Below are 137,493 nucleotides of genomic sequence, written 5' to 3'. Positions count from 1 at the left end.
ATTTTGATCTTTTGAGTGTGCTGTGTAAAAAGAGCAGAGCAGCCAGCAAATAGATCATCCCTGAGCTGAGCTGGCTGAGCAGGGATCTCCACAGCAGCCCAGCCTGCTGGGGGCTGGAAGGGAGCTCTGGAGCTCACCCAGCCCAAGCCCCTGCCCCAGCAGGGCTCCCACAGCACCCTGCCCAGCAGCACAGTGCCCAGGGGGGGTTGGGAGCTCTCCACACCAGGAGACTCCACAACCTCTCTGGGCAGCCTGCTCCAGGCCTCCAGCACCCTCACAGCAAACAACTTTCTCCTCCTGCTCAAATCCAACCTCCTGGGTTCCACTTTGTGCCCCCTGCCCCTTGTGCTGTCCCTGGGCAGCACTGAGCAGAGCCTGGCCCCAGCCTCTTGCCCCCCACAGCTCCTTCAGCTCTTGCTGAGCATTGCTCAGCTCCCCTCTGGGAAGGGCTGAGACCTGGGGGTGTTTAGTCCAGAGAAGAGAAGGCTGAGAAGGGATCTGATCAGTGTCTATGGATATCTGAGGGGTTGGTGTCAAGAGGCTGGGGCCAGGCTCTGCTCAGTGGTGCCCAGGGACAGCACAAGGGGCAGGGGGCACAGACTGGCACCCAGGAGGCTCCACCTGAGCAGGAGGAGAAAGTTGTTTGCTGTGAGGGTGCTGGAGGCCTGGAGCAGGCTGCCCAGAGAGGTTGTGGAGTCTCCTGGTGTGGAGAGCTCCCAACCCCCCCTGGGCACTGTGCTGCTGGGCAGGGTGCTGTGGGAGCCCTGCTGGGGCAGGGGGCTTGGGCTGGGTGAGCTCCAGAGGTCCCTTCCACCCCCTCACCACGCTGGGATTCTGTATCTCCCTTGAAGCCATTCTGCAGCTGGAGAGAGCAAAGCCTCTGTCTGCAGGGAAGGACTCTCGTGGCTGGTGCCCCAGGTGGGGCCTGGCAATGGCACCTCCAGAGGTCCCTCCCAGCCTCTTCCATTCCCTGATTCCCTGCCCAGCCCTGGGATAAATGAGGTAGTGCAAGTGCAGGCCTCCCAGGTAATGACTCAGCCCCTGGGCAGCCCATTGATGGGTGCAGAGCCTGGGGGAATCACCTCCATTCCTCTCTGTCTGGGAGCGAGATTGGGACTGCAGAATTGCTCTGCTCACCTGCAGCTGAGGCGAGCTGCCAGGCAGGGAGCTGCCCTGCCATGGGCTGAGTCCCATTCAGGTGGAGCTGACATATTTCTTGCTGATGGGAACATTTATATGAGCTGTAGCTTTTCAAGAGCAGAAGGACAGGGGGAGGGGGGAACCAACCCTCTCCCACCACAGCATCACTGTTCCAAGGGCAGGCAGTGCAGCAGGGACCGCTCTGGCTTCTGTTCCTTGGCTGTTATTGACGGCTGTGGGTCTAAAGCAAAACAAACCCAAACCATTTTCACCCTTTCCCCCTCAGGGACTGCCAGTGTGTGTGAAGAGGAAGATCAGCATAAGGGGGGGGGGAAACAACACCCTGAAGAAGCAAGTGGAGTTCCATGAGGATTGCTGAGGTGTTAGATGTGGCTTGGCAGTGAGCACTGCTAGACAGGGAGGGAAAGGAGAGTTGGAAGCAGGCTTGGGGCCAGTGCTAAGTGATGGAGGCTCCCCCAGGAGCTCTTTGCCTTTGCCCTGGGCTGGGTTTGAAGCCCTGCCTTGCTCTGCTGCTCCTGTGCTGGGGACACAAATGGCTCTGTGGACTGACACAGGGGTGCTGGGAGGATGAACCTCAGGCTGGGTCATAGGAAGCTTGGACTGGAGCTGAGGAAGAAGCTCTTCAGTGTGAGGGAGGTGAGCCTCTGGCCCAGGCTGCCCAGGGAGGCTGTGGCTGCCTCCTGCCCTGGGGGTGCTGAAGGCCAGGCTGGATGAGGCCCTGAGCAGCTGAGAGGTGTCCCTGCCATGGTGGGGAGGTCAGAGGTGAGCTCTGAGGTCCCTTCCAGCCTAAGCCATTGCAGGATCTAACTGGGGATTGTAGCCCTGCAGCTGCAGAGGAAATGTGGCTCCCTTAGAGACCAAAGCAAGATGGAGCTCCTAAGGGGCTGGGTCACAAAACCAGGGACTGCTTTGTGTTGGCAGAGACCCTTCAAGGTCACCTGGTCCAAGCCCACAGCAGCCAGCAGGGACACCTGCAGTCAGAGGAGGCTGCTCAGACCACCAAGCAGACTGACCTGGAGTGGTGCTGGGGATTGGGCACCTCCCACCCCCCTGGGCAGCCTGAACCAGGGCCTCAGCACCCTCAGGGTACAAGATCTCTACCTCCACCTGAGCAGGAGGAGAAAGTTGTTTGGTGTGAGCGTGCTGGGGGCCTGGAGCAGGCTGCCCAGAGAGGTTGTGGAGTCTCCTGGTGTGGAGAGCTCCCAACCCCCCCTGGGCACTGTGCTGCTGGGCAGGGTGCTGTGGGAGCCCTGCTGGGGCAGGGGGGTTGGACTGGGTGAGCTCCAAGCTGCTGTGGGAGCCCTGCTGGGGCAGGGGGCTGGGGCTGGGTGAGCTCCAAGCTGCTGTGGGAGCCCTGCTGGAGCAGGGGGCTGGGGCTGGGTGAGCTCCAAGCTGCTGTGGGAGCCCTGCTGGAGCAGGGGGCTGGGGCTGGGTGAGCTCCAAGCTGCTGTGGGAGCCCTGCTGGAGCAGGGGCTGGGGCTGGGTGAGCTCCAAGCTGCTGTGGGAGCCCTGCTGGAGCAGGGGGCTGGGGCTGGGTGAGCTCCAAGCTGCTGTGGGAGCCCTGCTGGAGCAGGGGCTTGGACTGGGTGAGCTCCAGAGCTCCCTTCCAGCCTTCTCCAGGCTGGGATCCTGGGGTATAATAATCAACTGTTTACAGTGGTGCTCTTAAAACTACAATAGCAAAAGACACTGTAAGCGATGCCTGCTCTTAGCCAGCATTAATCTGCTGTGAGCAAGTCATGAAATGGTTGGAAACATTTTAACCCCTTCCATTTATCAGCTGAGGCTCCCAGGGCTGGCTCCATCAAACACCTATTGGTATGCTGCTGGGGCCTGTGCCTGTCCTCTCCTCCTGTGGCACACTAAATCCAGAGGCATGCTGTGGGTTTATGCTCCAAGGTGGTTCTAAAATCATCTGTGAAACAGCTTTATGTTTGCTTCCCTCTGCTTGGGTCATAAGCTGCAATTTAATCACTCTGGGAAGGAAAGGGAGAGCTCTGCACTTCCAAGCCAGCTGGCTGCAGGAGGGCTGGAGCCTGTGGAGGGTACCCAGTGCTGGGCAGCACCTCTGAGCTTCCCTTTTACTGTGCCAGCTCCTGAGTTTTGGGTGGGCTTTTGGTTTGGTGAGGACTGGAGAAGGCATGGAGGAGGTCTTCAGCTTCTTATCTTTCTCACTGGGGTTGTTCAGCCTGGAGAAAAGAAGGCTCTGGGGAGACCTTAGAGCTGCCTTCAACTACCTGAAGAGGGCCACAAGAAGGCTGCAGAGGGACTGTTTGCAGGGACAGGACCAGGGACAATGGTTTGACATGAGAGCAGAGCAGACTGAGGTTGGATGTCAGCAACAAGTTGTGCACCAGCAGGCTGCTGGAACACTGCAGCAGGCTGCCCAGGGAGGGAGCTGAAGTCCCAGCCCTGGAGATGCTCAGTGAGGCTCTGGGCAGCCTGCTCTAGATGGGGATGTCCCTGCTGGCTGCAGGGGGCTTGGACTGGATGGGTTTGGAGGTCCCTTCCCACCCAGACCCTTCTATGACTCTCTCCATCTTTTCCCTGAAGAGGAGCAGAGAGGGTGGATGCTGCCTGCTTCCTTTGCTGGCAGAACCAGGCCCCTGCTGCCTCTGCTCAGGCACTCTCCAGCTTGGAGCTCTCACAGCATTTCCTATGGAGCCCCTTCCTGGAAAGCCACCAAAGGTGCTGAGGTTTCTCCTCAGCTAAAGCTGGGGCTTCCTGTGATTCATCAACCACACAAGAAGGAGTTTGGGTGTCCCCTGTCCACCGAGGCCTCTGCCTCCATTCTACCCAACCCCCTCCCCCAGCAGCTGGGCACCGCTGAGGAGGAGTTTGACTCACACCAAACAGCTTTCTCCTCCTGCTCAGATCCAACCTCCTGGGTGCCAGTCTGTGCCCCCTGCCCCTTGTGCTGGCCCTGGGCAGATCCTGGCCCCAGCCTCTTGCCCCCCACAGCTCCTTCAGCTCTTGCTGAGCATTGCTCAGCTCCCCTCTGGGGCTGCTCTGCTGCAGGCTCTCAGCCCCAGGGCTCTCAGCCTTTGCTGCTCCCAGAGCTGCTGCAGGTCCCTCTGCAGCCTCCCCTGGACTCTCTCCAGCAGTTCTCTGTCCCTCTGGAGCTGGGCAGCCCAGAGCTGGCCCCAGTGCTGCAGCTGTGGCCTCCCCAGGGCAGAGGGAGAGCTGGCAGTTGTGTCACTTCCAGGCTTTGGAGATTCAGGGGTTTGTTACTTTTCTTCCTGCCTGGGGACTGAGTTCTCAGCCTTGGGTCCTCACCAGTGTGAGCTCACCAGGTGTGAGCCCGTGACACAGCCTGGAGCAACCCTTGGGGGATCATTTTTATCCCCTGCATGTGCCTGTGGGTCCAGGCACAAGAGGTTTGGGGTCTAGGGTGGGGAGGCACTGGCACAGGCTGCCCAGGGAGGCTGTGGCTGTTCCCCTGCCTGGAGGTGCTCAGGACCAGGCTGGATGGGGCCTGGAGCAGCCTGGGCTGGTGGGAGGGGTCCCTGCCCATGGCAGGGGGCTGGAGCTGGCTGAGCTTTAGGGTCCCTTCCAACCCAACCCAGTTTGTGAATCTATGGCAGCACAAGCAAGGAGGATGCAGCCACGGGAGGGCTGCTGGCAGCTCTTGGGGTGCAGGCTGTTCCTCTCCCAGGCTGCAGCTGGACCCCCGGGTTCACAAAGCCTCCTCGCCTGGGGTGCTGTGAGGGAAGAGCATTCATCAGTGCTTGCTGCCGAGGCTGGGCTGCTTCCTCTGAGCCTCCCTGCAGCAGCTTTGTGCTGTCCTGGGGCTTGCCCATTGAGCAGAAATTGCTTCCAATCTTCTGGAGGACCGAGGCGTGGGGATGAGGCTTCTGCTTTGGCTGCTGCTGCGAAACAACCAAGCAGGCAGCCAGGGCTGGGGAAACAAAGAGGGTATTAAGAGGGTTTATTCATACGTGCTGCCTTCCCCCCCCCGTTTGTCACCATTTCATCCCACCTGCTGCTGAGCAGGAGTCTGCTGCTGAGCAGGAGTCTGCTGCTGAGCAGGAGTCTGCCGCTGCGAGATGCCTGCAAGGCGTTGTTGACACGCTCAGATGACAGGAGAATATCAACAGCTGCTTTCAACAGCCTGAAAATGGGCTGGCAACCCGAGCCTTGCAAACGGCTGGGGTGTAGCTGCGCTCGGCAGAGCTCCAGCTGAGGAGCTGTCAGCGTCCTCAGGGACTCCTTGTGGTGGTTGGGCTGGGAAGGACCTCGAGGGCTGAGTCCAACCTCCCGCCCAACACCCCCAAGGACCGCCGAACCCTGACCCCAGGGCCGTGCCCACGCGGGTCTTGCACCCCTCCTGGGCTGCAGTTTCCATCCATTGCCTCTTGGTCTGTCCCAGGGTGCAGCTGAGCAGAGCCTGTCCCTGTCCCCTCCCTCCTGACCCTCAGCTATTGATAGCCATTGATCAGATCCCTCTCAGCCTTCCCCTCTCCAGACTGCACAGCCCCAGGGCTCTCAGCCTCTCCTCCCAGGCAGTGCTGCAGTCCCTTCAGCCCTCCCTGGCCTCTCTCCAGCAGCTCCCTGTCCCTCCTGCCCTGGGGAGCCCAGAGCTGGATGCAACCCTCCAGCATGTGAAGAAGGTCAGAGGAAGCAGCTGGGGCCATGGCCACAGGTTTGTTGCACCCCTCCAGGGCTGGGGGCTGCACCACCTCCCTGGGCAGCCTCTTTCCACTCCCTGAGCACTCTTTCAGTTAAGAAATTGTTCCTCAGGTCCAACCTCAACCTCCCCTGGTGCACCTTGAGGTCGTTTCCTCTTGTTCCATCACTGCCAGGACGAGAGGAGGTGGCCTGAAATTGTGCCAGGAGAGCTTGAGGCTGGAAACTAGGAACCATTTCTCCCTGGTGTGAGGGAATGGGAGGGGAAATGGCCTGAAGCTGTGCCTGGGGAGGGTTAGGGTGGAGAGGAGGAACAATTTCTGTGCTGCAAGAAGGGTCAGGGCCTGGCAGAGGCTGCCCAGGGAGGTGGTGGAGTCCCCATGCCTGGAGGTGCTCCAGAACCCTGTGTCCATGGCAGCTGGGGCCAGGGTTTGGTGGCCATGGTGGGGTTGGGTACAAAGGTTGGACTGAACCTCAGAGCTCTCTCTCAACCTTCCTGACTGTGTGGTGACTGAAACCAGAGAGTCTCCCTGTGCTCCTCTCTGAACATGCACTCTGAGCAGGGAAGTGGCAGCTAATGGCCAAGCCTGGGAATTCTTTTCCTCCTTCTCTGTTCTTAATTGTATTTATTTCCATCTTCTCTTCCTCTTCTGCCTTGGAAAACAATCTCTGGCTCTGTGGCTGCTAAATAATTCAGAGGGAATCTTCCTGCCCCCCGAGAGGACAGAGCAGAGCACAGGAGCTGCCGCTCCAAGGATGCACAGAGGCTCTTCAGTGGCTCTCTGACACCGTCCAGCCAGGCAGAAGGGAAGAGATTTGAATATGAAAAGGCTCCTCTGAAGTAGGCAGCAGAGCACTTGGAGGAATGGAAGCATCTGCAGCTGAAGGAGAGCACCTGAAGTGAGGTGCAGCCTCCCCTACTAATTACCAACCTTCCAGGCTTTCAGTGGGGTAGGCTGTGGTGGGAGATGGAAGGTGGGGAAGAGCAGCTGGAGCCTGAGCATCACTCCTCTGAGAGTGATCCTAAGCTCTGGGGCAGCCAGGGAGCGAGCTGTTGAGCTCTGGGGCAGCCAGGGAGCGAGCTGCTGAGCTCTGGGGCAGCCATGGGGCGAGCTGTTGAGCTCTGGGGCAGCCATGGGGCGAGCTGTTGAGCTCTGGGGCAGCCAGGGAGCGAGCTGTTGAGCTCTGGGGCGGCCATGGGGCGAGCTGTTGAGCTCTGGGGCAGCCAGGGAGCGAGCTGTTGAGCTCTGGGGCAGCCAGGGAGCGAGCTGTTGAGCTCTGGGGCAGCCAGGGAGCGAGCTGTTGAGCTCTGGGGCGGCCAGGGAGCGAGCTGTTGAGCTCTGGGGCGGCCAGGGAGCGAGCTGTTGAGCTCTGGGGCAGCCATGGGGCGAGCTGTTGAGCTCTGGGGCAGCCATGGAGCGAGCTGTTGAGCTCTGGGGCAGCCAGGGAGCGAGCTGTTGAGCTCTGGGGCAGCCAGGGAGCGAGCTGTTGAGCTCTGCAGCTGCGCCCCCATGAGATGCTTTCCCTGAGGGATCCCATTGCTTACTTTCCCTAGGGTCACACAGTCATTAAGGTTGGCCAAAGGCCTCTAAGCTCTTCCAGTCCAGCCAGCAGCCCAACCCCACCATGGCCAGCCAACCACATCCCCAGCTGCCATGGCCACAGGGCTCTTGCACCCCTCCAGGCTTGGGGACTCCACCACCTCTCTGGGCAGCCTCTGCCAGGCCCTGACCACTCTGGCAGCACAGAATTCTTTCCTCCTCTCCACCCTAACCCTCCCCTGGTGCAACCTTGGGGCCATTTCCTCTTCTATCCCTTGGTGTTAGGGAGGAGACCAAGCCCCACCTGGCTTCAACTTCCTCCCAGGGAGCTATAGAGGGCAGGGAGGTCTCCCTCAGCCTCCTCTGCTCCATGCTGCACACCCCCAGCTCCCTCAGCTGCTCCTCCCCAGCCCTGCTCTCCAGACCCTTCCCCAACCCTTCCCTGGACCTGCTCCAGCCCCTCACTGTCCTTCATGGAGTGAAGGCTCCAAAACTGAGCCCAGCACTCAAGCTGTGGCCTCCCCAGTGCCCAGGGACAATCCCTCCCCTGCCCCTGCTGCCTACACCTCTCCTGATCCAAGCCAGGATGCCTTTGGCCTCCTGAGCACGCTGCTGGCTCATCTTCAGCTGCTGTCAGCCTGCACCCCCAGGTCCTCTTCTGCCCTCAGCTGAGGGCTGCACTGAGCTTACCTTGTGCCCTGCTGCAAAAGGGTAAAGCAAAGCTTCTGCTGAGCTCACTTTGAGAACTTGTGCTTCAAGCTGATCATCAGAGGCTCTCCTGAAGTTCTCTGGCTGGAAGGTTGGCTAGGTGCTGCTACCAGCCTGCTTTGGACAGTCCCAGGATGGTGATTTGGCCTCCCCTCTGCTTTCCCCATCCTTTCTAATCCTGAACACCTCATTTCACAAGGACTTTGCTGCCTTTTACCTCGGGCTTTGCCAACTTCATTAGCCACCTTCACTGGCAATTTGCAGCCCACAGGTGAGGAGAAGATGCTGCTGCTGGATTTGTCCAGCTTCTCATCACTGTGAGTACCCATCAGACAGCTGCAAGCACAGAGAGGAGCTGGCACAGCCACTTGCAATGGCAGATGACATCTGTAATGCTGGCAGAGGAGGACTGGCACAGATGAGCTGCTGAACAGCCTCCAGAGGAGGGGAACATGGAGATCTCATCTCTGAAGTGCAGGCAGGAGACCACAAGAGAGGAGGAGAGCCTGGAGCCAAGGCCTGCAGGGAGGTAGGGTGAGCATATTGGAAATGAATGAAGCACTCTGCCCAGCAGCAGCAGGATGGGAAGGGCTTGGAGGGAGCAGGGGTGCCAGTGGAGCTCGTAGAAGGATGCTTTGATGGTCTCCAAATGGATCTGCAGTGAAGGCTTTGTCTGTGGTATTGCAGCAGGGCTGCTAGGCTCATCCTGCACCTCAGGACCAAGCCTGGCTCTGAGATCTGCACTGCAGAGCCTCTGAGCCCAGCCCCAGGCAGGTGAATGCCTTGCATCCTGGCAGCCCTGCTACTGCTTGCACAGCCTGGAGAAGAGAAGGCTCCAGGGAGCCCTCAGAGCAGCCTTCCAGGACATGAAGGGAGCTCCAGGAGAGCTGGGGAGGGAGTTCTGACAAGGGCTGGGAGTGCCAGGATGAGGAACAATGGCTTTGAGCTGGGAGAGGGGAGACTGAGAGTGGAGATGAGGAAGAAATTGTTGAGAGTGAGGCTGGGGAGAGCCTGGCCCAGGCTACCCAGGGAGGCTGTGGCTGCCTCCTGCCTGGAGGTGTTCAGGACCAGGCTGGATGAGGCCTTGGATGAGGGCTGGTGGGAGGGCTGCCATTGTCTCAGCACCCTCTGAAGCTGCTGCATGCCAGGCAGCTCCTCTTTGGCCTGGCTCTTTCCAGCCCCAGCACGGACTGCAGAGAGCTGCAGAAGCCAAGTGCTGAGGAGAGCTCTCTGTGCTCAGTGGTGTGACCAAAGCCTCCCTGATCCTCTGGGAGGGGCTCTGCAGGGGCAGCTGCTGCTGACCACGTAGAGGGTGTCTGGGTGGTTATGAGGCTGCTCTGAGGGTGGCTCTGTGAGCTGCAAACCAACTCCTTTGTGCTTTTCTTTCTGGCATCCCTTGTGTTGTGGTTCATCATCTGAGGTTAATGGCTCAGAGCTCTCCTGCCTGCCAGGGCTGAGGACCCAGTTTAACTTTGGCTCCCTTGGAGTAATTTCATAGGGTTATAAAGCTGGGTTTAAATAGAAGGCAGTGATGAATCTCTTGGCCTGGGCAGGTTTTGCTCTCAGATTTATCATGCAGAAAGCTAATTGTCACACCACAGCTGCATTGTCCTCTTGGGGCCAATCTCCATCCCATGTTTGCAGGAGGAGGGAGGAGGATGTCTCCCTTGGACAGGGCAGGGACAATGGTGCCACAGCTTCCAGCTGAGCTGGTGCAGGGGCTGGGCTGCTCTCAGGGGCACAGTTCTTCCTCTAGCTCCTTGCCTCTGCATTTCTGCTCTCACCTCCCCCCAGATCCTTCTCCTGCAGCTCTTAGTCATGCCTCTGTGGGGCCAATGCACAGCAGCAGGTAGGCACAGAGAAGTAAGTTAATTGTGTGGGCTTTGCAGGGAAGAAAATGGGATTTGGATGCCCTCCACAGTGATTATTTGTGTGATTCAGGTTTCAGCTTGAACAAATGAACACTGGGGAGGAAGAGCTTCCTTCCATCTCATGTGAGCCTGCACAAGCTTTCCCTGCTGCAAGGCCAGCCTCAGGGAGCTGGGGCTGCTCAGCCTGGAGGAGGGAAGGCTCCAGGGAGACCTTAGAGTACCTGCAGGGGCTACAAGCAGGCTGCAGAGGGACTGCTCCCAAAGGCCTGCAGGGACAGGACCAGGGGCAGTGGTTTGAAATGAGAGCAGAGCAGACTGAGGTTGGATGTGAGCAACAAGTTCTGCCCCAGGAGGCTGCTGGAACACTGCAGCAGGCTGCCCAGGGAGGTGCCTGAGGCTCCATCCCTGGAGATCTTCAGGGTGAGGCTGGAGAAGGCTCTGAGCAACCTGCTCTAGTGGAGGATGTCCCTGCTGAGTGCAGGGGGCTTGGACTGGATGGGCTTTGGAGGTCCCTTCCAACCCAACCCCTTCTGTGGTTCTCAGGATGTGGCAAACACCTCAAAGATGTCTCCTGTCAAACAGTTGGAAAATGATTTCATGCAGCCAAAAGGGCAAAGAGAGTGGAGGCAAAGGCAGCAAAGCTTTTCCTTGGGGAGAGCTCTGGGCACTGCAGCTGAGTGCACAAATGGCAGTGGCCTCAAGGCAGAGTTCAGCAGTGTCCTGAGTCCAGCACCACCTCCTGCCTCTGGCCTTGCTGATACTGCAGAGAGCTAAATCTTGATGGGAAACTCATCCCCTGGATTTGTCACAAAGAAGCTTTAGTTGTGCTTCCTCTCCCTCTCTTTCTCTTCTACTTTTCTCCCTCTCCTTTCCCCACCTCTTTCCTTTCTTTTCTTCCCCTTTCTCTCTTTTTCCCCCTCCTTTCCTTCTGCTTTTTCTCCCCTCTCCCCTCTCCCCTCTCCCCTCTCCCCTCTCCCCTCTCCCCTCTCCCCTCTCCCCTCTCCCCTCTCCCCTCTCCCCTCTCCCCTCTCCCCTCTCCCCTCTCCCCTCTCCCCTCTCCCCTCTCCCCTCTCCCCTCTCCCCTCTCCCCGCTTCCTGCCATTTCTCTCAGCTCTCTGAAGGGAGCTTTTTGCCCCTCACAATATTTGTTTGGGGCAACCTGAACTGTGCCACAGCTAAGTGCAGAGGGTGCAGTTAGGAGCAAGAGAAGGGAAGAGCAAAGCAGCCTCAGGCTCTCCCCAGCGTGAGGGCTGTCAGGAGCAGTAAGCCCTGCCCCCGCTGCTCCTCTCTGCTGGCCGCACAGGGAGCCGGAGCCAGCGGTGCTGAATCCTCTCCCTTGTGCCTCGGAAGGGGCTGGGGAAAGACGTGGCAGAAAGATGGACCAGCCAGCCTCAGAGCTCTCTATCTCTGCCTCTTGGATGGAGGAGTCAGCTATTAGCCTCCCACTGCACAAACCCTGCCCCCATCACTCCTCTGCTGCCAGCCCTGATGGCACTGCCGAGGTGCTGTGAGTCCTGCTGGCTGCGGGGAAGGGGCTTGGGGGGCAGCAGCCCATGAATCTCAGAGGGGATCTGCTAGATTTAAAAGTCACTTAGCTGCAGCTGGGAAGGGGAAAAAACCCCAAACAAACAGCCCCACAAGATAATGAGGTGGGGTGAACCAGCAGGAGGGATGGCAGCAGGGCAGCAGAGGGCCTGACCTCTCCTGCCTTGCCATTCCTCACAGGCTGACTGTGGCTCTGCTGGAACTTCTCCTCCTTGGCAGCTTTGCTCTGTGCATGGAAATGCTGCTCAGGGTCAAATGGTGTCTGAGTGGTGTCACAGGCTGAGTGCAGGCTGGAGGGGCTTTGAAGCTTAGCTCCTGTGCAAGTGAGGGCAGCTCCTGCTGCTGCAGATGTTGGGCAGCTGCCTGCCAGCTGAGTCCCCAGCAAAATGCAGAGTCTTTGGGTGAGATACAGGATCCCAGCATGGGGGGGTTGGAAGGGAGCTCTGGAGATCCTCCAGCCCAAGCCCCCTGCCCCAGCAGGGCTCCCACAGCACCCTGCCCAGCAGCACAGTGCCCAGGGGGGGTTGGGAGCTCTCCACACCAGGAGACTCCACAACCTCTCTGGGCAGCCTGCTCCAGGCCTCCAGCACCCTCACAACAAACAACTTTCTCCTCCTGCTCAGGTGGAACCTCCTGGGTGCCAGTCTGTGCCCCCTGCCCCTTGTGCTGTCCCTGGGCACCACTGAACAGAGCCTGGCCCCAGCCTCTTGCCCCCCACAGCTCCTTCAGCTCTTGCTGAGCATTGCTCAGCTGCCCTCTGGGGCTGCTCTGCTGCAGGCTCTCAGCCCCAGGGCTCTCAGCCTTTGCTGCTCCCAGAGCTGCTCCAGGCCCCTCAGCATCCTTGCAGCCTCCCCTGGACTCTCTCCAGCAGCTCCCTGCCCAAACAATTCCGAGCAGGAGGGTGGAACTCTTGCAGCAGTCCCTAAAGTTTTATGTGCAGCCTTCACAGGCGGCAGCTCTCCTTTGGAATTCCAAAGGCAAACTGCTTTCACTTAGCTCCTGCCTGCGTGGCTGTAAATTCCACTTGACCCTGGATGAGTTTCCAAGCTGTTGGCCCTTCCTGTGAGGAAGCAGTCAGCAGATTTTAAGCAGCTCCCTGGGCAGCCCTTGCTCTGCTGCTGTGGCAGAGCCCAGCCTGGAGGAACAAATCCAAGCAGCCTCGGCAGGGCGCTGCATCCAATAATCATTTGGGGGCCTTCAAGCTCGGAGCCACCACGGCCTCTACTGCCCTGGCAGTGCCTTTCCCTCAGCAAAGGCTCCCCCAGGGCTCTTGTCACTGCTCCCCAGCTGCTGGAGTGCAATTGATTGCATGTCCTGAGCAGAGGGGGAAAGGTTGCAGGGGCCCTGTGTGAGGTGTCTGACCCACAGGTGCATTTTGAGCCATTTCCACAGGGAGGAGGAGGAGGAACAGCTCCAGGAAGGGAAAGGTGAAGGTGCTGCTGAGGAATAACGTCCTGCTTGTGCTGGCTGGCTGGGGGAGAGTCACCTGGGAGTGCAGTGGTATGGGAGAGACTCTTTGGGATGCATCCCTCTGTGTCTTTCAATGATGCATCTCTGTGGGTGCTTTAGGGCTGCATCCCTCTGTGGGTGCTTTAGGGCTGCATCCCTCTGTGGCTGCTTTAGGGCTGCATCCCTCTGTGGCTGCTTTAGGGCTGCATCCCTCTGTGGCTGCTTTAGGGCTGCATCCCTCTGTGGCTGCTTTAGGGCTGCATCCCTCTGTGGGTGCTTTAGGGCTGCACCTCCATGTGTCTTCCATCTCTCTCTGTGGCTAGAGGAGTGTGGGTTTATCCACATATTAGATCCAAAAAGAGCCTGGATGAGGCACTTGGTGCCATGGTGCATTTGATTGGATGGTGTTGGGTGACAGGTTGGACTGGAGGATCTCAAAGGTCTCTTCCACCCTGGTTAATTCTGTGTGGTGAAACACATCCATCCATCCATCCATCCATCCATCCATCCATCCATCCATCCACCCACACAGAGCAACTGCATGGTCATGGCTGCCCCTCAGCCCTGCAGGGTGGTAAGGGGTAGGATCCCTCTGTGTGTGCCCACAGAATCCCAGCATGGTGAGGGTTGGGAGGGAGCTCTCCACTCCAAGCCCTGCCCCAGCAGGGCTCCCACAGCACCCTGCCCAGCAGCACAGTGCCCAGGGGGGGTTGGGAGCTCTCCACACCAGGAGACTCCACAACCTCTCTGGGCAGCCTGCTCCAGGCCTCCAGCAGCCTCACACCAAACAACTTTCTCCTCCTGCTCAGGTGGAGCCTCCTGGGTGCCAGTCTGTGCCCCCTGCCCCTTGTGCTGGCCCTGGGCACCACTCAGCAGAGCCTGGCCCCAGCCTCTTGCCCCCCACAGCTCCTTCAGCTCTTGTTGAGCATTGCTCAGCTGCCCTCTGGGGCTGCTCTGCTGCAGGCTCTCAGCCCCAGGGCTCTCAGCCTCTGCTGCTCCCAGAGCTGCTCCAGGCCCCTCAGCAGCTCTGCAGCCTGCCCTGGGCTCTCTCCAGCAGTTCCCTGTCTCTGCCCCACACCATGGCAGGGGAGCTGGGAGTTGATTATCTTTAAGGCCCCTTCCAACCTGAACCATCCCATGAATGGATGAATCTCTGGAACTGGCAAGGCCTGAGCTCGACCCAGGGCTCCAGATGTGGCCTCAGTAGGATGGATTAGATGGGTAGGAGAAGCTCTCTCAACCCAATGGCCACACTCTTCTTCATGCAGCCCAGCAGCCCATTGACCTCCTTGGCCTCAGGATGTATTTGTGGCACTCTTATGCATGTGATGAGCAGTGAAGGACACTCCAGCTCCTGCTGGGGCTTGTGCCCTCACTCTGAGCCCCAGGACTAGATCAGAGAGTGGCTTCACAAGGAGCTCATCCTTATGAAGCTCCAATTGCTTTGCTCTTTCTGTCTCTCTCAGCCCCACTTGCAGATTCTTGTGGCTTCCACCTCATCCTGACCTGGGATGTGGTCCCTGCTAGGCAGAGAGGGCACAGGGAGTGTGCACAGCACTTAAGAGGTCTTGCTTTGCAGTGGCAAAGACTCCCCACCTGTATTGGCAGGAGTCAAATGCCTGCTCAGGAGCTCTGATGTAAGTTGTGGCTGGAGTGGGAATGATGCACTTGGCAGACCAAGATCTCCTTTCCCTGGCAGTGGACCTTGCTCCATGCTTCTTCCCCCTTGACCTTTGCAAGATGCTTATTGATTGCAGTGGGAGGCTTGCTGAAATGTGGCCTGAGCAGGGGGTGCTGCCTGCAGCCTGTGGTGATGGAGTTTAGTCACAGCATGAAGTACTGGCAGCTGCTGTGACTCATCCCATCCTGGGCAAAGAGGGCTGGGGATGGTTCTTACCAGCCAGGGAGCAACAGGGAGAGCTTTTCATTAGGAAGGCTGTGTCACCAGAAAGGCTCTTCCAGAGGAGCTGGAGATTTGTCTTGGCTGAAGTGTGAGAGGGAGAGCAGTGGACTCTGCTGGGCTGCCTTAGCTTTGTGTCTGGCTCACACTGAATCCCATGGTGGGGCTGGAAGGGAGCTCTGGAGATGATCCAATCCCACCCCCCCCTGCTCCAGCAGGGCTCCCACAGCACCCTGCCCAGCAGCACAGGGACCAGGGGGGGTTGGGAGCTCTCCACACCAGGAGACTCCACAACCTCTCTGGGCAGCCTGCTCCAGGCCCCCAGCACCCTCACAACAAACAACTTTCTCCTCCTGCTCAGGTGGAGCCTCCTGGGTGCCAGTCTGTGCCCCCTGCCCCTTGTGCTGTCCCTGGGCACCACTGAGCAGAGCCTGGCCCCAGCCTCTTGCCCCCCACAGCTCCTTCAGCTCTTGCTGAGCACTGCTCAGCTGCCCTCTGGGTTGGGGGGATGCAAAACGTGGCTGAGAGAGGCACACAAAAACTCCTTCATTGATGCTTAATTGCTTAAATGCTTTCAGCACAGTGCAGTTCTTAGCTGTTTGGCTTTTATTACCTTCTCTAACAAGCTCCTCTGCCACTGAGTCAGAGTCGGGAAGGATAGCAGTGCCTGTCTCCTGGGGGTGCTTCCAGATCCATGCAAGACATTTTCACTGAGCTGATGGAAAGCCTTCAAGCACTGTAAAAGGAGGTGGCAGGGGAGGTACTTCTGGATGGTATTCAGAAGGGGAGGGGGGTTGGGGGGGGGGAGGAAACAAAACTTCTTCCATGGTCAAAACTTCTTCTGGAAGGCAGAGATGAAGAGTCTGTTGCCTCTGTACAGAGCAAACACCAGCCAGCTCTGCTTGGCCTTCCATGGCTGGTGGGAGGAGGGCTTGCAGGGGGGAGTCAGTCCTGAGGAGCAGCTGAGGGAGCTGTGGTGGTTTGGGCTGGAGCAGAGGAGGCTGAGGGAGACCTCATTGCTCTCTGCAGCTCCCTGAGAGGAGCTTGCAGCCGGGGGGGGTTGGTCTCTTCTCCCTGGTATCAGGTGATAGAAGGAGAGGAAATGACCTGAGCTTGTGCCAGGGGAAGGTCAGGTTGGAGATGAGGAACAATTTCTGTGCTGCAGGAGTGGTCAGGGTCTGGCAGAGGCTGCCCAGGGAGGTGGTGGAGTCCCCATGCCTGGAGGGGTGCACGGAGGGGATGGCTATGGCCCTCAGCTGCTTCCTCTGACCACCTGCCCGTGCTCTGCACTCCTCCAGACGCTGCAGCCCAGCAGCTCTCTGTGCTCTGAAGTCAGGTTTGGTTCTTTGAGAGTCTCAGAATTGGCTTTCATCCTGCTGCCCCCGCTTCTCTTCACCAGGCTGATGGCCTTAATGGCCCATCAGGGGCCTCTCTGGGCAGACACAGCCTGCAGTGATGACTGTCCCTCGCAGGGAGGCTGCTGAGGAGCACCAGCACCTCAGCTTTCCAGGAAAAAGCTTTCAGAAGCTGTGGGCACTGCCAGGGATGCTGCCTCCAGCTGCTCTCCGGGTTGGCCTGGCTTAGGCACTTGCCAGCACATCGAGGGAGGTTCTCCTGCCCCTCTGCCCTGGTGAGGCCACACCTGGGGCATTGCATCCAGCTCTGGGCTCCCCAGGGCAGGAGGGATAGGGAGCTGCTGCACAGAGTCCAGGGGAGGGCTGTGAGGATGCTGAAGGGATTGCAGCACTGCCTGGGGAGGAGAGGCTGAGAGCCCTGGGGGTGTGCAGTCTGGAGAGGAGAAGGCTGAGAGGGATCTGATCAATGGCTATCAATGGCTGGGGGTCAGGAGGGAGGGGACAGGCTCTTGCACCCCTCCAGGGGTGGGGACTCCACCACCTCCCTGGGCAGCCTGTGCCAACCCCTGACTGCTCCTGCAGCACAGAAATAGTTCCTCACCTCCAACCTCCCACCCCGGTGCCCTTACCCAGCCCATGGTGCCCTCTCCCATGCCACATCCACTCACAGCCACAGCATCCCAGAACTGCCAGGGCTGGAAGAGACCCCAAGGCTCAGCCAGCTCCAAGCCCCTGCCATGGCCAGGGACACCTCACACCACAGCAGGTTGCTCACAGCCACCTCCAGCCTGGCTGCAAACACCTCCAGGCAGGAGGCCTCCACCACCTCCCTGGGCAGCCTGTGCCAGGCTCTCACCACCCTCAGGGGGAAGAACTTTTGCCTTCTCAACCTGAACCACCTCGGTTTGCATTTTGGATGCTTCAGTGTCCTTCCTGCATCAGGTGAGCTTGAAGAGGGGTGGGAGGGCAGCAGCAGCCTGCAGAAAGCAGTGATCCATTCAGGTGCAAATGTCTCATAGATGCTAAAAGCTGCTTCTGTAACGTGGAGCTCCTTGAGGAGGCTTTATTAGCATCTTGCACAGTGCCCAATGGATGCAAGCAAAGAGCTGATGATTTATGGGGCAAGGCACCCCCTGGACACATTTCAGACCCATCCTGTTTTAATAAGGCACTAAAGCAAATGAAGAAGATTCCTCTCCTCCTCTGCTGCTTAAACTTCCTCGGGTTCAGCCCTCCAGCAGAGCCAGGCTGCAGTTGGCTTTAATTCCTCCATTAAATCTTGGTTTTTAAAGGTCCTTCAGCAAGTAATCTTAATGCATTTAAATGGCACCATTAAATCATAGGGGAGGGTTTCCTTGTCTCTCCCCTCTGAGCACCAGGGGGAAGTGGAGAAGCAGAGTGGTGAGCGACAGGGAGGTGCTGCAGCACCTCTGAGCAGTGTGGCTGTGCAAGGAGAGCAGGGGAAGCAGAGCTGGGCCCAGCTTGAGCTTCTATAGAGCTCTGGGAAGTGGCACAGAACCCCAGCATGGTTGGGGGGTTGGAAGGGAGCTCTGGGAGCTCACCCAGCCCAAGCCCCCTGCTCCAGCAGGGCTCCCACAGCACCCTGCCCAGCAGCACAGTGCCCAGGGGGGTTTGGGAGCTCTCCACACCAGGAGACTCCACAACCTCTCTGGGCAGCCTGCTCCAGGCCTCCAGCACCCTCACAACAAACAACTTTCTCTTCCTGCTCAGATGGAACCTCCTGGCTGCCAGTCTGTGGCCCCTGCCCCTTGTGCTGTCCCTGGGCACCATGAGCACAGCCTGGCCCCAGCCTCTTGCCCCCCACAGCTCCTTCAGCTCTTGCTGAGCATTGCTCAGCTGCCCTCTGGGGCTGCTCTGCTGCAGGCTCTCAGCCCCAGGGCTCTCAGCCTCTGCTCCTCACACAGATATTCCAATCCCTCCATCATCCTCTGCTGGATACTCTCCAGCCCATCCCTGTCCCTCTTGACCTGGGGAGCCCAGAACTAGACCCAGCACTCCAGATGTGGCCTCGCCAGGACAGAGAGGGTGGGGAGGAGAACCCCCCTTGACCTGCTGCCCTTCCTCTTCCTCATGCAGACCAGGAGCTCCTTATCCTCCTTGGGCAGCAGAGCACTGATTCACCAGCAGCAGAGGATGCCAGGTGGAGCCTTTCCCCCAGCCTGGCCCTCTGCTCATGTTTCTTCCTGAGGAGAGGACATCACTTGTTCCAAAGCTTCTCCTGGCAGCTTTTTCACTCTGTTGCAAGGTGTGTGATGATGATGATGATGGTGGTGGTGGTGGTGGTGATGATGATGAAGATCTCTCAGGAGACAGCAACAGGCATTTGCTTTGTTTGTCCATAGCTGGATGAGCAGCTTCCACCTGCCCAGAGGAGAGAAGTGCAGATGTTTGGTTGGGAGGCCTGCAGAGGTTAGCCAGGAGCACAGCCTCCCCCTGCTCAGCTGTGTGAAGCTCTTCCAGTCTCCCTCAGCAGTGCAGAGAGCTGCTCCTGGTGGAGGTGGATTTGTTTGACAGCAAGCAAATGAATGAAATGAATGGAACACCCCCAGCAGAGCCCTTCCTGAGCTGCTGCAGGTGCTGAGAGGTGAGCTGGAGCTGTGCTGGGGAGGATTCCTTTAAGGTCCAGATCTCATCACTACATCAGGGGAAAAGAGTTTGGGTTTTGCTTGAGGGGGGTGGGGGAAGGGAAAAAAAAAGGAGAGGAGGAAATAGCTCTGCAGAAGTGCTGCCAAATGAGCTGGGAGCTGGGGGTAGGGTTTCAGTAATCAATCTGTGAACCTGAGACAGAGGCTGGATGGTGGTCCTGGGTCCCATTAATGGACAGCAGAGAGAAGTGAAGCTCTCTTAGGCTGCTGATAAAGACAAAGTCAATTAAAGGCCTCCAGCTCGCTCAGCTCTGAGAGGAGTCTGCTCCTGCACCCTCAGGGTGAGCTGGCTGGGGGTAGAGCAGTTCCTCTGTCTGTCATTGGCCTTTTGCCCTTCTCTGGTGTTAGGTTGCTGGGGAGCAGAGCTTGGTGGCGCTTGTGGGAAGCTTAAGTTAAGTCATCTCCATGGTGGCTTTGCACAGCCTCTCACCTCTGGAAGCCCTCAAAGCCAGGCTGGATGAGGCCTTGAGCAGCCTGGGCTGGTGGGAGGTGTCCCTGCCCCTGTCAGGGGGTTGGAAATGGATGAGCTTTAAGGACCCTTCCAACCCAACCCATTCTGTGATTGTGTGACATGAAGGGAGGAAGAAAGGGAGAGAAGAGAGAGAGAGAGCTGCTCCTGTCTGCTGGACTGTGGTGGTGCAGTGATTGCCCACTGGAATGGGCTGCCTGGGGAGGTGGTGGGGTCACCATCCCTGGAGGTGCTCAGGGGGAGACTTGATAGGGTGCTTGGTGCCATGGGTTAGTTGGTTCGGTGGGGCTGGATGATAGGTTGGACTAGATGGTCTTGAAGGTCTCTTCCAACCTGGTCTATTCTATTCTATTCTATTCTATTCTATTCTATTCTATTCTATTCTATTCTATTCTATTCTATTCTATTCTATTCTATTCTATTCTATTCTATTCTATTCTATTCTACCAGGACCAGAGAGCTCCTTTCAGGAGAGGGGCAAGGGGCGCAAACTGGAACCCAGGAGGAGAAAGTTGTTTGTTGTGAGGGTGCTGGAGGCCTGGAGCAGGCTGCCCAGAGAGGTTGTGGAGTCTCCTGGTGTGCAGAGCTCCCAACCCCCCCTGGGCACTGTGCTGCTGGGCAGGCTGCTGTGGGGGCCCTGCTGGAGCAGGGGGCTTGGGCTGGGTGAGCTCCAGAGGTGCCTTCCCACCCCTTACCACGCTGGGGTCTCTGTGCTTTACCCAAGCACCCCATGTGTGGCTATGGCACTTTGGGATGTGGTTTAATGGCCATGGTGGGGTGGGGGTGCTGGTTGGACTCAATGACCTCAGAGGCCCTTCCCAAGGGAAGCAATTCTGTGATTGTGTGGCTGGGCAGGAGGCAGAGGGGTCCTGCAGGGCACTGCTGCTGCTGCTCCTTGAGAGGGATCTCTGTGTGTTGCAGTGATTCAAGACACCACTGCTGTTAGAACAAAGAAAACTCCATTCCTGTGAGCTGTCAACACCTTGCAACCCACCTGGGGATGGGGGGAAGTCAAAAGAGAAGCTCTAATGTTGTGGGAAGTGATTTTTTTTCCCCTCTTGCTTTTCCTGCGGAGCAGGGTTGAACTGGAATTGGAAATGCCAGAGATGGCACAGAGCACCTCAGCAAACAGCTCCTGGCAGCTGCAAAGTGGAGAGACCTTGGGCAATTTGTCAGCAATCTGGGGACAAGTTTAATAGGCTCTGAGACAAGTGTCCTGTTGGATCTGGTTGTCTCAACTTCACCCTTTGGGGTGTGTGTGTGTTTTCCCCTCCTCCCCTCCCCTGTTTCAAGTCAAACCTCCTGGATTTTCATCTATTTCTTGGGCAGCTTGGCAGGAAGTTAGCAGCAAGTGGAGTGGAAATCAGGAAGTTGTGGGGGCCCTGGGGGTTTTTGGGTTGGGGGGGGTGGGGGGTGGGGGGAGGTGTTTATTGCTTGGAGATTGGGATCTGTCTGGGTGATCTTTTTGTTCTCTCTTCAAGCAGCATCTGACTGAGCACCACAGAATGGGTGCAGGGTGGAAGGGAGCTCAGGGATTGTCTCCTCCAATCTCCCCACCATGGGCAGGGATGTCTCTCAGCTAGATGCAGCTGCTCAAGGCTTCATCCAGCCTGGCCTTGGACATCCCCAGCCAAGAGGCAGCCACAGCCTCCTCCCTGGGCAGCCTGGGCCAGAGTCTCACCTCCCCCACACTGGAGAGCTTCTTCCTCAGCTCCACTCTAACCCTGCTCTGCCTCAGCTCCAAACCATTCCCCCTGGGCCTGGCTCCAGACCCCCTTAGGAAAAGTCTCTCTGCAGCCTTCCTGCAGGATCCCTTCAGGTGCTGGCAGCAGCTCTGAGGTGCCCCTGGATCCTTCTCCTCTGCAGGCTGCACAGCCCCAGCTCCCTCAGCCTGTGCTCAGGGCAGAGCTGCTCCAGCCCCGGGATCACCTTTGTGGCTTCACTGCAGCAGGTTTATGTTCTCCTTCTGCTGGGGCCACCAGCAGTGGCTGCGGTGGGGGTCTCAGCAGAGCAGAGCCCAGGGGCAGGATGAGCTCTCTCGGCAGGCTCCTGTCCGCGGTGCTGGGAGCTGTCCGCGGTGCTGGGAGCTGTCCGCGGTGCTGCCCGGAGCCGCCCGGCGCTGCCCGGAGCCGCCCGGCGCTGCTGGGAGCTGTCCGCGCTGCTGGGAGCCGCCCGGCGCTGCCCGGAGCCGCCCGGCGCTGCCCGGAGCCGCCCGGCGCAGGCTTTGCCTCCTCCTTTAATCCAGGCAGCAGAATCAAATTAAGCCTCGCCACGAGCAGGGCAGGCTCCAGTCATTAATCCTCCCCATGAGCATCTGTAATTATTTTTGCCAGTGCTAATTTCATTTGCATACAGAGAGTGAAACTGCGAAGCAGAGGGAAGCAGCCAGAGGAAGGCTTTGGCCTTTCCTTCCTGGTGGGGGTTGGGGGCTGCTGCTCCAGCACCGTTGTGGGGGGAGGGGGAGGTGCTGGCTTCAGGGGGTCATGGAAGGGTTGGGGTTGGAAGAGGCCTCCAAAGCTCATCCAGCCCCAACTGGATCAGGTTCCTCAGAGCCCCACTGAGTTGGACCTGGAATACCTCCAGGGATGAGGGAATCCACCACCACCTCCCTGGGCAACCTGTTGCAGTGCTTGAGAGCCCTTCCCTGGGCTGATGTTTCCCTAAGCAGCAGCAGCAGCAGGAGGCTCATCCCCATGGGGGTGGTGAGGCACTGGAACAGGCTGCCCAGAGAGGTTATGGAGGCTGCAAACCTCATGTCCAGCCTGAACCTCCCCTGAGGCTGCTTCCTCTCATCATCCTATCACTTGTTTCCTGGGAGAAGAGACCAGCTCCAACCTGGCTCCAGCCTCCTCTCAGGGAGCTGTAGAGAGCAGTGAGGTCTCCTCTCAGCTTCCTCTTCTCCAGGCTGCACACCCCCAGGTCCCTCAGCTGCTCCTCAGGACTAACTCTGCCCTTCAAGACCTCCTCTCAGCAGCCATGGAAGGCCAGGTGGAGCTGGCTGCATGTTTAGTCTGTAAAGAGACAACAAACTCCTCATCTATTTCTCCAGACCAGGCCCCCCCAGCTGCTCCTCACCAGACCTGCCTCACTCAGGCTTGGCTCTCATCCCATGGTCACACAGGTTGGGTGGCAGAGCTGCATCACTGTGTGACCTTCCCTCTCCCAGCCTCCACCCAATCAGTGCTGAATTTGTGTGGCTCTGGGGCTCCTTTTCAGTGATCTCCACTCAGCAGCTGAGCTGCAGCCTGCTCTGGAGAAGAGAGGGGTAAAGGATGGCCATTAAAAGCCAATTGGATTGTGAGGAGGCCTGAGAGGTGTCCAGGGAGCACAGAGCTTTATGAGAAACTGCCTCCACCAGCAGCATCTCCTCCAGCTCCATTGCTCCCCAGGTGCAGGCTGCTGATGCTATCTGTCAGACCTTCACGGGAGCAAGGAGCTGCAGTGGGCAAGAGCTGGCCCTGCCCTGCTCCCTCTCCCCTCAAATGAGCTCTGCTGGGCACAGCAGAACTTCTCCTCTGATTTTGGTTTTGAGGGGTCTCCCTCTGTCTCCCCCTCTCCCTCTGCCCCCCCCTCTTTCTCCCTCTGCCCCCCCCTCTTTCTCCCTCTGCCTCCCCTCTTTCTCCCTCTGCCTCCCCTCTCTCCCCCTCTGCCTCCCCTTCTCCCCCTCTGCCTCCCCTTCTCTCCCTCTGCCCCCCCTCTCTCCCTCTGCCCCCCCTCTTTCTCCCTCTGCCCCCCCCTCTCTCCCCCCTCTGCCTCCCCTCTTTCTCCCTCTGCCTCCCCTCTCTCCCCCCTCTGCCTCCCCTCTCTCCCCCTCTGCCTCCCCTCTCTCCCCCTCTGCCTCCCCTCTCTCTCCCTCTGACCCCCCCTCTCTCCCTCTGCCCCCTCTCCCCTCCTCATCATTCCTCACCCTGACCTGCCTGTGAGCACCTCTGGAGGAAGGACCAGAGGGAAGCAGCCCCAGCAAGAGGCAGCCCCACGCCCATGGAGCAGGCTGCCAGGAGAGGCTGGAGCTGATCCAAAGCAGATCAAGGATCAGCAAATAGAAAGGGAAATTGTTGTGCTGCTGCACTTGTTTGCTTTGTTAGGCTGTTTATTTACCACCCCTGCTGGCTGGGAGCTGAGCCCTGTGACTAATGGCACAGAGGCTGACACAGGAGAACCAAATGTGCCAGGGCAGGAGGGAAGGTGAGCAGAAGAGCTCTGCTCCAAGGTTCATCCACCCAGACTTCGCCATGGGGAATGCAGGGGCTCAAAGCACACCCCCGAGCCCCCTGGCTTGTAGCCAGCCTGGTTTCTCACTCCTCAGGCCCTTTGGCAGACCAAGTGAAGCAGTGCCCTGCTGTGAAGTCTGCTCTGTTCCTTAATTTTCTCTCTTGTTCCTAGGGTGCAGAGCCCAGAAGAGCCCAGACCCCTGGGTCTGCTCACAAGGAGCCCCAGCACGTTGCAGCTGGCTGCTGAAGCACCATCCTGGCTGTCTCAAGAGGGCACAAGGAGGTTCTTGCTCTTAGCAAACTCTTCATTTGAAGCCTCTCTGCCACAGTTGCAGTGGAAAAAATGACCTCAAAGGACTTGCAGACTCCAGGGGCAGAACTCAGCTGAAAGCTGTGGGGAGCTGGACCCTGGGCTTGGTGGGGAGCTGGACCCTGGGCTTGGTGGGGAGCTGCACCCTGGGGCTTGGTGGGGAGCTGGACTCTGGGCTTGGTGGGGAGCTGCACCCTGGGGCTTGGTGGGGAGCTGCACCCTGGGGCTTGGTGGGGAGCTGCACCCTGGGGCTTGGTGGGGAGCTGCACCCTGGGCTTGGTGGGGAGCTGGACTCTGGGCTTGGTGGGGAGCTGCACCCTGGGGCTTGGTGGGGAGCTGCACCCTGGGCTTGGTGGGGAGCTGCACCCTGGGGCTTGGTGGGGAGCTGCACCCTGGGCTTGGTGGGGAGCTGCACCCTGGGGCTTGGTGGGGAGCTGCACCCTGGGCTTGGTGGGGAGCTGGACCCTGGGCTTGGTGGGGAGCTCTCCTGTGTGTACCTGCTAGGAGAAGGAAGAGAGGAGTGATGCTGAACTGGAGTCAGCTGGGCTTTGGCACCACAGAATCCTTTTGGTTGGAAGAGACCTCTAAGATGCTTGAGTCCAATCCTGACCCCAACCCCTCCACCACCACTTCTTCAAAGCTTTGAAACCCTTCCAGGGCTGGGGACTCCACCACCCTCCTGGGCAGCCTGGTCCAGGCCTTGACAACCCTTCTGGGGAACAAATTGTTCCTCATCTTCAATCTAAGCCTCCCCTGGCACAATTTCAGGCCTTTTCCTCTCCTATCACCTGAGACCAGGGAGCAGAGCCCAACCCCCAGCTCACTACAGCCTCCTCCCAGGGAGCTCTAGAGAGCAATGAGGTCTCCCTCCAGACCCCCAGCTCCCTCAGCTGCTCCTCCCCAGCCCTACTCTCCAGACCCTTCCCCAGCTTGGTTGCCTTTCTCTGGACCTGTTCCAGCTCCTCAGTGTCCTTCTTAGACACTGAACCCAGAGTTTGAGGTTCCTAGTGAAGAGGGTTGATCCCTGCCCTGCTCCTTCTGGCCACACCACTGCTGATGCTGGTGGCCTCCTGGCCACACTGCTGGCTCCTGTTCCAGCTCCTGCAGATTACACATTGAGCCCCAAGTCAGACAGACACAAACACATCCAGCCTTGAAGAACACAACCTGAACACATCTGACTCATGGGAGTTGTTCATTTTAAACCTCTTTACAAGTGACTCAGTCCCTGGGCCGGGGATGTCTCCAGAGAGCAATGAGGTCTCCCTCCACACCCCCAGCTCCCTCAGCTGCTCCTCCCCAGCCCTGCTCTCCAGACCCTTCCCCACCTTTCTTGCCTTTCTTTGGACCTGCTCCAGCCTCTCAATGTCCTTCTTGGAGTGAGAGAGCCAAAACTGAACCCAGGATTTGAGTCCTTGTCTCCCCAGCCCCCCCAGGGCCCTCCCTGCCAGGCAGCTTCCAGCCACTCTGCCCCCAGCCTGGAGCCTTCCTGGGCTTGCTGTGGCCCAAGGGCAGGACTCAGCCCTTGGCTTTGTTGAGCCTCAGCCCACTGCCCTCAGCCATGGATCCAGCCTGGCCACATCCCTCTGCAGAGCCTCCTGCCCTCCAGCTCCTCAGTGTCCTTTTTGGAGTGAGGGGCCCAAACCTGCCCCCAGGACTGCAGGTGTGGGCTCAGCAGTGCCCAGCGGCGGGGCAGATGCCCAGCTCTGGCTGCCCTGCTGCCTTCTGCTTGTTTCAGGACAAGCTGGTACCCAATGGCCAGATTTGGGAGTTGACTGGAAAAATACATCTGGAACAAATGGGAGGTAATATTGTTATTGGCAACATCACTTAAGAGCATTAAAGATGATGGCAACAGAGGCAGGGTGCAGAGCGTGCCCAGGGCTAGGCTGGCCGGGAGGAGACATCCCCGGCCCAGGGACTGAGTCACTTGTAAAGAGGTTTAGAATGAACAACTCCCATGAGTCAGATGTGTCCAGGTTGTGCTCCTCAAGGCTGGATGTGTTTGTGTCTGTCTGACTTGGGGCTCAATGTGTAATCTGCAGGAGCTGGAACAGGAGCCAGCAGTGTGGCCAGGAGGCCACCAGCATCAGCAGTGGTGTGGCCAGAAGGAGCAGGGCAGGGATCGTCCCCCTGGACTGGGAACCTCAAACACTGGGTTCAGTGTCCAAGAAGGACACTGAGGAGCTGGAGCAGGTCCAGAGAAAGGCAACCAAGCTGGGGAAGGGTCTGGGGAGCAGGGCTGGGGAGGAGCAGCTGGGGGTCTGGAGCAGAGGAGGCTGAAGGAGACCTCATTGCTCTCTAGAGCTCCCTGGGAGGAGGCTGCAGTGAGCTGGGGGTTGGGCTCTGCTCCCTGATACCAGGAGACAGCAGGAGAGCAAATGGCCTGAAACTGTGCCAGGGGAGGCTTAGGATGGTGGTGTGGAAAAATTTGTGTGCAAGAATGGTCAGGGATGAGCAGAGGCTGCCCAGGGAGGTGGTGGAGGTGTTCCAGGTCAGGTTGGATGAGGCCTTGAGCAGCCTGGGCTGGGGGAAGATGTCCCTGCCCATGGCAGGGGGGCTGGAACTGGGGGATCTTGAAGGTCCCTTCCAGCCCAAGCCATTCTGTGAGTGAATGAAGGGAGGCTGTAGCCAGGAAGGAGTTGGTCTCTTCTCCCAGGTAACCAGCACCAGAACAAGAGAACACAGTCTCAAGCTGTGCCAGGGGAAGTTTAGGCTGGAGGTGAGGAGAAAGTTCTTCCCAGAGAGAGTTGTTAGCCTTTGGAATGTGCTGCCCAGGGAGGTGGTGGAGTCCCCATCCCTGGAGGTGTTCAAGAGGGGATTGGATGTGGCACTTGGAGCCATGGTTTAGTTAGTCAGGAGGTGTTGGGTGACAGCTTGGACTTGATGCTCTCTGAGGTCTTTTCCAACCAGGCTGATTCTGTGATTCTGTGAATGAAAGCTGACTGCAGATGAATGAAGGGAAGCTCAGAGCCAGCATCCACTCTGCCCTGCCACAGACCTCATCTCTTAACACCAAGAAAAAGTGGTGGTGGTGGGAGAGTGTGAAAGAAAAAGCCAGCACACCTCAAATGTCATCATTTGCAGCGCTACAGGCTGGGGTCAGAGGGGCTGAGAGCAGCCAGGCAGAGAGGGACCTGGGGGTGCTGGTTGACAGCAGCTGAACATGAGCCTGCAGTGTGCCCAGGCAGCCAGGAGGGCCAATGGCATCCTGGCCTGCATCAGGAGCAGTGTGGCCAGCAGGAGCAGGGAGGTCATTCTGCCCCTGTACACTGCACTGGTTAGGCCACACCTCGAGTACTGTGTCCAGTTCTGGGCTCCTCAGTTTAGGAAGGAGGTTGAGCTGCTGGAACGAGTCCAGAGAAGGGCAATGAAGTTGGTGAGGGGTTTGGAACACAGCCCTGTGAGGAGAGGCTGAGGGAGCTGGGGTTGCTTAGCCTGGAGAAGAGGAGGCTCAGGGGAGACCTCATTGCTCTCTACAACTGCCTGAAGGGAGGTTGTAGCCAGGTGGGGGTTGGTCTCTTCTCCCAGGCAAGCAGCACCAGAACAAGAGGACACAGTCTCAGGCTGTGCCAGGGGAGGTTTAGGTTGGATGTTAGGAGGAAGTTTTACACAGAGAGAGAGTGATTGCCCATTGGAATGGGCTACCTGGGGAGGTGGTGGAGTCACCATCCCTGGAGGTGTTCAGGAGGAGACTTGCTGGGGTGCTTGGTGCCATGGGTTAGTTGATTAGGTGGTGTTGGATGATAGGTTGGACACAATGATCTTGAAGGTCTCTTCCAACCTGGTCTGGTCTGGTCTGGTCTCTTCTGTTAGCCACAGGAGGTTTGAGAAGCCACAGCAAGGATCCTCTTGCCCTGCCCTCCTTGCAGAGCCTCAGCAGCTGGCAGAGCCTCCTGGCTGGCTGCGTGCCGCCGGCGGCCGGAGCCGAGCTGAGCCTTTGCTTTGCTTACCTCGGCTGAGCGTTTCCTTCCCCTCTCCATAAAGCCAACCGCCTCAGAGCTTAGCACTAATGGGTTCCCAGCCCCGAGGCTGATGGCTGGGGCCGTGGGTTTTATGGCTTGCTGTGTAAAAGGCTGTTTCAATGTTTGGGTAATAGCAGCGTGAGGAAACAAATGAGCAGGTAGGCAGCAGCGCGGGCGGCCAGGCAGGCTGCTGGCTGGGAAAAGCACACGTACCATTAGGGGCCTCGGCGGCAGGGAAGGGCTCTGTGGCTGCTCACAGAAGGTTTACAGCTTGGGAGAATAATCCCTGATTTGCATGTGCAATTACTCCAATTGGATGTGCAATTACATCAATCGTCCAATTACTGCCACTGCCTTGCCACTGAGCTGAGAGGAAGAGATTACAGGTGGCTCTCCTCCCCCTCCCCCATCCCTCTGTCTGGAATGAGAATACAGCCTGGGCAGCAGGGACTGGCTGGAGAGCAGCCCTGGAGACAAGGACCTGGGGGTGCTGGGGGAGGAGAAGCTCAGCAGGAGCCAGCAGTGAGCACTTGCAGCCCAGAGAGCCAAGCAGAGCCTGGGCTGCAGCAGCAGAAGTGTGGCCAGCAGGGCCAGGGAGGGGATTCTGCCCCTCTGCTCCACTCTGCTCAGACCACAGCTGGAGCTCTGGGGCCAGCTCTGGAGCCTCTGTGCCAGGAAGGATCTGGAGGGGCTGGAAGGTGTCCAGAGCAGGGCCAGGAGGAGGAGCAGAGGGCTGGAGCTGCTCTGCTGGGAGCACAGCCTGAGGGAGTTGGGGTTGTGCAGGCTGGAGAGGAGAAGGCTCCCAGGAGACCTCCCTGTGGCCTTCCAGGATCTGCAGGGGGCTGCAGGAAAGCTGGGGAGGGACTTGTGAGGGTGTCAGGGAGGGACAGGACTGGGGGGGATGGAGCAGAACTAGAAGTGGGGAGATTGAGATTGGCTGTGAGGAAGAAGTTGTTGGCCAGGAGGGTGGTGAGAGCCTGGCACAGGCTGCCCAGGGAGGTGGTGGCAGCCTCCTGCCTGGAGGTGTTTGCAGCCAGGCTGGAGGTGGCTGTGAGCAACCTGCTGTGGTGTGAGGTGTCCCTGCCCATGGCAGGGGGTTGGAGCTGGCTGAGCCTTGAGCTCCCTTCCAGCCCTGGCAGCTCTGGGATGCTGTGATTTGTATACAGAGGGAGGGGGAAACAGCCTCAAGCTGTGCCAGGGGAGGTTTGGGTTGGACAGTAGCAGAAATGTCTTCACTGGAAGGGTTCTCAGCACTGGACCAAGCTGCCCAGGGAGGAGGCTGAATCCCCATCCCTGGAGGTGTTCCCCAGAGGCAGAGCTGTGCTGCTGAGGGCCATGGCTCAGCCCCAGGCTGGGCAGAGCCAGGGAATGGTTGGACTGGAGGGGCTGAAAAGGCTTTGCCAACTGAAATGATTCTGTGGTGCTGGAGTGGGTACAGAGAAGGGCAACAAAGCTGGTGAGGGCCTTGGAGAGAAGGTCTGCTGCTGGGAGGCTGAGGGAGCTGGGGGTGTGCAGCCTGAGGAGGAAGAGGCTGAGGGAGACCTCATTGCCCTCTACAGCTCCCTGAGAGGAGGTTGGAGTGAGGCTGGAGCTGGTCTCTTCTCCCAGGAACAAGTGATAGGAGGAGAGGAAATGGCCTCAGGTTGCACCAGGGGAGGCTTAGGTTGGAGAGGAGGAAGAATTTCTGTGCTGCAGAGTGGTCAGGGACTGGCAGAGGCTGCCCAGGGGGGTGGTGGAGGCCCCAGCCCTGGAAGCTGTGGCCATGGCACTGGTGGTCATGGAGGTGCTGGGCAGCAGCTTGGAGCTGCTGATCTCAGAGGGAACTTCAAGCCTGACTCATCTGTGAGTCTGTGATGCTCTCCATGGGAGCTCTGCTCACACAGCCAGTTTGGGTGATGGCAACAGGGGAGGGCAGAAAGTGCCCAAGGCACAGCCAGGCTTTGTGCTTGTCTAATTGTTTCATTATCATTGATTAATAATTGGCTAATTAAATTGGCTAATTGGATGCCATTTGTTTGGGTGCTTGGGTTGTGTGTATGGTTTTGGTTTGTTTCTATTGGGTGATATTTATCCCAGAGCATAATTGGACCCTTAAATAAAAGTAATTGGATGGCTGTTGGGCTTAATCCTGCTGATAAGGTGCTAATGGATAAGGCAGTAAACAGAGGCCAGCAGCAAAGCCTTCCCTGAAGGGCTTTCACCTTCCCATTGGTGGCCAAAAAAAGGCTGCCTGAAAAGAGCCCCAGAGCCCTTGGGGGTTGTGGCACAGGCCTTTCAGCTCCTCCAGTCCAACAATTCCCTGGCTCTGCCCAGCCTGGGGCTGAGCCATGGCCCTCAGCAGCACAGCTCTGCCTCTGGGGACTCCACCACCCCCCCTGGGCAGCCCTCCCCTGTTGCCATCACCCAAACTGTCTGTGTGAGCAGAGCTCCCATGGAGAGCATCACAGAGTCACAGATGAGTTAGGCTTGAAGTTCCCTCTGAGATCAGCAGCTCCAAGCTGCTGCCCAGCACCTCCATGACCACCAGTGCCATGGCCACAGCTTCCAGGGCTGGGGCCTCCACCAGCTCCCAGGGCAGCCTCTGCCAGTCCCTGACCACTCTGGCACCAAAGAAATTCTTCCTCCTCTCCAACCCAACCCTCCCCTGGTGCAACCTGAGGCCATTTCCTCTCCTCCTGTCACTTGTTCCTGAGAGAAGAGACCAGCTCCAGCCTCACTCCAACCTCCTCTCAGGGAGCTGCAGAAGGCAATGAGGTCTCCCTCAGCCTCCTCCTCCTCAGGCAGCACACCCCCAGCTCCCTCAGCCTCCCAGCAGCAGCCCTTCTCTCCAAGGCCCTCACCAGCTTTGTTGCCCTTCTCTGTACCCACTCCAGCACCACAGAATCATTTCAGCTGGCAAAGCCTTTTCAGCCCCTCCAGTCCAAGCATTCCCTGGCTCTGCCCAGCCTGGGGCTGAGCCATGGCCCTCAGCAGCACAGCTCTGCCTCTGGGGAACACCTCCAGGGATGGGGATTCAGCTTCCTCCCTGGGCAACCTCTGCCAGGCTGTGGGAACCCTCTCAGGCAAAAGGCTGTGGCTGTCCCTTCCCTGGAGGTGTTCAGGACCAGGCTGGATGAGGCCTTGAGCAGCCTGGGCTGGTGGGAGGTGTCCCTGCCCCATGGCAGGGGGCTGGAGCTGGCTGAGCTTTGAGCTCCCTTCCAGCCCAACCCCAGCTGTGATTCTCAGGCACGCAGGAGCTGGTGGCTGTTACAATTCAAGCCTCTCTAAAAGACTTATTTAGGATAAAGAATCCCAACCCCCACCCCCACCCCCCTCCACCCCCCTGGGCCAGAGGAAGGCTAATTTAAAATCCATAAGGCTGTATGGATCAATATGGATCCAGGGAAGTGCAGAGGATAGGCTTCTTTGTACCACCAGCTAACCAGCTGCTCCTGCAGGTGCTTAGAGGGGTCCCAACTACAACCAACATTAACCTCCTTGCCAGCAGCACTCTGGGCAAACAAAGCCAGGGGGAGGGAAAGCCCCAACAAAACCAACAGGCTTCCCATTGGCATCTCTGTGGCAGAAGGGATTGCACTTCCAGAGCTGAGCCCTCCTTTCCATCCTGCTGCTGCTGTGCTCACTCTCTGCTCCTGAGCAGCTCTGGGCTTGAACCTACTGCTCTGCCCCACCTGTGCAATCAATTCCTGCAGCTCTGCACCTTCCCCAGGGTTCAAACCCCAGCTTCCTAATCATTGTCTTTAAGGTTCCTCCTCACTCACCCTGCTCCATGGACTGAGGATTAGCTGGAATTTGAAGTGACTCCTTGGGGACAACAGTGGAGGAGAGGAAATTTGATTCTCAGAGGTCATGCCTCCTCATCAATCCCTATCTTTATAGGCTGCTATCTCCATCAGAAAAACCTTGCTGGATCCTTCCTCTGAAAACATATTAGAGCCCAGACACTGCCAGAGCCTTATTGAGACTTTTAGCTTGATGCAGTCTGGCAACTCTGGGTTGCAAAAGCATCACTCTGCAAACAGCAGAGGGGCACAGAGCCCCAGGAGCTGGGGCTGGCTCTGCACAGGCACAGAGGTGCACAGCAGGAGCTGAGGCTGGCTCTGCACAGGCACAGAGGTGCACAGAGCCCCAGGAGCTGGGACTGGCTCTGCAGGGGCACAGAGGTGCACAGCAGGAGCTGAGGCTGGCTCTGCACAGGCACAGAGGTGCACAGAGCCCCAGGAGCTGGGGCTGGCTCTGCACAGGCACAGAGGTGCACAGCAGGAGCTGAGGCTGGCTCTGCACAGGCACAGAGGTGCACAGCAGGAGCTGAGGCTGGCTCTGCAGGGGCACAGAGGTGCACAGCAGGAGCTGGGACTGGCTCTGCACAGGCACAGAGGTGCACAATCTGCTTTGAAGAGGGAAAAAAGCCTGGAAACCTTCAGCTTCAGGTGGCCATCTCCCTGGGCAGCCTGGTGCCATCCTGACCACTCTCTCAGGGAAGCAACTCAGGCTCCTGACATCCAACCTAAGCCTCCCTGGCACAGCTGGAGGCCATAGTTGGGTCTATAATGCCATCACATCTGGTGGCAGGCAGGGCTTCACAGTTCCCTCATTTCCCTTCCTCTCCATCCCTTCAGGGGTTCCTAATTGCATCAGGCAGGGAGGGAACAAGGGGAATTGTGTTTATTCATAACCTAATTCCTGCTAATTGCCACAGCTCTGCTACAGTCAGAGGTGTGGAGGGAGAGCTCCTTGCCAGGCACAGATGGAGGCAAGCTCTGGGGGTGCTGAAAGGAGGCAAGAAGAGAGAAGGAAAAGCAGTGGCAAGGATCCTGCACCACAAAGGGCAAGTGGAGGGGAGGGTTAAACACCCAGCTGAAGACACCCAGGGAGCTGCTGTGGTGTCATCACTCCTGGTGTGGCACCAGAGCTCCCTGGCTGACCTGAAGCTCTGGCTCCATTCAGCTGCCTCTTTGCAGGACCCAAGCTGAAGCCTTGTACTGAAAGAGATCCCCCATGTGGTGGCAGCCTTCTGAAAGGGATGGGGGAGGAAAATCCAACACTCCACCACCTTCCATCTCATGGCTGTTTGAAGACAGCCTGAAGGAAGAGGCATGGCTCCTCTGATGGAGGGGAAAGGTAAGGTGGTCACCAAGAGCAAAGCAGCCCTAGCAGGGGAGCCAGGGAGGCCAGCTTTAGCAGGGAGGTTGGACTGGGTGATCTCCAGAGGTCTCTCCCCACCCCCCCTCCCATGCTGTGAGCAGCAAAGATGAGGATGGGCATCTGCAGTGTCCTGCTAGAGGAAGATGGAGCACAGCAATGGTGCTTAATGGCAACAGGATGATGTCAACTCCAGACCTTAGTTCAGCAGAGCTCTGCTTGAGAGGCATCTCAGCACTTCCCAAGGGCTTACAGCAGACACCCTCATGGAGCAATGCAAATCCCCTGCTTCAGCCACAGCATCTGAGAACCCCAGCATGGTGTAGGGGGTGGGAAGGGAGCTTTGGAGCTCCCCCAGCCCAAGCCCCCTGCCCCAGCAGGGCTCCCACAGCACCCTGCCCAGCAGCACAGGGACCAGGGGGGGTTGGGAGCTCTCCACACCAGGAGACTCCACAACCTCTCTGGGCAGCCTGCTCCAGGCCTCCAGCACCCTCACAGCAAACAACTTTCTCCTCCTGCTCAGGTGGAACCTCCTGGGTGCCAGTCTGTGCCCCCTGCCCCTTGTGCTGTCCCTGGGCACCACTGAGCAGAGCCTGGCCCCAGCCTCTTGCCCCCCACAGCTCCTTCAGCTCTTGCTGAGCATTGCTCAGCTCCCCTCTGGGGCTGCTCTTCTCCAGACTCTCAGCCTTTGCTGCTCCCAGAGCTGCTCCAGGCCCCTCAGCATCCTTGCAGCCTGCCCTGGACTCTCTCCAGCTCTCTCCCAAACTGGGGAGCCCAGACCCAATAGTCTAGATGTGGCTTCACTGGGGCAGAGTGGAGAGGAAGGAGGACCTCCCTTGCCCAGCTGGCCTGGTTCTTCTTCATGCACTCCATGTGGCCTTCTGGGCCCTGGGGACTCCTTCCTGGCTTGTGGACATCTCATTGTCCACCAGTGCTGTGTAGGGGTTGGAATCACCCCGAGCACAGCTTCCAGCACTCACAGGTCCCTCTCTGCAGAGCTGCTCCCCAGCAAGTCACCCCCTCAGCTGTCCTGGTGCAGGAGGTTGTTGCCCCCCCCCAGCTGTGGTGAGCTCTCTGCCCTTGGCTCAGGCAGCTGAGCCAGCTCTGTTCCAACAGCTCTTGGAGCCCCAATTTGCTTGATGGCTTCAGAATAAAGATATTAGCATGCAAATGGCTCCAGGAGGTGTTTCTCCTCATTAGAGAGGGGAGATCATTTGCTGGAAGCTGTGGTGTGCTTCAGCTGAGCCAGTGCTCAGCAAAATTTGTCTTGTGTGTCCCCCCCCCCCCCCAGCACTCCAGCAGCAAGAGGGAGAGGAGCAGACAGCGCCGGAGACAAATGGCTGCTGCCAGCCAGGTTACCTTTGCCGTGCGGGGTGGGCGTGGAGTGCTTTATGGGCAGACACACAAAAAGATGATGGGCAATTAACTACCAGCTCCTGCAGCAGCTTTATCATCTGCTCAGCTCATCCATCTGCGTCTCAGCCTCCAGTGGGCTCGGGAGTTTCATCAAGGAGAAGCATTTCCGACCCAGCAGACCAAAACGGCCTCGCTCCCCACGCAGCCCTGGCCTCCCCCTCCTGACTCACAGCTGCGCTGCTCAGGCCGTGGCAGGGAGCTGGGCTCCAAAAGGTTTGTCCCCCCTGCAGAGGATGTGGGTGAAAATGGTTCTCTGTCCTGCAGCTGGGTGGCTTTTTCGTGTGTGCCCCTGGGTAGCTTTGTTGGGATTGGCTCCGTTAGGTTCCTTGGGGTGAGAGGGTGAAGGCTGTGGTGCACTGCAGGCCGGCTGCTGCCTCCTGATGGCTCAGGGAGAACAGGTGCAGGGAGCCAAGGGGGGGGGGGGAAGGGAGGTCTCCCCAGGTGGGGAAGGGAGGTCAATCCAGTTGGGAAATTGAGTACAATCCATATGCAGAATGGAGCTGTGAATGCAGCTGAGACCAGCTGGGGAAAGGAGCTGAATCCAGTTGTGAATGGAGCTGAATCCAGCTGGAGAATGGAGCTGAATCCAGTTGGAAATGGAGCTGAATGCAGCTGGAGAATGGAGCTGAATCCAGTTGGAAATGGAGCTGAATCCAGCTGGAGAATGGAGCTGAATCCAGTTGTGAATGGAGCTGAATCCAGCTGGAGAATGGAGCTGAATCCAGTTGGAAATGGAGCTGAATCCAGTTGGAAATGGAGCTGAATCCAGCTGGAGAATGGAGCTGAATCCAGTTGGAAATGGAGCTGAATGCAGCTGGAGAATGGAGCTGAATCCAGTTGTGAATGGAGCTGTGAATCCAGCTGGGGAATGGAGCTGAATCCAGTTGGAAATGGAGCTGTGAATCCAGCTGGGGAATGGAGCTGAATCCAGTTGTGAATGGAGCTGAATCCAGTTGTAAATGGAGCTGAGACCAGCTGGGGAAAGGAGCTGAATCCAGTTGTGAATGGAGCTGAGACCAGCTGGGGAAAGGAGCTGAATCCAGTTGTAAATGGAGCTGAGACCAGCTGGGGAAAGGAGCTGAATCCAGTTGTGAATGGAGCTGAGACCAGCTGGGGAAAGGAGCTGAATCCAGTTGTGAATGGAGCTGAGACCAGCTGGGGAAAGGAGCTGAATCCAGTTGTGAATGGAGCTGAGACCAGCTGGGGAAAGGAGCTGAATCCAGTTGTGAATGGAGCTGAATGCAGCTGGAGAATGGAGCTGAATCCAGCTGGAGAATGGAGCTGAATCCAGTTGTAAATGGAGCTGAATCCAGTTGTAAATGGAGCTGAGACCAGCTGGGGAAAGGAGCTGAATCCAGTTGTGAATGGAGCTGAGACCAGCTGGGGAAAGGAGCTGAATCCAGTTGTAAATGGAGCTGAGACCAGCTGGGGAAAGGAGCTGAATCCAGTTGTGAATGGAGCTGAGACCAGCTGGGGAAAGGAGCTGAATCCAGTTGTAAATGGAGCTGAGACCAGCTGGGGAAAGGAGCTGAATCCAGTTGTGAATGGAGCTGAATGCAGCTGGAGAATGGAGCTGAATGCAGCTGGAGAATGGAGCTGAATCCAGTTGTAAATGGAGCTGAGACCAGCTGGGGAAAGGAGCTGAATCCAGTTGTGAATGGAGCTGAGACCAGCTGGGGAAAGGAGCTGAATCCAGTTGTGAATGGAGCTGAGACCAGCTGGGGAAAGGAGCTGAATCCAGTTGTAAATGGAGCTGAGACCAGCTGGGGAAAGGAGCTGAATCCAGTTGTGAATGGAGCTGAATGCAGCTGGAGAATGGAGCTGAATCCAGCTGGAGAATGGAGCTGAATCCAGTTGTAAATGGAGCTGAATCCAGCTGGAGAATGGAGCTGAATCCAGTTGTGAATGGAGCTGAATCCAGTTGGAAATGGAGCTGAATGCAGCTGGGGAATGGAGCTGAATCCAGTTGGAAATGGAGCTGAATGCAGCTGGGGAATGGAGAGCTGGGCTCTGCTCACCAGTGCTGCTCCCAGGGCTCAGTGCTGCTCCAGCTCTCTTGAACACCTTCAGCAATGACCTGGGAGAGGGCACTGAGGCACCCTCAGTGAGCTGGCACCAAGCTGGGTGGCAGTGGTGGTCTGCTGGAGGGCAGGGAGGCTCTGCAGAGGGATGTGGCCAGGCTGGATCCATGGCTGAGGGCAGTGGGCTGAGGCTCAACAAAGCCAAGGGCTGAGTCCTGCCCTTGGGCCACAGCAAGCCCAGGAAGGCTCCAGGCTGGGGGCAGAGTGGCTGGAAGCTGCCTGGCAGGGAGGGCCCTGGGGGTGCTGGGGAGACAAGGACTCAAATCCTGGGTTCAGTTTTGGCTCTCTCACTCCAAGAAGGACATTGAGAGGCTGGAGCAGGTCCAGAGAAAGGCAAGAAAGGTGGGGAAGGGTCTGGAGAACAGGGCTGAGGAGGGGCAGCTGAGGGAGCTGGGTGGTGTTCAGCCTGCAGAAGAGGAGGCTGAGGGCAGACAACCTTCATGTAAATCAAACATCAGTAAATTCTGATCCCCTCTGAATGATTTTCTCTGTGGAGGTAAAACTGCAATTCTGTCAGACATCAGTGACTGAGAGGCATCCTTTAAACCCTCTGCCTCACCACTCAGCACCACTGAAGGAAGTGAGCTGCTGAAGAAAGATGTAGACCTCATGGTCTTTCCTGACAGTCAGTAAATCAGAGGGGGTTTTCAGACCAAAGAGATGCCATGAAGAGGGCAGATTAAAAGAGATTAGTTCTGCCAAGTGGCCTGAAGAAAGAATTTATGGCTCCCCTCCACCCACCAGGCAGATCTGGAGGATGGAGAGCTCCAGAGGTCAGGGAAAATCCTTCTGCTCCTGCTGCAGGGCTTTCCAGCACAGCCAGAAGAGAGTCTGCAGCGCTGGAGCACGGGAGAGGGACGAAGGGATAAGAGGTGAGAGCTGCCCCATCCCTGGGGACACTCAAGGGCAGGTTGGTTGGGGCTGGGAGCAACCTGCTCGAGCTGCAGATGTCCCTGCTGACTGCAGGGGAGTTGGACTCAACGACCTTTACAGGTCCTCTCCAAGCTGTTCTGGGGTTCTGTGCCTGTTTTATTTCCCCATCTGTGCACAGTTTGATCTCTCTCAGGAAGCCTTCCCTTCTCTCTGCCTGGTGCTTGTGACCCCAATCAAACTCCTCCAGTTGCATTCAAAGGCGGAAGAGCAACCTTAAAAGCTCTGGAATATCAGCACAGCAGTGCTGCTTTTGCTGGCCTGCTTCCAAAGGACATGGAATGAGCACAGGGAACGGGGAGTGATCCCTCCCAGCATCCCTGGGATGCCCAGGGGAGCAAGGGGTGGGCTGTGAAGGGGGAGGGGGTGGAGAGGTGACCACAAGCAAGTAGCAGCAGCTCAGGTATCAAAATCTGAGCTTAGTTTCCAGCATCATCCAGGGATTTCTTCCTACTGTCTCATCTCAGCCTATCTTCCACCAGCCTGAAGATAATGCAGATGAGACATTAGGAAGAAATTCCTTCCCCATGAGGACTGGTGGTGAGGCACTGGCACAGGTTGCTCAAGGAGGCTGTGGCTGCCCTCTCCCTGGAGGTGTTCAAGGCCAGGCTGGATGAGGCCCTGAGCAGCCTGGGCTGGTGGGAGGGGTCCCTGCTCATGGCAGGGGCTTGGAGCTGGAGGATCTTTGAGGTCCCTTCCAACCCAACCCCCTGGATGGCCCTGTGGAGAGCTGGAGCTGGGTGCTGAGCTACCCTGGAAGATTTGGCCACCCTAGAAAAATGAAAACAAACCCAAAAGGCTGGAAAAAATCAAACTGGCTTCTGGATGGGCTTGGGAATGTGACCAAGAGAGGCACCAGCAGTGGGCTGGTGCTGGCTGATGAAGACTTCACAAGCCTGGTCTTCATGGCTCAAGGCTTGCCTTGCTTTCAGGCAGGAGTGCAGCCTGAGAGCACCATGGGAATGGTTTAGCCTCTGCCTAAAGCCTGCCTGGCTGGGAGTGAGAGTCAAATAGAGTCATGTAGGCTGGAGCCAGGAGGGGAAGGCAGAGCTTTCACTGGGGAAGCTAAGAGGGAGTGAAGGGCATCATAAACATGATGGAGTGAAGATGCACTCAGACCTAAACCAGCAGAGTTGCTTTAAGTCCTGTGCTCAGAGCAGGCAGAGGAGAGCCAATAGAGCCCAGACTCACTGCACAGCTCCCCTGAGGACAGGAGGTGGCTTCCTTCCCTGCACTGCCCCACGGGACAGCAGCAGGACGTTGGCATCTGATGGCCACATGCCTTATGTGGCCTGGAATTGTGCCAGGGGAGGCTGAGGTTGGAGAGGAGGAACAATTTCTGTGCTGCCAGAGTGGTCAGGGACTGGCAGAGGCTGCCCAGGGAGGTGGTGGAGTCCCCATGCCTGGAGGTGTGCAGGAAAGCTGTGGCCATGGCAGCTGGGGCCATGGTTTGGTGGCCATGGGGGGGTTGGGTTGCTGGTTGGACTCAATGTCCTTAGAGGGCTTTATCAACCAGAACAATTCTATGATTCATGTCCAGCTTTTGCCCCAGCAGCACCCTCAGGTCCTTCTCCACAGGGCTGCTCTCCAGCCCTTCACCTTCAACCCGGACTGAGGCCGAGCATCGTCCCAGCTCGGGTGCTGGACCTGGCACTTAGCCTTGGGGAACCTCGGGAGGCTGATGTGGGCCTACTTCTCCACCTCCCTCTGGATGGATCCCACCCCTCTGCTCTGCCAGCTGCCCCACTCAGGTTGGTATCCTCTCCAAACTGGCTGAGGGTGCACTCGACACCGACCATAGTCACTGTGGAGAGGAACCCTCACGTGGCACTGCAGGTCCCTTCCCCCTCTGGCCCCTCAAATGCTTTGCAAACCTTTTGGGAGGCCAGCTGACTTTATTTCACACTGGCTTACTTTAGTTGGCTTTATTTGACTTTGCTTTCTATTTGATTTCCCCCACCCAGTTTAACAGAGGGATACAAAGTGAAGGGCTGGACATGGAAATGCTTAGAGGTGATGAAGCAGACATAGAAGTCAGGCTCCAAATAGAAATGGCAGAAACTGAGGGGAAATGTCAGAATCTGAGTAGGAACTTCAGGCTCCAAGTAGGAATTTCAGCTCCCCAGTTCAGGAGGGACAGGGAACTGCTGGAGAGAGTCCAGGGGAGGCTGCAGAGATGCTGAGGGACCTGGAGCAGCTCTGGGAGCAGCAAAGGCTGAGAGCCCTGGGGCTGAGAGCAGCCCCAGAGGGGAGCTGAGCAATGCTCAGCAAGAGCTGAAGGAGCTGTGGGGGGCAAGAGGCTGGGGCCAGGCTCTGCTCAGTGGTGCCCAGGGACAGCACAAGGGGCAGGGGGCACAGACTGGCACCCAGGAGGTTCCACCTGAGCAGAAGGAGAAAGTTGTTTGTTGTGAGGGTGCTGGAGGCCTGGAGCAGGCTGCCCAGAGAGGTTGTGGAGTCTCCTGGTGTGGAGAGCTTCCAAACCCCCCTGAGCACTGTGCTGCTGGGCAGGGTGCTGTGGGAGCCCTGCTGGAGCAGGGGGCTTGGGCTGGGTGAGCTCCAGAGCTCCTTTCCCACCCCCCTGTGCTGGAGCCTGGGATTTTAAAGCCAGTTCTGGTGGTTTCTCAGCTCTGAGCTCTGCTTTCACATATACTTCAATATTTTAGAAGCCTAAATTAGCATTCCCAGCACTGTTGGCAGTTTGGGGGCCAGATTTTGCTCTTATTTGCCTTTGTGCAGACCGGGAATGTCTAAGCAGAAGTTGGCACTGCGAGCAGGACAGATTTGAGGTTGTTTAAACCCAGTCTCTAGAATTGCTTTGCTCTTCTTCAGGCTGTGTGAGTTTCCAAATGGATGCTTCACCCAGGGGAGCAACTCATCCTCTGGGCACTGCACTCTGCAGAGCAGCCCCAGCCCAGCCCCAGGCTGTTCCAGCAGGACTCCACTCCCCTGCCCCAGTCCTGCTCCGCTCTCATCAATCTGGGTTTTTATACCAGCTCCTCCCTTTGGAACCACTCCTGGGAGACTGAAGGTGTCTGTCTGCACCCTGCCAGCATTCCCAGCACTTGGCTGAGCAGCAGCAGCCCTTGGATGGAAGTGGTGCAAGGTGGCTCTTCGTGCTGGCAGCCAGATGGATGTGTTGCAGCTCCTACCTGCTTCTGTGCTGCTCTTCTGCTGTGGGGTTGCTCCTTCTCCATTTGGCCTTGGAAGCACGGGAGAGCCAAGCTGAGTGAGTGGAGTAGAAAGGAGATGGGGGAAGCTTCCAGCATGTGGAGAGAACAGCTGCAGGCTGCTGGGGTTTTGCAGTCCCAGTTGTGTCTTTTGTCTTTCCTATCTTACTGCTAAAGTAAAAGGGATGGAGCTGAGAGCAGGGAGTCATGGAATTGTTTGGGTTGGAAACAGACCTTTATGATCACCACATCCAACCCTGCTCTGACATGGGGTTGTTCATTCTCCATTTGGCCTTGGAAGCAAGGGAGAGCAAAGCTGAGTGAGTGGAGTAGAAAGGAGATGGGGGGAAGCTTCCAGCATGTGGAGAGAACAGCTGCAGGCTGCTGGGGTTTTGCAGTCCCAGTTGTGTCCTTTGTCTTTCAAATTTTACTGCAAGTGGGCAAGGGAATCATAGAGCCATGGAATTGGTTTGGCTGGAAGAGTCCTTCAGGATCATCCAAGCCCAACCATGCTCTGCACTCAGAGGTGTAGGCTGCCTTGGGAGAAGGTAGCTTCTTGCTCGGTTGGCCTCGGGAAGGTTCTGGCTTGCAGGTAGCTGCACAGCTCCTGGGTTGTGTGGGGAAGTGTCTGTGCTGTGGAACCCAAAGCCACCAGACTAAAGGCCTGGGGGCCTTGGTGTGGGTTTGGAGAGGCACAGCTGTGTGTTCTCAGCTGCCGGGGCAGTGCCACTGATCTCCACACTGCTGCTTGGGAACAGCAAGAAATGGTTTGCTTGGGTTTCCCATCACACATGAGGAGCTCCTTCCCTTTGGAAGGTGACTGCCACTGCCCACAAGGAAGGTGTTCAAACTGAAGCTAAGTATTATTAATGTGAGCCCAAACTGGCTTTAAAAATAGACATCTAGGACCAAACTGTGAGCTAAGGGAACTTCAGGGCTGAGTGCTGCTTCTTGATGCTGAATCAGAGACTTCAAAGGAAGATTTTAAGTTTTCCCCTAGTAAGAACCCTGCTTTGGCTCTCTGGAGGTTACTGCAGAGCCACAGCACTCATCCTTTTAGGCTGTTTGTGTGTGCACAGTGAAGAGCAGAGCTGTCAGATGTCACACAAGGTCTGCAGATCCCACTGCAGATCCTCCAGTCCAAGCCCCCCCTGCCCCAGCAGGGCTCCCACAGCACCCTGCCCAGCAGCACAGTGCCCAGGGGGGGTTGGAAGCTCTCCACACCAGGAGACTCCACAACCTCTCTGGGCAGCCTGCTCCAAGGCCTCCAGCACCCTCACAACAAACAACTTTCTCTTCCTCTTCAGATGGAACCTCCTGGGTTGCAGTTTGTGCCCCTTGTGCTGTCCCTGTGTGCAAGCAGTGAGAGGATGAGGGGCAATGGTTTGAAAAGAGAGCAGAGCAGATTCATGTTGGATGTGAGGAACAAGCTCTGCACCAGGAGGCTGCTGGAACACTGCAGCAGGCTGCCCAGGGAGGTGCTTGAGGCTTCATCCCAGGAGATCTTCAAGGTGAGGCTGGAGAAGGCTGTGAGCAACCTATTCTGCTGGAGGATGTGCCTGCTGGCTGCAGGGGGTTTGGACTGGATGGGCACTGGGAAGAATTTAGCCCCAGCTTCTTGCCCCCCACAGCTCCTTCAGCTCTTGCTGAGCATTGCTCAGCTCCCCTCTGGGGCTGCTCTGCTACAGGCTCTCAGCCCCAGGGCTCTCAGCCTTTGCTGCTCCCAGAGCTGCTCCAGGCCCCTCAGCATCCTTGCAGCCTCCCCTGGACTCTCTCCAGCAGCTCCCTGCAGGTATTGAACTGAGGAGCCCAAGGGAGGAAATTTTTGGCACTCCTAAGTCAACCTTTGCTGTAGTTGCCTCTCTTTGTTCTGGCAGTGAGTGGCCTTGTTGGGAAGAACATAGAGAGGGAGAGGAGGCACTGCAGTGGGGACACTGCTGAAGGGTGGCATTCGAAGGCAACCTTCCATCTCTGCTCAGGACATGAAGCAGACCTGAGACCTGGCTTGAAAAAAGAACAACTTGAGGGGGAGGGAGAAAGAAAAGCCAGAAGAAGACATCCCAGAATGAAATATAACTGCTGTGATTTAGCTGAGCAAAGAGAGCACCTCTAAGAGAGAATTGTGGCCTGAACGTGGAGCAAAAGGCAGGAATTAGTCTCAGGGAAGTTTTAATCCCTTTGTTGGATGCATTTCTCTCCCTGGTTGCCTGCAGAAACTGGGTTAATACCCAGGGCTGCTGTCAGGGTGGAGTGACTGCAGCTGGAACTGGACAGGAAGAGTGCAGAGGCTGCAAGGTATTGGCTGGCTGCTTGTGCACCCATGGAGCAGCGACCTTGTGCCTTCACAACCCCCCTGCCACCCAGCCCTTGCTGGGTCACCTCCTCTCTTCAGCCCTCTCTCTCCTCTCTTCAGCCCTCTCTCTCCTCTCTTCAGCCCTCTCTCTCCTCTCTTCAGCCCACTCTTCCATGACAAGAATCATGGAGTGCTTTGGCTTGGAAGGGACCTTAAAGATCATCTACTCCACAGCTGGGACACCTCCCAACAGCTCAAGTCTCATCCAGCCTGGCCTTGAGCACCTCCAAGGAGCATCCACAGCCTCCCTGGGCAGCCTGTGCCAGGCTCTCCCCACCCTCACTGCCAACAATCTCCTCCTCCTCCTCCTCTCCACTCTGTTTCCTCTCTCCCAGCTCCAAGCCATTGTTCCTCATCCTGGCAGTCCCAGCCCTTGTCCCAAGTCCCTCCCCAGCTCTCCTGGAGCCCTTCAGGCTGCTCTGCCCCTTCCCAGCTTCCCTGTAGTCCACCTTTATAATGCTGATGTGGAAAGAGGGAGTGCAGGAGGGAAGCATCCCCGGAGGGAAGCAATGGAAGCATCCCAGGAGGGAAGCATCCCAGGAGGGAAGCAATGGAAGCATCCCAGGAGGGAAGCATCCCTGGAGGGAAGCAATGGAAGCATCCCCGGAGGGAAGCATCCCTGGAGGGAAGCAATGGAAGCATCCCAGGAGGGAAGCATCCCCGGAGGGAAGCATCACTGTCCAGTGAAGGCCTCCTCCCCGTGGGCCTGCCCTGCAGCTGCCAGGCTGTGAACCATTCTCCTGGGCACACTTCAGTTTAGTTTACTCTTTCGTTTTACCTATTTTATTTTTTTATCTATTTTATTTATTTTTCCTTTTTTTCTTCTTTTTTTCTTTTTTAATTTTATTTTTTCTTATTTTATTTTTTCTTTTTCTTTTATTTATTTTTCTTTTTTCTTTTTCTTATTTTATTTTTCTTATTTTATTTCAGTTATTTATTTCTTATTTATTTTTCTTATTTTTTCCTATTTTTTATTTCATTTTTCGTTTTATTTTTCTTGTTTTATTTTTCTCGTTTTATTTTATTTTTCTTATTTTATTATTTCTTTTTCTTTTCCTTATTTTCTTTCTCTTATTTTCTTTTTCTTATTTTCTTTCTCTTATTTTCAGCTATTTCTTATTTATTGTTATTATTTTTCTTATTTTTTCTTTTTTATTTTTTTATTTCATTTTTTCTCATTTTTTTTTCTTATTTTATTTTTTCATTTTTTCCTCATTTTATTTTTCCCCTTTTATTTTTCCCCTTTTATTTTTCCCCTTTTATTTTCCCCCTTTTATTTCCCCCCTTTTATTTTTTCCTCTTTTATTTTCCCCCTTTTATTTTTCCCCTTTTATTTTTCCCCCTTTTATTTTCCCCCTTTTATTTCCCCCCTTTTATTTCCCCCCTTTTATTTCCCCCTTTTATTTTTTCCCCTTTTATTTTTCTCATTTAATTTTTTTCCCCTTTTATTTTTTCCACATTTTATTATTTTCTCATTTTATTTTTTTTTCCCCCTCATTTTACTTCAGTTTATTTCTCCTCCTGGTTCTTCTCCCCAGCTTATTGAGTTAGCAGAGAGGCTGAGAGGCTCCCGGGAGTGCAAGTGGGTTCTATTAATCAGTGGTTATGGAATAATTGATTTTTGATGAAGTGTTGCTGCAGCAGGTGCTTGGATGGTTCCTTAGTGCTCACCACTGTCCCAGCTAATGCTCCTCAATGTGCTGGGAAATGAAAGGCAGGCAGCTCCCAGCTCGGCTCTGCAGGGCTGCTAATGGCTCTTTAAGTCAGGTCCCTACCAGTTGGGTGGAAAATGATTCCTGCCTGGGCTCCGCTGGATCTTCCCTCACTGCACTGATCCTCCTCTTCTGCAGCTGCCTAAGTGCCTGCTGTTAATCCTGGGATTAGAGACAGGCTAGAAACATCTACCTGATGTCCTCTGCCAGCTCCTCAGCCTCTTGTGGCCAGGGACTGCTGTTGGGTGGGCAAGGACGGGGAGAAGCCTGAAGTGCACCAGAGGTCGTGCCATGGGCAGGTAGTGATAGGACCAGGGGGAATGGAATGAAGCTGGAGGTGGGGAGATTCAGGCTGGAGGTGAGGAGGAAGTTCTTCCCCATGAGAGTGGTGAAGCCCTGGAATGGGTTGTCCAGGGAGGTGGTTGGGGCCCTGTCCCTGGAGGTGTTTAAGGCCAGGCTGGATGAGGCTCTGGCCAGGCTGATCTAGTGTGGGGTGTCCCTGCCCATGGCAGGGGGGTTGGAACTGGCTGATCCTTGTGGTCCCTTCCAACCCTGACTGGTACTATGATGCTAATGATATGGCAACCACTGGTGGCTCAGAGCTGAGCCTTGATGGCTCCAGAGGCTGTGCTGTGAGGGCTCCAAACGAAGCTGTGTGGAGGTAGAAGTCTGCAGGCTCTCCACCTGCCCTGGCTCTGGGGTTTGGTTTGGTTCTGGGAGACCTCCTGGGGTTGGTTGGGTTCTGTTTGCTGCCTGGCTTAGCTTCTTTGTATCTCTGTGGGGTTCTTGGGGTTGTTGCTTGCTTTGTTTGTTTGCTTGAAGGTGAAACATTTGTAATGTCCTGCTGGGAGGCAGAGCAGGGCTGGGGCTGCTCAGGGGCTGCCCAGCTCAGGCTCTGCTCAGGGGCTGGCACTGCCCAGCTCAGGCTCTGCTCAGGGCTGGCACTGCCCAGCTCAGGCTCTGCTCAGGGGCTGGCGCTGCCCAGCTCAGGCTCTGCTCAGGGCTGGCACTGCCCAGCTCAGGCTCTGCTCAGGGGCTGCCACTGCCCAGCTCAGGCTCTGCTCAGGGGTTGGCACTGCCCAGCTCAGCCTCTGCTCAGGGGCTGCCACTGCCCAACTCAGGCTCTGCTCAGGGAGCTCCTTGCTGAAGCTCAGGGCAGCTTGGCACAGCCAGGGGCTGCTCCTAGCAGGGAGAAGCTCAGGGCAGAGCTCCTGCCAAGGCCTGGGCTGCACAAAGCCTCTGCCTCAGGCTTGCTGCTGGCCACCCCAAGGGCACTGCCACAGCTTGTGCCACCCCTTGGGGGGCAGGAAGGCAGAGGTGGCAGCTGTGGGGAGCAGCAGGCAGCACAGGGGAGCCTCAAGTGCCCCCCCAAGGGATTGCAGCCCCTGCAGGGCATCTTCAGGAGCCAGCTGAGGGATGCCCAGGGCCAAGCCTGTTCAGATGGAACCTCCTGGGTTCCAGTTTGTGCCTCTTGCCCCTACCCACTGGGCAGAGCCTGGCCCCAGCCTCTTGCCCCCCACAGCTCCTTCAGCTCTTGCTGAGCATTGCTCAGCTCCCCTCTGGGGCTGCTCTGCTGCAGGCTCTCAGCCCCAGGGCTCTCAGCCTCTGCTCCTCCCAGAGCTGCTCCAGACTCCATTTGCTGTTGCTTAGGACCTCATGAAGCCTGCTTTGGTTTCCTCACCTGTTTGGTGAGACAGTGATACACAACCTGCCTCAGAGTGTGTCCTGACCAAAGCTCTGGAGGAACCTGTGAACAGTTAGGGAATTACAGCAAATTTGAAGGCTCTGGCAGCAGATAATTCATCCCCCTCACCCCCCATTTGCCATGCCCCAGCAGACACCAGATTTAGACTTGCTGACACTCCAGAAGCTCTTCTGAGGTGCAGCCCCAGCCCTGGCCCACAGAGCTGAGAGGTTGTGATGGTTGGGATAAGCTGAAATAACCTCTCTGGCCGTGGCCAAGTTATCTAAATGAAAAGCCTTTGGAGTCTTTCCCATCAGTGCTGCAGGAGCCCATGTTTGTGAAATGAATTGAAATGGTCCAGTTTGTCAGTTCCAGGAGGCTGCAGGAAGTTCAGCTCCAAAAAGTAGATGGGAGATCATTAAAAGAGTGCTTCAGCATCCCCACAAATGGCAGGTTGCAAAAGTGCCACACTTCAGGCACAGAGAAAAACCAAAGCAACCAGAGAGACACAGAATCCTTTGGGGTGTGAGAGTCATGGGGTTGGCAGGGCTGGAAGGGAGCTCAGGGCTCAGCCAGCTCCAACCCCCTGCCATGGGCAGGGACACCTCACACCACAGCAGGTTGCTCACAGCCACCTCCAGCCTGGCTGCAAACACCTCCAGGCAGGAGGCTTCCACCACCTCCCTGGGCAGCCTGTGCCAGGCTCTCACCACCCTCCTGGCCAACAACTTCTTCCTCACAGCCAATCTCAATCTCCCCACTTCTAGTTCTGCTCCATCCCCCCCACTCCTATCCCTCCCTCACACCCTCACAAGTCCCTCCCCAGCTTTCCTGCAGCCCCCTGCAGCTCCTGGAAGGCCACAATGAGGTCTCCTGGGAGCCTTCTCCTCTCCAGCCTGCACAACCCCAACTCCCTCAGGCTGTGCTCACAGCAGAGCAGCTCCAGCCCTCTGCTCCTCCTCCTGGCCCTGCTCTGGACACCTTCCAGCCCCTCCAGATCCTTCCTGGCACAGAGGCTCCAGAACTGGCCCCAGAGCTCCAGATGGGGTCTGAGCAGAGTGGAGCAGAGGGGCAGAATCCCCTCCCTTTAGACCTTTAAGATCACAGAGTCCAAGCCTTAACCCCAGCACTGCCAGGGCCCCACTAAACCTCTGCACCACATCTCTGTGGCTTTGAGCCTGGCCTTGGACACCTCCAGGGAGGAGGCAGCCACAGCCTCCCTGGGGTTTTATCTGCCTGAGACTCTCCTCTGTCTCTAAACTTCAGGAGAGGTTTTCAGCTTCCCAGTGAGTTCTAAGGGATTGAGTAAATTAGGAAAACTATTGAAGCAGGAGGTTCTCTCTCCCCTCCATCAGGTAACTCCATCCTGCTATTTAATAGAGAGAAGCAGAACCTTCACAAGCCACTGATTCCCCTCTTTTATTCCCTCTCTTTTTTCACCCCCTCCTTTCACACCATGAAGTATCATAATGTTGTTTAACAGTGGCATGCTTCTATTTCATGGCATGATCCACCTCATTCCTAATGATTTGATGGTTGAAGCCTGCCCAGCGTGCTGGGGAGCAGCCTCCCCCCTCTGCTCAAGCCTTCCTCAGGCTCTTCCCCCTCCCCCTTTCAATTGTCTTTCCTGGAAGAGCCCAGACTTAGTGCTGGAGAGGGCTGTGAATGTCCTGTGCATAATGAACCTTTCCTTTGGCCTCCTCCATGACCCCCCCACGGCACAGCACATTTGTCACTGGGGTTTTTTTTCCCCTTCTTCCTTTTTCTCCCCCCTGTTCCTTTCTGGCTTAATGAGAATCTCAGCTTTTGGAGTGTGCTGCTGCTGTCCTTCGAGTCTAATCTCTGCCCTCTATTTCTCTGCCTTTCCCCGCAGATAAAAGTGCATTCTGCTGCTCTTGCAGTTCCCGAGGAATTTGATCAAGATAGAGGAACTGACTCATCACCTTTCCTCGGAGCTGCGGGAGCAGCCCTGGCAGGAGCGCCCCGGGGGGCAGGAGCGGCAGCCGGCTGCGGGCGGAGCCGGCAGCCTCGCCCTGTGCTCAGCCCCGCTCTGCTCAGCCTCTTCTGCCTCCTCTCCCACTTCCACTTCATCTGCTGGGGCACTGCATGAGGAGGAGTGTGGCCAGCAGGCTGAGGGAGGTTCTGCTTCCTTCCTCCTCTGTCCCGGTGAGGCCATGTCTGGAGGTCTGGGGCCAGGTCTGGGCTCCCCAGTTGGAGAGGGCCAGGGAGCTGCTCGGGAAAGCTGCGGCAGGAGCAGCCCAGCTCCGGGGCTGGGTTTACTCTGCTGAAGGAGAGTGAACTCCATGCAGAACTCTTAACTGTTTCAAGCTCTTTCCTCTTGCAAACAAAACAGAGGAGGGAGGTTCCCCACCCCCCTCTACTCTGCCCTGGTAAAGTCCCAGCTGGAGGTCTGGGGCCAGCTCTGGGCTCCCCAGTCCAAGAGGAACTGCTGGAGAGAGTCCAGGGGAGGCTGAAAGCTGCTGAGGGGCCTGGAGCAGCTCTGGGAGCAGCAGAGGCTGAGAGCCCTGGGGCTGAGAGCCTGCAGCAGAGCAGCCCCAGAGGGCAGCTGAGCAATGCTCAGCAAGAGCTGAAGGAGCTGTGGGGGGCAGGAGGCTGGGGCCAGGCTCTGCTCAGTGGTGCCCAGGGACAGCACAAGGGGCAGGGGGCACAGACTGGAGCTCAGGAGGTTCCACCTGAGCAGGAGGAGAAAGTTGTTTGCTGTGAGGGTGCTGGAGGCCTGGAGCAGGCTGCCCAGAGAGGTTGTGGAGTCTCCTGGTGTGGAGAGCTCCCAACCCCCCCTGATCCGTGTTGTGCTGCTGTGGGAGCCCTGCTGGAGCAGGGGCTTGGGCTGGGTGATCTCTAGGGGTCCCTTTCAACCCCACCAAGCTGGAATTCTGTGGATCTGTAGATGGAGAAGGGGAAGAGCTCAGCTGATGACTCAGAGAGGTTTCAAACAGAGGTAAAGAATGCCCTGAAGTGTGACTGAAGCTTGTCCCAGTGTGCCCCACACAGAATGCTGCCAATGCTCCCTCCAGGGAACTGCCTTGGCACCTGTGTCTGATTTTGTGTCCTGTGTCATGCCTGACTTCTTTCCATGAGCTGCTTTGGGGTGGGAACTGCTTTCCACTCCTGGCCCCACGTTGATTCTGGACTGGTAACCAGGCTCCCACCTCCAGCTTAATCATTTGCCTGGGAATTCAGCGGAGCTGGATGAGGAATCCCTCCCCAGGCCCTTCAGGCACTGCAGGGCAGCAGGCAGTGGAGCTGAGATGGAGCTGTTAAGCTGCTGGAAGTGCTGCTTTACCGTGCAGGGCCTCTCCTTTAATCCAGCTGCCCCGGCTGTGTGCGAGCAGCAGGGACAGAGGTCAGGGTGGATTGGAAGGGAATTGAGAGCTCAATCTCTGCAGTGATTGTGTTTGGGTCTCTCCTTTGCAACGAGCCTCATCAAATCTGCTCTTTTTTATCTGCCTGTAAACAACAAAGCTCTCTCCTGATCTGCAGCAGCACTTTGTGTGCTGTTATTTCCTTGGGGGCTCCTTGGCACATTTGTGTTTGCTTTTTTCTGGTGGTCATTACTGAACTGTGGGAAGGGAAAAGCTTCCTGGCACAGAGCTCAGAGTCTGTTGTGTGCTGCTTCGGGCCAGCACCTCTGAGGAAACCTTGTTCTGCTCTGGCACCTGCAGCTTGGTGCTGTGAAGAGCGGTGCTGGCTCTGGGGCACACTCAGCTCTACCTCCTGGTACTCCAAAGGAGAGCCCCAGGGAGGGGATTCTGCCCCTCTGCTCCACTCTGCTCACAACACAGCTGCAGCTCTGGGGCCAGCTCTGGAGCCTCTGTGCCAGGAAGGATCTGGAGGGGCTGGAAGGTGTCCAGAGCAGGGCCAGGAGGAGGAGCAGAGGGCTGGAGCTGCTCTGCTGTGAGCACAGCCTGAGGGAGTTGGGGTTGTGCAGGCTGGAGAGGAGAAGGCTCCCAGGAGACCTCCTTGTGGCCTTCCAGGATCTGCAGGGGGCTGCAGGAAAGCTGGGGAGGGACTTGTGAGGGTGTGAGGGAGGGATAGGACTGGGGGGGATGGAGCAGAGCTAGAAGTGGGGAGATTGAGATTGGCTGTGAGGAAGAAGTTGTTGGCCAGGAGGGTGGTGAGAGCCTGGCACAGGCTGCCCAGGGAGGTGGTGGAAGCCTCCTGCCTGGAGGTGTTTGCAGCCAGGCTGGAGGTGGCTGTGAGCAACCTGCTGTGGTGTGAGGTGTCCCTGCCCATGGCAGGGGGTTGGGGCTGGCTGAGCCCTGAGCTCCCTTCCAGCCCTGCCAGCTCTGGGATTGTCTGAGAACCTTTTGCAGTGTTTCCCAGCAGGGCACTCACTGTCCCCTGGCTTTTGCTGAGCCCTCAGTTTCATTGATTTCACTGAATTGCTGGGGTTGGAAAAGATCTTTAAGCTGATCAGGTCCAACCCTTACCCCAGCACTGCCAGCTCCCCACTGAGCCATGGCCCTCAGCACCATCCCTCCAGGGATGGGGATTCCACCACCTCCCTGGGCAGCCTGTGCCAACCCATGACCACTCCTGCAGGACAGAAATTGTTCCTCATCTCCAACCTAAAGCTCCCCTGCAGCCTGTTCAACCCCTGACCACTCCTGCAGGACAGAAGTTGTCCCTAATACCCAATCTAAACTCCCCCTGGTGCAACCTGAGGCCCTTTCCCCTCTCATCCTATTCCTTGAAGCCCTTTCTGCTCACCCTCTCAGAGGTTCAAGAGGTGAGGAGCCCAGAGCTGCAGGCAAGCTGCATCAAGCCCAGCCCCTCAGTGCCTTCTTAACGAGGCACTTTCAGCTCCCGAGTGTTTGCCTGGTGGAGGCTGGGAAGTCAGAGCAGGAGAGGACACCCATCCCACCCCTCCCCTCCCCTTGCTTTGTGGTTAAACAACTGAGATCTGATGCTTACTGTCACATCTCTGGTCTCAGCTTGACCTCCTTGGGCTTGTGAGAGCCTTTGATGTCCTTCCTTATTGCACATCTCCCAGAGCCTTTTGTCTTGGAGGAGAATTCCTGCCTGTCAGACAGGCACACACACCCCCCCAGACACAGACTCACATCTAGAGGGGCTGTCAAAATGTTGTGTGGCAGCCTAAATTATTTGGTAGGGCTGGGAGAAGCACACCTGCTCCCTGGGCACACTGCTGCCTTTCAATTACCCAGCAGAGATGCATTATTGAGCAGGGTAATGACGACCTGGAGTCAACAAGAGGGGCTTTGGGCATCCTTCTCCCTCCAGGACCTGACATTTAGGGGAGGCTGCTCTGATCCTCAGGTGCAAATGGCTTTCAGAAGGTGAAGCAAAGGCATCCTGCTCTTGATCCATCACAGCCTGCTGCTGCCTGAGATGCAGAACCTTTCAGGACTCCACTGTGCAGCAAATGCTGCTCTTTAATTATGGATACAGCTGCATAAAACATGCAGGAGGAGGAAGGCAACACCAGCCAGGAGAGAGCAGGGACATGAGGAACGTGGCTGGGAGCCACCCTGCTGGGAGACACGCTGGGCAGGGCAAGTCTGGGAGCAGGGATTTGTGTGGGACAGAGTCAGAGGTGAGTCTGAAGTGGCCTAGGAGGCTTGGGGCTGCAGAGGTTCCCCTGCCTGCCTCTGCTCTGCTGAGCCCACAGCCGGAGTGTTGTGGCCAGGTCTGGGCTGCCTGCTGCAAGAGGGACAGGGACAGGCTGGAGAGAGTCTAATGCAGGCTGTGAGGATGAGGAAGGACTGGAACAGCTGTGTGAGGAGGACAGGATGAGAGCCCTGGGGCTGTGCAGCCTGGAGAAGAGCAGCCCCAGAAGGGATCCTGTTAGACCTCACTGCTCTGTGCAGCTCCCTGAAAGGAGGCTGCAGCGAGGTGGGGTTGGGCTCTCCTCTGGAGGAGCAGGTGAGGAAGTGGCCTGAAATTGAGCCAGGGGAGGGTGAGGTTGGAGATGAAGAGGAATTTCTTTGCTGCAAGAGTGGTGAGGGACTGGCAGAGGCTGCCCTGGGAGGTGGTGGAGTCCTCATCCCTGGAGGTGTGCAGGAATGCTGTGGCCACAGCAGCTGGGGCCAGGCTTTGATGGCCATGGTGGGGTTGGGTGGATGGTTGGACTCAATGACCTTATAGATCTGTCCCAACCCAATCAATTCTATGGTTCTGTGACTCTATGAAACATCTGAAGGCTGGGGGGCAAGAGGCTGGGGCCAGGCTCTGCTCAGGGGTGGCCAGGGACAGCAGAAGGGGCAGGGGGCACAGACTGGCACCCAGGAGGCTCCACCTGAGCAGGAGGAGAAAGTTGTTTGTTGTGAGGGTGCTGGAGGCCTGGAGCAGGCTGCCCAGAGAGGTTGTGGAGTCTCCTGGTGTGGAGAGCTCCCAACCCCCCCTGGGCACTGTGCTGCTGGGCAGGGTGCTGTGGGAGCCCTGCTGGGGCAGGGGGCTTGGGCTGGGGGATCTCCAGAGCTCCCTTCCCACCCTCACCATGCTGGGGTCTCTGTGCTTTACCCAAGCACCCCATGTGTGGCCATGGCACTTTGGGATGTGGTCTGGGATGTGGTCTCCTTCTCTGGAGATTTCCAAGCCCCCCCTGGATGGGTTCCTGTGTGTCCTGCCCTGGGCAACCCTGCTCCCAGCAAGCTGTGCCCAGCCCCAGCAAGCTGTGCCCAGCCCCAGCAAGCTGTGCCCAGCCCCAGCAAACTGCTAGTGACCAGCAGCAGGAGAGAGAGGAGGTGTGAGGGGTGCTGAGATGTGGTTTGGGGGGCTGGCCTCACTTGCAGGGCAGTCATGAGCTGGGGAAACCAAGGGGAGGAAGAGTGGTGCTGAGCTCTGCCGGGCAGGATACTGACAGGGAGGGATCTGCCTTCTGCTGCCAGCCTCGGCTGGGCTGTGTCAGGCCAGGGTTGCTTTTCCTGGGGGCCAGCTGGGCTGTGGAGAGCTTCAGATGCTTGCAGACACTTCCATTTCCTTGCTTCTTTCCCGGGCAGCTCAGCAGGCTGAATGACATTCAATTAACTCCAGAGTTGTTTCTTGTCCAGGAAGAGAAAGGAGTTGGAGAGGAGAGGAGAGAGAGGGGCTGGAGGCAGCTCCCGCTGGCTGCTGCCAATGGAGAGCTTTCTATGACATCTGCTGGTGACAAACCCACAACTCTTTGGAGTCCAAATGGTAGTCCAGGACCTCCTGGGGAAAATTCTGCCTTGTAGGACACCCTACAGAAGTCTCTGGGTAGCTGTAGGCACCTTGCATGCCTGCACCCAGACAAAGGGATGTGCTGCAGTGGGCTTTGCTCTGCCCTTCCACTCTTCCTCCCAGGTCTTCTCTGGCTTTATTCTCTGGAGCTGGAGATGATCACTGCAGTCAGGGGGGAAAAAAACCACCCAGAAAGCAAAAAAAAACCCCAAAATAACCCAAAAGGAGCCCAAAACTGTAAGGTATGAAAGACAGGGGGAGGGGAAAGAAAGGGAATCCTTCCTCAGCCAGGGAACCTGACTGCAGCTAGAGGCAAATCTGACTGAAGTCAGAGGCAGCCCTGATGGCCTGAAAGCACTGGGCCAGGCTGCCCAGGGAGGTGCTGGGGTCACCATCCCTGCAGGGGCTCAGGAAGGTTTGGCTCCAAGGTCTCTCCCAAGCAAAGCAGTGCTGTGATTGCAGGACCTGTGTGGCCATGGCCCTGGGGCCAGGGTTTAGTGGCCATGGGGGTGTTGGGCTGGGGGCTGGGCTTGGTCAGAGAGGTCTCCTCCAAGCCAAACACCTCCAGCAGTCTGAGACTTGAGCTTGCAGCACTCCCTCCCTGCATCTCTCCTGCTGCTCCTCTGCCTTTCTCTTCGTCCTTCAAAGGGTTTTAAACCAAAAAGGGAATTTCCAGGGCTGCTGCAGGCAGTGGGAGGGGGATGGGGCAGGGTTTGCTTCCCTGCCTGGTGGCCATAGGAAACAGCCCCTGCTCAGGATGCTGTCCTGTAGCAGCAGCCCTGGAGAGGGGCAGAGCTCTTGTAATTAGAGAGATCATTTGTGAGGCTTCATCCAGGCTGCAGTGGAAATGCTGCTATTGATTTTGGGCTTGGGGTTGGCTTGTTGGATGTTGTGCTTCCTACAAAGTACCTGCTGCAAGGAATTTATGATGCCCTTGTTAGTACTGCTGAGGGCTGGCACTGCCCAGCTCAGGCTCTGCTCAGGGGCTGGCACTGCCCAGCTCAGGCTCTGCTCAGGGCTGGCACTGCCCAGCTCAGGCTCTGCTGAGGGCTGGCACTGCCCTGCTCAGGCTCTGCTCAAGGCTGGCGCTGCCCAGCTCAGGCTCTGCTCAGGGCTGGCACTGCCCAGCTCAGGCTCTGCTGAGGGGCTGGCACTGCCCAGCTCAGGCTCTGCTCAGGGCTGGCACTGCCCAGCTCAGGCTCTGCTCAGGGGCTGGCACTGCCCAGCTCAGGCTCTGCTCAGGGCTGGCACTGCCCAGCTCAGGCTCTGCTCAGGGGCTGGCACTGCCCAGCTCAGGCTCTGCTCAGGGGCTGGCACTGCCCAGCTCAGGCTCTGCTGAGGGCTGGCACTGCCCAGCTCAGGCTCTGCTCAGGGGCTGGCACTGCCCAGCTCAGGCTCTGCTCAGGGGCTGGCACTGCCCAGCTCAGGCTCTGCTCAGGGACTGCCCAGCTCAGGCTCTGCTGAGGGCTGGCACTGCCCAGCTCAGGCTCTGCTCAGGGGCTGCCCAGCTCAGGCTCTGCTCAGGGCTGGCACTGCCCTGCCCTGCTCAGGCTCTGCTCAGGGGCTGGCACTGCCCAGCTCAGGCTCTGCTCAGGCACTGCCCAGCTCAGGCTCTGCTGAGGGGCTGGCACTGCCCAGCTCAGGCTCTGCTCAGGGGCTGGCACTGCCCAGCCCAGGCTCTGCTCAGGGAGCTCCTTGCTGAAGCTCAGGGCAGCTTGGCACAGCCAGGGGCTGCTCCTAGCAGGGAGAAGCTCAGGGCAGAGCTCCTGCCAAGGCCTGGGCTGCACAAAGCCTCTGCCTCACACTTGCTGCTGGCCACCCCAAGGGCACTGCCACAGCTTGTGCCACCCCTTGGGGGGCAGGAGGGCAGAGGTGGCAGCTGTGGGGAGCAGCAGCCAGCACAGGGGAGCCTCAAGTGCCCCCCAAGGGACTGCAGCCCCTGCAGGGCATCTTCAGGAGCCAGCTGAGGGCTGCCCAGGGCCAAGCCTCTCTTTCCCTGGCTGCTGTGCCAGCAGCACTCTGTCCCTGCTGCCTTCCAGCCCCAGCCCTGTGCTCCTCCATCCAGCTCCTGCCTCTGGTTCCCAGCTGGTGCTGAGCCCAGGCTGGGCCTTGCCCAGTGCCTGCCCCCAGCACCAGTGGTGCCAGTGGTGCCCTCCTTGCCCTCAGGGCTGGGCTTGGCTCTTGCTTTGTGTCTCTGTGTCTCCAGCCCATGGCATTGTTCTTCTCCCCAGCCCAGCTGCTTGAGTTCCTCTCCCAGCCCAGCAGCCTCTCTCCCTTCTTCCCTCTGGGAGTGCAGAGAGGCTCCTGGGGAGCCTCTGGCCCTCAGGGGGTGCCCAGCCCAGCCCTGCCCCTTGCCAACAACTCCCCAGAGGCTTTTCCAGCCAAATGAGATCATTGCCTCTTGCCTGACCTAAATTATCAACATAATGAGAGAGAGGCAAAAAAATAAACCCCACCCCAACCCCAGCCCAGCCCCAAGCCCCCCACACCCTCCCCCATCAACCCCAACCCCAAAGTTCCATTTCTCTAGGCTGAATGACTGGGAGCCACTGGCTGCAGTGGCCACTGCCCCATGAATATTTCATCCAGGGCTATAAATAATTCTGTTGGATTTGGGAAGATCAGACAGTGAGCGCTGGGCTGATGTAGGGCGTTTATGTAAGGCTTGTCGTGTGCTGCATGCTCTGGAGACCTCCTCATGCACGGAGCTCCTGGCAGGTGTGGCTGAATTGGACACTTGGAGTCTTTATTCTCTCTCTCTCCCATCCCCCCACCCCCCTCCCCCTTCCGAATTCTTGGGAACCCACAAATGGTTTTGATGGCTGAAGCCTGGAGCGGCCCCAGCCCGGCCCTGCCACTGCCCTGCCTCGCTACCTGCCAGCTCTGCGCTCCGAAAGAGGCTTTCCCCCCAATCCCCCACCCCTCACCCCTCACCCCACCCCCCCTTAAGCTTTTGCATCGGAGAAGATGTTTTATTCATGATGCTAATGGTGCTGCTGCTGCCTGCTCCGGGCTCAGAGAGTGGCTGCTGAAAGTGTGCCTCTCCCCCAAGCCTTCAGTCAAACCTCCCAGGTCGGCTTCACTCGATTGCTTTTGCCTCCTCCCGACCCCGTTTGGATGCTGGGGGTTTGCTCTCTTCTTCCTCTGCCAACAGAGGCGATCGGCCAAGGTCAGCTGGTCCCAAGCTCTCTGCAGGCAGCAGGGGCAGCCCCAGCTGGAGAGGGGGAAGGGTCTGGGGAGGAGCAGCTGAGGGGGCTGGGGGGCTGCAGCCTGGAGCAGAGGAGGCTGAGGGAGAAGCAGCTGAGGGGGCTGGGGGGCTGCAGCCTGGAGCAGAGGAGGCTGAGGGAGGAGCAGCTGAGGGGGCTGGGGGTGTGCAGCCTGGAGCAGAGGAGGCTGAGGGAGACCTCATTGCTCTCTGCAGCTCCCTGGGAGGAGGCTCCAACCTCACCCTCCCCTGGAGCAATTTCAGGCCATTTCCTCTCCTCCTGTCTCTTGATCCTAGGGGGAAGAGACTAAGCCACACCTGGCTGCAGCCTCCTCTCAGGGAGCTATGAGGTCTCCCTCAGCCTCCTCTTCTCCAGGCTGCACACACCCAGCCCCTTCCCCAGCTCTGTTGCCCTTCTCAGGACCTGCTCCAGCCTCTCAGCATCCTTGCTGGAGTGAGTGGCCTGAAATTGCACCAGGGGAGGGTTGGGTTGGAGAGGAGGAACAATTTCTGTGCTGCAGGAGTGGTCAGGGACTGGCAGAGGCTGCCCAGGGAGGTGGTGGAGTCCCCAGCCCTTGGAGGTGTGCAAGAACCCTGTGGCCATGGCAGCTGGGGCCAAGGTTTGGTGGCCATGGGGGGGTTGGGTTGCTGGTGGACTGGGTGAGCTCAGAGGCCTTTTCTAACCCAAACCACTCCATGATTCTATGACATCCGGGGTGCTGCTGACCCTTGCCACCCAGCAGGTTTCCCAGGAGGAGAAGTAAGTCCAAGAGTCACAGAGGAATTAAAGACAGGAGAAGCTGGAGCAGGGGAAGAGGAAAATCAGGGTGTGAGGTGAAGCAGAAAATCCTTTGAGGTGTCTCAATGAGCTGGAAAATGTTGAGGTGCAAAGGGAAAGCCTCACTGGAGTTAGACTTGAGCAGGGCAGACTGAGACTGGAGATCAGGAAGGAATCCCTGGCAGTCAGGGTGGGGAGAGCCTGGGGCAGGTTGCCCAGGGGGGTTGTGGATTCTCCATCTCTGGAGGTGTTCAGGGCCAGGCTGGATGAGGCCTGGAGCAGCCTGGGCTGGTGGGAGGGGTCCCTGCCCGTGGCAGGGGGCTGGAGCTGGCTGAGCTTTGAGCTCCCTCCCAACCCAACCCATTCTGACTCAATGGCTCTCGGCTCTCCTGCCAGGGGGAGGTTAAGTAGAAGGAAAGGCTGCAAGACTTCCAAGCAAATGTTTCCCTTTCAGAAGGGGAGGTGCCCAGCCTGATGTGGAGAGGCTGCTATGAAAAGCCTCCTGCACTGCCAGCACATGAAGCTGCAGAGCACTTCTCATTTCGCAAGGGGAAGAGAGGAGCTCAGAACTCAACCTTGATACCGATCCAAGTGCTTTGAAATGGGCAGAGCAAAATGGAATCTATTGCTTTCAGGGCAGCAAACAAGCAACAAGGCAACACAAAGAGCCCAAAGCACCTCAGCTGGGGAAGGGAAACTTTCAGGAGTGGTTTGCAGGGCAGGAAAACAATTTCCCTCACTGCTCCCCGAGGGAATCCAGGAGAGAAGTGGCTGTTCGATTTCTGAGAGGCAGAGCAGAGCCTCCTGTGATGTCACCTGGGGCTATGGGAGATGAAAACAGGTCCAGGCGTGGAGCAGCAGCCAAACCTGCTGCCCCCTTTGGTGAGTGGCACCTGAAGTGCTGCAGGAAGGCTCTGCAGCCACTCCAAGCCTGGGGCTGCCAGGGGTCACCACCAGCTTCCTCCATCAGGGGACAGAGCAGAAAGTGTGGCACAGGAAATCCTCTGGTGAATGAAAAGCTGCCAGGCTGCAGAGCTCACAGCAAGGCCCTTGGGGGCTGGACTGGAGATAGAACATACATAGAATAGAGCAGGTTGGAAGAGACCTTCAAGATCATCGTGTCCAACCCATCAACCAATCCAACACCACCTAAACAACTAACCCATGGCACCCAGCACCCCCTCAAGTCTCCTCCTGAACACCTCCAGTGATGGTGACTCCACCACCTCCCCGGGCAGCCCATTCCAGTGGGCAATCACTCCACCTCCACAGGTCCCTTCCAACCCCCTCCCCCTGCCTGGGCTTCTGTGAGCCTCAGCCAGCTGCTGCTCCCTCTCTAGGGAGAGCTGTGGTGAGGGCTGGGCAGGACCTGCCTGGGAGTCAGGAATGGTTCACTCAGTCCCCACAGCAGCAGTGGAGTCACTTCCAAGCTTTCAAGGGGACCTCAGAGCTGCTGCCAGGAGCTGAAGGGATCCTGCAGGGAGGCTGCAGAGAGACTTCTCCTGAGGGGGTCTGGAGCCAGGACAAGGGGGAAGGGTTTGGAGCTGAGGCAGAGCAGGGTCAGAGTGGAGGTGAGGAAGAAGCTCTCCAGCAGGAGGGAGCTGAGCCTCTGGCCCAGGCTGCCCAGGGAGGCTGTGGCTGCCTCCTGCCTGGGGGGGTCCAGGGCCAGGCTGGATGAGGCTTTGTGCAACCAAATCCAGCTGAGAGATGTCCCTGCCCCTGCCATGGGCAGGTTGGAATGGATGAGCTCTGAGCTCCCTTCCAACCTGAGCCACCCTCTGCACAGGTCTCTGGGGGTCTCTGCAACCAGGCAGCAAACCAAACAGCACTTCAGGAGCTCAGAGCAAGGCAGAGCAGGCTGACAACCACAGGGCTTTGATGTCCTTTTTGTTGTTGGGTTGTTTTTCCCCCCATGAAACTGTTCACCAGCTCCTTGTTGAGAGGACTCCCTGCCCAAGGCAGGGGGGGTGGAGTAGATGATCTCTGAGGCCCCTTCCCAACCTGAGCCATCCCAGCACTCTGTGAGTCTCAGTTTGCCTTTGGGGGTTGCCATCTCCCTCTCCATGATGTAAGATCACCACATGAGGAAAAAAAAACCCCAAAGCACTCCTCCTTCAGCTCTGCTTCTTGCTGGCAGACATGTCTGGGAGTGTTTTGCTTGGAAGCACACAGAGAACATATTGGAAACCCAGAAAACAGAAGGGGAAAGGCTGCTCCTGGCAACAGATTTTCCTGTTCCATCCCCAGGGCTATAAATGGCTGCAGCCCTCCCTCTCCCCACTCCCCCACCCCCCCCTCCTCCCTTCCTTCCCTCCTTCCCATTGCCTTTGGTGTCTGTGGGACAGATGAATGGAGCAGGGAGTGCCCCAAGGAGCTTCTTTGTTGTGGGGTTCAGAAAGGAACAAGGTCTCTGCTCTGAATCTTTTAGCATCCCTATTAAAAATAAACCCCCAAGATCCATTTTTTGCTGGGGGGGGGAGGGAAGAAAAACCCCAACAACAAAACAGCCACCAGGAACCAAGCCCAACACAACAAATTCAACCCAGACAGGCTGGGGAGAGCTGCATCAGCTCCAAACTTCAGCTCCCTGCCCCCTTGGATTTGCAGCAGCTGAACACAAACACTGCAGAGGAAGGCTTCCTGTCCCCCCTCCTGGCTCAGCTGCTGCAAGCTCTCTGCCTGCTGGGAAGCAGCTCCCTGGAGGAGGATCTTGGAGTGCTGCTGGGCAGCAAGGTATCCACAGGACAGCAAGGTGCCCCTGGGGGCAAGAAGGCCAAGGGCATCCTGGGGTGCATGAAGAAGAGTGTGGCCAGCAGGGCAAGGGAGGATCTCCTCCCCCTCTGCCCTGCCCTCCTGAGGAGGCTGTAGCTGTGCTGGAGTGCCTGCTGGGGCCTCTCTCTGTCTCACCTGGAGCTGTCAGCTTCATCAGTGGCCCCAGATTTCTGCAGAACACAACTTCAGTGAGGATGGCTGAGGAGGCTTTGGGCCAGGGAGGAGCTCAGGAGGGTTTTGGCCGAGGAGGAGATGAGAGGAGGGTTTGGGTCAAGCTGAAGCTCAGGAGAGTTGTGGCTTCATTTTGGGCTGCTGCCTCCAAAGCTGCTGCCTGGGCTGGGCAGGGCAGGTGACTTTCTGCACCTTGCCTCTGCTGCCAGTTGGCAGGGGACCCCTCCTTGGGCTTCCAGGTGCTTGGATGTGGCCCTTGGAGCCATGGTTTAGTTGTCAGGAGGTGTTGGGTGACAGCTTGGACTCAGTGATCTCTGAGGTCTTTTCCAACCTTCTTGATTCTATGATTCTATTCCTGAGGCCATGTCTGGGGTGTTGTGACCACGGTCTGGGGTCCCCAGCTCAAGAGGGACAGGGATGGTGCTGATCTATGGCCTTCAGCACAGCATCTCTGCCTCTTGGAAACACCTCCAGGGATGGGCATTCCACCACCTCCCTGGGCAGCCTGGGTCAGGCTTGGGGAACCCATCCAGTGGAGAAGTTCCTTCCAATGTCCAACCCAAACCTCCCCCTGGCAGCCTTTGAGAACCCATCCAGTGGAGAAGCTTCTTCCAATGTCCAACCCAAGCCTCCCCCTGGGCAGCCTTTGGGAACCCATCCAGAGGGCTCTTCCTAGACAGTAGGAAGAAATTCTTCCCCATGAGGGTTGTGAGGCACTGGGGAAGGCTGCCCAGAGAAACTGTGGAGCCTCCAAGCCTGGAAGTGCTCCAAGGCAGGGTGGCCTTGAGCAAGGAGGAGACCTTGGCAGAGGGGTTGGACCTGGGTGGTCCTTAACCTCTCTTGCAAACCAAACCCTGCTGTGGTCCTCTGAGTTCAGATCCCTTCTCAGCATATCCTGCAGCAGCTTCTGAGCCAAGCTGCAGCTGAGTTCCTGTTCTCACTTCTTTTTTGGGGGGGGGGGGGGTTGCTTTTTAGCAGAATAATCATCTCCTCCAAACTTGCAAAGGCAGTGGTGGCACGGAGAGAGGGGGGAAGGAAGGAAGGAACGTGGCAGCTGGGAGAGCAGGAGGACAGCATTCATTACACCCAGCCTGACAGGTAGAGGAGGAAAAAAAACCTCTGCACTCTTCAAGAGGCAAAGGAATTTGCAGGTGATTGAGAGCAGGCAAGGCTGATAATTTCTTTGAGCTGTTTAAATAGTTTCCCAACCTCTTAATGGAGCTCCTGGAGCTGGGAGGAAATGGGAAACAAATGAAAGCAGCAGCCTGTAAGTACCCAGATTAGCACAGTGCCGAGTGCCGGCAGCCTGGGGAGGTGCCTGGGCCTTGTGGCTTGGAGCCCTTGGGGTTAAAGTGTCAGAGAGGGACAAAACCCAGCAGCAGCTTGGCCTGGCTGCTGCCCCACCGCTGTGCCTCCAGCTCTCAGCAAGACAGGCAAAGGGCAGCTCGGTGGAGAATGTCCGAGGGCAGACACAGCCTGGAAAGCAGAGAGGCTCAGTAGTGTGGTTCAGAGAGGTTCAGTAGTGTGGTTCAGAGAGGCTCAGTACTGTGGAGCTGGATAGTTTCAGCCAGGAGATGCTAAGTGCCCCTGGAACACAGCAGGGCAAAAGGATCCTGAGGTGCATGAGGCAGAGGGTGGCCAGCAAGGCAAGGGAGGATCTCCTGCTCCTCTGCTCTGCCCCACTGAGCTCACAGCTGGAGGAGTGGGGCCAGGTCTGGGCTCCCCTTCTCAAGAAGAAGCCAAAGGGCACCTGGAGCACAGGGAACTGTGGGGAGGGCAAAAAGAAAGGTAGGAGAGAGGTCTGTGCCAGCTCCTTAGATCCTGCAGGGCATTGTCACTCCCTGTCAGCTGAGACCTCGGCGTCAATGAAGGCCCTGGAGGCTGCACACTGCCCTGGAAATTCCTCCCTGTGCTGGCATGGTGCTTTAGTGGCTATTAATTTGTGTTGCCAATGTGAACCCAGTGCTGTGGAGCTGTATTACAACCTCACTTGGGGAGCAGCAAATTGGTTCTATTAATCTTATTTACCAGAGCTGTTTTGAATGGGAGACCAGGAGAGCAGCATTGTGTTGGAATAGGTCACCTTGACCTAATCAATACTCATCAGCTCCCAGGCTTTTGAGAGCAGCATGGCTTGCTGGGGGTTCTTTCTGCTTCTGTGTGTCCTACCCCTGCTTTGGTTTTCTATAGGGTAAGGACATGAGAGAAAAACCCAACCCAGTCCCAAGCCCAAGGAGGTGACCTGGCCCTGAGCTGCTGTGTGAGCCTCCAACACCAGCAGGGCTGAGCACACCCAAGGGCTGCAGTGGCAAAGGCAGCTCAGGAAGCAGCTCACAGCGCCCAGAGAGTCATGGAACCATAATATCACAGAATCCAGGATGATTTGGGTGGAAGGGACCTTGAAAGGGCATCCAGTGCAACCCCCTGCAGCCAGCAGGGACAGCCCCAGCCAGGGGCAGGCTGCTCCCAGCCCCCAGCCAGGGGCAGGCTGCTCCCAGCCCCAGCCACCCTGCCCTGCACTGCTGCCAGCCAGGGAGCAGCTCCCAGCTCTCTGGGCAGCCTGGGCCAGGCTCTCCCCACCCTCAGCCTCAAACCTTTCTCCCTTCTCTCCACTCTCAATCTCCCTCTTGGAGTGCAAACTGCTCTGGAGTCTGTCCCCAGCTTCCTGATTGTCCTCTTGAAGCACTGCAAGGCCACCAGAAGCTCTCCCTGGAGCCTTCTCCTCTGCAGGCTGCCCAGGGCCAACTCTCCCAGCCTGGCCTCACAGCAGAGGGCTTCCAGCCCTGCCAGCACTGCTGTGCCCTGCCCTGGCCCTGCTCCAGCAGCTCCCTGCCTGTGCTGTGCTGAGGAGCCCAGAGCTGCCCCAGCAGTGCAGGGGAGGTCTGAGCAGAGCAGAGCACAGCAGAGGGGCAGAATCCCCTCCCTGCCCCTGCTGCCCACACTGCTGGGGAGCAGCCCAGGAGAGGGCTGGGGCTGGGCTGGCAGTGCACAGTGCCAGCTGCTGCCCAGCTTTACACCCCCCCAGCCCCCCCAGGCCCTTCTCCACAGGGCTCTGCAGCCCCAGCCTGGAGTGACACCCAGCTGCCTGGTGTCAAACCTTGCATGGATGAGAAGGCAACATCTGCTGCCCTGGTGCCCAACTCTCCAGCCAGGGCTGTCCAAACCATTTCACTTTATTTTCTCCTCCTCAAACTCCCTTTTGTTATTTCCAGCTGGCATCCAACTGGGACTGAACAAACCCTCCAGGGGATGGACTGCCACAGTTCTTCCTTGGGTGCAAGGGAAGGCAGGGCTGTGCTTTCCTGTCCTGGCTGATCTTGCAGCCACTGCTTGCTGCTCAGGGGCTTTGTTCTTTCATCCACTCAGTGAAGAACATTCCCAGTGCCCTTCCAGAACTTTCCTCTGCATCTTCCTTCCCTCCAGAGCAGTTTCAGTGCCTGTGCTCTGCCTACTTCATCCTGCTGCACCCTGCCAAGGGGATTGTTAATAAAGCTCTCCAGGGAAGCAGAACCAGCAGAGAACAATTAACAATATCTATATGGCAGATTCCCTGCACTCTTCTCTCTCTTTTCTCCAGCAAGGAAATCAATAACCCTTTTCCCACCCCCCTTTTGTCTTCTCTTTTTTTCCCCCTTACACAAAATATGAATCACAAAATGGTTTGGTTGCTTCATCATTCACACAATCATGGAATTGTTTCAGTTGGGAGAGACTTCCAAGATCCTCCACTCCAACCTTCAACCCAACCCCACCATGGCCCCAGGTGCCATGGCCCCAGGTTTCTTGCACACCTCCATGGATGGGGACTCCACCACCTCCCTGGGCAGCCTCTGCCAGGCCCTGACCGCTCCAGGGCAGGAGCAGGAAGTGCTAAAGGGAGATTGCTGGCTGTGAGGGACTCACAGAGCTCCTCAGCACCACCCCAGCTGCAGTATTCCCAGCGCCAGTTGCCCCTTGTGCTGTCCCTGGGCACCACTCAGCAGAGCCTGGCCCCAGCCTCTTGCCCCCCACAGCTCCTTCAGCTCTTGCTGAGCATTGCTCAGCTGCCCTCTGGGGCTGCTGTGCTGCAGGCTCTCAGCCCCAGGGCTCTCAGCCTCTGCTGCTCCCAGAGCTGCTCCAGGCCCCTCAGCAGCTCTGCAGCCTCCCCTGGACTCTCTCCAGCGGTTCTCTGTCTCTCTGGAACTGGGGAGCCCAGAACCAGCCCCACTCCTCCAGCTGTGCTCTCACCAGGGCAGAGCAGAGGGTGAGGAATGCTTTAGTTGTTAACAGAACCCAAGTTAGCCCAAAGCAGCCTCCCTGTCTCTTGGAATCAGCCTCTTTTAACCTCATGAACTCCCTCTCATTCCCCCTGTCTTTTACATCTATTTCCTTCATCCCACCAAATTCCAGCACCTCTCAGGATGTTTATCTCATCGAGGATGATGTACCCAGCTCACCAAGCAACAAATTACCTTCTCTGGGAAACAAAACTGTACAAATCAAATCTGCTACTCATGGCTAATTATCCTCACTACAGCATGTTTGACATTATGGGAAGGTAACCTGCTGAGTCCAGGGCAGAGCTGTGCCAGGCTGCAGCTCTCCCAGATGCCTGCTATTGATGGATAAACAGAGGAGGTTGGCTGGGGTGATGGTAAACAGGGGATCTTCATGCCTGCACTGCTGGGCAAACAAGGGATTAGCTGCTGGCTGTTCCCTCAGCTTATCTGCAGACCATCAAATCTACCCTGGTATTTAAAAGCTCAGGAAGATGAATATTCATTGTCCCAGCTCCACCCCCAGGGAGCACAGTGAGGAGTTTTGTGTCCAGTTCTGAGCTCCCCAGTTCAAGAGAGGCAGGAAACTACTGGAGAGAGTCCAGAGGAGGCTGGGAAGGTGCTGAGGAGCAGCTCTGGGAGGAGCAAAGTCTGAGAGCCCTGGGGCTGAGAGCCTGCAGCAGAGCAGCCCCAGAGGGGAGCTGAGCAATGCTGATCAATATCTGGAGGGTGGAGTTGATGAAGATAGGGCTGAGCTCTTCTCAGTGGTGCTCAGCCACAGGACAAGGGGCAAGGAGCACAAATTGAGACCCAGAAGGTTCCATCTGAGCTGAAGGAGAAAATTCTTCAGTGTGAGGGTGCTGGAGGCCTGGAGCAGGCTGCCCAGAGAGGTTGTGGAGTCTCCTGGTGTGGAGAGCTCCCACCCCCCCCTGGTCCCTGTGCTGCTGGGCAGGGTGCTGTGGGAGCCCTGAGGAGCTGGGGGCTTTGGGCTGGCTGATCTCCAGAGCTCCTTTCCATCTCCTGCCATTCCATGATCCTATAAGGTTGAATCAAGTTTTAATTCCAAGGGAGGATGACTTCCAGGCAGCAAGGGACAGTTGGGGCTGAGAAGCTCCTTGTCTCCTGAAGGAAGAAGTCAAGAGGGGGGGGTTGTGGGGTTGTGGTAAGCTCAGCCTCATCAACCACGATGTGGTTTTGCTCTCAGTGCTTTCCCTGGGTCCTAGGAGGTGGAACTGGCAGCAGGGTGGGAAGGTGATGATGTTTTCAGGGCTGTGTCTGTAGGTGCCTGTCACTGGGGGGTGGGGGGTGGGGGGGTTAACCTGCTTGAGGCAACAGGAACAATAAATAACCAAGCAGGGAAGTTGCTGTGCCAGCTGTGCTGCTCATCCAGGCGAGACTTCCATGCCTCCTGGAGCTGGAAGTGATCCTCCTGTCATGCCAAAGCCTCACGCTGTGATCTCCTCTGATTTACTCCCACTACAGAGGCAGCCTCGGTAAGAGGCAGCCAAGCTCCACTTAGCTCTATTGCTTTTGACAGTGTTTATGCTTCCCCTTAAAAATTACACCTTGTCTGCCCCTTTTTTAGCTTGGCTTTGGGCTCGTGGTTCTTTTTCCTCCCCCCCACGTCGTCTTTTGACATCAATTTGGAGGCGAGGCAGGCTGCGAGCGAGCGGTGCGCGGGCACAAGGGGAGCTCGGGAGCGGCAATCAGGCGTCAGAGATTTGTCTGAGCAGCTCCTGCTGCTGGGTCTTTTGTTCCCCCCCCAGCACGCCGGTGTTTTATCTGCTCGTTTGGGAGAGGTGCCAGACAGGAGGAATGAAACATCTCCGCGGAGTGAGGCGCAGGCATTTGAAATGAATGCGGGTGATGGAGAGGAGCTGATTGCAGAGTCACTGCCGGCGCAGCGAGAGGTCCCAGCGCTGGGAGGGGGAGAGGCTCGACGCCAGACCGGGGAACATGAGCTCCTGAAAGGGTGGCCAGGCACGGGAACGGCCTGCCCAGGGAGCTGCTGCAGTGTCCCCAGCCCTGGAGGCCTCCCAGAGCCCCGGGGCCACGGCGCTAGGGGCCCTGGTTTGATGGCCCGGGGTCGGGGTGGGTTGAGGGTTGGCCTGGGTGACCCTGGAGGCCTTTGTCAGCCCAAACGATCCCTGTGGCTGTTCTGTGAAGCTGTGGGTTTGGGATTCTGTGGGTTTGGGATTCTGTGATTCTCTGATTCTCTGATTCTGTGGTTTCATGCATCCCTGACTCTGTGACTCCCTGATTCTGTGGTTTTATGCCTCCGGGATGCTGTGACCTGAGGACTCTGTGACTGTTGTGTTTCTAGAATTCTGTGACTTTATTGCTCCATGATGTTATTTTGCTGTGATGATTCCATGATTCTGTGATTCTTTGATTCTCTGATTCTATGCTTTTATGCTTCTGTGATCCTGTGGCTGTGATTTGGTCACTCTCCTCCGAAGCTCTGACTCTGTAGTGCTAGAGTCTACGACTCTCTGACTCCCTGCTCCCGTGTTCCTCTGCTCCTGTGACCCTCTGGCTCTGTGATTTTGTGATTCTATGCTTCTGTGATTCTATGAATCTGTGATTCTATGATTGTATGATGCTGTGGCTGTGATTTGGCCACCCTATGAATCTCTTCTCCCAGGCAGCCAGCACCAGAACAAGAGGACACAGTCTCAAGCTGCGCCAGGGGAGGTTCAGGCTGGATGCTAGGAAGAAGTTCTACACAGGGAGAGTAATTGCCCACTGGAATGGGCTGCCTGGGGAGGTGGTGGAGTCCCCATCCCTGGAGGTGTTCAGGAGGAGACTTGATGGGGTGCTGGGTGCCATGGGTTAGTTGATTAGGTGGTGTTGGATGATAGGTTGGACTCCATGATCTTGAAGGTCTCTTCCAACCTGGTTTATTCTATCCTAATCTATGACTCTCCAGTTCTAGAAGCCAGGATTCTCTGATTCCCTGCTCCTTGTTTCCCTGCTCCTGTGGCTCTGTGATTTTGTGATCCTGTGGGTTTCAGGAGCACTGCTAAACTGCTTTGCAGATGCAGCGACCCAAAGTCCTTCAGCACTCTCTCCAGCGTGACTCCTGTCCTGCCAGCCCAGGCAGACTCATGAGAGCTGCTGCTGGAGCCTGGCACACCAATGACTCCTCCTGGAGCCAGCAGTTTGTTACCAGCTGGCAGCTCCCCTCCGCAGCCCTCATCTGTTCCGTCAGGAATTGCCCCAAAGTGACTGCGAGCCAAGGCTGCTGCTGAACATCTCAGCACCAAGAGGAGGAAATGAGCAGTGATTTAGGGCACGGTGGTGCTGGGTGCGGCAGGGGAATGGAGTTAAAGTGCTTTGGGCACGGTAATTACCTCCTTTGTCTTTGGTGTGTTAGTGCTAGAGAGGAGGTTTTCTGCTGCTGGAGTTAATAAATCATTCACCAGGAAGGAGTTCAGCATCGTGCTCCTTGCACAACATAATTAACAAGCTCAGCTGTGACTGCAGCCTGCCCAGCTCCTGGGGAAGGTGTTTCATTCAGAGTGGGAAGCTGCCAGGGAAGCACAGCTTCTCCAGCTCACAATTCCAGGCTTTTATGTCTTGGGATCTTCAACCTGTTGTGAGGATCACCAAGTGCTGTACCCCAAGGCTGTATATTGGAATAGAATAGAATGAACCAGGTTGGAAAGATCTTTGAGATCACCCAGTCCAACCTCTCCCCCAGCACCATCTGATCAACTCAACCATGGCACCAAGGGCCTCAGCCAGGCTCTTCTTGAACACCTCCAGGGATGGGGACTCCACCACCTCCCTGGGCAGCACATCCCAATGGGCAATCACTCTCTCTATGAAGAATTTCTTCCTCACCTCCAGCCTGAACCTCCCCTGGCGCAGCTTAAGACTGTGTCCTCTTGTTCTGGTGCTGGCTGCCTGGGAGAAGAGACCAACCCCCACCTGGCTCCAACCTCCCTTCAGGCAGTTGCAGAGAGCAAGAAGGTCTCCCCTGAGCCTCCTCTTCCCCAGGCTAAGCAACCCCAGCTCCCTCAGCCTCTCCTCACAGGGCTGTGCTCCAGACTCCTCTCCCTTCTCTGGACACCTTCCAGCAGCTCAACATCTTTCCTATCCTGAGGAGCCCAGAGCTGGACACAGGACTCAAGGTGTGGCCTGAGCAGTGCTGAGCACAGGGGGAGAATGACCTCCCTGCTCCTGCTGGCCACACTGTGGCTGGAGGGCACATGAGGATCCTAAAGTTCTGTATGCTGAGGCTGTGATGCCAGGATGGTTGGGGCTGGAAGGGACATCTGTGCTCTGCTGTAACATGTCTGTGTGCTCCTAGAATCATGGAAGCACGGAGCTGATTTGGTTGGAAAAGACCTTTAAGATCCCTGCTGACTGCAGGGGGCTTGGACTAGGTGACCTTTACAGGTCCCTTCCAACCCAACCCATTCCCTGATTCTATGATTCCATGAATTGATGGTTCTGTGATTCCATGATCCTATGATCATCAACTCCAACCACTAACCCAGCACTACCAACTCCAGCACTACCCCACCCCTCACTCCAAGAAGGACACTGAGGGGCTGGAGTGTCTCCAGGGAAGGGTTGGTGAAGGGTCTGGAGGACAGGTTTGGTGAGGAGCAGCTGAGAGGCCTGGGGCTGCTCAGTCTGGAGAACAGAGGACTGAGAGGGGATCTTATTAGACCTCTTTGCTCTCTACAGCTCCCTGAGAGGAGGCTGCAGTGAGGCTGGGGTTGGAGCCAGTCTGGAGAAGAGGAGGCTGAGGCTGAGGGAGACCTCTTTGCTTTCTGCAGCTCCCTGAGAGGAGGCTGCAGCCAGGTGTGGCTTAGTCTCTTCTCCCTAGGACCAGGTGATAGAAGGAGAGGAACTGGCCTGAAAATGTGCCAGGGGAGGGTTAGGTTGGAGATGAGGAACAATTTCTGTGCTGCAGGAGTGGTCAGGGACTGGCACAGGCTGCCTAGGGAGGTGGTGGAGTCCCCATGGCTGGGGGTGTGCAGGAAACCTGTGCCCATGGCACCTGGGGCCAGGGTTTGGTGGCCATCATGGTTTGATGGTTGGACCCAATGACCTTAGAAGGCTTTTCCAACCTAAACAGTTCTATGATTCTGGGGATGTGGGGGAGGAGAAGGGCTGAGCAGTTCAACTCATTAAGCCAAGCTGCAGCTGATCATCATCATCATCATTACTCAAGGTGTCAATCAAGGAGACCTCTGGGAGGGATACAGATGAGCCAGGACCACCTGGGCACTGAGTCTCACCATGGCAGCACCGCAGAGGGCTTGGAGATAAGACCTGCAAAAGTTCAGTGTTGAACACAGGAGAGCTTTGGAGCAGACCTGCAGGAGTGTCCTAACCCCTCTTTAATTCCCACCCCTGTAACACAGAAGCAGCCCAGAGCCCCCAAGCCTTGTGGTGACCTTCTGCAGGGCAGGTGTTTCTTGGTGGGCTTGGATGAAGCTGAAGCAGAGTGGAACCATCAACACTAATTAGACACAGCCTGGGGGGTGCTGGGTTGGTGGGCTCAGCCCTGTTTATTCTGCAGCTGTTTCTCTGGGTGGCAAATCAGGGTGCTGAGGGCCTGGGGAGGCTTCTTAAGGGGAGGAAGGTGTGGGGGTAGCTTCACAAGGTTCAGCTGGAGCTTGGTGAGGACAGCTCTGAACAACGCTGAGGACATCTCTGAGCAACGCTGAGGAGTGAGGTACCTGCCTTGGAGGGGTGGTGGGGCTGGGATAAGAGCAGACTGCTAAACACTTGCCCGGTGAGCACTGCTACAACCATGAAGTGTCTGCTGACCTTGGGAAGCGAGCTGCAACCCTCTGGCCCTTACGAGAAGGGGGAGCTGGACTCCTCGTGCTTGCTTCTAGGCTTGGGGGTTGTAGTCAGAGAAGTTCTGGATGCTTCTGAGCGAGGATGTGGTGGAGGAGCTCCGAGGGGGCAGGGGCCGGGGGCCGGCGGCGGCGCTCCGAGGGGGCAGGGGCCGGGGGCCGGCGGCAGCGCTCCGAGGGGGCAGGGGCCGGGGGCCGGCGGCGGCGCTCCGAGGGGGCAGGGGCCGGGGGCCGGCGGCGGCGCTCCGAGGGGGCAGGGGCCGGGAGCCTGCGTCGGAGCTCCGAGGGGGCAGGGGCCGGCGGCGGCGCTCCGAGGGAGCAGGGACCGGGGGCCGGCGGCGGCGCTCCGAGGGGGCAGGGGCCGGGGGCCGGCGTCGGAGCTCCGAGGGGGCAGGGGCCGGGGGCCGGCGGCGGCGCTCCGAGGGGGCAGGGGCCGGCGGCGGCGCAGGGGCCAGGTCTCAGAGCACGACCTATTTGCCCTGAGGAGAGAGCTCTTCCCAGGTGATGATGCCTGTGCTCTGCCTGATGAAGGGAAATGATTGGTGAGAACTTTTATCTGTCAGAGCTGAAATAACTCCTGGGACAACAAATTGTGCCTGAAAGGAACCGCGCAGTCGATATTTCCTGGGTTATCAGCGAGGAGCTCTGGTGTCATGTTCAGTGTGCAGCTCTGGAGTGATTGATTTTTATTCTCCTTTTGGTATCTGATTATGGGCTGAAGATTTTCCTGCCTTGCCAATAAGTACCTTGTTGGGGCATTAAAAACGGCTGTTGGGGTGGTTTTTTGTGTGTGTGACTTCATCTTTCATCTGCAATAATAACTGGAATCTGAGAAACCTGGGGAAGAAATGAGGCTCCAGAACTGGGATGCCTTTAGTAGTAGTTTATCATCATTGAGTAGAGTAATTAACTGTGCTCAGTGTGGGCTTCCTGCCTCTCTGCAGATCCAGAAGACCTCTTATGTGAAGGCACAGTTAATTATCTCGATGTGTTGGCAGATGACTGCTCTCAGGACTCTCTTGCCTGAAGTTTGGCTTTAGTTAAGCCCAAAAGGGGCAGTAAATTCAGCAGCATAAAGGTTTGGCTCCGTACTGGGGTTTGTCTCATCCCTTCTTAGAGGTTCTCAGCACTAAATCCTTGGCTATTTCCCTCTGGAAGTTTGTTTTCAGGCTCGTTTAGTCAAGATCCTCCTGAGATCGAGTGCTGGGGGTGTGTGTGGGACCTTGTCCAAGCATTACAGACCTGGATGTCAGCCTGGTGCACCCAGCAAGGTGGAGCTGGTTGGGTGAAGCACTCTGGAGTGACTCCTGGTGGCTGATGGTGGGGTGAATGTCCCCTGGGCTTGTCAGTAAGGAAGCTCCTCTTGGGGACCTTCCAAATGGGTTTGTGAGATCATGTTTCATGTACAAGGAGAACCTTGAATCATCTTTGCTTCAAAGCTTCAATTGGCTCATTAGTGGAGATGTTCTCCAAGGAGATAACAAAGAAAGAGCTACCACTGACAGCACATCAAAGCAGCTGATGCAGACATGAAATTGCTGTCTGCTCCAGCCTGGGCTGCTGCAGAAGTGTGGCCAGCAGGGCCAGGGAGGGGATTCTGCCCCTCTGCTCCACTCTGCTCAGACCACAGCTGGAGCTCTGGGACCAGTTCTGGAGCCTCTGTGCCAGGAAGGCTCTGGAGGGGCTGGAAGGTGTCCAGAGCAGGGCCAGGAGGAGCAGCAGAGGGCTGGAGCTGCTCTGCTGTGAGCACAGCCTGAGGGAGTTGGGGTTGTGCAGGCTGGAGAGGAGAAGGCTCCCAGGAGACCTCATTGTGGCCTTCCAGGATCTGCAGGGGGCTGCAGGAAAGCTGGGGAGGGACTTTGGAGGGGGTCAGGGAGGGATAGGACTGGGGGGGATGGAGCAGAACTAGAAGTGAGGAGATTGAGATTGGCTGTGAGGAAGAAGTTGTTCCCCATGAGGGTGGTGAGAGCCTGGCAGAGGCTGCCCAGGGAGGTGGTGGCAGCCTCCTGCCTGGAGGTGTTTGCAGCCAGGCTGGAGGTGGCTGTGAGCAACCTGCTGTGGTGTGAGGTGTCCCTGCCCATGGCAGGGGGTTGGAGCTGGCTGAGCCCTGAGCTCCCTTCCAGCCCTGGCAGCTCTGTGAGTCTATAAACTGTAAGCAGTGTTTTGTACACGTTCACTGCACTCTGTGTTTCTGGTCTGTAGCTTTGCTTGTAAGCTGAGTTTCTTTTGCTTGTAAGCAGAGCTTCACTTGCTTCCAGCTGAGCTGGTCTGGCAAGTTTCATTCTCGGGGTTAGCTCTCCAAAGCAGCTGGGGAGGGGAGGAATAATTTCAACCCTCCAGGGTAGATAACTCTGTGTAGGAAGGCAGCAGAAGGTGCAGGAGTGAGGCAGCCGTGGCTGGTGGTCCCCAGGTGGCTGTCTGTGTGCTCTCCTGGGTGAGCAAGAGGCTTTCACAGGCATCAGCATCACACCTTCCTCACAGAGTGCCACAGCTTTGCTGCTTCAGCTCCTCCCTCCCTCCTCTGGAGAGCTGGGAGGTTACTCCAGGACTTCATTCTTCTGATATTTAAAATGTTGAGCTTGCAGCCAACTTTATCTCTATTCCCCCCCAACTTTGTCTTACTTCATAACTGTTTCTTTTTCTCTCTCCCTAACTTATTTCTTGGCACCCAAATCCAGCTAACTTTGGAGGCTAAAGCAGCACTTTTGGGTCTGTTCTCCTGCTCTGTCTCCCACTTCTTGACCATCCACGCAGCTCTCTGCAGTACTTCTGCAGGTTGCAATTCCTCTTCCCTGGGCAAAGGCTCCCAACACTGCAGATGAGGCTGGGAACTGAGCTCTTTGTGCTCCTGTCTGCTGGGGAAACGATGTGCAACAGCACTGAGCTTCCTCTTTAACTGCACACTCCTGTCCTGTGTGAAGCATTCCTGGTTCCTCTTTTGTTTCTGACTGATGAGCTCCTGGTAAGGAACAGAATTCCTCCTTGTTGCTTTCCAAGAGCTTCATCTTTCACCCAACCACAGCTGTGGTTCTCTGTCTCCACACACCCACAGTGGTACAGTGGAGTCATTCTGTGGCTCAGCATCCTGTGGTTCCTCCCAGCCATAGCTCTGATGTGATTGAACCCTCCTGGCTCCCACTAGCTCATCCAATTAACATATCCAGGTTGGTAATAATCAATAAGGAGTTAAACCCAACCTGCCCTAAGGCTGATAACTCAAGGACTCAGTGTTTCAGCTTGAGGGTTACCTTACCCTTTGTTTTGCCTCACTCCTTCCTCACCTGCCTGAAGCTCTTCCTCTGCTCCCTCTCCTCCTTTGGATGGAGTCATCATCCCTGAAGGTGTTCAAACACCACCTAGGGAGGGCACTTTGTGACTTGTTTTCACAGCCATGGGCTTGGGTTGATGTAACCTGATGATCTTGAAGGTCCTTTTCAGCCTTAATGCTTCTCTGGTATCTGCTCTGGTCCATCAGCACCTTGCATTTGTCCCTCTATTGGCCAGCTTGGCAGCCAGGCACTCTGTGAGCTTTCAGTGCTACAAACTCAGAGATCCACAGAGAGGTTGGGTGGGAAGGGAGCTCAAAGCTCAGCCAGCTCCAACCCACTGCCATGGGCAGGGATCCCTCCCACCAGCCCAGGCTGCTCAGGGCCTCATCCAGCCTGGCCTTCAACACCTCCAGGGAGGAGGCAGCCACAGCCTCCCTGGGCAGCCTGTGCCAGAGTCTCCCCACCCTCACTGCCAACAATCTCTTCCTCGTCCCAATCTCCCCTCTCCCAGCTCAAATCCATAGTCCCTCATCCTGGCACTCCCAGTCCTTGTCCATAGTCCCTCCCCAGCTCTCCTGGAGCCCCTTCAGGTCCTGGCAGGGTGCTCTGAGGTCTCCCTGCAGCCCCCTCCTCTCCAGGCTGAGCAGCCCCAACTCCTGCAACCCGACTCGCTCCTCAGAGCAGCAGCAACCTGTGCACCTTGTGGCTGTGTGGCATCAGCCCTGGAAGCTGCTGTGCTCCTGCCTGGCAAACACTCTCCTTGGCACGAAGAAGTCTTGTGGCCTGGGGCTGAGGCTGCCCAGCTGTGCTCTGCTTCACCTGCAAGAAGCTTCCCCAGCCGTGGCCTTATTTACCGAGGCGCCGCGGGGTGATTTTTCTCCTTCACTCTTCTGTTGTCTAATTGCAGTTAATTGTGGCTCTTCATCTTGCTAATTACTGTAAATCATGCTCTGCCAGCCCTCGTTTTGATGGCAGGAAGGCTTTTTCGCCCCCCTCCCCCCCCAGGAAGGTGCGTGTGGTCGAGTACAATAAAGGTGTCTCCATAATGAAGATTTATTGGGGAGGGCTGGGGAGGGAGGGCTGCAGGAAAGCAACACAGCAGGGGGAAAAAACACAGGAGCTGGGAAGTCAGAGCCTGTAAAACCCTTCATGGAGGTGAGTGGCAGCTGGTAGGACTTTAATTTCATGTCTAAACTGAGGTGGCTAAACACAAGCCCTTTAATTAAGGCCATTAGAAGTCCATAATGCTGCTGGCACAGAGGTTTGACAGTGGAAGGCTCCCTCCAAGCAATTAGCACTTGAAGCACAGGGCTCTGGCAGCTCTGTGGCCCTGGGGCAGGAGTCTGATCTTTGAAGACTTCTCAGACTTGAATTTATTCTCTTTGGGTGTTTTTTAGTGGCTGAGCAGATTGTTGTTTCCTGCTCCTGGGCACCAAAGTGGTCGAATTGAAGGTCAAAAATCCCCTTCAGATGTAGATCTCTGTGAGGGTCTGCAGCTGAATCACTTCTGATCTGCTGCAGGCTGCTCACAGTCGTGGAGTCACTGAGGCTGGCAAAGGTCTCTGAGGTCAGGTCTAGGCAGTAAGTGGGCAGTGCTGAGTCCACCACTGAGCCGTGTCCCTCAGCACCACATTTCCATGGCTTTTCCATCCCTAGGGGGATGGGAATCTCACCACTGCCCCGGAGAGCCTGGGCTGGGGTTTGACAGCTCTTTAGAGGGAGAAACTGCTGCTGAGGGGCTTGAGGGGTGAGGGGCTTGGAGCACAGCCCTGTGAGGACTGATGAAGCTGGAGCTGCTTAGCCTGGAGAAGAGGAGGCTCAGGGGAGACCTTCTTGCTCTCTACAACTACCTGAAGGGAGGTTGTAGCCAGATGGGGGTTGGTTTCTTCTCCTAGGCAGCCAGCACCAGAACAAGAGGACACAGTCTCAGGCTGTGCCAGGGGAGGTTCAGGCTGGAGGTTAGGAGGACGTTTTACACAGAGAGAGTGATTGCCCATTGGGATGGGCTGCCCAAGGGGGTGGTGGAGTCACCATCACTGGAGGTGTTCAGGAGGAGACTTGATGGGGTGCTTGGTGCCATGGGTTAGTTGTTCAGGTGGTGTTGGATGATAGGTTGGACACAATGATCTTGAAGGTCTCTTCCAACCTGGTTTAGTCTATTCTGACACTCAGCCTAAACCTCCCCTGAGGCAACCTGAGGCCACTTCTGCTCGTCCTATTGCTTGCTCCTTAGGAGAAGAAGCCAACCCCCGCCCCCCGGCTCCAACCTCTCTTCAGGTAGTTGCAGAGAGCAGGGAGGTCTCTGCTCAGCCTCCTCTCCTCCAGGCTCAACACCCCCAGTTCCCTCAGCTGCTCCTCCCCTGCCCAGTTCTCCAGACCCTTCCCCAGCTTGGTTGCCCTTCTCTGGACCTGCTCCAGCCCTCAATGTCCTTCTGGGGGTGAGGATCCCAAAACTGAACCCAGGATTCCAGGTGTGGCCTCCCCAGTGCCCAGCCCAGGGACACCATCCCTGCCCTGCTCCTGCTGCTCAGCCTCTTGCTGATCCAAGGCAGGATGCTGGCAGTCTGCCTTCTTGGCCCCTGAGCACACACTGGTTTATCTTCAGTCAGTTTTCCACCCACACCTTCAGGTCCTTTCTCCCCTGGGCGGTTCTAAAGCCACTCTGCTCCAAGCCTGGAGTGTTCACGGGGTGGCTGTGACCCAGGCTCAGGACACAGCACTTAGTCAGGCAGATGAAGTGCAGATTCCAAGCCCTCTAACTCTGCACTTGCATGGAAGTGTTGGTGGGGGAAGTGGCTCTGAGGCTTCAGATGATTCCCCATGCAGCAGCAAGTGTTTGTGTTCAGAGGCAGCATCGATCTGGCACGCTCTGCTGAATGCAGATCTGCAGCTCAGCCTGAGGAAGGAGAAGAGGGAGAATTGAGAAGTCACCCACCCAAAGCCCAGGCTCTTTAAGGCTGTGATCATCAAAGTTAATGAGGAGTGGGACTTGTAAGGAGGTGTCTGGAATGTGTTGCTGGTGCTGGGAGGGCGACGCGGAGCGTGCTGGAGTTGGCATTCGTGTCACTGAGAGCCCTCCCCACCAGCTGAGGAATCTCAGGTGAGGCATCACCAGCTCTTGCTGGTGTGGTTTTATTCCTCTCCATCCCTGTGTTCTCCTCCTGGAGTCTATAAATAGCTGCCTAGCACAACCTGCTCTCGCTCCTCTCTGCTCCTGCTTGTTAAATAACAACTTTGTGTTGGAGCCAACAGAGTAATCAAGGAAAAACTATCTTGGGCTCTCCATCTGATGTCTCATTTTTAGAAGGAAACTTTAAATAATGAATTAACATCTAATTCTCAACCCTCTGCAATGCTCTCAGCCTGTGGAGCTGTGTTATTAATGGCTCAGAGCTGTGAAGGACACCTCCTGGCACAGTTCACAGCCTGCTTGCCAAGCGTGCAGCATCCTTTGGAGGTCCTTAGTGGCGGTGTTGCTGGAAGAGGCTCACAGAATGGGTTGGGCTGGCAGGGACCTTGAGCATCATCCAGTTCCAACCCCCCTGCCATGAGCAGGGGCAGCTCAGAATCATAGAATCATCAAGTCCAACCTATTACCTAATACCTAACCCCTCCTTGACAACTCAACCATGGCTCCAAGTGCCACATCCAAGCCTTTCTTGAACACCTCCAGGGCTGGGGACTCCACCACCTCCCTGGGCAGCACATTCCAGTGGCCAATTCCTCTCTTTGGGAAGATCCTCAACAGTTCCCAAGCCTTTCAGCAGCAGAGGTAAGAGGAGTCCCAGGTGTTTGGGGCATTTCAGTCAGCAGCACCTTGACCTGTGTGTGTCTGGGTGTATCTGAGGGGAAGCCATGGAAATGCTGCCAGCAGCTACATGCTTAAACCTGCAGCCAGCCCTGAGATCGCTTCTGGGCAGCACCTGCATCAAATTCCTTGTAGCATCCTGTGCTCACACAGCTCTCAGCTGGCAGAGGAGCAGGAAGAGGCTGAGCAAGGGTTAGGGAATGTCTGTCCCAGCTTTCTTCTCAGCCCCTTGAAGCCTGAAAGGCCACCAGGAGCCTCTCCCTGGAGCCTTCTTGTCCGCAGGTTGAACAATCCCAACTCTCTCAGCCTGGCCTCACAGCAGAAGGCTTCCAGCCCTCCCATCACTGCTGTGGCCTCCTCTGACCAGCCCAGGTTGCTCCAAGCCTCATCCAACCTGGTCCTGAATACCTCCCTGCTGCAGGGTGAGCTGCTGAGTACCAGCAAGCCACAGAAGAGTTGGGCAAGATGACCTTGGAGGGTCCCTTTCCAGCCTGCTGCACTCTGTGTTGGTGCACTTGGGGCTTGGGTGCTCATCACCACCAATCAAACCCAACAACATCCAGAAGGTCTTTCCAAAACTTGCCTCAAAATGGAATCATCTGGCAAGAAAAACCCAAAGCAAAGCAGCCCAGATCAGGGCAGGGCTGAGACCCAGGAGCAGGTTGCACTTTCCTGTAGGAGCTACTCTCTCCCCTCTGATGGTTTGGATCCCTTCAGAGCAGAGCCAGAGCCAGGCCAAACATTTCTTTCCCTTCCAGTGGGTGACTTCATTCTGCTCTTTTCCTCCTCTTGGCTCTGTTTGCTCTTGCATTCCCCTGTTTGTGCACCCAGATTTGTTCTTCTCCAGCCTGGTTTGCTCAGGGCAAAGCCTGCTTTTCACGTCTATATGTTTAGTTTTTAGTTGGCTGAGTAAATAACCAGAGCCATGGAAAGTGAACTTTGGATTCCTCTGCTGGAGATGTGATTGCTCTGCCTGGGGGAGCTGATCAAGATTGACAGGGCCACTGACATTTGGCTTAATTTGGCTACAGCAGATTTGGTCATTAGGAGGTCAACCTGTGGATAAAAAGGGGGAAAAAAAAATACTTGTTGAGTGCTGCAGAGGTTGGGAGAGGCTCCCATGGGGAAGGAGCTGGCAGCCCCTTGGCAGCCCTTTCCATTCAACACTTCATTATTCCCAGCTCTTGAGGAAGATGTCTTGGGGAGCTGTGAATTCCTCACTCTGAAAGGTGGCAATCAAAGAATTCCTCTTAGTCAGCAGCAGGGAATCCCAGAGCTGGAAGGGAGCTCAGGGCTCAGCCAGCTCCAAGCCCCTGCCATGGGCAGGGACACCTCACACCACAGCAGGTTGCTCACAGCCACCTCCAGCCTGGCTGCAAACACCTCCAGGCAGGAGGCTGCCACCACCTCCCTGGGCAGCCTGTGCCAGGCTCTCACCACCCTCCTGCCCAACAACTTCTTCCTCACAGCCAATCTCAATCTCCCCACTTCTAGTTCTGCTCCATCCCCCCCAGTCCTGTCCCTCCCTGACACCCTCAGCAGTCCCTCCCCAGCTTTCCTGCAGCCCCCTGCAGATCCTGGAAGGCCACAATGAGGTCTCCTGGGAGCCTTCTCCTCTCCAGCCTGCACAACCCCAACTCCCTCAGGCTGTGCTCCCAGGGAATAATTGAGATTGATTGGGTAATTAATGCCCAAGCCAATGCAAGGAAACCTTGGGGTGTTTCAGGATGGGTAATGAACTCAAAGTGCTTGAAGTGTTTCTCTGATCACCTGGAGCTCAGTCAGCACCTCCTGCTCTAACACTTCATCATCTCAGTGTAGTGAGGCTAGGAAGGGAGCTCTGGGGATCACCAAGCCCCCTGCTCCAGCAGGGCTCCCACAGCACCCTGCCCAGCAGCACAGGGACCGGGGGGGTTGGGAGCTCTCCACACCAGGAGACTCCACAACCTCTCTGGGCAGCCTGCTCCAGGCCTCCAGCACCCTCACAGCAAACAACTTTCTCCTCCTGCTCAGCCAGGTGGGGTTAGGAGCTCTCTAGAGCAAAGAACTCCCTACCCTGAGTCCCTGGGGGTGGTATCCCCCTTTGCCTTCCTAATTGCAGTCATCCTTGCAGTAAGGACTTCTCCTTCTTGGTTGTTTCCCATGGGGGGAGAATCTTAAGAATTAATATTCAACTTTTTCCTATTTTTTTTGCCTCTGGGAGTGGTTTCCCCCTGCCCCCTCCCTCCCCCCCCCCCTCTCCTGGGATGTGTTGAAAGCTTTCCACTTGTGCAGTGCAATGGCTTTACCCAAATGGTTCCATCTATAATTCATGGCAGTGCTGAACCTGCAGCAGGATGAATGAATGGAGATAAAAGCCCAGGTGGGGAGGGGGGTTAAAACTGTGGTCCATGGCCAAGGCCTCAGCAGCTCCCTGGGGGTCAGATTGCTGTGACTTGAGCTCCAGGAGCAGAGCTGTTGGCTGCCAGAGGGAGAATAGTTCCCCATTTGATGCTCAGCTTGGCCAGCTCCTGCTGGAAGAGGCTGGGGGTTGGCTAAGCCTTGCCTGCAGATCAGCAGAAGCCTTTGAGCTTCACCAGGCTGAGCTGTGGTTGGCTCAGTCCTGCTGCCAGCCACCCAGAGCAGTGATGCTCTCCAGGGGTGGGTTTTGGGCAGCACTTATTGTTGATTTTATATCATCCAAATTCCCCCAAATCATCACAGAGTCACAGAAGGGTTGGGTTGGAAGGGACCCCAAAGCTCAGCCAGCTCCAAGCCCCTGCTGTGGGCAGGGACCCCTCCCACCAGCTCAGGCTGCTCAGAGCTTCATCCAGCCTGGCCCTGAACACCTCCAGGAGGGGACAGCCACAGCCCTCCTGGGCAATGGTGAATCAAAGTTGAGGGTGCTTGGGCTGGGGGTGTGCTCCCTAACCACCTTCCATACTGTAACCCCCCCCTGAGTCTCAAGATTACATCATTCACTGAGAGAAATCATATTCTTGGTTGTGATGTCCTGGATCTCCAGATGTGCAGCAGCTGCCAACACACTGTGAAGTCTTTGCTCCTTCCAGGTGAAGGCATGGGTTAGAAATGGGTTAACTAACTCGTGGGGATCACTTCATGGAATCCCAGAGCTGGCAGGGCTGGAAGGGAGCTCAGGGCTCAGCCAGCTCCAACTCCCTGCCATGGGCAGGGACACCTCACACCACAGCAGGTTGCTCACAGCCACCTCCAGCCTGGCTGCAAACACCTCCAGGCAGGAGGCTGCCACCACCTCCCTGGGCAGCCTGTGCCAGGCTCTCACCACCCTCCTGGGCAACAACTTCTTCCTCACAGCCAATCTCAATCTCCCCACTTCTAGCTCTGCTCCATCCCCCCCAGTCCTATCCCTCCCTGACACCCTCACAAGTCCCTCCCCAGCTTTCCTGCAGCCCCCTGCAGATCCTGGAAGGCCACAGTGAGGTCTCCTGGGAGCCTTCTCCTCTCCAGCCTGCACAACCCCAACTCCCTCAGGCTGTGCTCACAGGGAATAATTTAGATTGATTGGGTAATTAATGCCCAAGCCAATGCAAGGAAACCTTTGGGTGTTTCAGGATGGGGAATGAACTCAGTGCTTGGAAGTGTTTCTCTGATCACCTGGAGATCAGAGCCAGCACCTCCTGCTCTAACACTTCATCATCTCAGTGAAGTGAGGCTTGGAAGGGAGCTCTGGAGCTCACCCAGCCCAACCCCCTGCTCCAGCAGGGCTCCCACAGCAGCTTGCCCAGCAGCACAGTGCCCAGGGGGGGTTGGGAGCTCTCCACACCAGGAGACTCCACAACCTCTCTGGGCAGCCTGCTGCAGAGTCATCTCCTCTGCTGACTGAACAGCCCCAACTCCCTCAGGCTGTGCTCACAGCAGAGCAGCTCCAGCCCTCTGCTCATCCTCCTGGCCCTGCTCTGGACACCTTCCAGCCCCTCCAGATCCTTCCTGGCACAGAGGCTCCAGAAGTGGCCCCAGAGCTGCAGCTGTGGTCTGAGCAGAGTGGAGCAGAGGGGCAGAATCCCCTCCCTGGCCCTGCTGGCCACACTTCTGCTGCTGCAGCCCAGGCTGGAGCAGACAGCAATTTCATGTCTGCATCAGCTGCTTTGATGTGCTGTCAGTGGTAGCTCTTTCTTTGTTATCTCCTTGGAGAACATCTCCATTAATGAGCAAATTGAGACTTCTGGCTTCATCCTGCTAAGAGACTTTGACTTACTCCATGTGTGCTCCTTCTGAGCATGTGCAGCGGCGCTGGCTGCTCAGCTTGATGTGGTTCCTGCTTGGGGAACTGCTCTGGCAGAAGCAGGGCTGAGAATGTAATGGTTCTTGTGAATGAGTTGAAGGAGGCCAGGGAGATCATTCCCTCATGCAGCAGCCCCTTAGACAACTGAGCTTGGGCATGGTACAGGGAGGGTGGTGGCTCTGTGGGACATGCCTTGGTGGCTGTGGTGGTTTGCTGCTTGGGCTTGATCTTGGAGGTCTTTTCCAGCTGGAACAATCCTGTGGCTCTCATGAGAGGGAGCACACAGTCTGCCAACCAGCCAGAGGGCAGTGGGGCTGCAGAACATCAGCCACCCCATGAGGCAACACTGAGCTGCTGGGGCAGGTCCAGGGGAGGCCACAAGGATGTTCAGAGGGCTGGAGCACCTCCCCTGTGGGGACAGGCTGAGAGAATTGGGGCTGCTCAGCCTGGAGAAGAGAGAGAGACCTCAGAGAAGCTTTCTGGTACCTGAAGGGCTCCAGGAGAGCTGGGGAAGGCCAAGGGCTTGGGAGTGCCAGGGCAAGGGACAATAGGTTTGAGCTGGAGGAGGGGAGACTGAGAGTGGAGATGAGGAAGAAATTCTTTGCAGTGAGGCTGGGGAGAGCCTGGCACAGGCTGCCCAGGGAGGCTGTGGCTGCCTCCTGCCTGGAGGTGTTCAAGGCCAGGCTGGATAAGACCTTGAGCAAGCTGTGCTGGTGGGAGGTGTCCCTGCCCATGGGAGGGGCTTGGAGCTGGATGAGCTTTGGGGTCCCTTCCAACCCAACCACTCTGTGAATCCCTCTGCACAGAGAACTCTTGCTTTGCCTGATGACATCTACAGGAACTTATCCAATGAGTTAAGGAAACAAGTTGGGACCTGCTGAAGAGCTGTGAGGAAGTTCCTGCCTAGGCTGATTTGCTGGGGGGGGGGAAGATGGAAGGGTGAGGAAGAAATGAAAGCACACCTCCAAAGGCAGGCTGACCTCTCTCCATCCCTGTCTGTGTTTCATCTGCCCCTGATGGCCCTCTCCTCTTTCTCCCACCCCCTCCTCCTTCCCTCTGTGCTTCTTGTGATGCTTTCTGTCACCCATGGAGTTAATCCCATCCAACCCAACCCATGGAACCACTTCATAGGATATTCCCTCAGCCAGCCTGGCTGTGCTGTTTGATTTAGTTTGATCACTAATATAACCTGATTTGACTTGCTGGAGTGCAACATATGTCAAGTGGAAAACAGCAGGGAAAGAGAGGGGAATCTATTTGTTAAGTGCAGCTTGGCTTTGCTTCTCAGACTAAGACAAACAAGGCTGAGCACATGGAGGGGCAGGGAAGAGGTTCAGGCAGAATTCCACCCACAGAAAGCTTGGCTGTGTTGGGGAGTGTCTTAAATCCATACTGGAGATGGTGGTTGATGATTTGGTGAATGGAGGTGTAAGGAAGAGGTTCAGGCAGAAATCCACCCAGAAGAAAAGTTGGCTTTGTTGGGGAGGGTCTGAAATCCATACTGGAGATGGTGGTTGATGACTTGGTGAATGGAGGTGCAGGGAAGAGGTTCAGGCAGAATTCCACCCACAGAAAGCTTGGATTTGTTGGGGAGTGTCTCAAATCCATCCTGGAGATGGTGGTTAATGATTTGGCAGATGGAGGTGTAGGGAAGAGGTTCAGGCAGAATTCCACCCACAGAAAGCTGGGATGTGTTGGGGGCAGTGTCTTAAATCCATGCTGGAGATGGTGGTTGATGATTTGGTGAATGGAAGGGCAGGGAAGAGGTTCAGGCAGAATTCCACCCACAGAAAGCTGGGATGTGTTGGGGGCAGTGTCTCAAATCCATACTGGAGGTGGTGGTTGATGATTTGGTGAATGGAGGTGTAGGAAAGAGGTTCAGGCAGAAATCCACCCACAGAAAGCTTGGATTTGTTGGGGGCAGTGCCTCAAATCCATACTGGAGATGGTGGTAAATGATTTAGTGAATGGAGGTGTAAGGAAAAGGTTCAGGCAGAAATCCACCCAGAAGAAAGGTTGGCTTTGTTGGGGAGGGTCTTAAATCCTTACTGGAGATGGTGGTTGATGACTTGGTGAATGGAGGTGCAGGGAAGAGGTTCAGGCAGAATTCCACCCACAGAAAGCTTGGATTTGTTTGGGTCAGTGCCTCAAATCCATCCTGGAGATGGTGGTTAATGATTGGGTGAATGGAGGGGCAGGGAACTGATTGGGGATTCAATTCCAATTGGTGTCAGTTTTGCAATCAATTGCAGACTGAGTTGAAGTACCTCAGGGTTATGGGCACTGAATATTCCTCTCTTGACTCCACTCCTGGTGCTGAGATCTTCAAGCCTCTGTCTGTTTATCCATCGTTGTGATTCTGCTCTATTAACACTTGGTCAATAACTTCCCTGACTCTCTGCCAGACAAATCCTGCCAGCCACAGAGCTCTGCTGAAGCCTCTTCAGTTATGCAGGGCACAAAGCCCCAGCAGCTTGGGGTCCTGCTCCTCTGCCTGCTAAGCCCCAATAAATCATGGGATCTGCTTTGTCCTGCCCCAGATCCTCTGCTGCTTGTTCTGAGGAGCAAAGGTGTGGCTGAGAAGGGAAAGCAGATGGATTTCCTGTAGGCAGCATGGCATCAGAGGAGTGGGAATCTGACCAGGCTGAGTAATCCAAATGGATTTATTGTTTGTTATGAAAATCCCTTTGTCTGTGCTCTGTGTGGTGGAACACTGGAGCTTTGAAAGGCTGAGCTGCTGCTTGGGCAGAGATCTTCCTAAACTGCCTGAAACCATGAATGGAGAGACCTGAGGATAGGAAAAGAGGATTTGCTTGGAGGCAGACATCAGGCACTGGGAGTGGGCTGCCCAGGGAGGTGCTGGGGGATTTCACAGTCTCACAGCATGGTAGGGGTTGGAAGGGGCTCCTGGAGAGGGAGTTCAACCCCCCTGCCTGGGCAGGGCCACCTAGAGAAGGGCACACAGGAGCACATCCAGCTGGGGTTGGAGTCTCTCCAGAGATGGAGACTCCACAACCTCTCTGGGCAACCTGCCCCAGGACTCCATCACCTTTAAATGACAGAAGTTCCTCCTCTTGCTCAGGTGGAGCTGCTGAGGGTGCAGTCTGTGCCCCTTGCCCCTCACCCTGTCCCTGGGCACCACTCAGCAGAGCCTGGCCCCAGCCTCCTGGCACCACCCTTGAGGTACTGATCAGCATTGCTCAGCTCCCCTCTGGGGCTGCTCTGCTGCAGGCTCTCAGCCTCTGCTGCTCCCAGAGCTGCTCCAGGCCCCTCAGCATCCTTGCAGCCCTTTGCTGCCTCCTCTCCAGCAAGTCCCTGTCCCTCTTGGGCTGTGAAGGCCAGGAATGGACTCAGTCCTCCAGCTGTGACTTCCCCAGGGGAGCGTAGAAGTGGAGGAGGTCCTCCCTTGACCTGTTTGCCATGATCCCACGTAAGGATGACTTCAGGGGGGGTGGGAGGAGGAAAGACAAACCCTAACTGCATCAAATAAATGATTCACTGCAAATTACTCATTGAGACCTACCAGAAAACGATGAGTTTTTGGCTGCAGTAAGCAGGAAGTGGATTAATCTGGTTTGTAGGACTGTCTGTCTTATGGAAATGAGTGTGGAAAGATGTCCTCACTGGAAAATTGCTGCTTCAAGAGCACTGTATTAAGAGATTAATGAATACATTAGGAAAATTTAATTGCACATCTTCAAAGCAGCTCCCAACTCATCAGAACATTTCCTGTTACAAAGAGGCAGGAGGAAATGTTTAGGTTTGTTTCGCTCTGGATGTCATAGAATTGCCCAGAAAGGTCAGAAACCACCACAGGGAAGGAGAAGTGGCTGGGGGGTGCCTCTTGGGCTCCTCAAGGTGGGCAAGGAGTTAGCCATGGGACAGCAATGTGGCCAGGAGGGCCAAGGGGACCCTGGGGTGCATGAAGGAGAGTGTGGCCAGCAAGCCAAGAGAGGTTCTCCTCCCCCTCTGCTCTGCCCTGCTGAGATCCCAGCTGGGGGATTGCTTCCAGTTCTGGGCTCCCCAGGTCAAGAGGGACAGGGATGGACTGGAGAGTATCCAAGAGAGGCTGTGAGGATGATGAAGAGGTTGGAACATCTCTGAGAGCCTGCAGCAGAGCAGCCCCAGAGGGGAGCTGAGCAATGCTCAGCAAGAGCTGAAGGAGCTGTGGAGGGCAAGAGGCTGGGGCCAGGCTCTGCTCAGTGGTGCCCAGGGACAGCACAAGGGGCAGGGGGCACAGACTGGCACCCAGGAGGCTCCACCTGAGCAGGAGGAGAAAGTTGTTTGTTGTGAGGTTGCTGGAGGCCTGGAGCAGGCTGCCCAGAGAGGTTGTGGAGTCTCCTGGTGTGGAGAGCTCCCAACCCCCCCTGGGCACTGTGCTGCTGTGGGAGCCCTGCTGGGGCAGGGGGCTTGGGCTGGGTGAGCCCCAGAGCTCCTTTCCAGCCTCCCCACTGTGCTGGGGTTGTGAGATACCTCTCCACGAGTGGGGCACTCAGCACAGGAGAGGGCCAGGAGAGGGAATTGCTGGGCATGGGTCTGCACAGGAGGCAGAGCAGACTTTTGTGCAGGCACTTTGACCCCAGGACCAAGCTGCAGATGAAGTTCAGAGCTGTCAGAAGCAGCCAGAACTGGTTGGGATCTCTATCAGCTTGGAGCTTACCTGTAAGCCTCAGTACAGCCCAGACTAATCTATTCTTTATGGTAGCACTTCTGGCATGAAGCTGCTAATTCAATTGCTTCTGGAAGGAGCCTGGCTGGTGTTCCCCAGCCTTGCTCTGTGAGCTGCATTAATATCTGGCAATTAGGATTGATTAAAGGATTTGTGTCTAATCCAGGCTGTCTCTCTAATCACAGCACTAATGCTCAGCCTCTACAGCTGAGGAGGCAAAGCCCCTGGAAGGGTGGATGAGGATGGGTTGGGATTTCCTGTGGGCCAATTAAAAGAGTGGCTCTTGATAGGACATCTCCTGCTGGAGAGAGAGAGCTCATGGCAGCAGAGCTCTGTGCAGATCAATTAATGATCAGCTTCAAAAGCTCTCTCCCACACGTGGCTGAGGCAGTGATGCCAGCTCACAGCTGCAGTGGTTGGTGTCCACCTAGCCCTCCATGGGCCCCTGAAGGCTTTCTGTGCTCTGCTCTCAAGTGAGGCTTCCAAGCAGGTGTGGCTGTGGGTTGACAAACAGGATCCTATCGTAGCAGCCTAGAATGGGTTGGGTTGGAAGGGACCTCCAAAGCTCATCCACCCCAAGCCCCCTGCACTCAGCAGGGACATCCACCCTTAGACCAGGCTGCCCAGAGCCCTGTCCAGCCTCACCTTCAATATCTCCAGGGATGGAGCCTCAGTCACCTCCCTGGGCAACCTGTTACAGCATTCCAGCAGCCTCCTGGTGCAGAGCTTGTTCCTCACACCCAATCTCCATCAGCTCTGCTCTCATCTCCAGCCATTGCCTCTCATCCTCTCACTGTTTGCACACAGGGACAGCACAAGGGGCAAGGGGCACAGAGTGGAGCCCAGGAGGTTGGATCTGAGCAGGAGGAGAAAGTTGTTTGTTGTGAGGGTGCTGGAGGCCTGGAGCAGGCTGCCCAGAGAGGTTGTGGAGTCTCCTGGTGTGGAGAGCTCCCAAGCCCCCCTGGGCACTGTGCTGCTGGGCAGGGTGCTGTGGGAGCCCTGCTGGGGCAGGGGGCTTGGGCTGGGGGATCTCCAGAGCTCCCTTCCTATCTCCCTATCTGTGCTGGGGCTCTGCAGCTCTCCCTGCTGCACAGCCCCTCGCTGTCTTTGGGTAGCTGCTTGGCCATGGCAGCAGATTTGGCCTGGGTGAGCTGCAGAGCTCCCTCCCAGGCTGAGTTTCAGGGCCTCTGCACCGTCCTGAGTGATGCTTTGCCTTCTGGGGCTGCCTGGAGCCTCTCAGCGCTGGGCCTGGCTAATTAAATTCAGCTGCAGAGCTGAGCTTGCCCAAGTAGCATCACTTCATATTTCTCTTTTAATTTTAGCTGGGAATTGGATGCATATCTTCCCCAAACTGAATTATTCAGCAGTGCAGCTCATGAATCTCAGCAGCCTGCTGGCTGCTGGGAGTGCTCTCAGCTGAGAGGTGCCTCAGCCTCCTGGAATAAGCAATCTGGGGGAAAATCTCCTTTGATCAGATATCTTTGTGGCTGAGGAGAGAGGAGCAGCCTAAATGCAGAGTAAAGGACCCTACTTCTTTCTTTTCTCTCTCTTTTTTCCCTCCCCCCCTCTCCCTTCCCCTTAAGAGTTTGGTTATCTTCTCGAGATGGATTTAAATAACTTGTGGCAAATTTCCTGCAGATCTCTAATTAAAGTTAATTGGGAGCTCCCTGTGTTGCCAGATGTGGTGTCAACTCTGGAGGCTTTCAAGTGCTTTGTAACAGTTGGAATAAGCTTGACAGGTTTGGTCTCTTCTCCCTGGCAGGTAGATGGAGCCCAGAGCAGTCTGCCACACATGGAGCTTGGGCTCTTCTCCTTACTCTCAGGTGATAGAGGGAGAGGGAATGGCCTGAAGTTGTGCCAGGGGAGGGCTGGGCTGGACAGGAGGAACAATCTCTGTGCTGCAGGAGCGGTCAGGGCCTGGCAGAGGCTGCCCAGGGAGGTGGTGGAGTCCCCCAGCCCTGGGGGTGTTCCAGAGCCCTGTGGCCATGGCCCTTGGGGACATGGTTTGCTGGCCAGGATGGGGCTGGGTTGCTGGTTGGACTGGATGATCCCAGAGGTCTTTCCCAAGCCAAACAATTCCATGGTTGGATGAGGAGGGAAGACAGGAGGCAGTGACAGCCCTGCCTGGGGGTCCCCTGCGCCCCCTGGCCCCACCAGGCAGAGCAGCTGCTGGGGCAGCTCCAACCACCAGCTCCAAAGCAAAGCACTTGGTAGCTGAGGCACCAACCCAGCCCCCAAAGTGGTGTTTGAAACGAGCCCCAAGCCATGCAGAGCAGCCAAGCAGCCAACCCAAAGCATTGTTGTTGGGGGTTTTCCCCCTCCCTCCCCCCCAATAAAAGTGAGTCGAGATGAGCTGCTCAGCAAATAGCTTTGCTGGAGGGAGGTTATTAACCCAGCATTTTCTAACAGGACCCTGTCAGGGGAGGCAGATCCAAGCAGAGAGACTTGGAGGAGCACTGAGGCATCCCAGAGAGCCACATGCAAGAGCTTTAGAGGCCTCAACCTTCCAGCAAGTTGGATACTGGGAGCAGGGGAAGCCTGTGGCTGTCTGAATCCAGTCTGCTCTCCACAGAGGAGATCACTGAGTGGTTTGGGGGCTTTGAGGCTTCACCCAGGGAAATGTGAGCTGTTTGGGGGGTTGGCTGTTTGGTGTCTCCATGAATTATAGGCACACAGAATAGAGCTGCAGGAATGCCTGGGATGGCTTGGGGGTGGAAAAGATCTTTAAGAGCACTCAGTCCAACCAAGCATCAGCTCAGCGCTGCCATGGCCACAGGGTTCTGCAGCACCTCCAGCCATGGGGACTCCACCACCCCCCTGGGCAGCCTGTGCCAGGCCCTGACCACTCCTGCAGCACAGAAATTGTTCCTCCTCTCCAACCTCAGCCTCCCCTGGTGCAATTTCAGGACACTTCCTCTCCTTCTCTCACCTGGTATGAGAGAGAAGATCCCAACCCCCAGCTCCTTGCAGCTTCCTCTCAGGGAGCTGCAGAGAGCAATGAGGTCTCCCTCAGCCTCCTCTGCTCCAGGCTGCACACCCCCAGCCCCTTCCCCAGCTCTGTTGCCCTTCTCAGGAGCTGCTCCAGCCTCTCAGTGTCCTTGTTGGAGTGAGTGGCCCCAAACTGAACCCAGGCTTTGAGGTGCAGCCTCCCCAGTGCCCAGCACAGGGACTCAGTCCCTGCCCTGCTCCTGCTGGCCACAACATTGCTGCTCCAGGCCAGGGAGCTGGCAGCTGGCTGGGCCACCTGAGCACCCTGCTGGCTCATGTTTGATCCTCCTCTCCCTGTGTCAGGTTGCAGCGTGCTGCTGTGGCATCCCTGTGAGTTGGAAGGGGCTCCTGGAGATGGAGTTCAACCTCCCTGCCTGGGCAGGGCCAGCTAGAGAAGGGCACAGAGGAACACAGCCAGGTGGGGTTGGAGTCTCTCCAGGGATGGAGACTCCACAACCTCTCTGCTCAAAGACTCCATCACCCTTCAAGGACAGAAGTTCCTCCTGCTGCTCAGGTGGAGCTGCTGAGGGTGCAGTTTGTGCCCCTTGCCCCTCACCCTGCCCCTGGGCACCCCTGAACTGATCTCAGCCTCCTGCCAGCCACCCTTGAAGCACTGATCAGCCCCTGGGCACCCTGCTGGCTCGTGTTTGATCCTCCTCTGCCTGTGTCAGCTTGCAGCATGCTGCTGTGGCATCCCTGTGAGCCTCATGCCCATGGCTAGCAGAAGATCTGCTCCCAGTTCTCCTCTCTCACTGACTGCCTCTCCTGGGTGCAGGAGGTGCTGTAGGAGATGCAGCAGGCTCTGCTGCCTCGGCTGCAAGCAGCATTCCATCCCCATCCATCTTCTCCCCAGCAGAAGAGCAGTGCCTCTGAACAACAATCATCTGCTTTCATTGCTGGCAATACAACAGTGGAATGGGCCTATTAAATTTAGCCAAGTGTAATAACTCCTGCTCATAAATTAGAGGAGGAGAAATAAAGGCCCTTTTATGTAGCATGTCTGATGGGGCAGAGAGGCCACTGAGGGAGATCTGGGCAGGCTGGAGAGCTGGCCAGAGCAGAACCTAATGAGCTGCAGCAGGAGGGAGCGGGGAGTCCTGCACAGGGGGAGGAGCAGCTCCCTGCAGCAGGACAGGGTAGGGGTTGAGCTGCTGGAAAGCAGCTCCATGGAGAAGGATCTGGGTGTGCTGGTGGGCAGCAGGTTGTCCAGGGGACAGCAATGTGTCCCTGTGGCCAAGGAGCCAATGGCCTCCTGGGGTGAATGAGGAAGAGTGTGGCCAGCAGGGCGAGGGAGGCTCTCCTCACCCCTGCTCTGCCCTGGTGAGACCACAGCTGGGGTGCCCAGGTCTGGGCTCCCCAGCTCAAGAGGGGCAGGGATATGATGGAGGGAGTCCAGTGGAGGCTGTGAGGATGCTGAAGGACCTGGAAGAGCTGTGTGAGGAGGACAGGCTGAGAGCCCTGGGGCTGAGAGCCTGGAGGAGAGAAGGCTGAGAGGAGATCTTACTGATGCCTATCAATATCTGAAGGGCAGGGGGCAAGGAGGGCCCAGGCTCTGCCCAGTGGTGCCCAGAGACAGGGCAAGGGGCACAGACTGGAACCCAGGAGGTTCCACCTGAAGAGGAGGAGAAAGTTCTTTGGTGTGAGGGTGCTGGAGGCCTGGAGCAGGGAGGTTGTGGAGCTTCCTTCTCTGGAGGCTTTCAAGGCCCATCTGGATGTGTCCTGCCCTGGGTGCCTCTGCTATGGCAGGAGGGTTGGACTTGATCTCTGGAGGTCCCTTCCAAGCCCTCCCTTGCTCTGACTCTGTGTTCCTCACAGCCTGCAAACTCTCAGCTTCCCTGGATCAACTTTTTTGGCTCTGCTGTTGAAGAGTGGACTTAAAAATGAGAGAGAGAGAGGGAGAGGGAGAGTAGCCTCAGCACATCATTAATTCATTCCACCACGAACAGATGGGTGGAGAGCTCCCTTGGTGCTGCAGCAGCTACCTGCCATTCAGGGGATGGCAGCTGATAATGGCCCTTTGTGTCCATCTGTTCCTGGCTCCAGCCAGCAGCTGCCTGGCTGAGGAACCCCTTCAGACCTGAGGCTTCACACAGCGAGGGGAGATGCCAGGGATGCTCTGCAGTATTGATAGGCCTTGCTGCTCCAGATTGCAGAACATTTTCTGTGATTCATCAAGTGCTATCTTGATTTGTCTCCTTTATTAGGGGTCTATCTCAGTGAGTAATGCCTCTTCTGTAGCTGTGCCATTAGCTACTCAGTGTTCTGATAAGCCAATCTCAACCAGCACCTACTGTGCTTTTATTTCCTTACTGCCTCATCATCATCTATTAATGCAGATACCTCTTGGAGCAGAGGTTTGCCTCGCAGGGGTGGAGGCTTGGAGGACAAAATGCTCTCTGGAGCTCCCTTCCAAACCTTACATGTGCTGTGAGATGTCCTGCGTGGAACTGGAGCAGAGCTGATTCTGCTCAGGGATGGGACAGGGTGCAGGGGGCATGGAGGTGGGGGGAGGAGGGTGATGATCTCAGAGATCATCTCCAGCATTGATGGTTCTGTGATGCCCTGCTGAGGGCTGGCACTGCCCAGCTCGGGCTCTGCTGAGGGCTGGCGCTGCCCAGCTCGGGCTCTGCTCAGGGGCTGGCGCTGCCCAGCTCAGGCTCTGCTCAGGGCTGGCACTGCCCAGCTCAGGCTCTGCTCAGGGCTGGCACTGCCCAGCTCGGGCTCTGCTCAGGGGCTGGCACTGCCCAGCTCGGGCTCTGCTGAGGGCTGGCACTGCCCAGCTCGGGCTCTGCTCAGGGGCTGGCACTGCCCAGCTCGGGCTCTGCTCAGGGCTGGCACTGCCCAGCTCAGGCTCTGCTCAGGGGCTGGCACTGCCCAGCTCAGGCTCTGCTCAGGGCTGGCGCTGCCCAGCTCAGGCTCTGCTCAGGGCTGGCGCTGCCCAGCTCGGGCTCTGCCCAGGGGCTGGCACTGCCCAGCTCAGGCTCTGCTCAGGGCTGGCGCTGCCCAGCTCGGGCTCTGCCCAGGGGCTGGCACTGCCCAGCTCAGGCTCTGCTCAGGGCTGGCACTGCCCAGCTCAGGCTCTGCTCAGGGCTGCCACTGCCCAGCTCAGGCTCTGCTCAGGGCTGGCGCTGCCCAGCTCGGGCTCTGCCCAGGGGCTGGCACTGCCCAGCTCAGGCTCTGCTCAGGGGCTGGCACTGCCCAGCTCGGGCTCTGCTCAGGGGCTGGCACTGCCCAGCTCGGGCTCTGCTCAGGGGCTGGCACTGCCCAGCTCAGGCTCTGCTCAGGGCTGGCACTGCCCAGCTCGGGCTCTGCTCAGGGAGCTCCTTGCTGAAGCTCAGGGCAGCTTGGCACAGCCCATGGCAGGGGGGTTGGAACTGGATGATCTCTGTGGTCCCTTCCAACCCTGACTGGTACTATGATGCTAATGATATGGCAACCACTGGTGGCTCAGAGCTGAGCCTTGATGGCTCCAGAGGCTGTGCTGGGAGGGCTCCAAACGAAGCTGTGTGGAGGTAGAAGTCTGCAGGCTCTCCACCTGCCCTGGCTCTGGGGTTTTGGTTTGGTTCTGGGAGACCTCCTGGGGCTGGTTGGGTTTTGTTTGCTGCCTGGCTTAGCTTCTTTGTATCTCTGTGGGGTTCTTGGGGTTGTTGCTTGCTTTGTTTGTTTGCTTGAAGGTGAAACATTGGTAATGTCCTGCTGGGAGGCAGAGCAGGGCTGGGGCTGCTCAGGGGCTGGCACTGCCCAGCTCAGGCTCTGCTGAGGGCTGGCACTGCCCAGCTCAGGCTCTGCTGAGGGCTGGCACTGCCCAGCTCAGGCTCTGCTCAGGGGCTGCCACTGCCCAGCTCAGGCTCTGCTCAGGGCTGCCACTGCCCAGCTCAGGCTCTGCCCAGGGAGCTCCTTGCTGAAGTTCAGGGCAGCTTGGCACAGCCAGGGGCTGCTCCTAGCAGGGAGAAGCTCAGGGCAGAGCTCCTGCCAAGGCCTGGGCTGCACAAAGCCTCTGCCTCAGGCTTGCTGCTGGCCACCCCAAGGGCACTGCCACAGCTTGTGCCAGCCCTTGGGGGGCAGGAGGGCAGAGGTGGCAGCTGTGGGGAGCAGCAGCCAGCACAGGGGAGCCTCAAGTGCCCCCCAAGGGACTGCAGCCCCTGCAGGGCATCTTCAGGAGCCAGCTGAGGGCTGCCCAGGGCCAAGCCTCTCCTTCCCTGGCTGCTGTGCCAGCAGCACTCTGTCCCTGCTGCCTTCCAGCCCCAGCCCTGTGCTCCTCCATCCAGCTCCTGCCTCTGGTTCCCAGCTGGTGCTGAGCCCAGGCTGGGCCTTGCCCAGTGCCTGCCCCCAGCACCAGTGGTGCCAGTGGTGCCCTCCTTGCCCTCAGGGCTGGGCTTGGCTCTTGCTTTGTGTCTCTGTGTCTCCAGCCCATGGCATTGTTCTTCTCCCCAGCCCAGCTGCTTGAGTTCCTCTCCCAGCCCAGCAGCCTCTCTCCCTTCTTCCCTCTGGGAGTGCAGAGAGGCTCCTGGAGAGCCTCTGGCCCTCAGGGGGTGCCCAGCCCTGCCCCCCAACAGTTCTCCTGCCTGGAGAAGGCAGAGGAGGGTGCAGGAGCTTCCCACCTTCTCCCCCGGTTTGTGCTGGCCCTGGGGGAGCAGTGGTGCTGTGTGCTCCAGGGACCAGCTGTGATCTCCTTATCAAACCCAAGAGCCCTCTCTGAGGAGAGAGCACCAAATGCCTCTGGGGGAGATTTGATCTTCTCTCCCCCTCCTTTCCCATGCCCTCTCACAGCTGCTGGGGAGGGTGGCTGGGGGAAAATAAATAACTAACTCGAAATCAGGCTTCCTAACTTGAATTGAATCTCTTGTCCTCTAGCACAGAACCTTCCCTGCTGCTCCCCTGGGTGCCAAGCAAATAAACAGGAAAGGTTTAACACCAGCTTCTGTGGCTAGCAAGAAGTTAAAGCAGTAAAAGGGATGTGAAGATTTAGTGCTGCTGTGCAGGGCACTAAATAACAGCAAATTAACTCATAAAACATGTCAGGGCTGGGTACTCCAAGCGCTCCTGCTGCCCCCGGGGCCGGGCTGCCTGCTGGGCTGGCCCTGAGGCTTTGGAGGCATCCTCAGGGGGAGAGCTGAGTGGGGCAGAGTGCTTGTGAAGGGTCTCACCTGAGCCATTCAGCCTCAGAACGGGCTGGGAGGGAAGGGACCTTCAAGAGCATCCAGTTCCAAACCCCTGCCATAGGCAGGGACCCCTCCCCCCAGCCCAGGCTGCTCAAGGACTCATTTAGCCTGGCCTGGAACAGCTTCAGGCAGGAGGCAGCCACAGCCTCCCTGGGCAGCCTGTGCCAGGCTCTCCCCAGCCTCACTGCCAACAATCTCTTCCTCATCCCCACTCTGTTTCCCCTCTCCCAGCTCAGAGCCATTGTTCCTCATCCAGTCACTCCCAGCCCTTGTCCCCAGTCCCTCCCCAGCTCTCCTGGAGCCCTTCAGGCACTGGAAGGCTGCTCTGAGGTCTCTCTGGAGCCTTCTCCTCTCCAGACTGCACAGCCCCAGCTCTCCCAGCCTGTCCCCACAGGGGATGTTCTCCAACCTCTGATCATCTCTGTGGCTTTATCTGGAGCTCCAGGTCCTTCTTGTGCTGGAGGTCCCAGGGCTGGAGGCAGTGCTGCAGGTGGGGGCTGAGCAGAGCAGAGGGGCAGAATCCCCTCCCTGTGCTGCTCTCTCCCTGCTCTGGCTGCAGCTCAGCATCCAGCTGGCTCTGGGCTGCCAGGGCCCAGTGCTGGCTCCTGGGCAGTTTAAGGCACACTTTGCTGCTTTATTGCTCTCTTTATCACCTCTCTATAAACACAAGTGCCCATTCTCTGTGCTAAAGGCTCTTAAAGCAGGGCTGGGGGAAGGCAGGAGGGGAAACCCCCCCAGGCTGCTTGTGTCCACCTGAGGTTTGCTGTGGAAATCCAACTTCCCAGGGGGCTGTTGGGCAGCCAAGTGCTGCTTCCTCTGCCCAGGCTCTTGAAGGTGGTTGGGAAATGTCCCTGTGGGGGTTGCTTTCCTCTGGTTTTCAGGATCTGGACAACCTCCTCACAAACTGACAGCTCTTTCCCTGTCCCTCCTGACCTCCTCCTGCCTGAGGGCTGTAGGGAGCACAGCAAATATTTTTCAGTCCCAAATTTATGCAGCAGTCCTCAGAATGTTTCTTCTGCTGGGGGGAAAGCAGGAGAAGGGAGGCTGTAACTTGTCCTGACTCCTGTGCACTGAGCCAGCTCCTCCCCTTCCACTGCTCCCCTTCCACAGCTTTCCTTCTGCTGCAGCTTCCAGCTCCTGATTCATGACCCTCTGCTGGGCAGGTTCCTCCTGCCCCCTGTCTCCAGTAGGCTCTTGGCCATGGACTGGAAGCTTTTCTTTGTCTCATGTAGAGTTTGAGCAACTTCTGTTGTCATAGAATTGGTTTGGTGTTGGAAGAGACCTCTGTGACTGAATCCTGCCAGCAACCCAACCCCACCATGCTCATCACTGCCTTGGCCACAGCTTTCTGGAGCACCTCCAGGCCTGGGGACTCCACCAGCTCCCTGGGCAGCCTCTGCCAGCCCCTGACCACTCTGGCAGCACAGGAATTATTCCTTCTCTCCAACCTAAGCCTCCCCTGGCCCAATTTCAGGACACTTCCTCTCCTCCCATCACCTGGTACGAGGGAGAAGAGCCCAACCCCCAGCTCCCTCCAACAGCTGAGGAACCTCAGCCTTTGTGCAGGCTCCTCTGCTCTTCCAGCTGCACCTACAACCCTCTTAGAAGCAGTCAGGCTGGAAAAGCCCCTCAGGGCCACCAAGTCCAACCCAGAGCCCCACTCTGCAAGCCTCACCCCTAAACCATGCCCCCAAGCACCACATCCACCCCACCTTGAAGCACACCCAGGGCTGGTGACTGCACCCCCTCCCTGGGCAGCACATTCCAGTGCCTGACCTCTCATTTCCCTGCTCTTCAGTCTATCCCTGCCCTGCTGCAGCCTGAAGCTGTTCCCTCTTGTTCCATCACTAATTGCCTGTGAGAAGAGAGCAGGCAGCAGCCTCTCGACTTGTTCTTGAGAATGAAAGGCTTGAGAATGGCTTCAGGCACTGGAGATGTCCACATCAGGTGGCAGCTTGGCCTCTGTGCTGAGTGCTCAGCCTTCACCCTGCCCAGGTACTTCTGGAGCTCTGCTGGAGGCAGAGGGATTTGAATGCTTTGGAAGTGGTGGTGAGCACACTTGATCCCCCTTGGAATGTGTCAGCCAGGCAGCCTGGGCTGCTCTGCACAGCGAGCTGGTGATGGTGTCTGTGCTTCAGCTGAGAGAAGCTGATTCATCAGGGTGCTGAGAGCACTAATGCCAGACCCAGCCATGCTCAGGCAGCTCAGACCACTTGTGTGGCCTCACTCTCTGGGCTGTCAATGCCAAGGTTCTCCTCTTGGCCACTAACCCCACAGGTACTGCTTGAGGTGCTCAGTGTTAGTCAGGAAGCTTCAGTGGAGGGTTTGAGCTCCTGGCTTCCAAAGGTGGAGCATAACTGAGCTGAGCAGCAGTGCAACTTCTTTCAGTGATGAGTTTCAAGGTAGAAATGATGGAGAGAGTTAGCTTGGGAAGGTCTTTGAGGTCATCCACTCCAATCCTCTCACTCTGCCAAGGGATCTTTTCCCAGCCAGTTCTACAGAGGGCAAAAAGGACTTCTGGTGGCTTTGGTACCTCTGTGCTCCAAGCTGTCTAAATTCCTTGAAGCAGTTTCTCCTTCAGCCTGAGAGGTCCTTGTCTGTCCCCAGCTCTGCTGCTTCAGCCCCTCCCGAGGGTTCTGGTCACTCTGATTTGGATTTTGGGTGCTTGAAGGCTTATTTCTGTACCCAGGTTGCTGCCTGTGTCCTCCAAACCAAAGCTCCCTGTAGCTTCATAGACTCACAGATTGCATCCAGGGACCCTCAGAGGTCATTGAATCAAGCAGGTTGGAAAAGCCCTCAGAGATCATCAAGTCTCTAACACCTAACACCTCCTGACAACTAAACCATGGCTCCAAGCACCACATCCAAGCCTTTCTTGAACACCTCCAGGGCTGGGGACTCCACCACCTCCCTGGGCAGCACATCCCAAGGGCCAATCTCTCTTGCTGGGAAGAACCTTGAGCCTAAAGCTCCCCCTGGACAGCTTGAGACTGTGTCCTCTTGTTCTGGTGCTGGGTGCCTGAGAGAAGAGCCCAACCCCCACCTGCCTGCAACCTCCCTTCAGGTAGCTGCAGAGAGCAAGAAGGTCTCCCCTGAGCCTCCTCCTCTCCAGGCTAAGCCACCCCAGCTCTTGGCCAACCCTCCTGCAGGCAGCAGGGACCCCTCCAACCAGAGCAGGCTGCCCAGGGCCACACCAAGCTGATCTTCAACACCTTCAGGGCCAAGGCCTCAAACTCACATCCCCCTGGGCAGCCTTTGGTGGTGGCAGCCACGCAGGTGTGAAGCCTGCCTCCAACATTCCTGCTCTGCTGGAGGATGAAGCTGTGAACAAAAGTCATAGAGAGAGGAAGGCTGGGATGAAATATTTATTATCTGATATTTGCCCCCCTCCCTTTCTCTCTTTAAAACACATCCTCCTGGCTTCCCTCTGACTTCCAAAGGAGCTGATGCCTCAGATCATGGGATCAGCACACGCACTCTGAGGGCTGAGTCATCAGTGGGAAGAGCACAGAGAGCAGAATTGTACTTTTCCATCCCTTGCAGGATGGGAAATGTTTGTGGTTTGTTGTTTTTATTTCCCCCTTCCCTTCCCTCCATACCAACAGAGGCACAATTGCTCAATTCCTCTTGTGCTTGACATTTGGAATCAGCAGCTCTGGTGTGACCAGCCTCTCCTGAGGCAAGGTGGGATGGATAGCAAGCTGCCAGTTGGGTGTTCAGGTGGTGATAGCTGGGAATGGCTGCACCTCTTCCCTACCTCTGCTGCCAGCTCCTGGAGAGCAGCCCTCAGCCCCAGGAGGGCAGATCTGGCTTGGAGATGAGGAAGAAGTTCTTGGCAGTGAGGGTGGGGAGAGACTGGCACAGGCTGCCCAGGGGGGCTGGGGATGTTCTCCTCTCTGGAGGTGCTCAAGGCCAGGCTGGATGAGCTCATGAGCAGGCTGGGCTGGTGGGAGGTGTCCCTGCCCATGGCAGGGGTTGTTGGAAGCAGATGGTTCATGAATTCATGGAATGGGTTGGGTTGGAAGGGACCTCCAAGCTCATCCAGCTCCAACCCCCTGCCAGGGGCAAGGACAGCTCCCACCAGCCCAGGCTCCATCCAGCTTGGCCAGGGAGGGGTTCAAGGCCAGGTTGGATGAGGACTTGAGCATTCTTTAAGATCTCTTCCAACCCAAACCACTCTCTGAGCCCTGGTGTGAGGTGGCAGCAGCCCAGGCTGGTGCTGGTGGTGTGCCCTGGCCTGTGGCTGCTCCACCATCGCTGCTGGTCCTGAGGCTCTTGCTCACATCCTGCCTCTCTGACAGGGTAGATGGGAACAGAGCTGCTGGCAGTCGGTTCCCTGACCAGTTGCTGCTTAAGGCAGGCTTTGTTCTGCACTTTCAGAGCCTTGGCTCTGTTTCTGTGTTAATTTGCTTGGCAAGGCACCTGGGGCCCTTATTTATTGTGGTACACAAAAGTTGGAGGCAGTGAGGTGTAATGGGAAACACTGTGCAGAAGCTGATGAAGATCAGGTGTCAGGCTGAGGCTTGTACAGATTCATTGCACAGGCAACCAGGACTGCCAGCAGAAGTGCTTGCTGCTCTGGGGCCTGGCTGAGAAACTAATCCCTGTGTTCAAGGGGAAAAAACATCAAGTCTGGGACAGCTGAGGCAGGGATTTGCTCTTTGCCATTTCTGTCCTGAGGCTGCAGCCTCTGCTGCTGCTTCATTCAAAGGGGAGCAGCTAGGAGGAGAGGCTGAGAGCCCTGGGGCTGAGAGCCTGCAGCAGAGCAGCCCCAGAGGGCAGCTGAGCAATGCTCAGCAAGAGCTGAAGGAGCTATGGGGGGCAAGAGGCTGGGGCCAGGCTCTGCTCAGTGGTGCCCAGGGACAGCACAAGGGGCAGGGGGCACAGACTGGCACCCAGGAGGTTGGATCTGAGCAGGAGGAGAAAGTTGTTTGTTGTGAGGGTGCTGGGGGCCTGGAGCAGGCTGCCCAGAGAGGTTGTGGAGTCTCCTGGTGTGGAGAGCTTCCAACCCCCCCTTGTCCCTGTGCTGCTGGGCAGGGTGCTGTGGGAGCCCTGCTGGGGCAGGGGGCTTGGGCTGGAGGGTCTCCAGAGCTCCCTTCCTATCTCCACTGTGCTGGGGCTCTGCAGCTCTCCCTGCTGCACAGCCCCTCGCTGTCTTTGGGTAGCTGCTTGGGCACGGCAGCAGATGGGACCTGGTCAGGGGAGTCTGGCAGCTTCTCACTGCCACTGATATCCTAACTCCTGCTGTGCTTCTGCTCTTTGGGCAGTTCAGTTCCTCTGCTCTGGGCCTGATTGGGAAGAAGGAAGAGTTAGTTGAAGAGTGAAGCCTTCTATCTGTGACACTGAATTAGTGCAAAGGGACTTCCCCTGCTCCCTGGAATTCCCAGGGCAGCACAAATGTATCCAAGCCCTGCTGCAGGATGAGGCTCTCCATCAGCTCCCTGCCCATCAGCTCCCTGCCCATCAGCTCCCAAACCTTCTTCTATTACCAGCACTTTATCCTCAGATCTAGCCAAGGCCATTCACAAATTCACCTGGAAGCTGTGCTGTTTGGAGGGGATGCTATGGAGTCTAATTCTGAGCCCGGAATCAGGCAGTGATAAGGACTCTATCTGACATCCAGAGCTTTCAATCACCTTTTATCATGCCTGTGGATGAGCAGGTTCTGCTGAGAAACAATAGAGATAAGCTAAAGGTGGCTGAGAGAAGGTGCAAGGAGTAATTGAGAGAGGGAAGAGGTTTGCATTTTCAGTAGCCTTGCTAAGGGGGGAAGAAAGCAGATGAAAAACCTCCTGCTGCTGCAAGGTGGCTTTGAATAATTCAGTGAGGTGGTTCCCAGCCCTTTGTCCCCTCTAAAGGAGGAGTAAAGCCTCACAGAATGGGTTGGCTTGGAAGGGACCTGTAAAGGTCACCTGGTCCAGCCCCCTGCAGCCAGCAGGGCTGGCCCCAGGTCCCTCAGGCTGCTCAGAATCATTCCCCCTGGAGAAGACCTCTAAGGTCACCAAGCTCAGCCTTCTCTCCCACAGCACCATGGCCACGAAGCCATGGCCTGAAGGGCCACATCTGCTCCCTTCTGGAACACCTACAGGGATGGTGACTGCAGCACTTCCCTGGGCAGCCTGGTCCCAGGGCTGTGCACCACAGGACTTCTCCCTCCCACCTCCTCTCCCCAGCCAGGCTGCTGGCTGCATCCTCTCACCTCTCTGAGTCATCTCTGTAGGCATCTGAGGATGTGTGAGGGCCAGAGCCAGTCCTTACCTGCCTTCATCTCTGTCCTCAGAAGCCTTCAGCTGCCTTGCACTCCTCCTGGTGTGGCTGCTGGGGTCATTTTGGGATGCCTTCCTCCTGCTGGGAGGTCTCCCTCCATCTCTATCAGCTTTCTCTCTCTGTTTCTCCTCCTGTGGCTGACTTTGGGGGAGCTGAAGCTGTGTCCTGAGGCTCTGCTCAGAACCTTGGGCACTCCATAGTTTGATCTGTTATTGGGTGGGTTTTTAACCATGCTTTCACTGCTGTCTGCTTGGCTCTTGGGAGGTGGGGTGTCTGAGGATGGACATCTCTGAAGGGCTGCTTGGGGTGCAGAGTGCTGGACCTGTCTCCATGACTCTGGCACAGCACAAGGTCAGAGAGCTGACTTTTTCTTTGGGCTCTTTTTTCCTTGTGGTTTTCCTTTATGTCAGACAGGTCAGGAGGTGACACTGCCCAGGTGCTTGCAAATCAGCTTGGTGGCACAGCCAGGGACTGGCAAAGTGGTTTCCTTCCTTATGGAGGCAGAAAAGTGGTTACCCACCCCCCAGACTCAGGTCTGCTGCTGAAGCAAACTCACTGCCACCTGAGCAGCTGATTGTCAGCCCAGGACCTGCTTCCCTCCTGAGACCTCTCCAGCCAGGGCTGCTCAGTGATGCAGCCCAGAGGTTTCTTGATGGTAGGAAGAGTTGCTCAGACAATTCAGCTCTTATTGCTGTTGAGTCACGGAGTTGTTTGGTTGGAAGAGGCCTCCAAGATCATCCTGGAGTCCAAGCCTTACCCCAGCACTGCCAGGGCACCACCAGCCCATGGCCCTCAGCACCACAGCTCCAGGGCTTTGAAACCCCTCCAGGGTTGGGGACTCCACCACTGCCCTGGACAGCCTGGGCCAGGCCTGGGCAACCCTTTGGGGGAAGAAAGAGGTTGAGCTGCTGGAAGGTGTCCAGAGAAGGGCAACAAAGCTGGGGAGGGGTTTGGAGCACAGCCCTGTGAGGAGAGGCTGAGGGAGCTGGGGTTGCTTAGCCTGGAGAAGAGGAGGCTCAGGGGAGACCTTCTTGCTCTCTACAACTACCTGAAGGGAGGTTGGAGCCAGGTGGGGGTTGGTCTCTCATCCCAGGCAGCCAGCACCAGAACAAGAGGACACAGTCTCAAGCTGTGCCAGGGGAGGTTCAGGCTGGAGGTGAGGAAGAAATTCTTCCCAGCAAGAGAGATTGGCCCTGGGGATGTGCTGCCCAGGGAGGTGGTGGAGTCCCCATCCCTGGAGGTGCTTAGGCAGAGCCTGGCTGAGGCCCTTGGTGCCAGGGCTGAGTTGATCAGATGGTGCTGGGCAAGAGGTTGGGCTTGATGGTCTCAAAGGTCTTTTCCAACCTGGTTATTTCTGTTCTAAATTGTTCCTCATGTCCTATCTAAATCTCTCCTGGTGCAACTTGAGGCCATTTCTTCTCCTCCTATCCCCTGAGGCTAGGGAGAAGAGCCCAACACCACCTCACTCCAGCCTCCTTGCAGGGAGCTGTAGAGATCCCTGTCCCTCTTGGCCTGGGGAGCCCAGGGCTGGGCACAGGATTGCAGCTGTGGTCTCAGCAGGGCAGAGCAGAGAGGAAGAGAACCTCCCCAGCCCTGCTGGGCCACCCTTCTCTCGAGGCACCCCAGGATGCTGTTGTCCCCCTGCTGTGGTTGATCATCTTGCAGGTAGGAGGAACTTCTCTCTGCTCTGCTGAGGTTGGGTCTCCTGAGGCACTTGTTCCAGAACCTGTTGGGTTTGGCCTCAGAGGCCCCTGGGACAATGGTTTCTGTGACTGAGGAGTGAACTCCTGCACTCTCCATGGAGTCTGAGGTCTGGCTAGCTCCTCCAGTGCCCAGGCTGGTGTGGTCAGTTTGTCCTCCTACAGATCTTGGAGGAGGGGGAGGGGGGGAAGAAAAAGCCCAAACCAAAGACAGAACTCTTTGGAGTGAGTTGGGGAAAGCAGCTCATCAGTTCCTCTAATTGGCCCCAGGAATGCCTCCACATGCCACCAAAGGAGGCAAAAGGACAGCACCAGCCAGGGCTTGGTGGTGGCAGGCAGTCAAGAGCTGAGCTACAGCCTCCCCCCACCATCTATATTCAGACCTCATTTGCAGCTAAAAATGGGCAGAATAAAGCCCCAAAGTCACCAATCAAAGGCACATTGCTCAATACTCCTCTATTCCCAGCCCACTAAAACTGCTCTAATGAGAACTTAGAGCTGAAGCAGAGCATGGAAGTGAGAGAAATGTGATTGATGCCTCAGGAGAGGCAGCTCAATAGTGCCAGGCTGCAGGGGAGGATGAAATATGGACCCCTCATGTTAGGGAGGCCATCACTGCAAAGCTGGGGTGGGCCTGGAGAAAGGGACCTGCCAATACCCTTCCCCAGCCCTCAGGAGAGAGAGAGGGAGAGGAAAAATTGCAAGTCACATCTTTGGGGGAGGAGGAGATGGAAGCAGGGTTGGATCCCAGGCCTGAGTCACAGAACTGCTGTGGATGGAAGAGGCCTTGGAAGTCTCCAAGTCCAGCTGCCCTGCCTGGAGATCACAATCCCCCCCTGCTGCTGAGCCACTGCCCCTGGAGCACAGCCCTCAGCAGTTCATAGAGCAGGACACTGAGCCTGGAGCTGCTCTTCCCCAGTCTTCTGCTCACTCCATGGAGAGAGAGAGGGGGAAACCAGGTGCTCTGGCTGCAGAAACCCTTCCTGGTTGTGAGAAGCTGCAACCATCTCTTTAATCCTTTCCCCTGAAGGACAAAGCTGAATGGGAGAGGAAGAGGGAAGGGGCAGTGCCCACTGCCTGCAGCAGGCATGGAAGCAGGCTGGTGGGGGTGGGAGAGGAGGGGAAAGCAGAGCAGATCTGAGAGCTGCTGGGGGTTTAAAAGTGGAAGCAGGAAGAGGAGGGTTGGTACAGAGCCATTCACGTGGCAGGAGGCTGAGATGGGGGGGGGGGGTGCTGGTGGGGACATCCCCATGGGGGTCTCACCACCTCCTCCCTTTGCTCTGCAAGTTTCTTTTTAAGCTGGACAGGGGGGGAGGAATCTTCCTGTGAGGCCCCTTCCAGCTGGGTGTGGGAGGTGTTTGCTTCCCCACCATCTGCTAGGGGGGTGGTGGAGAACAGAGAGGGCTTTTTCCCCTTTCTATTTCAAGGAAGGGGTTGGGGGGGCTGGGGGGGAACCACACCAAGGGAGTTCTGGGTGCTTGTGTCAGAGCCTGCAGCTTGCAGTGCTGGTGGCAAAGCCTCCTGCAGCAGCTGAAGAGCTTCTCATGGGCACCTGGGTGGAGATGAGAGGACTGTTGTTAGCTGCTGCTTGGCAGGGGGTTTGTGATGGCTTTTCTTCCTCCCTGGGCAATAGCCCAGGACAGCCACCATGGATGGACAGTGAACACTCCATCCTCTGCAGAACCCCAGTGTGGCAGACCGTGGAAGGGAGCTCTGGAGCTCACCCAGCCCAAGCCCCCTGCCCCAGCAGGGCTCCCACAGCAGCCTGCCCAGCAGCACAGTGCCCAGGGGGGATTGGGAGCTCTCCACACCAGGAGACTCCACAACCTCTCTGGGCAGCCTGCTCCAGGCCTCCAGCACCCTCACAGCAAACAACTTTCTCCTCCTGCTCAGGTGGAGCCTCCTGGGCTCCAGTCTGTGCCCCCTGCCCCTTGTGCTGTCCCTGGGCACCACTGAGCAGAGCCTGGCCCCAGCCTCTTGCCCCCCACAGCTCCTTCAGCTCTTGCTGAGCATTGCTCAGCTCCCCTCTGGGGCTGCTCTGCTGCAGGCTCTCAGCCCCAGGGCTCTCAGCCTCTGCTGCTCCCAGAGCTGCTCCAGGCCCCTCAGCATCTCTGCAGCCTCCCCTGGACCTGCTGGCCACGCTCTGCTCCGTGGTGACCATTGGCCTTGCTGGCCATGAGGCTGTTGAAGCTGCTGGAGTGCTGGAGGTGTTTTAATCCCTTGGGGGGGGGGAAGGTTTCTGGTTTGAGGCCCCAGACGGCGCTGGAGTGACAGTGAGGGTGGAGAGACCCCGGCAGGGGCTGCCCGGGGGGGCTGTGGATGCCTGGTGGTGCAGCAGTGACAGTGAGGGTGGAGAGCCCCCGGCAGAGGCTGCCCGGGGGGGCTGTGGATGCCTGGCGGTGCTGGAGGGGCAGTGAGGGTGGAGAGCCCCCGGCAGAGGCTGCCCGGGGGGGCTGTGGATGCCTGGTGGTGCAGCAGTGACAGTGAGGGTGGAGAGCCCCCGGCAGAGGCTGCCCGGGGGGGCTGTGGATGCCTGGTGGTGCAGCAGTGACAGTGAGGGTGGAGAGCCCCCGGCAGAGGCTGCCCGGGGGGGCTGTGGATGCCTGGCGGTGCTGGAGGGGCAGTGAGGGTGGAGAGCCCCCGGCAGAGGCTGCCCGGGGGGGCAGTGAGGGTGGAGAGCCCCCGGCAGGGGCTGCCCGGGGGGCTGCGGCTGGCCGTCGGGAGCCCGCAGCGCGGCGGCGGGTTGGTGTGTCAGTAGGTGTCACCATTCCGTCAGCGGCTGATGGAGGCGCTCGGCTGCCCGCAGCCCTGCAGAGCCCGTGCCAGGCAGGTGCTCCACCAGCTCTGCTGGAGGCTGGCTTCTACATGAAGTGGAGGAGGGGAGGAAAGTGTACTTAAAGCCCTGTTTGATTCCATCATCAGAAGTGCTGTCTGAGACATAAAGGATGGATGGTAAGGGGGTGGAGACTTCCTTTCCCCAAGGAATCCCAAGGAAAAGGCCAGAGGTGATGGGGACAAGGCACTGAGAGGAAATTCCCATGGGAATCCAGAAGAAAACGTTTCCCCATCAGAGCAGTTAGAGAGGGGAATCATCTCCCAAGGGCACTTGGGGAGCTCCCCACAGTGGAGAGTTTGAAGGCTCAGCCTGCCAGGGTGCTGGGGCAGCTCATTTCAGCTCCACCATCCCCTGGAAAGGGGCAGCAGGTGATCCCTGGGGTCCCTTCCAAGCTGGCATGCTGAGATGCTGCTGCTCAGGCTTGCTAGGTAAGATAAGGACCTGCCTGAGGCTCACTCAGGTGTGGAGGGCATTGCTGGAGCTGCTGCATCCAGGCCAGCATCCAGTGGCCCTGGAGGTGCTGGGTGCTGCATCCAGGCCAGCATCCAGTGGCCCTGGAGGTGCTGGGTGCTGGAGGTGCTGGGTGCTGCATTCAGGCCAGGATCCAGTGGCCCTGGAGGTGCTGGGTGCTGCATTCAGGCCAGGATCCAGTGGCCCTGGAGGTGCTGGGTGCTGCATCCAGCCCAGGATCCAGTGGCCCTGGAGGTGCTGGGTGCTGCATTCAGGCCAGGATCCAGTGGCCCTGGAGGTGCTGGGTGCTGGAGGTGCTGGGTGCTGCATTCAGGCCAAGATCCAGTGGCCCTGGAGGTGCTGGGTAGGAAGTTGGACTTCATCTTCGAGATCTCTTCCAGCCTTAATGATCCTGTGACTCTCTGATCTGCTGAGGATGCTGCTTGTGGTTCAGTGAGCAGGAGATCCTGCTCCTCTGCCCTGGAAAGCTGAGAGGGCTCTCAGTGGAGCCCCTGCAATGAATCTTTGCTGCTAGCTGCCAAGCTCTTGTGGCTGAACCTCCCTTTCTAACCCTCTCACCAGCTGAGCTTCCTCTCCAGGCTGCTAAATGCAGTGCAGGGTTTGGCTGATGGGTTGGGATTGGCTCCAGCCTGGTCTGGCTTGGCTGGAGGTGCTGCAATCTTCCCAGGGTAAGGAGGAGGATGCCTCTAGAAGGGTTTCAAGAGGAGTTTCTGAGCAGGGTTGAGCTGGTGAAGAGGAGCAACAGGAATCTCCCTGGTGCTGCCCACTGGGTTCCCATGACAGATGCTTTGAGGAGGAGAAGCTCTGTGGCTCTCTGGTAACACAGGGCTTTGGTTTGTGCCTGTTGTGCAAGGAAGCCATGAGGCAGGATGGAGAGGCTGGAGATGCCCCAGGCTGTGGCTTGAGGAGCTCTGAGAAGCCAGGGACTGCATGGGAGCTCATCTGCACAAGTGTGTGCACTGTGAGCTGGGGTCTGAAGGGTGAAGCTGTTCATGCTCTTGAGCTGCCACCCTGAGCACATCAGCAGCCCTGGGTGAGGCCACATCTGCACTGCTGGCTCCACTGCTGGGCTCCCCAGTTCCAGAGGGACAGGGAACTGCTGGAGAGAGTCCAGGGGAGGATGCAAGGATGCTGAGGGGCCTGGAGCAGCTCTGGGAGCAGCAAAGGCTGAGAGCCTGCAGCAGAGCAGCCCCAGAGGGCAGCTGAGCAATGCTCAGCAAGAGCTGAAGGAGCTGTGGGGGGCAAGAGGCTGGGGCCAGGCTCTGCTGAGTGGTGCCCAGGGACAGCACAAGGGGCAGGGGGCACAGACTGGCGCCCAGGAGGCTCCACCTGAGCAGGAGGAGAAAGTTGTTTGCTGTGAGGGTGCTGGAGGCCTGGAGCAGGCTGCCCAGAGAGGTTGTGGAGTCTCCTGGTGTGGAGAGCTCCCAAACCCCCCTGGGCACTGTGCTGCTGGGCAGGGTGCTGTGGGAGCCCTGCTGGGACAGGGGGCTGGGGATGGGTGAGCTCCAGAGCTCCTTCCAACCCCACCATGCTATGGTTCTGCCATGAGCCAGGACCCAGCTCATCCCATAAGTGCTTGGAGCTGTGTGCAGTTGGCTCTGTGAGGAGCTGAGGTCCCCTCCAAGCACAGATCCAACGCTGCTGTTTTTCACAGCCACCACACTGCTGCTGCTTGCAGCAGAAGTGGGGATTTGAGCTAAGCCAGGAGGGCTCAGCTCTGCTTATGCTTCCTATTGCTGCTCTCCTCTCTCTCCCCATCCTCCCTAACTGCTGACATCAGTTGAAATGGCCACAAGTAATCTGTTTTTTTCCCTCATGGTCCTGGTGTGCAAATGGCTTTGGATTTACAGTGCTGAGCCTTGCCTGCCTGCCTTCACAGCCCTGCAGCCCAAGACAGACCTCACCACAGCTGCAGCATGCAACTGGGAGAGGGAAACATCTCCTTCTCCTCATGGAGCAAGGGGCACAGCCAGCTGGTGAGACCTCTCCTGGTGGGCTCTAGGTCCTCTGCTTGGTGCTGGAGCAGGTTGGATCTCATGTCAGGCAGCAGCAGAGATTCCTGAGAGTGAGGGTGGGGAGAGCCTGGCACAGGCTGCCCAGGGAGGCTGTGGCTGTCCCTTCCCTGGAGGTGTTCAGGGCCAGGCTGGATGAGGCCCTGAGCAGCCTGGGCTGGTGGGAGGGGTCCCTGCCCATGGCAGTGGGTTGGAGCTGGCTGAGCTTTGAGCTCCCTTCCAACCCAAACCCCTTCACTGAATCTATGCACTCTGCTCTGCTCCACCTTGCCTCTACTGACTGGAACTCTCCTCTCCTGTTCCCCCTGGCTGTCGATGAGGATTCTTGAGCCTGGACCAGCCTTGGCTAAGTCCTGGTGGTGCCTGAGGCTGGTCCACCTGCCCTGGTGCTGACTCCTGTTTTCCTCCTTTCCAGAAGCAATTTCCCAGCATGTGGTGATTTGATTTTCCCTGGCACCCCACTTAGTTGTTCTCTTTCCTCTATCACTTGATTTACTGCTTCCAGACAGAAGATGAATAGTTTGCACTTTGCACTCTTAAATCAGAAGGGAATGGAGCAGACTGCTTTAATCATATTTTATTCCAACCCCACTTATCTGCATCACCTATTGCTTAGCCCTGTCAGGAGTGATATGTCTGCACTCCCCTATCTCTGCTGTTTTGCTCACCACAGGGCCTGGGGTTTTGCTTATTCATGATGCCAGTGTTGCTTCAGAACAGAGGCCCTGGAGCAGCTCATCACCAATTCTGATGCTTTAAACAATGGGATGGAGTTGAGCTGGGAAGAGCAATTCAATAATGGCTGAGATTTCCATTTCAACCTCCCCTGCAAGCTTGGGCTCCCTTCCTCAGGAGGCTTGTGGGAGTGCTCACGGAATCACAGAGTTGTTCTGCCTGGGAAAGACCTCTGAGGTCATTCAGTCCAACCCTGCCATGGCCACAGGTTGCTTGAGCACCCCCAGGGATGGGGACTCCACCACCTTCCTGGGCAGCCTCTGCCAGTCCCTGACCCCCTCTGCATCGAAAGAATTGTTCTCACTCTTTAGCCTAAGCCTCTCCTGGCACAACTTCAGCTCTTAGCTTCAGTTCCAAGCTCTCCAGCTACAGCTCTGCCTTACCTGCAGCAGTGGTGTCCAACAGGCACACAGTGAAGCCAAATAACCAGAGGACTACTGCTGCTCTGACCTGCAGCTGGGCTGCCTTGTGGAGCCTGCATGCGCCCAGGGGGGTTGATTGCTGGTCTGAGTCTGACTCACAGTGGATTCTGAAGTAGAAATGCCAGCAGTTCCACCCTAGTGAGACCACATCTGGGGGATCCTGAACAGTTCCTGGCTCCCCAGTCCCAGAGGGACAGGGAACTGCTGCAGAGAGCCCAGGGTGGATGCAAAGCTGCTGAGGGGCCTGGGGCAGCAAAGGCTGAGAGCCCTGGGGCTGAGAGCCTGCAGCAGAGCAGCCCCAGAGGGGAGCTGAGCAATGCTCAGCAAGAGCTGAAGGAGCTGTGGGGGGCAAGAGGCTGGGGCCAGGCTCTGCTCAGTGGTGCTCAGGGATGGGGCAAGGGGCACAGACTGACACCCAGGAGGTGAAAGTTGTTTGACTTAAGGCTTTTTGGATCCCATGATTCAGGTCTCCTGGAAACATCTCCCTAACAGTTTGGATAACTCCCCTAGAAGCCTCCCATCCATTCCTTTTGTAGCCAAGAGGCTGCTGCAGAAAGACCTCCTCAACGATCCCAGGGCAGAACAGTTTGGGTCTGGGGAAGCTGCAGGGTGGAGAGATGGGAGTGGAGGATGGAATGCTCCAGTGAGGCCATTTCTCCCCCTCCCCAGGGACAGAGAGGTGCATCTGGAGTGTTCACCTTTCTCCTCATCAAAGGAACCCTCTGGCAGAGGCAGACAGCAGCAGGATGCTTTCTCTTTTTCCCCCCATTCCCTTTTTCCCCTCCTTGATCTGTGCTGGAGCTGATGTGCTGTGTGCTGAGCAGCTGACCTTTCATCAGGGCTGGGCTTCCAACCTGCAGCTCACCAAAGCTTTCTGCTCTGCTTCTGGAGATAAAGCAATTAAAGAGACCCTTGATTGGATCAACTGCAGAGCAGCATCCCTGCAGCTTTAATCTCCCTTCCTGCCCTGGTGCCAGGGCCCAGGATGATTTATGGTGGCTGCAGCAGTGCTGCCATGTGGCTGTGGGCACTTCAGGCTCAGTCTGTTCCCTCTCTGCCCTGGGACTGTGTGGTTTGAAGTGGTTTGCTGGCTGGGAGTCAAGCCATGGGACAGCTTTGGTGTCCAGCTTCAAAGGTGGGGACTCAAGACCAGGTTCTGCATCCTGACTGAATGCTGTGACCCCTCTGAGGAGAGTGAGTTGGTTGAATTAAACCTTCCACAGGCTTAAGCCAGGTCTGGCTGAGCAGAGCTCTTCAAGGTGGCTCAGTCCACTGCTTGCTTGAATCATTTGTTACTTAACTCTTCACAGTCCACTTCTCTGCTCTGAGCACTCCTCCTGTCAGGCCTTGAAGCAGGCTGCCCAGGCAAGTGCTGGAGCCACCATGCCTGGAGGTGTTCATCAGACCTGCAGAGAGTGGCACCTCAGGGGATGGGTTGGTGGGCATGGTGCTGTGGGTTGGACTTGGTGGTCTTGGAGGTCTTTTCCAGCCAGTGATGCCCCAGCCATTGGAGGGTTGAAGGCTGGGCTGGCTGGGGGCTGGGGCAGCCTGGGCTGGCAGGGGATGTGCCTGCCCTTGGCAGGGAGGGCTCAGAAGAGATGGTCTTTGAAGTCCCTTCCAACCCAAGCCATTCTGTGAAGAGCTCTCCAGGTGGTTGTCTGAAGTGGTGGATGGTGCAGAGGTCAGACCAGCAGAGCCTGAGCTCTTCTGCTCAGGGAGTCACAGAGCTGGCAGGGCTGGAAGGGAGCTCAAGGCTCAGCCAGCCCCAAGCCCCTGCCATGGCCAGGGACACCTCACACCACAGCAGGTTGCTCACAGCCACCTCCAGCCTGGCTGCAAACACCTCCAGGCAGGAGGCTTCCACCACCTCCCTGGGCAGCCTGTGCCAGGCTCTCACCACCCTCCTGGCCAACAACTTCTTCCTCACAGCCAGTCTGAAGGGAGCATCTGAGCCAGCCCCTGTTGCCCAGCAGCTGTTGAGGCTGCCTGCTGGAGCTTCTGTGCCCCACATCTGGTCAATGTTCTGCACAAACTTCCCCAACAGGAGCTCCATCCAGATGTGAGGAGGAACTCCTCCAAGGGCCACAGAGCCCTGGAGCAGACTGCCCAGAGAGGTGGTGGAGTCTCCACCTCTGGAGAGGTTCCTTACCCTCCTGGATGTGTTCCTGTGTGACCTCCTCCAGCTCTCCCTGCCTTGGCTGGGGGTTGGACTCAGTGCCCAGAGGTCCCTTCCCCCCCCTCTGCCTTTCTGCAGGCTGTTGGCCAGCCTGAAGCTGTGGCTGATGAATGCTCCAGGGATGAGCTCTGCTCTAAACCACCAGGCTTCTCCTGGTGTCCTCTCCTCTGCCTGGCTCATGGAGTGCTTTCCTTGCTGTGCTCCCAGGGCTGGGGCAGCTGCTGGGCTGTGTCTGACTCGAGCACGGCTGAGACCTTCCTGAGTGCTTAGAAATGAGACTCATCCTGCTGAGCCTCCCTTTGTCTGGCTGATAAAATGAAGGCAGTGCCCTTTGCTGACCCCGGGGTTTCTCCATCAGTTGCAGACGATCAGACAAAGCTCCAGCAGCTCCTCTGGAGGTGACCAAGGCGACAAACAACCTCCCTGGCCGAAAGGACAGAGCTGGGGGCGGGGGTGGGGGGGAGGATGAAACCAGACACTGATGGAAATGGCAGGCGGCCCTGGGAGCTGTGCTGCCCCGGGAAGAGGCTGCTCTCATTTCCATCCACTGCAGACACTTCTGCTCCCCTCCTGCTCCACCAGCAGCAGCGAAGCAGCAGCCTGAGCTGGAGGATCTGTGCCTGGCTCCTGCCTCTGCTGTCTCTGGAGAGAACAGAGGGCTTATGGAAATGCTGGGGAGGTTCTGCACAGAATCCCTTCCCTGCTTCACTTTCCTCCAGGAGACATTTACAGGATGCAGGAGAATCTTTTGTGCTCTCTCTTGGCTGCTGCCTTGCTGCTAAAGCTCCAACTTGTCTTGGTGGATTCTCTTCTGAGTGCCAAAAATGCTCTGACATTGATTTTGTCTCTGTTTCCCCCCCCCCCTTACAATGATCCCCAAGTTTTCTGTGTCAGTCTGATGTGACAGGAGCTGAGATCTGTCTGTTGTTGCTTCCAGGCTGCTGACAGCTCAGTGGCTTTGACAGGGGAAGCTTCTGAGAGGGATTACCCAGAGTAACATCCCCTGCTGGATGCAGGGCAGGGGTGACTCAGTGACTGCTCCCTGAGCTGATCCCCAGGGGAGGAGAAAGGGAAGAAGGGAGAGAGGCTGCTGGGCTGGGAGAGGAACTCAAGCAGCTGGGCTGGGGAGAAGAACAATGCCATGGGCTGGAGACACAGAGACACAAAGCAAGAGCCAAGCCCAGCCCTGAGGGCAAGGAGGGCACCACTGGCACCACTGGTGCTGGGGGCAGGCACTGGGCAAGGCCCAGCCTGGGCTCAGCACCAGCTGGGAACCAGAGGCAGGAGCTGGATGGAGGAGCAGAGGGCTGGGGCTGGAAGGCAGCAGGGACAGAGTGCTGCTGGCACAGCAGCCAGGGAAGGAGAGGCTTGGCCCTGGGCAGCCCTCAGCTGGCTCCTGAAGATGCCCTGCAGGGGCTGCAATCCCTTGGGGGGCACTTGAGGCTCCCCTGTGCTGGCTGCTGCTCCCCACAGCTGCCACCTCTGCCCTCCTGCCCCCCAAGGGGTGGCACAAGCTGTGGCAGTGCCCTTGGGGTGGCCAGCAGCAAGCCTGAGGCAGAGGCTTTGTGCAGCCCAGGCCTTGGCAGGAGCTCTGCCCTGAGCTTCTCCCTGCTAGGAGCAGCCCCTGGCTGTGCCAAGCTGCCCTGAGCTTCAGCAAGGAGCTCCCTGAGCAGAGCCTGAGCTGGGCAGTGCCAGCCCCTGGGCAGAGCCTGAGCTGGGCAGTGCCAGCCCCTGAGCAGAGCCTGAGCTGGGCAGCGCCAGCCCCTGAGCAGAGCCTGAGCTGGGCAGTGCCAGCCCCTGAGCAGAGCCTGAGCTGGGCAGTGCCAGCCCCTGAGCAGAGCCTGAGCTGGGCAGTGCCAGCCCTGAGCAGAGCCTGAGCTGGGCAGTGGCAGCCCCTGAGCAGAGCCTGAGCTGGGCAGTGCCAGCCCCTGAGCAGAGCCTGAGCTGGGCAGTGCCAGCCCTCAGCAGAGCCTGAGCTGGGCAGTGGCAGCCCCTGAGCAGAGCCTGAGCTGGGCAGTGGCAGCCCCTGAGCAGAGCCTGAGCTGGGCAGTGGCAGCCCCTGAGCAGAGCCTGGGCTGGGCAGTGCCAGCCCTCAGCAGAGCCTGAGCTGGGCAGTGGCAGCCCCTGAGCAGAGCCTGAGCTGGGCAGTGCCAACCCTGAGCAGAGCCTGGGCTGGGCAGAGCCTGAGCTGGGCAGTGCCAGCCCTGGGCAGTGCCAGCCCTCAGCAGAGCCTGAGCTGGGCAGTGGCAGCCCCTGAGCAGAGCCTGAGCTGGGCAGTGCCAGCCCTCAGCAGAGCCTGAGCTGGGCAGTGCCTGAGCAGAGCCTGAGCTGGGCAGTGCCAGCCCTGGGCAGTGCCAGCCCTCAGCAGCCCCAGCCCTGCTGCATCTCACAGTGGCACAAGAGCTTCCACTGGTGATGTGGGAGCAAATCTTTCAGCAGCAGTTTGCAGCCTGGCAGTGGCAGGGGAGCTCCCAGGACTGCTCCAGAGGGGGGCTGGATGCTCCTTGGCAGGACAGAAAGCTGTCCCCGGAGCCTGTGACTGCCCTGTGGCATGCAGGAGGCTTCCCCTGAGCTGCAGAAGCCTTCCCTCAGCCTGGCTCTGACTGCAGCTGCTCCTGGAGCCCCTGTGAGTTACTGCTCTTAATTTGTCTCTCTCTGCTCCTCCTTTTATCAGCATTATTAAGCCTCTGGTGCTCAGCACGTTGGAGTTTGTCATTGCTTGTCTTCCCCTCCTTAATGTGCAATTACCTGATGCTCTTCCCTCTTTCTCAGGGGGGCTCTGGAGGTGCAGGTGAGGGCTGAGTGTAATTCAAAGTGCATTCCCCCCCCTGCACGAGGGAAACCTCCTGGTAATCACCCAAGTGACAAACAGATCCTGGAGAGCAAAGGGAGCCCCAGGCTCAGCTCAGGCATGGAGGCCAGGAGGGGAGGGCAAGCAGGTGAGAAGTGCCCTGGGCCCAGCTGAGAGCTGTAGCCCTGCTGCTGTCAGGTCAGCAGGCTGCTCTGAGTGGGGAGGGACCCCAAAAGTCATTTAGTCCAACCCCCTGCAGCCAGCAGGGACAGCCCCAGCCCTGGGCAGGCTGCTCCCAGCCCCCAGCCAGGGGCAGGCTGCTCCCAGCCCCCAGCCAGGGGCAGGCTGCTCCCAGCCCCCAGCCAGGGGCAGGCTGCTCCCAGCCCCAACCACCCTGCCCTGCACTGCTGCCAGCCAGGGGGCAGCTCCCAGCTCTCTGGGCAGCCTGGGCCAGGCTCTCCCCACCCTCAGTGCCAACCATTTCTCCCCTCTCTCCACTCTGAGTCTCCCTCTGGGAGCCCAAACCATCCTCCCTTGTGCTGTCCCAGCAGGATCCCTGCTCTGGAGTCTGTCCCCAGCCCTCTGATTATCCTCCTGAAGCACTGCAAGGCCACCAGAAGCTCTCCCTGGAGCCTTCTCCTCTGCAGGCTGCCCAGGGCCAACTCTCCCAGCCTGGCTGACAGCAGAGGGCTTCCAGCCCTGCCAGCACTGCTGTGCCCTGCCCTGGCCCTGCTCCCTGCCTGTGCTGTGCTGAGGAGCCCAGAGCTGCCCCAGCACTGCAGGGGGGGGCTCAGCTCTGCTGAGGGGCAGAGTCCCCTCCCTGCCCCTGCTGCCCACGCTGCTGGGGGCCAGCCCAGGATGTGGTTGTGCTGTTGGGCTGGGGGTGCATGGTGCTGCCTCCTGTGCAGGTGCTGCTGCTGGCAGCAGAGCACTGCAGCCCCCCAGCTGGCAGCAGTTCAGGCTGGGTGCCTGGGATGGGTAGAACCAACTCACTCTGGTGCTGAGGAGCAGCAGGGCGAGGGCAAGCAGCCCCAGGTTGCTCCAGGGGAGCTTTAGGGTGGACATGAGGAACAATTCCCTCCCCCAGGAGGGTTGTCCAGCCCTGGGAGAGGCTGCCCAGGGCAGTGGGGCAGCCCCTGTCCCTGAAGGGCTTTCAGAGCTGTGGTGCTGAGGGGCCCAGCTGAGCGCTGGGCTTGCTGCTGTGAGGCTGATGGTTGCCCTCAGTCAGCTGCAAGGTCTCCTCCAGCCAGCACAGTTCCATGGTTCCCCAGCTCCAGGACCCAGCAGGGAGGAGCTGGAGGCTTGTGGGTGAAGCCCTTCCAGAGAGGTGGCAGCAAGGGAGGACAAGGCTCTGTCCAGCTCCCTGTCCTGCTCTGCCCTGCTCTGCCCTGCCCTTCCCTCCCTCCCTGCCCATCACACTTCATATTTCTCCTGCAGTGCTTGTGGCTTCTCCTTCCTTTTGCTCCCCTCTGCCCCTCTCTCAGCTCTGGGGGTGCCCTGTGCAGTCTGTAACTGGCTGTGGGACATCAGCCCTGTGAGTTATCTGCTGTGCAGCAAGGCCTCAGTGCCCCCAGGGGCATCAATCATCCCCCTGGGGATGAGCTGCAGCACTCCTCGAGGGGGGCAGGCTCTGGGCAAGAGCAGCAGCTGCCTGAGGCCATCCATCAGGGGAGCTCTGGGTGCCTCCCTGGCTGCAGCTGAAGCCTGCTGGCTTCTCCTGGCTGGCCTCTGGACAGCAGGAAAGGTTTTGTTCTCAGGGTGGCAGACAAATGCCTGCTGGTGCCAGGTCTGGGAACTGAGGCACTGACAGTGGTGAGCAGGAGTGGTGAGGAAGGGTGGAAGCATCTCTCATGGCACAGGGGGCCTCAAACTCTGTGCAGGGAGCTCCAGGGGAGCTGGGGAGGGACTCTGGACAAGGGCTGGGAGTGCCAGGGGGAGGAACAATGGCTTGGAGCTGGGGGAGAGGAGATTGAGAGTGGAGAGGAGGAAGAGATTGTTGAGAGTGAGGCTGGGGAGAGCCTGGCACAGGCTGCCCAGGGAGGTCTCCTCCCTGGAGGTGCTGAAGGCCAGGCTGGATGAGGCCACCTGGGCTGTGGGGAGGTGTCCCTGCCCAGGGCAGGGGGTTTGGAACTGATCCTTGAGGTCCCTTCCAACCCTGAACAGTTCTGTGCTCCTGTGACTGTGCCCTGTGAGCTGCAGAGAGCAGTGAGGTCTCCCTCAGCCTCCTCTGCTCCAGGCTGCACACCCCCAGCTCCCTCAGCTGCTCCTCTCCTCCAGACCCTTCACCTTCCTCTGCCCTCTCTCTGGCAACAAAAGCTCCTAAAACCCACAAGTGATTAAAATCCTAATGCAGTCCCCGTGGGAGGCTCCCAGGGCTCCCAAGGTTCTTTCTCTCTTTGGAGGCTCCCAGGGCTCCCAAGGTCTCCTGTGGAGGCTCCCAGGGCTCCCAAGGTCTCCTCCTCTCTTTGGAGGCTCCCAGGGCTCCCAAGGTCTCCTCCTCTCTTTGGAGGCTCCCAGGGCTCCCAAGGTCTCCTCCTGGGGAGGCTCCCAGGGCTCCCAAGGTCTCCTCTCGTGGAGGCTCCCAGGGCTCCCAAGGTCTCCTGTGGAGGCTCCCAGGGTTTGCTGCTCCCCCACTCCTCCTGCTTGCTCCCTGGGAAGCCTCCCCAGGAGCTGTGTGGTCGCTGCTGTCCCTTCAGCTGCCTCTCAGGCTCCCTGTGCTGGGCTCTGCCGGAAGGGTCTCACAGCCCTCCCTTGGAGCAGGTCAAAAGGAGAGAAGTCAACCTTGCAGGGGGAGAGAGGGGAGGGCCTGAGGGCATGGCTACCCCTCTGCTGTCCCTGCAGAGCCAGAGGCTTCCCCAGCTGCAGCAGTCTGCAGCCCTGGGCTTTCCCTCTCCTTTACTTCAGCTCTTTCCCTGCTGCACTTAGCTGCCCAGCAGCCACCTCTTATTCCCCCTCCTTGTCCACCTTCCTCTTGACCCAGAAAGACAATTACTTCAAGCTCCAGCCCCAGGTGAGCCTCTGCCATCCTCCTGGCAGGGAGAGCAAACCTGCTGCCTCTGTAACACAGACATCTGTCATGCTGGAAGTGTTTGGAGATCAAAAGGGGGCAGAGGGGAGAGAGGAGCCAGTAAAGATTTATGGAGCTGTTGCTGCAGCTGAGGTCTGCCTTCAGCAGGGACTGCTGCTGGGGCAGCCAGCTCTGCAGGGATCCTCTGCTGGGGCCTCACTCACAGGCTTGGTGGTGGAGCATCTTCTGAGGAGAGGCTGAGAGCCCTGGGGCTGGGAGCCTGCAGCAGAGCAGCCCCAGAGGGGAGCTGAGCAATGCTCAGCAAGAGCTGAAGGAGCTGTGGGGGGCAAGAGGCTGGGGCCAGGCTCTGCTCAGTGAGAGTTGGGCTGGGCTTGGGTGGGCTTGGGAGGAGAGAGTCAGGGGTTTGGGTGGCCTTTGGAGGGGAGGGTCAGGGGTTTGGGTGGCCTTGGGTGGGCTTGGGAGGGGAGAGTCAGGGGTTTGGGTGGCCTTTGGAGGGCTGGGCTGGGGTTGGGTGGTCCTGGGTGGCCTTTGGAGGGCTGGGTCAGGGTTAGGTGGTCTTGAGTGGCCTTTGGAGGGCAGGGTTGGGGTTGGGTGGTTTTGGGTGGCCTTTAGAGGGCTGGGGTTGTGCTGTTTTCTTGCTTGGTGTTAGTTTCAGGTCCTTTTGAGGTTGGGGTTTTTGGGGGCCTGGTTTTCTCAGGGGTGTCTTTGGGTTGCTTTGGGGCTTTTGGGGTTGGTGTGGGTGAGATTTTGGGGGCTGAGCTTTTCTTACCAGCCAGGAAAGGAGGTGAAGAGTTTGGGTCTGCTCATCCTGGAGGAAAGGAGACTGGGAGGAGACCTTCTGCCTCTCTGCAGCTCCCTGGAAGGAGGTTGGAGCCAGGGGGGGTTGGTCTCTTCTCCCAGGTACCAAGTGCTAGGAGGAGAGAAAGCAGCCCCGGGTGGCACCTGCTGAGCTTTCAGTTGGAGACTAGAAGAGATTTCCTCACTGCAAGGGTCCTCAGAGGCTGGAAAGGGAGGTAGGTGGTGGAGCTTCCATCCCTGGGGTGGTGCTGAGGGGCAGAGGTGTGGTGCTGAGGGGACAGCAGCCCGGCCCAAGCTGAGCCCCGGGGCCCCGGGCTCGGCAGTCAGCTCCTGCTTGGCCCCCACGGTCTGGAAGGTCTCTTCCACCAAACCCAACCCTGCTGGCAGGAGGAGGGAGGCTTGGGGCTGGCTTCTGGGCCCCTGTGCCGCACTGCTTTCCATGCCAGGCTGCATCTGTTCATCAGACTGAAGCCCTCTCCCCCGGGGGGGTTGTGTGTGGGAATTCTCCAAGCTGCTGGACCCAGGAGCACAACTTCCCCTCCAAAGCCACTGCTGGGTGCAGGGAAGCAGCAGCCTTGAGGCAGCCAGCCCCGGGCTGGGGCGAGCTGGGGGTGCTGTGGTGGTGTGAGGGGAGGGAGCAGGGTCAGGCTCTGGGTGAAGCTGCTGCTCACTGTCTGCTGGGCTGGGCTGGGCTCTGCTGATCTGTTTTGATGAGCGCTGCCTGGACCCCCCCAGGCTGCCATATGAGCCTGGAGCCTCGCAGGGCTTCCTGCTGCATATTCATGAAGGAGGAACCATCGCAGGCAGAGCTCCAACCAGCTGGCATGTTGGCTGCCAGGCCCCTCAGAAGCAGGATTGCGAAGGGCTTTCACATGTTTACAAACCAGCCACTCAGTGGCATGTGTGAACTTTCCTTCCCTCCTCCTCCTCCTCCTCCTCCCAGCCCACCCCATGGATAAAAATACCAGGCAGCTACATCTAAATAACTCTGCTGCCGTTGGGAGTGCTGCCTCCGAGCTGCTGCCAGCGGGCAGGAGCCCGAGAGCCACGGCAGCCAGCCCTGCCTGCGCTCCCGGGAAGCACCCCCAGGAATAGCTGCGGAGAGCTCCCTGGGAGGGCCACAGGAGGGAGGGGAAATGCAGCTCTGGGGGTTGGGATGGCTCTGTGAGGTGCTGGACAGCCAGCTGAGCCCTGGTAGACATCTCAAGAACAGAGCAGCCCCACGAAGCAATCAGCTCAGGGTGAAGCAATCCTCCCCGGAGCCTTTGGAGGCTTCCCTCCTGCTGCTGGGCAGAGCTGAGGAGGAGGTTTCAGGGGCTTGAACCCAAGGAGCAGCTCTAGAGGCAGGCTCTGCTTGGACTCATGAGCACTTCCCAGTGTCAGCAACAGGGCCAGCAGGGTGGGAGGGGAGGGCATGGGGCTGGGATGATGTCAGACTCTGGTTCCTGATGAAGCTTGCTCTGAATCCCAACCTTGGTGATGCTGTGACACTGAATTGCTCTGCCCTGCTCACCCCACAGCTGGGCAGGATCCAGGTCTGGGCTCCCCAGTTCCAGAGGGACAGAGGATCCCCAGAGAGAGTCCAGGGGAGGCTACAGAGATGCTGAGGGGCCTGGCATGTTCTCATGACAGCTGCTTGGAGGGAGAGAAGCTCTGAGGCTCTCTGGTAACACAGGGCTTTGGTTTGTGCCTGTTGTGCAAGGAAGCCATGAGGCAGGATGGAGAGTCTGGAGATGCCCCAGGCTGTGGCTTGAGGAGCTCTGAGAAGTCAGGGACTGCATGGAAGCTCAGGGCCAGCAGGTCCAGGGAAGGCTGCAGAGCTGCTGAGGGGCCTGGAGCAGCTCTGGGAGCAGCAGAGGCTGAGAGCCCTGGGGCTGAGAGCCTGCAGCAGAGCAGCCCCAGAGGGCAGCTGAGCAATGCTCAGCAAGAGCTGAAGGAGCTGTGGGGGGCAAGGGGCTGGGGCCAGGCTCTGCTCAGTGGTGCCCAGGGACAGCACAAGGGGCAGGGGGCACAGACTGGCCCCTGTTCTGGCCTTGTGTCACAATTACAGCATCAAATCATTTTCTTGCCCTCTTCTTCCCTGCCCCCCCCAGCACCTTTAGGGTGTTTTGCCACGTGGTGAGGCTGCCACAGCCCCAGGCAGGTCAGGAAGGGTCAGAGAATTGGAGACTGCTCTGTGGTGGAAGGGACAGCCCCAAGCAGGGCAGGCTGCTCCCAGCCCCAGCCAGGGGCTGCATTGAGATCATCCCCTCTGGGGCTCTGCTCTTCCTCCTTCCCCCCTCTGGGGCTCTGCTCTTCCCCCCTCTGTCTCTCTGCTCTTCCCCAGGTCTCTCAGCCTTAAAGGAAAGGAGACTCCAGAGATCACAGAATCAAGAAGGTTGGGAAAGACCTCAGAGATCATCAAGTCCAAGCTGTCACCCAACACCTCCTGACTAGACCATGGCTCCAAGTGCCACATCCAGTCCCCTCTTGAACCCCTCCAGGGATGGGGACTCCACCACCTCCCTGGGCAGCACATCCCCAGGGCCAATCTCTCTTGCTGGGAAGAACTTCTTCCTTGCATCCAGCCTGAACCTCCCCTGGCACAGCTTGAGACTGTGTCCTCTTGTTCTGGTGCTGGGTGCCTGGGAGAAGAGATCTCAGGATCTCAGGCAGTGCTAGGACTAGGGGGAATGGAATGAAGCTGGAGGTGGGGAGATTGAGGCTGGAGGGGAGGAGGAAGTTCTTCCCCATGAGAGTGGTGAAGCCCTGGGATGGGTTGTGCAGGGAGGTGGTTGGGGCCCTGTCCCTGGGGGTGTTTAAGCCCAGGCTGGCTGAGGCTGTGGCCAGGCTGATCTAGTGTGGGGTGTCCCTGCCCATGGCAGGGGGGTTGGAACTGGCTGATCCTTGTGGTCCCTTCCAACCCTGACTGATGCTGTGATACCAGCCTCCTGCTGGAGACCTCTGCAGAGTGCTGCCAGCAGCCACAGCCATCAGCTTGCCTAAGGACCTTGTGCTCCCCAGAGCTGGTCAGACAAGGTGACTTGCTTGGACTTTAGATGGACAAACAGGACCCCAGCATGGCTGGGGGGTTGGAAGGGACCTCTGGGGCTCCCCCAGTCCAACCCCCCCTGCTCAAGCAGGGCTCCCCCAGCAGCTTGCCCAGGAGCCAGCAGTCTCCTGCAGAAGGTGTTGGGTGGGAGCAGGCTGCAGCAGCTCCCCCAGCACCTGGCTGTCACTCCCTGCTCACAGCAGCTGAAGGATCAATACTGCTGCTGCTCAGAGGCAGCTCCTGAGTGGCTCAAGGTGCAGACAGCTGCCAAGCCTTGGACCACGTTCAGCTCCCTCCTCTCAGAGCTGTCCTCCTGCAGCATGTCCCCGTTTAAACCTGGGCACAGAGGGAGCAGCTCCTGCCTTGTGCAAGCTGAAAGCTCAAGCAGCTCTCAGCCTCTTCCCACAAGCTGCTGGGAGGCAGCTGGGCTCCTCACCAGTGAGGGCAGCAGTGGAGAGGGGGCAGAGAAGCATGGAGCAGGCTGGGTTGGAAGGGACCTTCAAGCTCATCCAGCTCCAGCCCCCTGCCGTGGGCAGGGACACCTCCCACCAGCCCAGCTTGCTCCAGGGCTCATCCAGCCTGGCCTTGATGTGGGCAGGGAGCATCCACAGCCCCCCTGAGCATCCTCTGCCAGGGCCTCCCCACCCCCAAGGGGAAGAATCCACTCCTAATGTCTCATCTCAGTCCAGGTTCTTCCAGCTTGGAGCCATCCCCTCTCATCTTGCCACTCCTTGCCTTTGTCACAAGTCCCTCCCCAGCTCTCCTGGAGCCCCTTTCAGGTACTGAAGAGCTGCTGTAAGCTCTGCCTGAAGCCTGCTCTTTTTCTCCAGGCTCTTATCTGTCTCACCCTGAGCTCCTAGCAGAGGTGCTCCAGCTCTGTCATCATCCCCATAGCCCTTCTCCAGCCCTCTTGTCCTTGTGCTGGGGGCTCCCAGCAGAGCAGAGGGGCAGAATCCCCTCCCTCTACCTGCTGCCCACTCTGCTGGGGATCAGCTCAGGACACAGCTGGCTCTGGGCTCTGACTGCACATTTCTGGTTCATGTTGAGCTTCTCATCACCCTGCACCCCCAAGTGCTTCCCCCTCCCCTGGCTCCCCAGCCTCCCCTCTCTTCCCCTCCCCTCCCCTGGATCCCCAGCCTCCCCTCTCTTCCCCTCCCCTCCCCTGGATCCCCAGCCTCCCCTCTCTTCCCCTCCCCTCCCCTGGCTCCTCAGCCTCCCCTCTCTTCCCCTCCCCTCCTCTGGCTCCTCAGCCTCCCCTCTCTTTCCCCTCCCCTCCCCAGCCTCCCCTCTCTTTCCCCCTCCTCTAGCTCCCCAGCCTTCCCTCTCTTCCCTCCCCTCCCCTGGCTCCCCAGCCTCCCCTCTCTTTCCCCTCCCCTCCCCAGCCTCCTCTCTCTTCCCTCCCCTCCCCTGGCTCCCCAGCCTCCCCTCTCTTCCCTCCCCTCCCCTGGCTCCCCAGCCTCCCCTCTCTTCCCTCCCCTCCCCTGGCTCCCCAGCCTCCCCTCTCTTTCCCCTCCCCTCTCTTTCCCCTCCCCTCTCTCCCCCCCCTTCCCCCCCTTTCTCCCCCAGCCTGGCTCTGTGTCAGTGTGAGTTCAGCAGTGCCTGGGAGGGATCCAGAGCCCTCAGCTGCGTGGCAGTGATTTTGCACAGCTGAAATTGGCTTTTGCTGGGCCTGGGGGAGCCTTTGGGTTGTGGTTTCCCCCAAGGATTCGATTGCTGTGACATGTGAGGTGCCAGGCAGGGATGGAGCCTGAGCTGCCACCTTCAGCTCTTAATTAGCAGCAGGAATTCTTCTGAAGCAGCTCCTGGTGCCATGGAGGCTGCTCAGGCCCAGGGAGATTAAAGACAGCTTCGATTTCACTCCTCCTTTGGGGGGGATGATCTTCCTGTCCCAGGGGTGGGATAATCCCTGTAATTACAGCACATTACCCTCTGCCAGGCACCTGTGGCATCCCCACCGAGGCTGGGATCCTCCAGCAGATCACTGGGAAGCTTCAAGCAAGCCAAGTGTCGATGCACCTCTGATGCAAGAGCTGAGGAGAGCTCCAGGGAGGGGCTCCCTTGGCCAGCAAAGTTCCCTCCCTGCTGCTTCAGTCCCTGGAAATGCTGAGGAGTGCTGAGAAGCCCAGGGGGAGGGGGCTGGAAGTGACCTCTGGGGAAGAGCAGCCCCAGAGGGGAGCTGAGCAATGCTCAGCAAGAGCTGAAGGAGCTGTGGGGGGCAGGAGGCTGGGGCCAGGCTCTGCTCAGTGGTGCCCAGGGACAGCACAAGGGGCAGGGGGCACAGACTGGAACCCAAGAGGTTCCATGATGTCAAACTCCTTTGTTGTGAGGCCTGGGGCAGGCTGCCCAGAGAGGTTGTGGAGTCTCCTGGTGTGGAGAGCTCCCAACCCCCCCTGGGCACTGTGCTGCTGGGCAGGGTGCTGTGGGAGCCCTGCTGGGGCAGGGGGCTTGGGCTGGGGGAGCTCCAGAGCTCCCTTCCAACCCTCCCATGCTGGCTTCTGTGTGATGCTGATCTTCCAAAGTCAGGGGAAGGACTCTCACTGCCCTGCAGCTTGGTGGCAATCCATGAAAAGCATCTTCTGCTGGGGAGCTCTCCCTGCAGCAGCAGCTCCTTGTGCTGTCAAAGTGGGCTCCAGTTGTGAGGGGTCCTGAACAGCTTTGGAAACCAAATCTCACTGGAGGGTACCAGAGGCTGGTGGCAGGGAAGGGATGCTGCAGGGAGTGGGGAGCTGGGAGCAGAGCTGGAGACTTGGGAGGCAAGGCTGGGGTGGCCTTGTCCCAGTGCTTGGTCTGGTTCCACCTTGGATAGTGTGGGCATGAGATGGTCAGAGGCTGGAGAACCTCCCCTGTGGGGCCAGGCTGGGAGAGCTGGGGCTGTGCAGCCTGCAGAGGAGAAGGCTCAGAGCAGTCTTAGAGTGCCTGAAGGGCTCCAGGAGAGCTGGGGAGGGACTGGGGACAAGGGCTGGGAGTGCCAGGGTGAGGACAATGGCTTGGAGCTGGGAGAGAGGAGACTGAGAGTGGAGATGAGGAAGAGATTCTTGACAGGGAGGGTGAGGAGACTCTGGCACAGGCTGCCCAGGGAGGCAGTGGCTGCCTTCTGCCTGGGGGTGTTCAGGACCAGGCTGGATGAGGCCAGTTGGCCTACTGGGAGGGTTGGAGCTGGATGAGCTTCCAGGTCCCCTCCAAGTCAAAGCACTGAGTGACTCCATGCCCTCTGAGGTGACTGTGGGGCTGGGTTTGGGCAGGGATTGCAGGCTGGGAGCCTGCTCAGCTGCTCTGGGGATCTCAGCTCGCTGAGGACATCTGGAACCTCTCAAACCCTGTGATCAGAAGCCAGACAAATGAGGTAGGAGCCAGCCAGAAACCCCCCACAACCAGCACCCCCTCCCCCCAGATTTCCTTTCCCCCTTCCTTCCTCCCCTTTTCCCCCTTCCTTCCTCCCCTTTTCCCCCTTCCTCCCTCCCCTTTTCCCCCTTCCTTCCTCCCCTTTTCCCCCTTCCTTCCTCCCCTTTTCCCCCTTCCTCCCTCCCCTTTTCCCCCTTCCTCCCTCCCCTTTTCCCCCTTCCCTCCCTCCCCCTTTTCCCCCTTCCTCCCTCCCCTTTTCCCCCTTCCTCCCTCCCCTTTTCCCCCTTCCTCCCTCCCCTTTTCCCCCTTCCTCCCTCCCCTTTTCCCCCTTCCTCCCTCCCCTTTTCCCCCTTCCTCCCTCCCCTTTTTCCCCCCTTCCTCCCTCCCCTTTTCCCCCTTCCTCCCTCCCCTTTTCCCCCTTCCTCCCTCCCCTTTTCCCCCTTCCTCCCTCCCCTTTTCCCCCTTCCTCCCTCCCCTTTTCCCCCTTCCTCCCTCCCCTTTTCCCCCTTCCTCCCTCCCCTTTTCCCCCTTCCTCCCTCCCCTTTTCCCCCTTCCTCCATCCCCTTTTCCCCCCTTCCTCCTCCCCTTTTCCCCCTTCCTCCCTCCCCTTTTCCCCCCTTCCTCCCTCCCCTTTTCCCCCCTTCCTCCCTCCCCCTTTTCCCCCTTCCTCCCTCCCCTTTTCCCCCTTCCTCCCTCCCCTTTTCCCCCTTCCTCCCTCCCCTTTTCCCCCTTCCTCCCTCCCCTTTTCCCCCTTCCTCCCTCCCCTTTTCCCCCTTCCTCCCTCCCCTTTTCCCCCTTCCTCCCTCCCCTTTTCCCCCTTCCTCCCTCCCCTTTTCCCCCTTCCTCCCTCCCCTTTTCCCCCTTCCTCCCTCCCCTTTTCCCCTTCCTCCCTCCCCTTTTCCCCCTTCCTCCCTCCCCTTTTCCCCCTTCCTCCCTCCCCTTTTCCCCCTTCCTCCCTCCCCTTTTCCCCCTTCCTCCCTCCCCCTTTTCCCCCCTTCCTCCCTCCCCTTTTCCCCCTTCCTCCCTCCCCTTTTCCCCCTTCCTCCCTCCCCCTTTTCCCCCTTCCTCCCTCCCCTTTTCCCCCTTCCTCCCTCCCCCTTTTCCCCCTTCCTCCCTCCCCTTTTCCCCCTTCCTCCCTCCCCCTTTTCCCCCTTCCTCCCTCCCCTTTTCCCCCTTCCTCCCTCCCCTTTTCCCCCTTCCTCCCTCCCCTTTTCCCCCTTCCTCCCTCCCCTTTTCCCCCTTCCTCCCTCCCCTTTTCCCCCTTCCTCCCTCCCCTTTTCCCCCTTCCTCCCTCCCCCTTTTCCCCCTTCCTCCCTCCCCTTTTCCCCCTTCCTCCCTCCCCTTTTCCCCCTTCCTCCCTCCCCTTTTCCCCCTTCCTCCCTCCCCTTTTCCCCCTTCCTCCCTCCCCTTTTCCCCCTTCCTCCCTCCCCTTTTCCCCCTTCCTCCCTCCCCTTTTCCCCCTTCCTCCCTCCCCCTTTTCCCCCTTCCTCCCTCCCCTTTTCCCCCTTCCTCCCTCCCCTTTTCCCCCCTTCCTCCCTCCCCTTTTCCCCCTTCCTCCCTCCCCTTTTCACCCTTCCTCCCTCCCCTTTTCCCCCTTCCTCCCTCCCCTTTTCCCCCCTTCCTTCCTCCCCTTTTCCCCCTTCCTTCCTCCCCTTTTCCCCCTTCCTTCCTCCCCCTTCCCAGGGAGCTATTAAAGATGGGAGCTGCCTCTAAGGAGCTTCCCAGGCAAGTGCAGAGAAATGTAGGGCAGAGTGCACCAGCAGGTCACAAAAGCAACCAACTTTTCACACCATCTCTTTGGTGGCTGCAAAGTGACTTTGGTTTCTCTTTTGCTGCTTCCCAGCAGCTGAAGGATTTCAATTAAGGGGAAGGGGAGAGAAGGAAAAAGTAATGATCAAGGCCAAGCAGCATTTGAGGAGGGAGGAGGGAGCAGAGGATCTCTATGGTTACTGTGCTGGGGCTGCAGCTAGGATCCAAGGCTGGGGGCTGCAGTTTGTGTTGACTCCCAGAGACAATTCAGCATTAATGATCAATTTTCCATGCCTGATTGTTTGCTCTCTGTTCTCCCTCCCTCTGCAGTTATTGGTCTGTGGTTTATTTCAGGAGCAGGGCCACAGCAGAGAGTTGGAGCCATGGAGCAGTTTGGGGGGATTTAAAGGTTGGTTGTGCAGCTCCCTGCCTCTGGCACCACAGTAGGTGAAGGGGTTGGGTGATGCCATGCTTGGAATCTTTGGCTGGTTTGGGGTTGGAAGGGAACTTGAAAGCTCCTCCAGCCCAGCCCCCTGCAGCCAGCAGGGACAGCCCCCGACCCAGGGGCAGGCAGCAGGGGACAGCCCCAGCCAGGGGCAGGCTGCTCCCCAGCCCCCAGCCAGGGGCAGGCTGCTCCCAGCCCCCCAGCCAGGGGCAGGCTGCTCCCAGCCCCCAGCCAGGGGCAGGCTGCTCCCAGCCCCCAGCCAGGGCAGGCTGCTCCCAGCCCCAACCACCCCTGCCCTGCACTGCTGCCAGCCAGGGGGCAGCTCCCAGCTCTCTGGGCAGCCTGGGCCAGGCTCTCCCCACCACCCCTCAGCATCAAACACTTCTCCTTTCCACTCTCCCTCTCTGTGTTCAAACCATCCCTCCATGGGCTGTCACAGCAAGGCCTGGGGCAGGGTCCTCACCATCCTCAGTGTCCAGCTGATGATCAGGGGCTGGAACATGATGCTGAGGGGAGTGAAGGTCTCTGTGAGGAGGAAAGGCTGAGAGAATTGGGGGCTGCTTGGAGTGGAGGAGAGAGCAGCCTGAGGGGGTCTGGGTGGGGAAGCTTTGGATGGGGAGACTTGGGGTGGTGGGGAGAGAAGGCTGCCCCGGGGTGGTGGGGAGAGAAGGGCTGCCCCAGGGTGGTGGGGAGAGGCTGCCCCAGGGTGGTGGGGAGAGAAGGGCTGCCCCAGGGTGGTGGGGAGAGAAGGGCTGCCCCAGGGTGGTGGGGAGAGGCTGCCCCAGGGTGGTAGAGGCTTTGGACTTGGCAGTGCTGGGCTGGTGGTTGGACTTAGTGATCTGAAAGGTCCAAGCCCAATAGATCTATGGCTCTGTGAAGAGAGGAGCACACAGGAGCCTATCCCTTCCCCTCAGGCTCCTGTCACTGCCTCATGCAGGTGACAACACCAGGACAGTGAGGTCCCCCTGCTCCTCCTGCCATGCTGAGAGCCTGAGGGCCAATGTCTGAGGTCATCTCTCTGCTGGGACAGGGGCAGAGGTGCTGTGCTGTGGCCTGGAGGCCTCTGCTCGTGCTTGGGGAGCTGCTGAGCTCCTCCATCTGCCTCACAGCTGGGGACATCTCTCTGCTCCTCACCCTCTGCAGTGCTTCACTGGCAGGGAGGGAGCACAGATTGGTTTTGTCAAGGCTTTTTGTGCTCCAATCCATTTAATTAGGGAGGGGAGGGGAGGGGAGGGGGAGGCTCTGTTGTTGTCACTGAGGTGCTGGAGGTTTTTTTCCTTCTCCTTCCCAGGATTAAAAATTAACCATGGTTGCTGGTAAGTGCCAGGAGTGGCTGGGAGCCTGATTGCACCAGGCGCCTCCAGCCCCCACAGGCTGCCCAGAGGCTGCCAGGGACAGCCTGAGGTAGCCTCCCTCCAGGGTTAGATCATGTGGCTGCCTTGGAACCTGATGCTGGCTTCATAGCTCCTGCAGCACCTGCCCTGGGCAGCCACCAGCTCCTGAGGGGAGGGAACTGGAGCTGGAGGTGGACACAATGTACCCAGGCACTGCTTGAGGTGTACTGAAGTTGGAGGGATGAGCACAGAGGGGGATGGGGAAGTGCTGGAGGGCTGAGCAGAGAGGGATGGGGAAGTGCTGGAGGGCTGAGCAGAGAGGGATGGGGAAGTGCTGGAGGGCTGAGCAGAGGAGGGATGGGGAAGGGCTGGAGGGCTGAGCAGAGAGGGATGGGGGAAGTGCTGGAGGGCTGAGCAGAGAGGGATGGGGAAGTGCTGGAGGGCTGAGCAGAGGTGGATGGGGAAGTGCTGGAGGGCTGAGCAGAGGTGGATGGGGAAGTGCTGGAGGGCTGAGCAGAGGTGGATGGGGAAGTGCTGGAGGGCTGAGCAGAGGTGGATGGGGAAGTGCTGGAGGGCTGAGCAGAGAGGGATGGGGAAGTGCTGGAGGGCTGAGCAGAGGTGGATGGGGAAGTGCTGGAGGGCTGAGCAGAGGTGGATGGGGAAGTGCTGGAGGGCTGAGCAGAGGAGGGATGGGGAAGGGCTGGAGGGCTGAGCAGAGGTGGATGGGGAAGTGCTGGAGGGCTGAGCAGAGGTGGATGGGGAAGTGCTGGAGGGCTGAGCAGAGGTGGATGGGGAAGTGCTGGAGGGATGAGCAGAGAGGGATGGGGAAGTGCTGGAGGGCTGAGCAGAGAGGGATGGGGAAGTGCTGGAGGGCTGAGCAGAGGTGGATGGGGAAGTGCTGGAGGGCTGAGCAGAGAGGGATGGGAAGTGCTGGAGGGCTGAGCAGAGGTGGATGGGGAAGTGCTGGAGGATGAGCAGAGAGGGATGGGGAAGTGCTGGAGGGCTGAGCAGAGAGGGATGGGGAAGTGCTGGAGGGCTGAGCAGAGAGGGATGGGGAAGTGCTGGAGGGCTGAGCAGAGGTGGATGGGGAAGTGCTGGAGGGATGAGCAGAGGTGGATGGGGAAGTGCTGGAGGGCTGAGCAGAGAGGGATGGGGAAGTGCTGGAGGGCTGAGCAGAGGTGGATGGGGAAGTGCTGGAGGGCTGAGCAGAGGTGGATGGGGAAGTGCTGGAGGGATGAGCACAGAGGGGGATGGGGAAGTGCTGGAGAGCTGAGCAGAGAGGGATGGGGAAGGGCTGGAGGGCTGAGCAGAGGTGGGCTGGGGACAGACAAGGAGGCTGAATCCCCATCCCCAGAGGTGTTTCAAGGAGGGGGAGATGTTGTGCTGAGGGCCATGGCCTAGCCCCAGCCTTGGCAGAGATAAGGAGTGGTTCTCCTGGATGGTCTTCAAGGTCTTCTCCAGCCACAGTGATTTGGTTCTGCAGGGTCCTCTCCTCAGCCTCCCTGCTGCCTGCTTTGAGTGACCAGGGAACCATGAACCCCCTGGCAGTGAGGGGAGGGAGGCACTGGAGCAGGTTGTGGATGGTTGGTAGAGGAAGGTTCCCCTGCAGCCCTGCTCCAGCCTGTGGGTGCTAAAGCAGCCCAGGAGCTGCTGCCTGCTGCATGGAGATGTGAGCAGAGCCTGGGAGGCAAAGGGCAGCTGGATGCAGGGGGGGTGGAAGCAGCACAGCTTCTCTTGGTGCTTCTGCATTCCTCCAGAGCCCCAGAGCTGCCACAAGCCTGCTGTGGTCCCAGGCAGAGCAGCTCCCTCCTGCCCTGATGGCTGCAACTGGAGAGAGCGCAGGGCAGGCTGCAAGGATGCTGAGGGCCTGGAGCAGCTCTGAGCAGCAGAGGCTGAGAGCCTGCAGCAGAGCAGCCCCAGAGGGCAGCTGAGCAATGCTCAGCAAGAGCTGAAGGAGCTGTGGGGGGCAAGAGGCTGGGGCCAGGCTCTGCTCAGTGGTGCCCAGGGCCAGCACAAGGGGCAGGGGGCACAGCCTGGCACCCAGGAGGCTCCCCCTGAACATAACAAATCCAAGTCTATTCTGTTTGTGCTTTCTTCTGTTGCTCAAAACACATCAATAGAGTTCAAAGAGTGCTCTGCTCTGGCTGCCCCCTCCCTGGAGGTGTTCAGGACCAGGCTGGATGAGGCCCCTGAGCAGCCTGGGCTGGTGGGAGGTGTCCCTGCCCATGGCAGGGGGTTGGGAGCTGGCTGAGCTCCGAGGTCCCTCCCAACCCAGGCCTTGCTGTGGCTCTGTGCTCCAGAGCCCTGGACCCACAGAGCTGCTGCTGCTGCCTCCATCCTTTGGGGTTTTTTTCCCCCCCCCTCCCTGTGTCCTTCTCAGAAATGTTTGCAGCAGGATCCATTATCTGCTGCTTCAGATGATCTCCCAGGCAAAGGGAGGGCTCTTAATTGCTGGCAAAGGTGGAGTCATTACCGTGTGTGGGAAACACTGAAAGGCAGAACTGCAGCAGCAGAGCCCAGAAGCAAACTCTGCCTCCAGAGCGAGCTGCAGCCTGCCCCTGGGGATGGAAGGAGGCAGTAATGGATGCTGGGGAGCTGCTGCCCTCTCCTCTCTGCTTGCTGCTCTGTCCATTAATGCCTGGGCAGATGCCCATCTGGCCACCAATGCCTTCCTCACTAGGTGTGCAGGGAAGCCTTGGGTGCAGGTGGAGCTCTGGCTCCGTTTCCATGCAGGTTTCAGGACTCTCAGATTGATTCTGTGCTTCCAAACCCTGCTGGAAGAGGGTGGAGGAAACAGGATGAGCAGAGAGCATCCTGGAGCCAGGGGAGTGGCTCCTGAGCTGTGGGAGAGCCACATGGGCTGGGAGCAAAACCACCCTGATGATGGCAGAGGTCTGTGGGTATCACACTGGGATGGGTGCACAGCCTCAGAGCATGGTGCAGGGGCTGGAAGGGAGCTCTGGAGCTCCCCCAGCCTCAGAGCATGGCAGGGGCTGGAAGGGAGCCCTGGAGCTCACCCAGCCTCAGAGCATGGTGCAGGGGCTGGAAGGGAGCTCTGGAGCTCACCCAGCCCCAGCCCCCTGCCCCAGCAGGGCTCCCACAGCAGCCTGCCCAGCAGCACAGTGCCCCGGGGGGGTTGGGAGCTCTCCACACCAGGAGACTCCACAACCTCTCTGGGCAGCCTGCTCCAGGCCTCCAGCACCCTCACAACAAACAACTTTCTCCTCCTGGGTGCCAGTCTGTGCCCCCTGCCCCTTGTGCTGTCCCTGGGCACCACTCAGCACAGCCTGGCCCCAGCCTCTTGCCCCCCACAGCTCCTTCAGCTCTTGCTGAGCATTGCTCAGCTCCCCTCTGGGGCTGCTCTGCTGCAGGCTCTCAGCCCCAGGGCTCTCCCTTGCCCAGTGCCTGCCCCCAGCATCAGTGGTGCCAGTGGTGCCCTCCTTGCCCTCAGGGCTTGGCTCTTGGTTTGTGTCTCTGTGTCTCCATCCCATGGCATTGTTCTCCTTCCCTTCCCTCCTCCTCCTCTAGAGGTTGTGCTGTTGGGAGAGGAGAGCAAATCAAACTGTTCCTGCAAGCAGAGCCTTGGGAGGCTGAGCTTCTGCCAGCTCCCTGTGTTCCAGGCAGGGTCGCAGTGACCTTCCTGGCAGTTTCAGAGGTGAGAGCAAAGAGAGGAGGAAGCCCAGGGCTCAGGAGCAGCAGGGAGGACTCAGCTTGGCATCCTGATGGCTGCAAACGCCTCCTGGCCTCACAGAGAAGTTTTTCTTCCTGCAAGTTTGAGGTGCTGAAAGCCCCAGAGGGTGGTGGAGCTGCTGGGATGCAGCCTGTGGCCTCCTGGAGCCTTCAGGTGCTGCAGGGACAGAATCCCAGCCTGGGCTGGGCTGGAAGGGGCTCCAAAGCTCATCCAGTCCAAGCCCCCTGCGCTCAGCAGGGACAGCCCCAGCTAGCCCAGAGCCCTGCCCAGCCTCACCTGGAACATCCCCAGGGCTGGGGCCTCAACCCCCTCCCTGGGCAGCCTGCTGCAGGGCTCCAGCACCCTCCCAGCACCATGGAATCGCTTCACAGAGCCACAGGAGTGATTCCTCCTCTGCTCCTGGGGTGAGCACCATGCAGCCACACAATGCCTCGGGTTGGAAGGGACCTCTGGTGCCATGGGTTGGTTGGGTGGGTGGTGCTGGGTGGTAGGTTGGGCACCATGCTCTCGAGGGTCTCTTCCAGCCTGGTTTCTTCTGTTCTGCTCTTTAGAGGTCATCTAGAATCCCAGAATCCATAAGGGTGGAGAGGCCCTCAGAGATCATCCAGGTCCAACCTGTATCCAGTGCAGCTCCTCTGCAGCCAGCAGGGACTTGTCCAGCTCCAGCAGGCTGCTCAGAGGTGGTGGGGTCCCCATCCCTGGGGGTGCTCAGCACCTGGGGCCGTGGCTTGGTGGCCATGGTTTGGTGGCCATGGCTTGGTGGCCACGGTGGGCTTGGGCTGCTGGCTGGGCTCAGGGAGCTTTTCCAGCCCAAAGCACTCCATGGTGCTGGCCTTGGCTCAGGGCACTATGCAGGAGCTCTTTGCAACGAGGGGGGCAGAACACAGGAGCAGCTTCCTCAGGGAGCTGGTGCAGGGCTCATCCCTGGGGACATTCCAGGTCATGGGGGTTGGACTTAGGGGAGCTCTGAAGGTCCCTTCCCACCCAAAGCACCTTAGGACTGCTTCAGGCTGGAGTGGATGCAGGTGGCTTTGGACTGTGTCTCTCCTGTGGGCTGAGGTTTGGTGTGCAGCCCTCCTGGGTGGCCAGGGCCAGGGCCAAGGCAGCTGCTGCTCCATGCTTCCATCGAGGCTGAGCTCCATGCTGCCTTGGAGGGAGGTTTGGGGCATTTGCAGGAAGCTCAGCAAAGCTCAGAGGTTTTTGCTCCTTGCCCAGCTGCCTGCCTGCCCTGCTCAGCAGAGACCACCCCAGGAGCTTCCCACAGCCTTCTGCAGCATCTGCCAGCAGTGGCACCTCAGGTGAGAGGGGGCAGGTGGCTGAGCTTGGCTGTGAGGTTTGGATCATGACTAATTCAGGTGCCCCTGCAAACCAGACTCTGAGCTACTGCTGTCTGGCAGAGTCAATTCATGACCTGCCCCAACTTACCAGGCAGCTCCTCCCCAGCTGAGTCCAGCTCTGGGGCCCCCAGCACAAGAAGGACCTGGAGCTGCTGGAGAGGCTCCAGAGGAGGCCACAGAGATGAGCAGAGGCTGCAGAACCTCCCCTGTGGGGCCAGGCTTGGGAGAGCTGGGGCTGTGCAGCCTGGAGAGGGCTCCAGGGTGAGCACAGCCCTGTGAGGAGAGGCTGAGGGAGCTGGGGTTGCTTAGCCTGGAGAAGAGGAGGCTCAGGGGTGACCTTCTTGCTCTCTACAACTCCCTGAAGGGAGGTTGGAGCCAGGTGGGGGTTGGGCTCTTCTCCCAGGCACCCAGCACCAGAACAAGAGGACACAGTCTCAAGCTGTGCCAGGGGAGGTTCAGGCTGGAGGTGAGGAGGAAGTTCTTCACCGAGAGAGTCATTGGCCCTTGGGATGTGCTGCCCAGGGAGGTGGTGGAGTCCCCATCCCTGGAGGCGTTCAAAAGGAGCTTGGACGTGGCACTTGGTGCCATGGTCTGGGCATGGGGTCTGTGTTGATAGGTTGGACTCTGTGATCCTCGAGGTCCTCTCCAACCTTAGTTATACTGTGAGACTGTGACTTCAAAGCAGCCTTCCAGGAGCTGAAGGGCTCCAGGAGAGCTGGGGAGGGACTTGGGGCAAGGGCTGGGAGTGCCAGGGGGAGGAACAATGGCTCTGAGCTGGGAGAGAGGAGACTGAGAGTGGAGATGAGGAAGAAATTGTTGGCAGTGAGGGTGGGGAGAGCCTGGCACAGGCTGCCCAGGGAGGCTGTGGCTGTCCCCTCCCTGGAGGTGTTCAGGACCAGGCTGGATGAGGCTCTGAGCATCCTGGGCTGGGGGGAGGTGTCCCTGCCCATGGCAGGGGGTTGGAGCTGGATGAGCTTCATGGCCCCTTCCAACCCAACCCTTCTGTGATGATTTCCTTCCCCCATGCTGCTCACCCAGCTCCAGGGGCCCTGGCTCTTTGGGGCCCTGGCTCTTTGGGGCCCTGGCTCTTTGGGGCCCTGGCTCTTTGGGGCCCTGGCTCTTTGGGGTTCTGGCTCTTTGGGGTCCTGGCTCTTTGGGGCCCTGGCTCTTTGGGGCCCTGGCTCTTTGGGGTTCTGGCTCTTTGGGGTTCTGGCTCTTTGGGGTTCTGGCTCTTTGGGGCCCTGACTCTTTGGGGTTCTGGCTCTTTGGGGCCCTGGCTCTTTGCAGGCTGCTTCCTTCCCCCCCTGCCCTTTGTGTTTTCACTGCATGAGTGCTGCCCCCCAGGCCAGGAGCCCCTGCTCTGAGGAAGGGCTTTCCCCAGCCAGTCTGCAGCAGCTTCCTAGGTCATCCTCCTCACTCCAGCTGCTTCAGCTGCCATTGGCTATGGCTGTTAACAGCTTTAGACGGAGAGGCTGATTACTCCCCAGTCACTCCATAAACCTGAGCTGCCACTCGCTCCTGGGCTCGGGGCTTTCCCTCCCCCTCTCTCTCTCCCTTTATGTCTTCCACCAGGCCAAAAAAAAAAAGCAACTGCTGAGTTGGAGCTGGAGCTGGAAAGTTCATTATGGATAATTGTTGATTAGGTAGGGAAGTGAATTATAGAGGAGAGAGCAGAAACATCCAACTGTCCTCAGCAGGGAGGTGATGCTGTGCAGGGGGAGGCAGTGTGTGCCTTGCAGCGGCACCCGTGCTGCTGGGGCTGCTCTCACAGGGCTTGGCTACACAGCCTGGGGCTGGGGAAGGCTGGGGGTGGGCTGGGGAGGGCTGGGGGTGGGCTGGGGAAGGCTGGGGGTGGGCTGGGGGTGGGCTGGGGGTGGGCTGGGGGTGGGCTGGGGAAGGCTGGGGGTGGGCTGGGGAGGGCTGGGGGTGGGCTGGGGAAGGCTGGGGGTGGGCTGGGGGTGGGCTGGGGAAGGCTGGGGTGGGCTGGGGAGGGCTGGGGGTGGGCTGGGGGTGGGCTGGGGGTGGGCTGGGGGTGGGCTGGGGAGGGCTGGGGGTGGGCTGGGGAAGGCTGGGGGTGGGCTGGGGAAGGCTGAGGGTGGGCTGGGGAAGGCTGAGGGTGGGCTGGGGAAGGCTGGGGGTGGGCTGGGGAGGGCTGGGGGGTGGGCTGGGGAAGGCTGGGGGTGGGCTGGGGAAGGCTGAGGGTGGGCTGGGGGTGGGCTGGGGAGGGCTGGGGGTGGGCTGGGGAAGGCTGGGGGTGGGCTGGGGAAGGCTGGGGGTGGGCTGGGGAGGGCTGGGGGAGGGCTGGGGAAGGCTGGGGGAGGGCTGGGGAAGGCTGGAGGTGGGCTGAGGAGGGCTGGGGGAGGGCTGGGGAAGGCTGGGGGTGGGCTGGGGAAGGCTGGGGGTGGGCTGAGGAGGGCTGGGGGTGGGCTGGGGAGGGCTGGGGGTGGGCTGGGGAAGGCTGGGGGTGGGCTGGGGAAGGCTGGGGGTGGGCTGGGGAAGGCTGGGGGTGGGCTGAGGAGGGCTGGGGGTGGGCTGGGGAAGGCTGGGGGTGGGAGGCTGGGGAAGGCTGGGGGTGGGAGGCTGGGGAAGGCTGGGGGTGGGCTGGGGAAGGCTGGGGGTGGGCTGGGGAAGGCTGAGGGTGGGCTGGGGAAGGCTGGGGGTGGGCTGGGGAAGGCTGGGGGTGGGCTGGGGGTGGGCTGGGGAGCGTTTCACAGAGTCACAGAATGGCTGGGGATGGAAAGGACCTCTGGAGATCATCCACTCCCAACCCCCTGCCAGGGCTAGAGCAGCTCACCCAGGGGTGCATCCAGATGGGTCTTGAAAGTGTCCACAGCAGGAGACTCCACAACCCCCCTGGGCAGCCTGCTCCAGGGCTCCTTCACTCTGACATTCAAGAAGTCCCTCCTCATGCTCAGGTGGAGCTGCTGAGGGTGCAGTCTGTGCCCCCTGCCCCTTGTGCTGCCCCTGGGCACCACTGAGCAGAGCCTGGCCCCAGCCTCCTGCCCCCCACAGCTCCTTCAGCTCTTGCTGAGCATTGCTCAGCTGCCCTCTGGGGCTGCTCTGCTGCAGGCTCTCAGCCCCAGGGCTCTCAGCCTCTGCTGCTCCCAGAGCTGCTCCAGGCCCCTCAGCAGCTTCCCAGCCCTCTGCTGTGCCCTCTCCAGCAGCTCTGGAAGTGGGGAGCCCAGCCCTGGCCCCAGCCCTCCAGCTGTGGCCTCAGCAGGGCAGAGCAGGGCAGCTGCCTCTCTCTCTGGTGTTTATTTCTCTCCTAGAACACTGAAGCACCAAAATGCTCTCAGCTGCCCTGGTACCTGGGCTGCTGGCAGCAGAGATGCTGGTGGGGAGGGTGGTGTGGCCTCACCTGAGGGAGGAGGTGAGGATCTGGGAAAGGATTTGGCTATTTAGAGCCTGAGGGTGGCATGAAGGGGGGGAAGGAGGAATGAAACCAGGAACACTTCATGAGGGCAGACAGAAACTGAACTGATTTTCTCTGCCTCTGTGTAACTGTGACAGCAAAACCAATCCCCAGGGCTGCTGGGGGCTGGCAAAGAGGCCACATCCTCCTGCCCTGACCAGGGGCACAGAGTGGAGCCCAGGAGGTTCCACCTGAGCAGGAGGAGAAAGTTGTTTGGTGTGAGGCTGCTGGAGGCCTGGAGCAGGCTGCCCAGAGAGGTTGTGGAGTCTCCTGGTGTGGAGAGCTCCCAACCCCCCCTGGGCACTGTGCTGCTGGGCAGGGTGCTGTGGGAGCCCTGCTGGGGCAGGGGCTGGGGCTGGGTGAGCTCCAGGGCTCCCTTCCAAGCCCTGCACCATGCTCTGAGGCTGGGGGAGCTCCAGAGCTCCCTTCCAGGTCCTGTTGGGATAATGCTGTGAAAAAGGGGAAAGAAAAGGGCCAAGGAGTCAAAGTGGGAAGGCATCAAGAGATGGAAGCTGCCTTGGAGGGGTGGGCACTGGAGAGGGAGCAGAGCAGGCAGGAGGCTCTGCTGGAGCCCCTGGGTAAGGTTAAGCCTCTCCACACTGCCTTCTCCTCTCCCTCCCCCCCAGCTTTGCCTTCCCCCAAGCCTCACTTCCCATTTTGCTGCACATTACAGTCATTACTCTCCTGCCAGCCTGCATCACAGTTTGCAGCCTTTTAGGTCCAGACCTTAGAATTATTGATCCAATGAATCACAGTGGCTGAGGTGGTGCTGCTGCTGCTGCAGGGGGCAGGGTGCTGGTGAAGGGCTCAGGGATCTCTTCCTGGATGTGCTCCAGGGAGGGACTCTTTCACCACCTGGAAGCAGCAGCACCACAGGGGAATCTCCTGGCAGTTTTGAAGGCGTTGAGAGAGTGGAGATGGCCTGAAATGGTGTCTGGGTTGGAGAGGAGGAAGAATCTCTGTGCTGCAGGAGTGCTCAGGCACTGGCAGAGGCTGCCCAGGGAGGTGGTGGAGTCCCCATGGCTGGAGGGGGTCCAGAACCCTGTGGCCATGGCACTGGGGCCAGGGCTTGGTGGCCATGGGGGGGTTGGGTTGCTGGTTGGAGTGGAGGAGCTCCCAGGAGGTTTCACCTCAATGTGAGGAGGAAGTTCTGTACTGGGAGGGTGCTGGAGGCCTGGAGCAGGCTGCCCAGAGAGGTTGTGGAGTCTCCTGGTGTGGAGAGCTCCCAACCCCCCTGGTCCCTGTGCTGCTGGGCAGGGTGCTGTGGGAGCCCTGCTGGGGCAGGGGGCTGGGGCTGGGTGGTCTCAGAGGTCACTTCCTCCCCCT

This window comes from Melanerpes formicivorus, unplaced genomic scaffold (genome assembly GCF_026170545.1).
Source record: "Melanerpes formicivorus ecotype bairdi unplaced genomic scaffold, bMelFor1.0.p_v2 SCAF_38, whole genome shotgun sequence".
Classification (NCBI taxonomy): Eukaryota; Metazoa; Chordata; class Aves; order Piciformes; family Picidae; genus Melanerpes; species Melanerpes formicivorus.
Note: the sequence above shows the minus strand (reverse complement) of the source record.